At 42.6% G+C, this 121,896-nt stretch overlaps 6 protein-coding genes across 12 annotated transcripts; 2 read left to right on the top strand and 4 right to left on the bottom strand.

Annotated features, from left to right (window-relative positions):
* Positions 1-597: 597 nt before the first annotated feature.
* dcaf13 (ddb1 and cul4 associated factor 13) lies at positions 598-14,680 on the bottom strand. The gene is made up of 11 exons (XM_080471115.1): positions 14,502-14,680; positions 14,151-14,350; positions 12,842-12,949; positions 12,668-12,757; positions 12,426-12,581; positions 12,219-12,296; positions 12,052-12,134; positions 11,778-11,942; positions 7,082-7,217; positions 2,742-2,905; positions 598-2,181 (listed from the first exon to the last, which is right to left on the bottom strand). Exons 1-11 carry the CDS (start codon positions 14,569-14,571, stop codon positions 2,094-2,096), a joined length of 1,338 nt encoding a protein of 445 aa, XP_080327241.1. The 5' UTR covers positions 14,572-14,680; the 3' UTR covers positions 598-2,093.
* Positions 14,681-15,950: 1,270 nt separating this feature from the next.
* On the top strand, positions 15,951-20,482 carry LOC308114400 (solute carrier family 25 member 32-like). The gene is made up of 7 exons (XM_080471261.1): positions 15,951-16,399; positions 16,526-16,676; positions 17,731-17,816; positions 18,505-18,659; positions 18,954-19,067; positions 19,192-19,337; positions 19,417-20,482. Exons 1-7 carry the CDS (start codon positions 16,195-16,197, stop codon positions 19,541-19,543), a joined length of 984 nt encoding a protein of 327 aa, XP_080327387.1. The 5' UTR covers positions 15,951-16,194; the 3' UTR covers positions 19,544-20,482.
* Positions 20,483-21,102: 620 nt separating this feature from the next.
* Positions 21,103-27,134, bottom strand: LOC308114401 (collagen triple helix repeat-containing protein 1-like). 4 transcript variants are annotated; one of them, XM_080471263.1, is made up of 5 exons: positions 26,725-27,134; positions 25,825-25,905; positions 23,663-23,881; positions 23,356-23,572; positions 21,103-21,580 (listed from the first exon to the last, which is right to left on the bottom strand). In XM_080471263.1, exons 1-5 carry the CDS (start codon positions 26,791-26,793, stop codon positions 21,438-21,440), a joined length of 729 nt encoding a protein of 242 aa, XP_080327389.1. In that variant the 5' UTR covers positions 26,794-27,134; the 3' UTR covers positions 21,103-21,437. The 4 variants fall into 4 exon arrangements, with proteins under 4 accessions (XP_080327389.1, XP_080327388.1, XP_080327390.1 ...); XM_080471262.1 differs by having other exon boundaries at positions 26,683-26,929; XM_080471264.1 differs by lacking the exon at positions 25,825-25,905 and having other exon boundaries at positions 26,683-27,134.
* Positions 27,135-27,529: 395 nt separating this feature from the next.
* fzd6 (frizzled class receptor 6) lies at positions 27,530-38,656 on the bottom strand. The gene is made up of 8 exons (XM_080471260.1): positions 38,510-38,656; positions 36,700-37,123; positions 31,405-31,601; positions 30,741-31,320; positions 30,237-30,656; positions 29,297-29,445; positions 28,856-29,197; positions 27,530-28,754 (listed from the first exon to the last, which is right to left on the bottom strand). Exons 2-8 carry the CDS (start codon positions 36,883-36,885, stop codon positions 28,586-28,588), a joined length of 2,043 nt encoding a protein of 680 aa, XP_080327386.1. The 5' UTR covers positions 36,886-37,123; positions 38,510-38,656; the 3' UTR covers positions 27,530-28,585.
* Positions 38,657-42,156: 3,500 nt separating this feature from the next.
* Positions 42,157-79,067, top strand: klhl32 (kelch-like family member 32). 4 transcript variants are annotated; one of them, XR_013935639.1, is made up of 12 exons: positions 42,157-42,360; positions 43,680-43,804; positions 46,435-46,615; positions 56,695-56,802; positions 62,267-62,365; positions 67,213-67,428; positions 71,377-72,103; positions 72,239-72,297; positions 74,089-74,134; positions 74,840-75,032; positions 76,822-76,916; positions 78,105-79,067. XR_013935639.1 is itself a non-coding variant. In XM_080471978.1 (11 exons), the coding sequence occupies exons 2-11, from the start codon at positions 43,782-43,784 to the stop codon at positions 78,264-78,266; spliced, it is 1,863 nt and encodes a 620-aa protein (XP_080328104.1). In that variant the 5' UTR covers positions 42,157-42,360; positions 43,680-43,781; the 3' UTR covers positions 78,267-79,067. The 4 variants fall into 4 exon arrangements, 3 of the variants coding, with proteins under 3 accessions (XP_080328104.1, XP_080328106.1, XP_080328105.1); XM_080471978.1 differs by lacking the exon at positions 74,089-74,134; XM_080471980.1 differs by lacking the exons at positions 74,089-74,134; positions 78,105-79,067 and adding an exon at positions 77,185-77,313.
* Positions 79,068-79,710: 643 nt separating this feature from the next.
* On the bottom strand, positions 79,711-100,521 carry mms22l (MMS22-like, DNA repair protein). Its single transcript, XM_080472492.1, has 26 exons — positions 100,406-100,521; positions 98,234-98,413; positions 97,882-98,007; positions 97,647-97,699; positions 97,067-97,154; positions 96,095-96,272; positions 95,797-95,890; positions 95,525-95,655; positions 95,229-95,342; positions 94,965-95,141; positions 93,557-93,619; positions 93,340-93,459; positions 92,956-93,191; positions 90,582-90,798; positions 89,388-89,677; positions 84,600-84,784; positions 83,747-83,897; positions 83,185-83,324; positions 82,823-82,965; positions 82,186-82,342; positions 81,938-82,083; positions 81,503-81,714; positions 81,016-81,182; positions 80,700-80,796; positions 80,390-80,557; positions 79,711-80,225 (listed from the first exon to the last, which is right to left on the bottom strand). Exons 2-26 carry the CDS (start codon positions 98,404-98,406, stop codon positions 80,150-80,152), a joined length of 3,702 nt encoding a protein of 1,233 aa, XP_080328618.1. The 5' UTR covers positions 98,407-98,413; positions 100,406-100,521; the 3' UTR covers positions 79,711-80,149.
* Between the last annotated feature and the right edge of the window lie 21,375 nt (positions 100,522-121,896).

Here is a 121,896-nt window from a genome sequence, read left to right as displayed (position 1 = left end):
CCTTTGCAACCCTAGTATGCATACTGGTGGATAATGTAAGATTAGAAAACAAAACCCTTCATTATTATGCGCCTCAACATAGTGTCAGGAGGGAATCGACATGGCGAGTTAAGCGTTTAGTTAAAAGTGTTTCAGAGTCTCCTCGTCCACACATGATCAGGATAGCTAAGGGCAAAAAATATTATCAATACGTTTCAACATTACTGCCCAAAAGGTACAATAGGTAAGATTTAAGTAATGCCACTTCTGTTCACTGTGTGGCAGTAGTGAGTTATCGTTCCTCTGAATTTCTGTTGCCAAAAATATATTTCCTATTCTCACTCCTGTGGCAATCTACTACTGCGTCTTCTGTTCTTAAAATCAATGCAGGGCGAGCTGCAGGGTGGCTAACGGCTGTCTGGTGGCAAAAAGCGACGGTACTAGTTTCTCGTTCATGTTTCAGAGAAAGGTTTTAGGGTTTTTTTCCCCCAGTTTTTGACTCAAGAAAATATCACATATGGTACTCATGTAAGACACGACCAAATAATCTCCAGAATAAAGACCGGATGATATTTTCACAAGAAATTTTGATTTGTTTAAAGAATTGAAAACATCGGAGGTGATTTAATAACTTTTATTGTGATCATAATGTGTTTGGATAACTTGTGCTGAACTAGATTGATCTTATTTCAAACTTTAGGAGCACTGACTGCTTTCTTTTCTTTGTATTTTTGATTGCATCGAGTGCTCGTGAATCATCAATGCATTACAACCTGGATGTTCAACAACTGTTGATTAGATCAGTTTTATAAAAAATACCACCATGCCCATTTTTGGAAAAGCCTCCCTGCATCCTCACTTCCCAAATATCCATTTCCAGAACAATACTGAGAGATTTCTAAGCTGTGACCCTGCACTTCTTGATCTTCACCCTCCCCACATGTCCCGGGCTGCAGTGTTGACGGGATTTGAAGGACGACATTAAGAGGATAGAGTCTTATGGCTTATTAGGGCGCAAAGTAAATTAGATGCAGTGCAGTGATCTGCACCACGAATGACAACGGTCTGATTTCTGATCGTTTAAGTTAACAATTCTATTTTAAATACACGTAACCCCCCCCCCCAAATGAAGTTCTACCGTCTGGATATGAACAAATAGTTTGAGTGAAACTGTTCGGTTGTAGGTCTGTGTGTACTGTTGTGGGTATATCTGCCGCAGAAATCACCCGTTCACCTCATTTGACTTATTGGTGCGAGTCACACTGTGAACACGAGACACATCAGGGTTCGATGGACTGAACGTGACGAATCCTGTTCAAAATACAAATGGCGAACAAGTTGAACTGCAATAATGGTTACCAGAAAAATACTGCGCAACGATGAAGGCCGCTGTTTATTAATGCCCTTACTTTGATTTGTTTTGTCAGTGCTTTTTTCCTATTACTTTAGCCCTTGGTCAGTATTTTAAGCTTCAGAGATAATTAGCTGAACATTTTCACCTTTAATATTTTAGGATCAATATAGAAAAGTAAAAAAAAAACAAACTTGATATTGATAGCAAATAACTATTAGGACCTAGAAAAGTGAAACAGTAGAACACCACAATCACTCCTTTTAAAACTTCAGTTAAGGGGACAAACCAACCAACTTGTGAAGTACATCCAAAATATTTGATTGACATAATGTCTTTTCATCCTTATTTTCTTGTTTGTTCATGTAATGAGAAATGCAAGCAATCAGAAGTGTGTGATTTTAATTCAGGACCAAATTCTAAAATGACATCAGAAATGTGTGTGTGTGTGTGTGTGTGTGTGTGTGTGTGTGTGTGTGTGTGTGTGTGTGTGTGTGTGTGAGACGACTCCTGTATTGACAACACAGAGGAAAAGCACAGCTGATCTTTATCCAAGACGGCAGACGGTCGATGTCGTTCTGCTCGTATTTACAATCTGTCCTTCAACTGCTCGCGATGCATATTTGGTCACTTTTCCTTCCCACGACAGGCGAGTTTTATTTTAAATTCTTCAGACTGAGCAGTCTGATTGTGTCAAAGGTCAGTGTCACTTAAGTCTCCAAATCGCCGCTTAACGCCAGTCTGTAGGTCTCCCCGCTTTCTTCTACTTCACCACCGTGACCACATGCTTCTCCTTCTCAGACACCAAGGGGACGGCTCCGGGTTTGCTGTGCTTGCGGACGTTGCGCTCCCTGGAAAACAACAGAGAGGAGGAAGTGTGAGCGACTCCAGCTGCAGGTGAAAACATTCAGGAGTGGAATGGAGGAGAGAGGGAGGAAGGGAAAAGCAAACAAGAGGAGGAGGAGGAGGAGGAGGAGGAGGAAGAGATTGAATGTGAGACTGTTGACCTAGCGCCTACGTCACGCGCTCCCCTAATGCACTCTGGAAATAATGCCGAAAGCTTCGAAAGTAAATCATTCACAGTTCAACAACAAGTCCGATGTCTCACAGACTGGCAGTAATTTACAAAGAAAAAAAGGAAGGAGTCAGAGGCCGATGTGTGAATCGGTGGACGACTGGGTGAGCTGGGACAATCAATCCTCCATACAAGTGTGTAAAGCCGACGGAGAGCGTGTCGTAGGGAGCAGTCCCATCTGTGAGATTTTTCCATCAGGCTGGTGTAGCTGCTGGGGTCAGAAATCTCCTGGCAGCCGTCCAGGTCACCGTCACCTCCACATGGACACACGGCCAGCCAAAAGCCTAAACCAGCCACTTCCAGTTCTGCGTAAGGGGGTGGAGGGGGGTTACTTACTTTCTGCGGCGAGCCTCCTTCATGATCCTCAGCTCCTTGGTCTGGTGGAAGATGTTCTTGGGGAGATGTCGGTGACGAGAGATGCGTTTGATCTGCGGGTGGTGCTGGAACTTCTCCTTCAGCTTCTGGTTGTAGTTCACTGCCTGCTTCTCTCTGGGGGACAGCTACATCACCGTGGAGAGGGAGAGAAGGTCACAGGAGATGAAGCCAAACGACGACAACTTAGCATAACTCATGTTATAGTCTTGAAGAAGCCCAGTAAACAACATGACGCCTCCAGGTTGTCCTACAGGAGAAGTTTCTGGTAGAACACACGTTTTGGAATGCTATCATCGTTTACAAATGTTGCCTATACCAAGAATGCAGTGAAAGTTTGAGCAAACGTAGATGTTTTTCGATGAAGCTGGGAACACTTTAGTTTCTTCTGTTTTGGTTTCACATACCGATTTCAAAGGTTTGAGAACAAAGGCCACACACACAGGAATGACGTGTGAACACTGCACTTTGCAAACCAGGCCACCAACTCGTGGCAGCCACACGCAAACACACAGAAATAATTACACTCTGGAATCCATCATTTTTATTATTGTCAACATACAATCTGGTAGTGAGACTTAAGGAAGTTTAAAACTATAACTACAATTCCAAAAAAAGATGTGAATTACAAGAAAAAGAAAAAAAAACTGATTGCAATGATTTGCAAATCTCAAATTCCAGATTCTGTTCCCATCAAAACATTTACATTAGATAGGGAAGAAATGAGAGGTATGACCGAGTATAAAGAGAGCATTTCATAAATACTGTCAGATTGACATCTTGATACTGATCAGTGGATAGATGGTATAAAAGTACCTACACCATGTTTGACACCCTTGAATGTGGTTTTCTGCTGTTTTACATAAGAACATACTCTGGTATTCTTCTGAATAATCCACTTTTCTTTAGTTTTTTTTAAACAAGATGAGATTAAAACTTCTTGGTCCACCATTCATTGAGGAGTGAAGGCAAAATGTATCTGCTCATAATGTGACGGATAATGTTGTGGGGAGATTCTATTTCCAAAGTCATTTATGCGGCACTAGTTTACAGCAGCTTCTACCTCCATGGTGTGAGAAAAGCTATCTAATCTGTTGACTACAGCGGCGTTATGAAGGACCTGGAGTTTGGTGTGGAGCCCATGAACAAACTCATACAGGGACGTGGTGTGTATTCAGCTGAGGTGGCGTTTCCTTCATTACTGACAGTTACTGTATGCAGCGCGACATCATAAAATGCCGGAGTGTGCAGTAACTTAATTTTGACGACATGCCCATTCAAAACCAAATCAATGTCGGTTAAAAAGTGAAGACACCAGCTCAAACAGCATTCCCTCCCTCTCCGTCTCGCTCATAAAAACTGCCGGCCAGCTGGTCCGGTGTTGGCCGGGATTGCTCTCCTGCGAGGCTTTTATTCTAATTAAAAGCAATGATTTGTCTCAGATTCAATTTGTGGGAGAAGAGCTGTTAGAGCTGATCCTACTGGTACTAATATCTCTGCACGCACACACCCTGAACGCTGTTTGCAGAGTCTGAGTGCACCAAGTGCACCAAGTCGAAAAGTTCTCTCTCATGAGCTACGCCAGAAACTCAAACCGAAAGAAATCAGAGAACCAACATACGAGGCGAACTGCGCCGCCGTAACAACGGATCTGAGAGGCACATGGAGACGGATCAGAAAGCAGCTGCTCAGACAGACTGCGTTTGTAAAAAAATAAAAAAATAAATCACTCTCACTGAAGCTGAACAGGTGACTGTACTCACTCACAATTGATGCTCCGTTAGACGGGGTCAGACAAACTAAGCTGTACACAGTCTACTGCCAGCAGCCATTCTGCCAACAACTCCCACGACTGTTAGACGGCAGGAACAACTCAGACCACAACCACATATTCTGATTTATTTTAACGATGTTCATGGATTTCTTTTATAAAACCTTTACCCGTGTTTATGATTAGATTAAATTGCCACTGTTGTCCATTCAGTGGCCGTGTTGAGTCACTTTAGTCGCGGTCTGTCCCCCTCTCAGGGGTGGTAGCGCCTCTTAGTGGGCGTTGGCAGGGGTGTGTGTGTGACTAGTCGGCTAAAGATCACACACGATAAACCAACAAATGAGCATAAAATTATGTAAACGTCACTTCCTTTGTACTTCCACGCATCAATTGCTTTGGAATAGGTAAAAGATAATTAATCCAGAGGACACCACTATTTACCCAAAAAACAGATGAAACCAATATGTTTTTTTATACAGTGAAGAGGAAAGAAATCAACGATCAGTATGATGTCATTATTGGAAAGGGAGGGTTTGTCTGTGAGGCTATTAAAACACCTCGGGGTGTCACACAGCCACTCTTCAAAACTGCTGCTTTTAATCCCACCAACTGCCGTTGGAACTGCACCGTTTGTCTGTATCCATATGCTTTCAGGAGACAGACAAAAACACTGACATTTATAAATATATCTAAATAACCTCGGAAACTGTCTTGGGTTTGAGATGATATTTGGATTGTTGCTCTGTCCCAGTGACGTGAATATTTTAGTTTAAGCTAAAACTTGCAGGTGAAGAGAGTTAAACTTGTTAATTCATCCATCTTTTACACACTCGCTTCATCCAAGAAAATGAAGGACAATGTAAATCACCAGTTACCCAGTTCAGATAGCCACAGTATCTGCAGGAAACCCACACAGGCAAACGGCGAACATGAAAACCCAAAACAGAAACGCTGCAACAAGGAAAGAAACCATGGTCACTTGAAGGGAGATGAAGGATTCATAACAAGTTATAGTATCTTATCCTATTTTTGCATATATTTGCTTTTTTCAATATACAACAGGCTTTCCCTGTGTCTCGAATATCCTTAAATACTCATCACTACATATGCAAAGTGTGGAAGACTTTCTAGATGCGTGCGTCTCAATGTGGATACAAACAAAGGAGTTTGTGTCAGAATAGTCTATTAGACGCCCACTCCTTCACTCAAAAACAGGTGCAGGAAACCCGATGTTTTCTTGTTGCGACGATGTGTTCAGTGCCATAGTGGTAATGGAAACTGTTCTATAGTAACTAATGGAATCAAATCGCAAACCTGCATCAACCATCTGTAGTACAGTACAATGATCCCTTTTATCCTGCAGCGCCATCACTTTGGTGAAGCACATGAGTGAAACATTTCAGTTTGCTTCGACGCTGTAGATCAATGAATGAATAGCTGGGATGAGTCAGAGCTTCCAGGACGGGCCAGATGAATTGTAACCGACTGAAAACGAGCGCAGGCCGACTCAATCAACAAGTTGAAAATGTGTCCTACTCAAGCTGATATTGGATGCTGCTCGAAGACAAAACTATGAGTGAGAAAATTGAGTGATGTTTATGAGAGGAGCAAAAAGCCAAGCGAAGCCGAGTGTGATGCCTCCAGACGCAGACTCGATTCAGCGTCTCAGCATTCCTCGATAATTAAAGACCCTCTCAGTACTAGTTGATTGTTAATGCTTCATTATGTTCCGAGTGGCCCCGTCTTTAAGTGATTGGCCGATTTAAACTGCTGATAGGAGCAGCCCTTGTCTGATCTCTTTAAGTGCAAAGCTTGCAAATAAATCTTCCCGTGCACAGTGACAGTCGAGCAAGTGCCAAAAGCGGGCCAATTTTCCACTCTGGAGCTGCATTAAGAGAATAAGCGCGGGTGAATCTGATCAGCGGTGAGAGGTGGCTGCTGGGAGACGACACGCGAGATGCTGAAGATATTCATACGGGGCTGGGATTTTAACTGAAGTCCCTTCAACATTTCAGGCGTTTCGTTTGATATAAAACAGGTGGACCTCGACTCCTGCGATGACATTATTTTAAATCGACACGTGTTGTTCACAAACACAGACACTACAAGTCAGAGCAGATTGCTCTTGATTCTTTTTTTCTTTTTTTCAGGCTTCCGTCCCGCTGTGCCAATTGGTACATCGTCCTTATTGAGAGTGATTCTACCCGAAGTCAGCATCCATCAGGGCTTTTGGCAACAGCGTTGTTGGGAAGCTCCTGGCACCATCGCCGGGTCCTTTCACTGCTGTGATGGGCGGCGAGCCACGGCCGCGTCGAGGAATGCAACTAACTCATAAAACAAGATCAGGTAATAAAACTGGAGCGAGATACAGCGAATTTGACGGCCGGGGGAAATACTGCAGCTGATGGCTGAGTAGACGTTGTGATGAGGAATTACACCCCCCAAAAAAACCTGCCCATAAGCAGCAACTTCTCTTTAATGTGATGTTGTGAAAGCAGGGATGATACTGAGCAGATGAAGCGGGCGGACTCACCACTCCTAGTTTATCAGCGGCGTTGGCTTTCCACAGTCGGATGTTCATTTCGTCGGAGCCACTCAGGATGTACCTGTTGTCCGCCGACCACTTGATGCAGATGACGTGCTGCATGCGCTTGGTGTGGTACACCTCTCTGAATTAAAAACAAAACAATGCAAAGTATATTGAATGCAAACAAAAAGCTTTTAATGGCCTTTGCTGCCCGGCAAAGACAAATTAAAAAAGAATAGAAAAAAAAAGAACAGCCGTTAAACAAAGCCAGACCAGCAATACTCTGCTGGTGTAAAACCTAATACATGACTGGCTGTGGTGTGTGAATATAAAACCAACTAATCCTCAAACTAAACATTGTGGGTTATGGTGTTATGTAGCTGCAAGGCTCAAGTCCTCAGGTTACCTCCAGATATAGCTAAATATAAGCACGCAAACAGCTTGATTAGTAAAAGGTGGCGTGAGTGGACAACAATACTTGTTTGTATGGTTACTATAAACTAGGGCTGAACGATTTTGGAAAATAATCTAATTGCAATTTTTTTCCTCAATATTGAGATTGTGATTTAATATGCGATAATTCTTTCAAGGTCCTCTTCTCATGTATTTTTCAACAAACACAAGCAATAAATGAATCTGTATTATAATAAACAATATCAGATTCATTATACATAAGTTGTTCTTTCTTATAGGCTAGACTTATGTTAAGATAAAGTCAAATGAAGCATGTATTAACATGAAAGACAGTTTATTCTTCTTCTACTTCAATTACAGTTGTAAACTTACTAAATACTGTGACTTGCAGTCTTGCAAGCGTTGACCACAACAAGCCAACCGCTTGTCCATTGTGCTTATCAAAGCCGTAAACCCAGGCTTGGTCACTATACTAATGCAGGGCTTGACATTAAGGACTTTGAGCGGTTTGCTCATCTACATAGCAGTAGGGAAGCACCGCCCCACGTTTTTTGCACTTTCGATCCGATCCGGATACTTAAATTTGTATATCTGCCGATACGATTCTGATAGCAGAGCTCTGTTTGCTTTAATATTATTATTATTATTATTGTTGACTTTAAATGAGGGTGTAATAATCTCCTCTCTACAGTAAAGTATGAATTGTACAAATGTATGCATGTATTCCCTCAGAAGACAACTAGAGGTTAGTATAAGGTCAGAAAAGGAAGCAGTACAAAGTATTTTTGTTCCATTTGGACAATGTGGGGGGTCTGCGTGACGTCATCATCTCATAACAAACTAGTTCTATCTTTAAAACCTCAGAATCACTTTATTAAATCCTGGGGAAATTATTTAGCAACGCAGCACAAACAGCAGTGCTTCCAGCTCGAACACAACACAAATGATTGGGACTATTTTCAGGGAGTTTAGTGCGGAGTAGGACGCAGCTTCACTGAGGTGTGAATCGATTGCTACAGCGGAGGAGCGAGCTGATCATTGTTTTGATGCCGCGGTCAGCGCCGTTCTCCTCGGCGAGCTGCCGTTTTAAAATGGTGACGTCTGTTGACAAAGCGGCCGCCTCACTGTACAACTGCTTTGCAAACATCCACCTTGCTGTTGCTTTGTGGTGATTTGAGTGTAAAATCCATCCAAACAGCAACATCTTGTCATGAAAGGTTGGATAGCCACAGCGCTACTTCCCGAGCCTGCTCGCTGGCTGCAAACTGTGGAATGGATTTCCTGACTCATTGCACCACGTCTCATTCCCATTTTATCATATTGCGATATCGCAAATGCAATTAATCGTTCAGCCCAACTATAAACAAACCTTTTTATGGTTTAAATGTGTGGACTTTAAATTTCATATCATCATGTAAATGCTGGGTGAGGGCTATGTTTTACTTTCAAAGGGTAAAAAAAAGAAGAAGAAAAAAAACCCGGTAAGAATAGCCAACCAGAAGAGAAAGAAATGATATAAATAAACGTTGGGCTTTTGCTGCAGTTGAAAGGTTTGTAATCCATCCACCTCCAACACCATTTTGACACTTTAGAGCGGCGGGGGGGCTGGACTTATCCCAGTCGACTGAGTGAAGGCAGAGCACACCCTGGACAGGTCAACCCGGGTAAACACAGAGATTCAGACTAGCAATCACACCCACGGGCAATTTCAGAGCCAGTTATCAACCTCAAGTGCATGTTTTTAGACTGTGGGATGAAAGTGGAATCACCGGAAATAATCTGACACAAGCACAGGGAGAACATCCAGAGTCAAGCCCAGTGGTATTTGCATTCGCTTCAGGTAGATTTCCTTTTGTTTAGGTTTTGAGATTATCATAGCCTCTCACTAAGTAAACACATCATCAGGCCTTTCTTTCTCTTCAAGTGGTGCACTCCACTTAATGTGTTGAAGCGAAATCACCAAAACTCCCGAGGCCCAAACCAGTTGTGTTACCCACAGACTGAGATCTACATGAAAGGAGTGACAAACGTACCAGTATTCGTCATCAATCACAACCTCTCCAAAGTTTAGACCTGGCACCTAATGAGGAAACTGGTTTTGAGGCCCTGAAACTGTCTCACACACAGTTTTGGGGTAGTCATAGCAGAGTTACTAGATATTAAGGCGAGCAAGTGTCTGTTTAAATACAAATGCTGTCCGTACTGGTACAATCTCTTGTTCTACCCTTTGTATCGTAGAGCAGAGATCTTCAATTCCAGGCTTTGATGACCAGTGTCATGCACATTTTAGCTCTCTACCCAGCTACAGCACACCTCAATCTAATGTTGATGTCATTACAAGTTTGTTAAAAAAGCCCAACAACCAGAACCTCAGGTGGGTTGCAACTGGGAGAGACCAATGACAGGCAGGACGCCGGCCCTCGAGGCCCGGAATTGAATACTCCTGTCTTCGGCCACATTTACACGTACCTGGGTTTTTACAAAAAAATTAATAAATCTTTATTTACATGGACCCACATATACATCTGGTTCAGAGCTACTACAAGCATGCCAAACCTGTAGGGGGCAGTGTAACGAGAAGCATGAAGCTAGGGCAGCCAATCAGAATCCTGGAAAAAAACATGACGCCAGGAATTCTGATGTAAATATCCGCCGACCCCCTTTTAGATGCAACCGGAGACAGAGTTTTCTAGAAACATCATTTGTGGTGAGTCGTAGCTGCGTTTATGTGTAAATGCCTCAAAGTAGCGTAACCTCCTAATTTACTGATAGAAAAAAATAAATTTTGCCAACTCAATGACATTTCTAAACATGGCTGTGCAATTTCCACATATTTCCCGAAACGACTGAGAGAGTTTGTGTGAAGTACGTTTAAACATAACAGTTTTCACTGAAGCCATGAAAGTGTTTTTGTTTTTTACCACTGAACTTCTCACTGCATGAAATACAGTACATACAGTACAAATGCATGGGGAGAACAGCCTCCTTTTGACCTGATCTCTACTCCATCACCGATACAGTTTACCCAGTCCAACTCTCATCCAATTTATCTTGTATAACGCTTTTGGATAAAGGGTCACTGGGTATAGAAGCCCATCCCAGCTAACAACGGGTGAGGGCAGTCCATCACAAAGCAAAGACTCGCATTCAATAATAATGAGTCATGACACCCTGGAGGCCGCCATTGTTGCTATTGTCCATTTACAGGCACATCTGCAGAAGAACTATTTACTACGGCCGTGGTGCGCTTGCACAGTAGCAGCATTTCAGAAAAGTTGTGTTTTCCTCTGTTTATACCGAGACGGAGCCAGAGCGTCTTCAAAAAGTTGTGTTTTCAGTGGCTTCAAGCACTGTTATCATTAACACCAAAAACACAACAAAGGTTGTTAAAATGTTGTTAACGGGGCCTGATTGGAGAAAGAGAAGAACTGTCAAATCAATTTGGATCAAGAACTACAGACTGGTTTTGATCTTTTATTCACACATGCTTTTTGACTAAAATAAAGCAACAAGTGTGATCAAATTCTCTGCACATAAATTGGGACAAATGATCTCATCGTAAGTTCCCTCCATTTGATGCTGCGAGTCTCACAAAGTGCGTCCTCCAACTGAACTCACATTTTTATTGTTTGGCTGAAGTCCAACAGGTGTCCTCGGCAGTGCCGCTGTGCTAGTTGGCACCGGGACCAAATCACTGATGTCAAAGTTAAACATTTCAAAATAAACAGCTGATGGTGTTGATCTCCATTAATGTGTCATCGACATATAGCTGCTAAGGCCACACAACCACACTTCATCATCAATAACAGTGGTTTTCAAATATGGCAATTTCTTCTAGAAATTCAGATCCATGTATTTGAAACAGCTATGATCAGCCACACTTCAAGCCATAACAAAGCCATATTTTATCTATAAAGTTCATCAACACCAGTTCCTAATGCCTCAGAATGTGACTGAACACGTACAGTAATTTTGATATATTTTACTTAACCGTGTGGCGGGTGTTCAAAACTATGAAACCATTTCAGTTTTGAGGTGAACCATTTCTTGAACTCTTAATGACTCATTTTAATACTAATGCATGATCCAAATAACTTGCTCTGACCAGAAAGAGCTGCAGTGGTATTTTTACTTCTTCTTTTTAATATAACCCTAACCCAGTGGCAGTACTGGATTAGATTACATCAGAGAGATGCACCTAAATGGCCAGTAAATACATAAGAACCCGTCTTATTTCTGTTCCTCTGAATGAGTTTTAAATTAAAAATTTACAGTCTGAATCACTGACCTGCTGTGTCCTGCACTCTTGGGGAAGATGCGAATGGTCTTGTCGAAGCTGGCGGACACAAACTCCGTCCCGGTGGGAGAGTAATCAACATCGAGCACTGCGGAGACGTGGTCCATGTGCACGGTGATGGGGTTGGTCAGGTACCTCATGTCGTACGTGTAGAGGCTTGTGAGACAAAGACAGACCGAGATGAGCTCTGTGAGCGACGCTGTGGGGGAGAAAAAAAAAAAAAACTCCACATGGGAACCGGCTGAGTTTTCACTCTTCGACTCACTTATAGTCTTCATTGGCAGATGTGAAGTAATACGCTTCCATTGGATTCCAGCACACTGTGTTGCTTCTCATTTTCATGATCACCTGAAGAGGAAAACAAAAATAGCAGCCGCTCAACTGTTTTCATGTGTTCATAAGGAAATGTGAAGCAAGTGCTTGGGAGTTTACCTTCCTGAGCGGTGTGGATTCTCTCATGTCATAAAGCACCACACTTCTGTCAGAAGCACAGCTGGCGAGAAGTTCAGTCTGCAGAGCGACAAACAGTGGGATATCAGCAGAGTGTCGGTTTTAAGTCAGTCTGACTGTCTGCACACAGGAGAACTGTTCTCAACATGTTGGCAAAGATCTGTAGATACACCACGTGCTGTTTTTTACCTCCACGGGGTTGAATCGGACTGAGCTGAAGCTGTCCACACCCCAGGTGAAGGAGCGGATTGGGCTGCTCCTCTGCTCGTCCCAGATGTCCACCTGCTGGCCACACGTTGCAAACACACCCTCCTTCTGGTGATGGTCCAGTCCTGTGAACACAGTCTAACCACAAAGTTCCTTTGTTTTTTAGCATGACAACATTGTGGACTATTGAGAATAATATTGCAATTGCTGTTCAGTGTTCACACCTTGCCCAGGATGGTATTGAGTGGCTCCTCCTCCTCTCCGTAACCCGGCGCCTGCATTTTCCACTGCTTGATTGTTTTGTCATCGCCGACCTGTTACAGCCAGTGAGCCCACAGTGAAAATATTGTTGGAGTTTCAAGCTTTAAAACTCTAAATCTCAGCAGAACAACTGTTACCGTAAAGAAGGAAGTTCCACAGAAGCGAACAACCATTCCCCGCACAAAGCCCTCGTGTGCTTGGAGCGTGCGCACACACTCGTGCTTGGCAAGGTCCCAAACTTTCACCTGGGGTTTTAAATAAGAAAACAAGAGAATGAATAAAAGTTAAAGAAAACTCTCCGGATGTACAGTTGGACCTGAACCCCTCAAAGTAGAACCTGTCACATTAAAAATGTACAAAACATCAGACAACAAAAGATTTTAGAGAGTAACAACGACATGTAGATTATGGTTTCAAATATGACATTTACCTCTCCAGTACTCAGTAGCACCTCATTAATTCTGTTTATTAAAAGGAAAATTACAGGAACAAAACAATAGACATTGTTGGGGAGCCACCCACCCAACAATGTCTATTATTACTTAGGAGATTGCGAGGTGAATCTTCTGTTTGCAACGATATCTCTGTTACTTGTTCATTTGAGTGATGTACAAGTGGCTTGAAGTGTGTTTAGGAATCAGACATGACTGACGGCTACTTTGATAAACTGGATGAAGCAGCTAATACACGCTGGAAGCTAAACATTATGACCTCAGACACGAGTGACTGTCCTTACAGGGTGCCTGCTGGCTCACAGACAAATGACCCCAAAAAATGTATATTATAATGAGATTACATGTCTTTACTGTTTGCAAAGTACGGTATGTGAATTAAACTTGTCTACTTACATTTTATACCTGCACTGAAAACAAAGTGACAGTGACTGTTTTTAACCTCATATTGTAACCTGCATGATGAAAATGAATATGCAAAAACTGAATGGAAAAAGCAACAGAACTGCAGGAACAGAAAGTCCCACTTGGTTGCTTTGCCCAACACTATAGTCGTTCACTGTTCTTTGGAAAGACGTGAAAGAAAATCTCCCCTCATTCTTCATATTGTGGTTTGAATTACAGCAACACAGGATTTCGGCATTTTCTTTCTCACCCATATCATTTTCTTGATCGAATCGGTGCAAAAAGCGACACGGCGCATTCGTTCACACTGAGTAGTTGTGAACCAGAAGTAGGTACAAAGTTGAGAATGGATTGACTTGCCAGTGTTCATATCTACATTATCTATTAGTCACCACTCAGAGAATCTTCCAAAAATTCTCAGATTTCTCTAATATAAGATTTTAGATCAATTACTCGCTTGCAGTGTGTACCAAATGCAAAACATTTGTTTGTTTGGTAACTTGAAAGGACGCAATAAAAATCCCAAACTTTCCCAAACGCCATAAAATGAAAACACTTTTTAGTTTGTGAGTGTCCTGCACCACCCTACCTCCCCATCGCAGGAAGCAGACAGCAGGGTGGAGAGGCTCTTGCAGTGCTTGGCTAGGCAGTTCACTCCATCTCTGTGGCCATCCAGGGAGGCCAGGAAGGGTTTGGCAAACACCCGCTCCAGCTTTGTGGCGTTCAGGGCCCGCGTGTACTCCCTCCCCACCTCGAACGGATGGAGGGACGGGTCATAGTTCCTGGGGACTGAGGAGAAGCAGCAGTCATGTAGTATTACAGTGAGAAGGCGCAACGCTGGCAACAGTCTGTCCTCCACCACTGCTGTTTTGAGAGAAACCCTGAATGCAGCGAACTGCAATCAGCCTCTCCCGCGTTTAAAAGTCATATTTCCACTTACCACGCTGAATGTCCAGCTTGGTCTCGCGGACATATTCGTCCGGATTCCTTGAGAGAACTTTAACTTTCATTTTGGACCTGTGTGGCGGTGCATGAATACCAGAAAATAAGTAAGATTCAGCGAGCAAAACATCAGCGAGGGATGCCTACGGCGGCCATGTGTCGACAAGAAGGAGAGTCGACGCTCCCGCGTGGCATTGTGGGATACACAGTCCTCCACCTTACGTCACGGACGAAAAGAAAATAACGACCAATCAAATCACAGACTATATATGAAACCGGAACATAAACACACCGGAGTGCTTTTCAAAGTAAATACTCTCTAGCCTCTCGGCTTCGACTGTCCACAAATACAAGGTGCACAGTATAAAATGATAAATCATACGCTGTATGAAGTAAAATATGCCCAGTATAAGATATGAATGCCTAATGCAGATAGTGAGAAATACAACAAAGGAAAGTGAATGAGTTTGCATGTTCTTCTCATTCTCTAAGTACTCTTACAGTCCAAAAACATGCGTGTGAGCTTAATTAGTCACCCTAAATTGCCCCTACATGTGAATGTGTGTGTGTGTGCGTGCGTGCGTGCGTGCGTGCGTGCGTGCGTGCGTGTGTGCGTGTGTGTGCGTGTGTGCGTGTGTGTGTGTGTGAGTGTGTGTGTGTGTGTGTGTGCATGCGTGTGTGGTTGTCTGTCTCTCTGTATTTGCCCTGTGATGAACTGGTGGCCAGGTGTACCATGCCTTCAACCACATACTGTACATAAGGCAATACAAACATTGTTATAAGTAGTGTTGTAGACTAGTCTATCTCGTAAGAATTTGTTCATAGCTGCTGCTCATTGTCATATAATGTCTGCTGCGTGATGTCAGCCACACTCACAGCCTGATTGTAGGCCTCGGAACAAGCATGTTTTCTCACCCTAGTTCTAAAAACAAACAAGACTGTTGAATGGTGCATCGGGGTGATTTAGAAGTGCGTATACACAATGCCGACTGAAGAATAAATGGGTATACACCATCACAAAGGCCTGTCTGTGACCTTGAATTTGATAAAGCTGTATAGAAGATGGATGCAATCATAATAAATGATGAACAGGCTGTCACACACACATATTCATAGGTTCCTGATCCTCTGTATGAGGATATATATACACATACATCAGATGTTCAGAAGCAGTGAGCAACCCTATATAGTCAGAACTGTGCGATTCTTATTTGATGGTAGACTATTCATATTTTTTGGGCAATATTTTCAATTTTACAGGAAATCACCAAGTAACCAAACATCCTCACATGTTTATGGACTATGGGAGGAATCTGGAGTGCAACGAGAAACCCCATAAACACATGGACAAGAAACAAATGATGTCCTAAACCTGCTGTCACATATCTGTCAAAAAAAAAAATCCAATCTTAAATCCGCTGTGTTTTATTTTAGAACCGGAAGTTCTGCTGTCAGCGTCCACCACCTGATTAACGTTAACTTTATTCTGCGCAACAAGGTCGAAAGTAAAGCTACACCGGAGACATGGACCAGACCCACATGTCTCCTCCTGAGTCCGGCTGCTGACATGCGGAGGTTGTGCGGGGCTTTGTGGCGTCTTCATCTTCCGCGGCAGTGACTTGTTGAGACATTAGCAGAAGTCGCGTGGTGACCAGCAGCCGCTAGCTGACAGCAGCAGCTAGCCGGTGATCATGAGCTCAGGTCCGGATACCGGTACCGGTACCGGTACCGATGCCCAGCTGGACAGCAGGTCCGGCTCCGCGGTGCCGCTGGCCGGACATATGCGGCAGTTGTTCAGCCACGTGAGGATAGAAAACCTGGTGGCGGGACTGAGTGGAGGAGTGGTGTCCACGCTGGTGCTGCATCCGCTGGACCTGGTCAAGATCCGGTTTGCAGGTAGAGATTGAGATTAAACTCTAAACTATAAAGTACTTTCACCGGAAACACGCGGATCAGAGACTATGTGGAAGTTGCAGGTTGGAGATGCTGTACTAATGGGGTGACTTTAATGTCGTGTTGCAGTGAGTGATGGTCTGGAGCTGAGACCCCGGTACACTGGCATCCTGCACTGTATGAGGAGCGTGTGGCAGCAGGAGGGCCTCCGAGGACTCTACCAGGGGGTCACACCCAATGTTTGGGGCGCGGGGGCCTCCTGGGGTCTCTACTTCTTCTTGTAAGTAACCCAACACTTCACAGCTGTCAGTCTGTGTCTGCGGGGTGACACTAGTGACATTTACACCGAATTCAACCATGGAGAACTCAGTCATGCCTTTATCTCGTCACTTAAAGGTCCCATGTTCTCCAAAATTCACTTTGTAATGGTTTTCCATCGATAATATGTCTCCATAGCCTGTGTATGAGGCCCCAGGAGTGAAGAAAGTCTGGAGTCTCCCTCGCTTGCTTCCCTTTTTAGCGATTCAGAGATTTTCCCTTCATGACATCATTCAGGGAAATAACCACTCCCTCTGGTAGTGGATGCTCACTTTGACCCTCCCGCAGGTAGATCAAATCATATGAAAATTACTGATATTCTGAATAAATCCAATATAATACAAAGAACCATAACAGTTATGTTCAGTTAGCGGGATCTAGCATTAGCTACTTGATAGTCACTGTAACGACACATACGACCAAGCTAAGTTACGTTTTCAGACATAAAATATTTCAAATAACCATTGTGAAACTATTTCCAATTTGGGCTGTTTCCAGCCCAAACACAACATTAAACCTGCACACCTCAATAAAACCCAGCCCAAATCTCAACCTCTGTAGAGACTCGTGTTAAAACCATAACGCTATTATATGCGTAATAAACAACACTTAACAAGTGAACAACTGCCTCTCCTTCTGATCAGTATATTACGTTTTAGCATAAATGACACAACATAAAGTTTAATACTGAGTGTGACGTTTTGAAATATCCTTAGATAAGGCTTGTGGTGTGGTATTATAATATGTGGCAAAACAGCGTCTGTACTCTTGTTTATGGTCTGTTCGAAGCATTGACAGTGAATAAGAAGTCAACATCAAGTGTAATCTGTTGAATTCGTATTGGAGTAAAATACTGAAAAAGGCTTTCAGAGTTGAATGTAAATGCTTACTAGTCATAAATAGGTTTGTGGACGTGTGTATTGCATGAATGTTTTCTGCTCATGTTTCAATCTCACATACTGTTCATTTAATGTTTAAATGACGTTACTTATTCCCCACCTCGTCTCTTCCCGCAGCTACAATGCAATCAAAGGATACACGAAGGAGGGCCGTCAGCGCGAGCTGAGCGCCACGGAGCACCTGGTGTCTGCCGCCGAAGCAGGTCAGTCCTGTAATCAGCACATGGTCAGAAACACCAGCCAGATCCTACCGCTGCCGGCCGGCCGGAACTCACCACGACCACGGGGACGGATTAGATTGCTAATTAGATCGCCATGAATCTTTTCATGTTAGTCTCACGAGAATGTGTTTAAAGTGAGTTTGAGAGGAATGCAGAGAAGGACATAGGAAGCAAAACCAGCCGCATTGTAATGAATGGACGATAGGAGAACATGAACAACAGCAATAAGGATTGATTAGGAAGTTTTCCCCTGTACTTGTCTCTGGTTACATGCGGCATTTACTTCGCTCTGATCAGAGTTAAACTGTAATTTTCATGCCGTGTTTGGATGGTACACGCAGGAACTTGCTATTAACGTTTTAAAGAAATGCGCCCTGATATGACTTGTTCTGAATGCAGTTTATGATACTTAATAGCTGACATATTTATTCACGCTGCAATAAACCGATCCAGTTTTCAACCATTAACAATAGGATTGTGTGATGGATGTCTCACCAGTATCTCCAATACTACAACGCTCACATCACCGTCACCCGAACTAAACCCGCGTTTCTTTTTATCTCTGGTTAATATGTAACTGAATTAGCTCAGCGCGCACCGCTGTTGCCGCTGCCGTCTGTATCTGATTTAATAAAGCTGCTGACGTTGTGCAAATATTTCCTCATCTCAGGCATCCTAACACTCACCATAACCAACCCCATCTGGGTGACCAAAACCCGGCTGGTGCTGCAGTACGACGCCGACAAGTCCAGTAAGCATTATAAGGGTATGGTGGACGCTCTGGTGAAGATCTACCGCACCGAGGGGGTGCCGGGACTGTACAAGGTGAGACATGAGGGCATTTTCAGGACGATGGTTGTGTGAATACTGATGACTGCAGGTTGTTTTCGGTAACTGGGCCACTCTGCTTTGAGTAAAGATGACCTTTGTCCTACTACTCTGTAAACATTGTTCTCCATGTGCCACTAGAGGGCAGTATTTCACTACTGCTATATTGTTCCAGTCCTTCCTTCCGAGTTGTAGCATAAAGATGGCCAGAAGCCTTTTTTATCTTTTTAATTATAGTTAAATAACTAAAGAGTATTTGCGGCCGCTGAGACTGTGACTTTCTGTCGACAGGGTTACGTTCCCGGCCTGTTGGGCACGTCTCACGGAGCGCTGCAGTTCATGGCCTACGAGGAGCTGAAGAGAGACTACAACAAGTACAAGAACGTGGCCTCCGATGCGAAGCTGGTGAGTCATTGCCGGAGGGCTGCGGACGGCAGCCTTCATCACACTCGCCCACAAGGCTCATAATTCATGGTTTCATTAAGGCCACGACTCGTGAGTTTCACCTCCTCCATTTGCGTTTAAACAGAACGCACTGGAATACATCACGATGGCGGCGTTGTCTAAAATATTTGCCGTGGCCACCACCTACCCCTATCAGGTGGTGCGGGCTCGCCTGCAGGACCAGCACAATAAATACATGGGTGTCATGGACGTCGTCAGTCGGACGTGGAGGTGTGGGTCGCTCTCTGAATTTGACCGCCCGTGTACGTTTTGACTATCGTTTCACCATTTCAACCACTTTTCCCCACAGGAACGAAGGAGCTGCTGGCTTCTACAAAGGCATCATCCCCAACTTGATACGCGTGACCCCCGCCTGCTGCATCACCTTCGTGGTTTACGAGAACGTTTCCCGCTTCCTTCTGGAACAAAACAATTAAGGGACAGAAAACACGGACAAACGATGGACTGCAGGCTCACTAGTGTCGGTGAGGAGACGCAGAGAGAAGCACGGACAGACGGAAGCAGAAGAATCAGAGTCAGCAGTGGATTGTTTTCAATATCGAATCACTTTAGTTAATGATTCCAGCGCACAATTAACACGCGGAGAATGTATGCCGCTGTTCATCCCCATGGACAGGATACTGCTGTGATGAGCTTTTTAAAAAAAGTAAAAAAGAAAAATGTGTTTTAAGCCATAGTCATGTTTACATGTTTTCTGTCCACAGAGAAAGAATCAAGGCTAAACTGCAAAACGCCTTTCATTATCAACCTTGAATTAAATTATTCAAACAGGAACAATTAAATCTCTCCCTACGTTGATACTTCAATGTGTTTCTTTATAACATTTTGTTATAAAATCTACTTGTTCCGTCATGCTCGATGTATGTAAATACATTAAATGTGATTTTTTTTTAATTATGGTGATGCATTCAGGAGTGAATGCTCTGTGGAATCAAATTCAACTGTTTGCTGCATTTGAGGAGCTGGAAAGTGGGAGAGTGACCTGTTAGGTTCCAGTTTACTGCATTCACAAAACAGTACAAGTCAAGCAGCACAGTGTCACAATTCATCAGTGTGATCAAAAATAAGATGGAAATGATCCATCAAAGGTACTGCTGTGTCAACTGACATCCAACCTGCTTCTTGTCCCTCTTTGAAACATCCCACCTTACTACCAGGAAGTTCCCAGTTTGTGTTAAAAATAAGTGGAACCTTTTGTCACGTTCCAACTGGCTCATGAATGCACTGTCAAGCAGGGAATTTCAAGGCTTTGAGAAATGTTCCATTGCTCAATATGGCATTAGTTTATTTAAAGAATGTTTTGTTTTTTTTAATGGATGCAGGATGTATTAAAGCAGTTCTCATCAGCCTAGCGTTTATAGACTACAGTATTTCCATACAGTGCCACCAGAAAGTATTCACAGTGCTTTACTTTTTCCACATGTCATGATGCAGCATTTTTTCCGAGCTCGTTGGGACCTTCAAAGCAGCTGAAAAACGATCCTGTCTCCGAGGACTACAGACGCTGATACTTGGTGTTCCGACATGCACTGTCTACTGTGTGACCTTAATATGTAGACGGCGTGTGCTCTTTCTAATCACCTGACTTCACCACAGGTGGACTCGGATGAAGCTGTTGAAACGTCTCAAGGATGATCAGAGAAAACAGGAAGCGCCTGATGTCACTTTTGAGTTTTTTTTTTCCACATTGTGATTGTAGAGTTATTGTGTGTAGAAGTTTGAGGTGGAAAAAAAATAACCATACAAATGCACAGTATGGGTGCTCGACTTTACAAGCATAAGAACATTGTCATATATGTGTGTATGTTTGTGGTGTTTTTAGTGGTTTCTTCCAACTCACCACTGGGATACTCCCACCTGGGAACTTTCCTGGCGCTCAGCTTCAATCACACGCCATACTGTATGCGTGTGTGTAAGTTTGGGAATTTCCAAAACATGACACATCATGCTTGTGTTAAATTCTTACAAAAAAAAACGCCCAACAACCTTTATTAACAGTAACACTGCTTTTGATCAGGTAACACGAGTACATAGGTGAAACATTGACGTAGTGAAAATACAGTAATTCTCACAGAATCCATGAAGAGGTACAGTACAAAATGTATTTTTGGCAGACTACTACACAGTACTCTTGTTTATAGGCTGGCGAGCCAGAATAGTACTTACAGAGAATTAAAAACATTCAAAGTTCCCATCGGGGATGTTGTGACGCCTGAGCAGGCCAGACCTGCTCATTTCTGAGGGCCAGATAACACACTGTCACACTCCCCAAACTCTGGCTGCTCCCTTTCATACCACTTCTCCTCTTTCTTATTTGGGCAGTTCCTCGATGATGATCCTGGATACAGAATTCCACCCCGTGGATGCGTCACCTCTCGGATAGTCAGCGCAGGTCCCCACCCACACCGCCACATCCACCAGCCCCGATTTGACGCCCTCACACAGCCCTTCAACTGGGGTGGGTGGGGGGGGACAAAACAAAACAAAACAGGGAGGACAGTGCAAATGAATTTCAGGGAACACCCTTACTGAGCGACAGGGTGGAAATGGTTAATTGCTTTGTTCTCTGACACAGCGGTGAACTTTATGGAAATACAACCACAGAGAGAGCTGCTTGAAAAGCCTTTTTAACGGAGCAAAGCTCTTCAGGCTCCACCGCAATCTGATAACCACTTAAAAGTCCTTTCTCGCCATACTTTGGAAAATGAGAAGCTCTGTCATGTCTTTGTTGTAAGCACTTGGCTGCAGTCAGCAACTTGGTGCAGCTTAGAAAATAAATACAAGAACTACAAATTTTTAATTCTAGTACTCACCTCTCCACTAGCTGACAACATATTTTAAACGTTCCTGCTGCTACTTATTTTTTCACTGCCTCTCAGTGGTGAAGTGGTGAGCACCCCTGTGTCACAGTGAAAAAAATCCCGGGTTGAGTCCTGGCATGGCCAGTGGTCCTGTTCTGTGCAGAGTTTGCATGTTCTTCTGTACCTGCGCAAGTTTTCAAGGGTACTCCTGACCGTTTCTACAGTCCAAGGATTCTTGTTTGAAGCTAATCATTGCCTGTAGGTGTGAATATGGTCTTTCCTCACTCCAACTTGTATTTTTTGGGACTTTTCAGTTAGTAGTTGCCATGAGCTTTATTCAAAGATTTCCTTCTATCTAATACCTGCTGTTGGCCTGCGGATAGACGAGAAGCTGGAAAGACTCATTGTACCATCTTGTGGCACAAATTGGTACTGGATAGGCTACATTTGGTCTTTTTTTCTGGTTAATTCTGTATATACACGTGTTGAATTGCAAAAATAATCTCTTCTAATGAGTATAGGTACAGTATTAGCAGCACAATCTTGATAGAATATTAAATAAATGCTGTCATTTTATTTGAGGCCTGACATTATATTAGTACTAGTGAAGCATTTATCAGCATGCTAAACAAGAATATAGAGGAAAAACAATGTTTAATGGAGCTAATGTCAACTTGTAGATTTTTTTTAAATGTGAGCCGAACCAACTGTATAGACATTTTGAAATATATCAAATGCCGACGAAAGAAATTAAGAGTTTAATATTCAACAACAGCTTATGGTTATTGAATTTATTACATTATCTATTTGATCGAACCTTGATTGAAGTTTAGGGTGTCAAATTAATATGCTAAGACAGAATCTTCCCAATCAAAATATATCAAATTCCAATCAACAAAAGCAGGAAATTTTTCCAGAATGTTCAACCCTTTGTCCCTGACTGTGTGTGCAGGCCAATTGCATTAAAGGAGTAGCAAAACCTCTATTATTCCACAGGAGCTAAAAGAATTGAGAATTTCTAGAAGCATACTGAAGAAAAATCCTACATCCCTTTTCCATTAACATCTGCAACAGCCATAATCCGGTGTGAACAGGCCTTTTGTGGTCATTCTCTCGACTGAGTTAAGGCTTTTCTGGCTTCTGCCTTTGAAGCGGTTCATTAATTGCAATCTTCTGGCTTCAGTTAGCTTTGGCTGATGTCATTAGGGTTAGACTTCACATACTTTACCCGACCTACACCATCTGAGTATTACATTATGTACAGAGAATAGTTTGGAATTGTAGCTTCTCTGAAAGCCTAATTGGCTACTTTTCCATATTTTATGTTTACTTGAACATTGAAAAAGGGATTCACATCTATTCCATTGCCTCAGAGTTTTACTGCTGAATCTGGAAAAACAGGCACAGCTGGATAGTTCGAGTCGTACCTGAGGACGTCCTGTGGATGTTGATAGTTGAGTTGAATTCTGGGCTTCCTTGGTCCAGATATATGATGGACTCTATGGGCAGCGGTCCTGTGCACTCTGCTCCATTGAATGTGAAGTACCACCGCTGGCAGCACGCGTTTTTACACTTGAGTCTGAGGGAACCGCTGAACAGGACCCTGAGAGCGCTGTCTGAACGCAGCTTGGTGAAGGTACAGTCCTGGGACACAGTGTACAATAAGATGTTTATCTGAGGAAGAATTGGATCTGTGATGACTGAAATAGCTCAGAGAAACCAAGAAATACTCACAGCCACTTTACCCAGGTCGATCCCATAGTTCAGAGAGTTCCAGGCACACTGCTTGTAGTTCGGCCTCCAGGGCTCCTCAAAGACCTCATTGATGCACTCTCCTTTCTCACCCTTGAGCCCGTCGCGGCCTGGGATGCCCGGCGTGCCCGGGATGCCGTTGGCACCGGGGTTACCCTCTCTGCCGGGGGTGCCTGCCGGGCCCTGCAAGCAACTGCCAAGCTGGAAAAGACACGATAAAACAAATGCATACTGCAACATCAGCAGAATCTATTGTAATCCACCTCCCGTATTTTAGACTGTCGTTCTGTCTTCTTGTGGGTTAAATCCACTGTTTGGACTGCATGCTACATAGACAGCTAAATGCTGAAACCCTTCCAACCATCACAGGCCCCAGGCCAGATCATACCTCAGTTACAAGTTATCCAAACAAAGAGTCTGACATTACTGTGAATAACGTGTGAAACCAGACTTTTACGAGAAGTTTTCAAAGTGTGGGAGAACGAGCCCCGCCTTGAGGAGCTCCAACCACATCGCCCCCCCCCCCCCCTTCTCCAACCCGTTCTTATTTTATTAAAGTGAAACCCAGCATGATCTGAATTAGGGGCTTCAAAGTGGACACCGTCATCAGCAATCAGACTGGACACCTCCTCATCAGGGCTAAATGGAGCACATTGCAATCATGCATTTAGTTTAGTTTCATGTCGATCTTGAAGGTTTTCAGTGAAGTACTACTCTAATCTGCACCCCTCTCTGGCACCCCCTCCCAGGAGAGGCCCGCCCCCACACTGTTAAAAACCACTGATCTATACCAAAGCAAAGCAATAAATGTGGAGCCACGAAGTGGATCATGTGTTAATGAGGAACCGAGAGCTTAAAATTAGTAGGTGTCTGACCAGACTTCTGATTCACTGTCCTGCTGAAGCCTGCTATGTTTAAACAGATGCCACATCTCTTGCTCAAGCTGAGTCAAGCGTACAAAGACACACACACACACACACACACACACACACACACACACACACTGGGGACACAGACGCTTGCCAAACCAGAAACAGAGATAGACACAATGAAGACCCATGTAGGCTTGCATATGGTGTTTGTTTATTGAAAGGGTTGTTTTGAGCAGCTGATTGCAGCGTGGAGGTCAACTGCTGGCGCGATCTGTTGGCCATTCTTCGGACCGGAGCAGAACTGACACGTAGAAGTGCGTCCTCGAGCTGAAGCGAACAGGGATGCCAAAAGCATTTTGAGTTTTTGTAGGGTCACTGCTGCCCTTTAGCTTAGCAGCATGCAGCTGTGGAGCAGTTATTGGGGGCACGTGGCCAAAAGGCAAAGGAATGAGAGGAGGACAAAGAGCTTCTGCACCCATTTCAACATCTTGAATCCCTGAGGTGAAATTTTCTAAACGTCTTTCAGATGACGGGAATCTGAAAAATGCTTTAAAATAGAGAATTATGGTATTCTAAAGTTAGCAGCTGTGAAACAGATGCGTGGCGGTCTGTTTTAGTCATTGAGGGGATAATTTTAGAGAGACCTGGAGATGCGAGAACTGATGTCATCCCAATGAGAAACTGAGAAGTCTGTGATGTAGAATACCGGATTGCGGGTTGGTGTGGATGTGACGCAACGCAGCTGGGATTTTTCTTTGCAGTGGGCAGAAGGGGGGGAGACCAGATTTCCAGGCCCCTGGCTTAGAGGTGGCAGAATGTGGAAATGATGCAAGTGATGCATGCGTCTTCGGGGCTTGGCTGATAGTCGGTGAGGAAAAGTCTCGTCGATTTGATTAGGGGGTTGGGTTTTATCCGGAGCTTTCAAAAAAAAAAAGCCGCCTAATGAATGGAGCCTCTGTGCAGTTTTTAGCCACACAGCCGACTTGTATATTAGCTTCCAGTCGACTGCTGCCGCCTTACCAGTGCTGCCTGCCTGCATGAATTACGCTCCGGCCCTGCTGAGAATCAGTGGCACACAGTCCGCGACTGTACCTGGAAGCATAAAGGCAGCCTTTTGCCTCACAGCGCTGTGGAATCGGTAGCATTTCATGCATTAAGTCAACACCAAAGCAGAAGGCCTGAAGCTCTCTCGGAGCATGCAGAGCGGGGATGTGAGGCTCAGCTGTGAGGCTTTATACACTCAGAGGATGCAAAGGAGGATTTTATGATTACCATGTTGTTCAAATAAGCAGCAGCTCGTCCTTCTCCAGAGTGTCTAGTGCAGTTGGGCTTTTCTGCATCATTTCCAGAGCACTAGATACAGACGTTACATGTTTATTATACGCTTCTGCTGTGGCGGAGTAATGAGGAGCTGTAGAGATCAGTGGTTTTCTAAGTCGGGACATGTAGACTTATAGGAGTCCCTGAGGGAGAGAGGAAGCAGGGGGGTGAGGAGGTGGGTGCAGTGGGGGTAAATAAACACTAGTTTCACTTTCATTGTAGGACAAAAATGTATGTCCACTCTGTTCCCTCATTCCTGATCCACCTCTAGAGAAGAGGGTTACATAAGTCTAAACAAAGATAGTCTATCATGTTATGATGGGGAATGAGAAAGCTGGTTGTGTGCTGGTTAGAATAAATGACATGACTGAAAAGTGTCTATGTTAAACAAACTGAAACTCACATGAACTTAGTTTAGATAACAAAAGGCAGGCAGGCAGACAGAATGTGCCAGACCCCAACATCCTGTTTTGGGAATTTTTAGTCTGCTGGAATAATAGAGGACCAGCTGACAATACAAAAGCTATAAAAATAGAGTTTTCCAAACAGGTAATTGTAAACTTCTGGGGTAAGAAAGTTAAGTGGTGACCACAAGTCCAAGTGAATAAATCTTTTTTTTTTCTGGGAAATCACTTCTAAAGATAGTAATGCATTTTCATAATATGTAAAACAACAAACAACAATTAAAGTCACTTTATGATAGTAAAATATATACATCCAAGCAAGCCTCAACTTAGTGAAAACTCTCCACAATTGTAAATCTCTTCCTCTTAATAACTTATAATCTACGTGTCATCTGATCTTTCTTACCTTGTCGGCGTCAGGATCCTTTCGGTATCCTCTATTTCTCACCTTTTCCACGCCATGGAGCGGTAAAGCCAAGCAGACAAGCAGCAGCAGACGCGCAACGAGAGGAGACATCCTAACCACCGGACTGAGGACTGAGTGCGCTCCTCCAGACCAGACTGAGGACTGGTGCGCTGCAGGTCCGAGGCGGAGCGCGTCTTTGCGCGCAGAGAGAGGAGGGAAGGGAAAGTTCCCCCGACACCCACCCCGGAGGACTGTCAGAGAAATCCACCAAGTATTAACTGCATTCAGACGCCAACGTTTTTTACATTTCTGTGTTTTATCAAAACAAAACTGCACCGATACATTTGCGGTTTTTTTTTCTTTCTTTTTTGGGGGGGAAAGTAAAGCTACTTAAAAAAAAAAAAAATTGAAAAGTTTCAGAGGCGGATGTATGAATAACGGGGTTTCAAAGTGTGAGCGGATGAGCCCCCCCCTCTCTCGTTTTGGCGGAAAAAAAGTCTCACGTCACGTCATGACTCAAAAAAAGAATTATGCAGGGAAAAGGGCAAACCTGTTATGGTTTAGCATTAAAACTGATTCAATCATTTATCTCTATTAAAAAAGTTATATATATATATATATATATATATATATATATATATATATATGAGATTCTGCTTGGAAAAGGCAGCCCCCCTGCCCCCAGATGTTTCCAGCAGCTGTGCCCCCACTAAAGCTCTCTCGTGCCCTCTAGAGGAGACCCAGCCGACACTTTGAAACCCAGTAATGGAGCGTTTCTTGAACAATACACTAGATCTAGGTACATCAGAGTCAAACACTCCATCCACAAAGTTGGAATACAAAAATTACAAACGGTCAATGATTCCCTTTTAATTCATCCTGTTGGAACTGTGCTGTGGCTCTGGAGTACAAAAAAAAGTCAATAAACACACACTAAAAGAGACAGAGCAACAAGACACTTTTTCAAATCGATCACACAAAATGTTCTGGAAGTAAATGAAGTGGAGTTATGAGGTCTGTGATCCACATGTTATAAATAACCACTGAACAACCATCCCAATCCTCTTGTGTATTCATGAATGATTACGCATTAGTGGTTTGTGCTTTTAAATGACATGTAGTGCAAAACCTGTTTGATTTGTGTTGTGGCTTGGAGGAGTGGAAGTCCAGCATCCCACATGTGAAACATCTGTGGCCTCCTTTTTCACTCCAAGACCTTTGAAACGGAGGTGCATTCCTTTAAGACACTACAAAGCCGGACTGTCAGGAAACATCTTTGAAGACAGTGCAGCATAACTCACAGAAGTAAAAAAAAGATCATATAAAAATTTTTTAACAAGAAAATCCCATATTTATCATTCTCTGTGATTTAACTGTATCATGTTTAAGGTTGTGCCTTTTTGTCAGAGGAGTGGGAGAAGTGGCACATGATGCAGGAGTTTCCAGGAGGAACAATAAGACTTTCAGAAACAGTTCACCACAGGATGACTTCCTGGGGTTCAATTTTTTTGGCAACATCGTGAACCGTTTTGACAAAACTCCCAGTGTAACGACTCGTCCAGTGAGAAGCTTAATCTCGCCAGTAAAAACAGGATATTTACAAAAATATAGCTTTTGTTTGTAAGCAGGCATTACACCTCAGTCAACCTGACACATGCTTTGTAAATAAATGTGTCTGTGGGTGGTGGTGATACAGCTGGGTGGATTATCGAACTCTAAAATCTACTTAGTCTGGTCCAACATACCACATGTGAAATACTGGAGGCACCTTACGTTTTCTATAGAATGTAGCCAACGGCGCCACAGAAAGGTTCATATATCAGAAAGAGCCAGACTCTGTAAGAGCGCCATGCATGACGGATGAATGGATGAACTGGTGGATTTTGTAGGGTGGTCAGGTGTCTCAGCAGCTACTGTCCTTCGGCTCCTTGCTGTCCTCCGGCACCTTGTGCAGCGTCTGGTGGCCTGGGTCCTCTATGCTGCTGGTGTGCGATGGATTTAAAGCGGGATGCTGCAGCTGCGGTCCGATGGGAATTTGCCTGGCGTCGGAGAGCTCGCTCCTCGGAGTCATCCTAACCCAGACAGGTCACAGATCAGTGGCAGCTACAGACACTGTGGCAACATGATGCAATAGAAGCGTAGACGAGATGGGATCTCGTCTACTAAACCTTACCTCCCATCTGCAACTCGGTGCATGCTCCCCGAGCGGCTGCTGATCTTACTGGAGCTGCCGCCTTTGCTGCGTCTCTCTCCCCCCTCCCTCCTGGAGCTCCGGCTGGACGTGCCTCGGTCCAGGTGTTCGTGCACGTGGTTGCCCGTTGCAGAGGTGCCCTGGTTGGTGACGGTGGAGGCGTTGGTCGGCATGGCGCCAGTGCTTGTGCCCATGGACTTGGAGATGACCTTGAGCTTGTGCGAGCTGGGCTTGTAGTGCTGCTTCTTGTGCTGCACGCGGTCGTTGTGTTTGAGGAAGAACTCGCAGGACTCCTGCAGCACCCGCCGGCTCTCGCTGATGGGACTGAGGGTCACAGGACAAGAGAGGAAAGACATGAGCTCGGCGACTCAACCAGGGACTGTGGATCCATGCGGGGAATAGCGGCAGCTGATGCGGTCTTACTCTCTCTTGCGAGTCCTGTTGAAGAAGTAGGCCCACTCGGAGCAGGTCTTTTTGCTGCTGACCCAGAACACAGCAGATATTCCGACCACCAGCGTCATCAAGTATTTGACCAGAAAGAGTGTGAGGTCCGGGCGGTCGTGCTCCGTCGTCTAAAACAAAGACAGAGTTAGATGGGAATTTAGAGAGTGGGAATTCCCTATTTTAAATGTCACAATGAATTTCAGATGACTTACAGTTCACCCCCTTATGTCAATATATGTCTGGGAAATGTCATTTTATTTGACCTACATGCAGCACGGCCTACTTGTAATTTGACACCGGCCTCACTGTCTTTTTGGCTGCTGAACTGTGCATGAAGGAGATGAAAGCGCATGCAAACCCGGTTAAAACAGACTTCCCATGGCACTTTGGTGGATTTCTTTTCTCAGTGAAGTTACTTAAACATGAAGTTAACCTAATTGTTTGAAAATGTTGGGCAAGCTTAATATCAACATCCCAAATTGTTAACTTTACGTGGAAAATTAGATCTAAGACAAGGTTGACAATGGTCTCCGGTACAGACATTAATTTATGGACAAGTTTTTGTACTGCAGCACTCTTTAAAATACCTCTAGTTGTTTAACAGCTATGTAAAATCTAATTATCTACAATAAAATAAAAGAAGTCTCTTGTTGAACACGGGTATTTGTGTGCAAATATTTTTGCCATCTCACTATTCATTAAAAAATTTCTCAAAAGATCTTGAGCCTTGATTCGCTTGTCAAATATTTAAAGAATGCTTTCATTTTTCCATTTTCTTTCTTTAGCAGCATGTTATTTTTCAACTATAACAAGCCACAAACCTGGAATGAATCCTCCCAGACAAATCAGTACATTTATGTTATTAACAGTATGTTCACATGTCCTTAGCACATTCAGCACACAGACAAAGTGGCAGTACCTTATAGGAACAGGGAATGCTGTACTCCTGACAGCGATCGTTGATCCAGGTGTTCTCCCAGGTGCTGCGGTGGCTCTGTTCGTAGGTGTAACACGCTAACAGAGTGACAAGTGGGACCAGGTAGAGGCAGCTGAACACACCGATGCGGATCATGAACTTCTTGAGCTTCTCCTGGTTGCGCTCGTCGTGCTGGATCACCTGCCGGACGTGGTTGAGAGAAACGATCCCTGCCAGGATCAGAAAGAGGCCGACGATGACGCCCACGCATAGCGGAGCCAGGACAAAGTAGCGCAGGGCGTCCAGGTCGTAGAGCCCTACGAAGCAAACGCCGCTGATGTTGTCCCCTTCAACTTTGTTCAGCGCCAGCAGCATGACAGTGAGAGACCCGGGGATCCCCCAGGCTGCAGAGTGGAACCACACCTGAAGACACAACCATGACAATCATCACTCTTCAAGTCTTATCTGCATCTTCGTTCCTGCTCGTAAAATCATAAAGAAACCTACCGCCTTCTTTTCAATGGCCTCACAGCTCCATTTGGGTCCAGCGGCCAGGAACCAGGTGATGGTGAGTATGACCCACCAGACGATCCCAGCGATGGAGAAGAAATAGAGGAGCATGAAGAGCAGCGTGCAGCCTTTGCTCTGAGAGCCCATCACGACAGTGTCCACGCCGCTAGGAGCGCTGGCTTTGGTGCAGGCTGCGTTGTTCCCCAGCAGGAAACCAACGAAGTAGATGAGCGACACGAAGCTGTAGCAGACGGCGTAGAAGATGATGGGACGCTCGGGGTAACGGAAGCGCTTGACGTCGATGAGGAAAGTGAGGAAGGTGAACAGCGTGGCGCCCAGGCAGATGATGGAGCACACGCCGATGAAAGTCTTCGCAAATTCAATGTCGTGGGGCTTGAAGTACATGTTGGAGCAAGGTGGAGCGCAGTCCTGGGCACCGAGGAAGGAGGAGCCGTGACCTGGAGTGGTCTTCAGCTGCAGCGGGCACCAGAAACCAAGGTCTCTTTTAGCGGACGGGGAGATCATTGGAGTGGTTGCAGGGGGAAACAACCCATCAGGAGAATGACATGGGTCCAGTCTGGAGGAAAGACATAAAAGGTGAGGCATCAATAAAAGAATAATGTGTGATGTTCTGGTGTGTGATCAGTCGAGGTTTTCTTACTTGTCACACTGCAGCTCTGGAGGCCAGGTGACACCAAAGATGTGGATGTTCTCTTTGCAGTCGGAGAAAACGGTCTCGCACTGTTCTCTGCAAGGACGGATCACCTTGTTGTCCTCGGTGCATGCTGGGACAAAGGCTTGGCAGAGGAAGTCGTGGACGTCAGGAGAGCAGCGCAAGTTTGCCAAGGGCATGAATGGCTGGAACCAAAGTGGAGACAGTTTATTCTAAAATAGCTCTAATTGTAGTAAAACTGTTTTATGCAAACTCTGCACAAATTAAGAGCTTGTTTAAAGTGTTATGGGTTTGTTACATAAGCTTAGACACACCCAATTCTAGTTCAATTTATAAAAATGGAGTAGCTTGCAAAAACTATGAGATCAGGGGATTATTTTTAGATTTTCATTTTGTGATGTTCCCCAAACAAACATCTGCAGCAGGTGACTAACTAATGCAATTTCAATGACTTCAAGCGGAGGACTTAATCTAAAGACGCTACAAAATTAATACTAAATAATTTGTTTCGAGCAAATGGAGCTAAACATGATGTGAGATGATTAACATAGGAGCAAAGCAGTCATCAAAACACAAATCCAAATAAAATCCTGTTGATTTAACCTATCCAGCTGTTCTGTTATCATCTGAATAAATTGATCTCTTAATTCTGTAAAAATGAGCTCAAGCAAAGCAGAAGAAGAGGCCCATGACGTGTTACATGTCAAAACAGATTGAGATCTACTGCTCTACGCTAAGCCTTGACTCTATTTTGTTAAGCTGCAGCGCTCACACAAAGCTGCCCATTCACTGGCTGAAAACCATATTCTTCTGTTTCAACACCCTGGTCAGGAGCTGCAGGACTGAGAGAGGAGGGAGGGAGTACATATAGGTGGCAGGAAATGAGTGAAGACATTCGGAAACACACAGCGACAGCGAGGCCAAGAAGGCTGGAAGGATGGAGCACCAAATACAGGTGGATTTGTTAGCTGAAAATTATTTGATTAAATAAGCGCAGATCATGAGTCCACCATCTAATTTTTAGTATCTGTGCAGTTTTGCCGTTGTAGCATCTAATAACGCCACTTTTCCCACAGTATTCAAACCTTACCACTGAGGACTCCACAGTACCATCGAACTCCCAAGTCGAACTGCTGTCAGTCTAAACTGCTAATATTTGTACACAAAACACACACATTAAGACAGCACAGTCCACTATTCACCATTTCCTCTTTCTTCTGAAAGCCGGTCTGGCAATAGGCCCATACCTCAGGGGCCTGGGCTTTGCCCTCTCTGACAGTAAGCGCCCTTGTTCCTCTCCTGTGGAGGTCCAGGACTGCGAGCTCCCTGTGGCCCAACAATCTGACCTTTATTCACTCTGCAGCAGTTATTGTCAAAACTTTTAGCACTACAAAAAAAAAACCTACGCTTTCATTTTTACAAGTTTTACTTGGCCTTTTAAGACCCTTAAACACTGCCAAAATTCATCAACTAGCCTCTTCATTCCCTTTATATTATAACACGGTTTCAAAAACGGGCAAACACTCATGGAATCCAGGACCGAGGGTGGAAAAAGGTTAACCCTCCTCCGGAAAATCCTCCTGATATGCTGGCCTGAGCCTACAACAATGCAGGAGTCGGACTGATTTCCAGCGCCGGGGCTTTGTGATGAATCACTGCATGCTTTCAAAGACACCTATGCATGGTATGCTCAATGCAGGCCAAAGAGAGTGAACCTGTCACCTGGGAGACTGGACAGAGGAGGTGAGGGCATGAAAGAGAGTGGGGAAATGAGTGAGTGATTAACAGAGACAGAGAAGACTCCGTGTGGTATGCACGTCGTTCTTTGTGTGCGACTGGGTGTGTCCCTCCCCTTCCTCCAGAAATCAAAGGCCGCTCGCAACAGAGTCGCTGGAGTCGCCTGTGGCCAGCGTCGCTGTGAAATCAGAAGCCTCTACTTTTGGCAGATGAAGCACAAAAGACTCCTGCAACAGATCACTGTTCAAGCTCGACACACTGACACCAAATGTGTGTAACCCAAGCCCAGGCCCTGAGGAATGCCACGACACAGGAGGTAACGACCAGGGACACACAGTTCAGTGCTGAGGACAGACACAAGACGACACCTGGTCCGAAGGCCAATCTCTATGGGGAGCATTCATCAATATACACTGAACTTTCAAAGTCTTCAAAGTAGCGTTTTAATTAAAAACTGATATTGAGCCAGAGCAGAAAGTGTAACAATCAACCTAAGATCCGAATGCCCTAAAAAGTTAGCTATTAATGCAATGAAACACATTTAAAAAACCCACAAAGATAAGACTGTTTGACAAAGCCTGTTTTTGAAAACGATATCCACAATGTTTTTGCTTCCCATCGCAGCACTTGAGTGTCACCGGATAGCCTCAGTTGCTCAGAGACAGGCTGTCAACATCAGCGGCAGATTAGTGACTGGAGCATGTCGTAGTCCTGTTTAGCCTCCAAACGTTGACATGAGACACTTATCAACAAGCACATTAAACATTTGTGAGGACCCATTGTGTGTACAGTCCAACAAGATTCCTCTCGGAAAGCTGAGAGGCGACAGTAGAAAGTCACAATAGTTTCAAAGGATGTAAACACAGTTAGCGTATTTCAGTCACGACAGAAAATCTTGAAAACAGGAATTTAATTAAACTGAAAAATAATTAGCTTATGGTTAAGCGGCTATAAAATTTAACTTTTTATTGGACACAGATAGTCAGGTTCCAGGTTTTTTCCATACTTCACAGATATTTAACATCTGTGTATTTTTTGGGGGTTTCCTGCTCACAGGATGGAGACTGTATATTACACAATAATGGTGATTAGTTACAGTGACTTTTTTATTTTACATCGGTGCATTAATAGCCTTGCGGACAAAGACCCTTACAGTTCAGTTATTACTACGGTATTAAGGGTGCATTATTAAACTTCAAACTCTGTGCTCTCGCTATCTTTATTAAGATGATCAAGTTCCATTAAGTGTATCTCATTCCTTGATACTTGATACTGACGTTGGCTGATACACAGTCCAAGTATGCTAAAACTCATCCTGCAAAAAGAAACTAATACATAGCTATTAAAGTGAATAAAGATATCAGATCTCTGTTTTTCATGCCTCATTTTAGTAACTGATTTGGGACTGAAAACAGGCTCGCAGAATCAATCAATGATTGAGAAACAAAACACACTGTGTTAAGATAACCTGCAAAGATTACAGATCAATAAAATCCTACAAAGCTTCACCCAGTCAAAGTTAGACAGGTGCAAGAAATACAGCCACTGAAGTCGGACGATTACTGAAGTTACGATTATAAACTGAGAACTATTTTTTTCTTTGCTCTTGTATACCTGATATCAATAAAAAGGATCTGGAGAAGCCCTTTAACAACCCACTAAGACTAATTGTGTATATTTGAGCTGAGAAACATTCAGACATGAATCAAAGGAGCTGGAAAGATCTGCTCATGTCACGTTCAGTTCGATGTTCATCTCGAACTCTTGTTATATGTGAGTCTCTGAGTTAAGACTGAGACAATAGTTGATTTTCAAAGAGTTCACAATCGGAAAAATAGCCCACAATGGGACCCGGAGGCTGACTGCTCCCTGCAGTCATCTTTTCCTGGGTATCATGATTGAACTTGTTGATACTATTACTGTGTGTTCATGGTGTTTGTCAGTGAGTGGGGGTTAGAAGGAAAATGTATATGAGCAGTTCTCTGCTTTCATGACCCTGTAATGTTGATTATACAGTTTAGATCCTGTACGTATACTTTTGTTAGGAGTGGAAATCTATCTGCCAACAATGAAACCATTTCCAGTGCAGAATCTCTTGTTAATGTTACATACCTGGCGTGTATTTGTCATAGAAACAAGCTGGCTTTAAAAAGATAGCAATGATTCTTTTTTAGATATATATTATCATTTTGTGCAGGGGCTGTGGCGCGTTTCACCCCTACTGAAATGTGATGTTTTTGGACTCTTTTATTCTGTAAGTCTCATGATTGCTATGCGCTTCTCACTTGCAGGGTTGGGCTGGCAGAAGTCTATTAAAAATCGCACATCATAGTTACATCTAAACAACAATCTTTATAGGGATACGCTAAATATCTGAACAGGTCTAGGCAGATGGCCTACCATGTCTGGTTCTGTTGGAGTTTCTTCCTGTTCGAAGAGACTTTTTCTTCCTCGCTATCTTGTGAGTGCTTGTTCAAGGAGAAATTGTTGGGTTTGACTTAATAACATTACGAGGTCTTGACCTCCTGAGGTAAAATGCCCCGAGGTGACTTATGTTGGGCTTACACAGACTAAACGATATCAAATTGAATTATTGTGAAAACATGAACCTTGTTTCCTGTCATTTTGATGCTGGTACATCACTCTGAGTTGACACACAGGACACCCATCAATTGTTTTACTGCCAAACAATGATATTACTGCACCAACATCATTGCTCACTCCTGATTTGTCCCTATATCTTTTACCATAAATAACAATGTTCTTCTTTCTTAATTTACCTTTTCTAGTTAAAGGCTTTTTACTGTGGTTTTCCAATAGGAAGACTTTTAAAATCTTTGACTATGGCAGATGATGAATTATGTGAAAAGCACAAAATCAATTGTTTACAACAACACGGGGTTAATAATTTATTCACTAAATGCTACAAAACAATTGCCCGTGATTTGTAGATGAGCTGTGCTTGTTGACATCCATTACAAAGTGGTGATTATGGTCCAATCAATACAGGCAATCAAGTACAAGCATAGAGGCACAGCCATTTACAGACTGGAGCCATGAACAACACTAATGATAGCACGAATAATGGTATTATTTTGAGAAGATATTCATTATCTTTAAATATGTCTACAAGATTCATTTATTATTTATAAGCAGAAGAAGCAAAGTTTATCTCTCGCTGGCTAATTTAACATTGCTTCATGAAAACCCCAACTGATGTTAGGTCAGTATCTTTTTAAGGACATGATTCAGTTTATATTATTTTCTATGGCAGAAAAAAAGGTTTTAAAGGTGAGTGTGGTAACAACTACGCACCTTTGCAGCACCCTGTACAGATTTATCCTCATGGATTTAAAATGCTTTCCAAAAATCTAACTTTTTAGCATTTAAGCACCATGATTTTTCCTTGATTAGGAAATGTTTAACAAACTGTTTCAAATGCTGGATGTGATTTTGTACAAATTCAAAAGGATCTTTTAAATAAAAACATAAATAAAATCCCAAATGACAAACTTTCTCTGTGTGTGTGATCTCATGAGCGCTCACCTCCATGTTACTGGATGCGATATCCTGGTCGTAGTGCTCCATCATATTGGGGAAGAAGGTCATGTTGTAGGGCATCCCCAGGCACCGGTGCACCTTGATGGGCTCGCAGGTGAACAGGCTGTGGGCACTGCAGCATCCCACCCACGTCAGGAACAGGCACATCCACAGGGGTCCAGGCATCAGCATCGTGAGGGCGTGACAGAGGCAGGGTGTACGTTTCTGTGTTTTAACCAGATTGGGTTTCTTTAACTGGATCCGTGTGATGAGATTTTGGCCCAAGATTCGAGTTCCTCTGGCTCACACCGTCATCCACGTATCACTTCTCTCGGGAGCATCTCAGCCGAGACGGTGAGATTTGGAGCTGATAAAACTTTCTCATTGGTCACTGTGTACTTCTGGGTGACTGATGGAAATCCCAAATCCCCTGAAAGGAATAAAATCAAAGTCAACCAGGTTTCTTCTTTCAGATAAAGGAAGATATTTTGGAAAGCACCACGAGTCACTGTTTAGACTAGACCCATGAGTCAAATTCAAGTAAGAGTCCAACATCTGTGTGCAGAGTGAACACACGTTTACAGAACGTGGGGAATGTCAAAGAGCCAGGCTGATTCAATAGAATGAGTCTCAGCTTGTTGATGCGCATTAAACTTCTTATTAAGAACGTCATAGCTCCACCTACATACATTTGGAGCAAGTGAAAACCACGAACCTCAGGCAGAAAGTAATTCTTCTCTACTGGTGTTTTTCCTCTCCAGAAAACTAACAGTATGGTTCAGACTTACAGGAAGTAGGATATAATGGCCTTACGATCCTGTAATACAAATGTTAAGATGCTGTGTGAACATTTTAAGTAAACCAAGCAATTCAAAAATGTTCTCATCTTTCAGCCTCTGTATTACTGTAACAAAGTGTCTTTTATAGTAAATAAATAAGGGAGAAAAAACTACAAAACAACAGCTCAGTTAACCTCTCCATTTATGTTGGGTTCAAATAGTTTCCAGAGAGATTTACACTTTTTTTATAGAAATATGTATATGTATTTTTTTTTTACATATTAAATGCCCTGAAAACACTTTAACCATCAGTATTTTGTATTTTTTCTATGGTTTGAATGGCTACTTTCTATAGCACTTTTGGTCAAATAAAGAAATCTGTTCTTTTATATCACATACAAACATACACAAAAATGCATTAATGAACATGAGGCATGTTTCTGAAACGAGTTAAAGTTTGAAAAGTTCATTGTTTAATGTTACTGATCCATGCACGTGGATTCTGTTGTGTATTTAACATTTATAGACGATATGGTGATGATGTGGTGTTTATCTTCCTGATGCGGGTTTTACGGGTGGTTACCCAACACAACCACACTACTGTTTATTTACAGAGCTCATACAGAAGATCCCCAGGCTGCACGACCAAAACAAAAAGTGTAAACACAGCCTAAACAAAAAGTGTAAACAGCTGCTGTTATTAGCATTTGATTAGCATATTAGCGCTAATTAGACAACAAAAGTTGGGATATTTGATACAAAACGCGCTTTGTTGGGTTTAATAGGCCGACATGTTCACGTCTTAAAGTTTCTATTACGGTTTAATACCTCGCGTAAACCCTAAAATAAGTGTATTTGAGTATGAACCGGTGCACCGAGGGACAGGAAAGTGGTTTCCCATAAATTGGACACAAACTCCGGGAAGAGAGTTCAGTCAACATCCCTGCCTCGGCCGCTGCCACGGAGCGGGGGCCCGAAACAACTAACAGAGTAGAAACAAACCCCGAGGGGGAAAAACTCAAAGCATAAACACTCACCCTCAACTTATCTGGTGGCAGCAGAGCAGGTAAGTGCATGGATACAGGTCTGGGGAGCCCTGTTGGTGGTTCGGTGCGTGTTTCCTGCTGAAGTTGCAGCTTCTCCCCGAAGCTCCGTCTTTTCTTTATCGAAACAAAGCTGCCTTCAGGTGCAGCTGGAAGAGTGGGACTTTTTCATTTTGATCGACTGGAGTAAACTGTAAAAACTTCCACAAAACACCTGAATCAAAGTGTAAAAAGGTACACATGGACATGGCATCAAAAACCACTGCTAGGTTCGGAAATCAAGCAAGTAATGAGGTCAAAATATGTTTTCACTTTAATGTATATATGCCATAACAAGAATCAATGAATGAATTGACGTGGAGCCTTGAACGCAGCACGACAGAAAAGGGTTACAACAAATAGATCTTATTTGTCAATAATAAAACATTTCCATTCTTTACCTTGCAAAAACAAACTTTTGCATTGAACTTATCATAATTTTACATTTACAAATGAATTAACTTTGTCTACAGGTGGTGATCTGTGAGGGAAGAGGTGTTCCTGTGCCCTGAAGGGGTTAACAAGACAATTTCACCATGGTGATGTACGGACAAGGGGAAACATGTAATAAAAGTAAAAAAACATACTAAAAGAAAATCATTGAAAGATCTGCAAAACGTTATTGAATAAATTATACTTTCATAGAAACAGACCTAACAAAGAGGTCGAGGCAATGTGTACAACAATACATAAAAAGGGATTCGGATATTTTTTCTTATTGTCACAAGCCCATATTTCAGTCACAATAGAAATAAGTAAAGTAGCAGGTGTTATATGTCAGATATATGACCATTTCTTAAAAGGAAAAAAAAGATTGGAGTCAGCAACACATGGTTACTGATAGAAAATAAGTATGTAGCATAAAATGTGTTTTAAATTATTAGATTAACTGGAAACACTGCAAAGAACAAAAAAAGCTTTTTAGAGAGGTAGAGTCTTATGCGGAGTTCTTTCACCCCTTCAGTATTCCCTAAGAGGTTCACACTGTTACTTTCACAAATTCACACACACACGTAATGTGTTCAACCTCCATTAAAAGGTTCAATGTTTTGTTCAAGGACACTTCAACAGGATGAGATGGTGGTATGAAATTTGACATTGGAAGATGACTGCCTGAACCAAGTTTGCGAATATGCAAACACTGAATTGTGGAACAATTTCAGGAAAAGAACATCTGTAATGTAGAATTACAAATACTTTAGAAGATTACAACTCATCTACATTAATATTATCTGTCAAACGATTTAAAGAAATGTGACGATAAATAATCCTAAAGTAATGCAAGTAATGCTATTCAAACAAGTCTATGGCAAATGAAAAGCTGCATGAAAAGCTGCACCAAAAAGAATTAACTGGACCAATGCTCTATCGATCTAAACAGTGTGCAGTATAATGAAATACACTTTAGATCAGGTGATTTAAAATGTGAATTTATCTTTTTATAATGGAGCAATGAGAAGAAGAACCATGTGGGTCGTTATGAGCACACAGTTTAAAAAGCCTTAATCTCTAAGTAAATGGTGCAGCATTAGTTGTTAGTTTACACACGTGGAATAGCACTATCAGTGCTGAAAAAAACCTAAATAGAGGTTTTATAATACTATCTGCTTCGCTACAAAAATTTTCCTTTCATGGGCTGTCTTAAATATTTCAGTAAGACCATGTTTAATCCCACTGGATCCATCACAACAACATAGCTGCAGACAAGAAGAGCCAAGGAGCCAATGTGTCTGATTGCAATTGGCATTTTTCACCAATATATGATACCAGTATATGACATTAGACCCTGGACTGTTAAAATGGTTGAATGCTATACATTAGATAGGAATGGTACAATATTATTCTAAGTTCAGCATGTGGTCCTCTCATGTCAACAGAGACTGTTGTTTTTATAAGATGGGTAATTGTGGCACCCTCATAACTTTTCTTCAATGTATTTGGCTGTCTTTAATTTCACAATGAACTGCTGTTTACCAAAAATGTGACATCCACTTACTTTGACCATCTGATATGTTTTCTGTGCTCTATTGAAATATGGGTTCAGAAAATGTGCAGCCTGATTTCTTATGAAGCTACTTTTCACACATTGTTCCAACCTTTTTGGGACTCAAAATAATCAGAGTTAATTTACAAGTGACTGGAATTGAGTAGTACTATGAGATCTAGTAGCCTACTTTCATGAGTAGTCTATTGAAATATGTCATTTTACACATACAAGATTCACATTATGTCATCTACTATTACTACATATTTAATCTGCATTATTATTTAAACACTTAAAATGTGTTTTATAGGCATATATTTATTTGTTCATACACAAACTGCTATATTGTCATTTTTGCATCGCTACTTTATGGTGTGTCTGAAAATGTGGTTTAAATGTAGATATCTTATACAACTAAATCAAATTGACTGCCAGTAATTACATCCATTAAAAAGTATCTATTTTGATACTATTTTTAAGAAGAGCATTTTCACTTGGGTTCCTTTCAACACCTGCACTTTTACTTATATTGAGTACAATTTTAGCACAATGTAATAGTTGTACTTTGAGATTGTTGGCTGCTCTCTCCCCTCCCTGATGTACATTTACACTCCCTGATACCTCAGCAGAAAACATAATCAAGGACAGCTCACACCCTGGTTTCCACCTGTTTGACCTATTTCCCTCTGGCAGGAGCCACAGAGGTATCAAAGCAAAGACAATCAGACTCAGAAACAGTTCCTTTACCAGAGCCATAACCACTATACATTCACACATTCATTGATTCACACATATTATGCACATCATAAACAACATATTTCATCTACTGTGAATCAACTGTGAGCCAATTGCCATAGTGTACTATCCTTTGTTATACTGCACTGTTTTTGTTTTTGATCTTCAGTTCAGTTCAGTTCGGTTTAGTTCAGACAATTTTATTCATCCCACGAGAGGCAATTCATTTGTAGTTCCAAGTATACAATAGTTAGGCACAACATAAATATATAATTAATCAATCAAAATGTCAAGGAAACATATTCAAGTATGGGGCAGAGGGAAATGTCCAAACATTGTAAGTATCCCACATGTAAGTCATGAATCAAGATAAAACCAGACAAAATTAAAGATAAAGCATAAAAGGTAAAAACAAGATAATATATAAACAGCTAAATCAGTAAAAACAACAACAAATAGACCCCAAAAAATGTATGTCTTGTGAACGTCATCTTAATCATTTGCACTGTAAGAGTAGCAGCTGTCCAATTTAGTTGTACATTGTATAATGAAAATAAAGGCTATTCTATTCTATTCTATTCTATTCTATTCTCGTGTAAATTATCTAGTCTTCCTCCACTGAAAACAGAGAATAGGGAATGATAAGAACTTCATAGCTGCATATCTTCTGGTCTTTTAAGTGTCAATCAGTTAAATCTGCAAAATTGAAATAACCTCTATAGAGAACAACCGCCAGCAAATCTAACGAGGACCCCTGGTGTCCCACCAAGCGTCCATCACCACTACATCCTGGCGTTCATCATCACCTGCAATTCCCCAATTATCCACCTGGAGGCGCACTCTGCCGTCTGTGTCCACGTTCATGTGACCGCCCCGGAGAGGCGGGGTTACAGTGTAATAATTTAGGTGCTACAGTGTAACCAATAAAGTGTCCGCGGTAACCGGGGCGCATCTGCTCGCCGCTGCCGCTCCCTCCTGTCCTTTCCGTCGCGGACGCACGGGAGACCAGCCTCGGACAATCAAATGCCATTTGTAACGGAGGCACCGCCGGGAGGGACGGGACTGACTCATAACACATTCATATGAGGTGCGTAAGCTTGTGGCACACAAAGATAAGAGGGGACAGCCGAGTAGGGTAAATTCCTGCAAAGCCGTGAGGTGCTTTAAATAGAATTGGATGTGGATTGTTGCTGTTCGCGCGCTGCAATGGATGCAACAGGATTATGGAGCTGGTGCGTGGGGAGGAGAGGTTGTTCTCTTCTCCGTCCCCGTTGTTGTAGTTTGTGGACCGAGGCGCTGGCCTGTTGCTAGGAGACCTTTCGATTGCTGCGAGCTTTTTGGAAAGTGGCAGTTTTTAATGCTCTAATGCGGGGGTCTGTCTGGAAACTCAAACCTTCCTCCTCCTTCTCCGCTCCGCCGCTGCTCGCTGCATGCGCGCTGGTCGTGCGTAAATCCCAATTGTCTCCAGTGCGTAAAAGACAACATCTGCACTGTTGCTGATTTCAGTCAGGAGATTACAGCGTTTTGCAGGGGACAATGGCCTACTTGTTGTGATTATCAGATCCTAAATATATCTACATTCCGGAGATTTTCAGCCTTTTCTGACTCTCAGTTCTCAAATAGAAATGTAGGAAAAATGTATTTATTATGTTGTTATTGAATATAAAGGATTAAAACTTTGAATGATCTGTAAATACCACATATGTGCATCATATGGACCCTGTGGCACAGGTTAAGCTCCTTCAGTCCCTCATCGGTCAGCAGCAGGCGCCTGTGGTCATCCATCTGAAGGTCACTCATGAGCACTGCAGATCACTAGACATCAGGGGAGGACTTTCACCAGCAAGCCATTGCTCAAGAGCTCCATCCTGTTCGCACTTAATGTGAAATACATCCCCACACAGACTTTCCTCTAAAGAGCCGACATATAAGAGGACCCTGGGGCGACTTGTAATCGTACAGACAGTGAGTTGTGTTTTCAGGCGGAGTAGCCACATAGGCTTGGATTTCCCAGAGCATCTCTGCTGACCTCTTGTGCTGCAGGGTATTATCTGTGGGATATCAGATTCAGGTGTGTAGCACATTATGTCAAGGTTGTCGCTACACCGGAGGGACTCTGTGTAATTTGGACGCCCAGCTTGTTCTCAGAAGTGCTGAGCTTGTTTATTTCCTTCACCAAAAAGTGTGGCTGCCCGTGGCTCTCACAGGGTCCCGTGCTTCAGGTTGAGGAGGAGCCTTGAAAGAACTGCAAAAGTAAACGACAGCAGGAGCTGAGAGAAGGGAGAAGTCGGCATTGGGTACGACGTGAAGTAGCGTCCCTTCACACGTCTCGCAGCAGGTTGTCACGGTGCGGCTGGGTCAAGTGGATGGACTGAGTGAAGCTGACATGCTGTTCTGTCCTATCAGGCTGATGTATGCACCCAGAGAGGAGACCACAGTCCTCAGGAGCCACATAGCACCTCCCCTGCACCTCCACCTCCACTATCTTCTCTTCCCTTGTCTAGGGGCATGCCTTCGGAACCCGGTCTCAGGTAGGTGACCTAGCCGGTACTCTACATCCATGCTTAAGGTTCATGACAAAACCACAACTCATTTAGGACACACTAAATAACGGTGTCTTTATGTATACTAAGAATGACTGCTGCAGCGAATATAGACAAGGAACTGCTGACTTCTCGATTGTTGTTGTTGTTGTTTCTTTTTTTATTCCAACTTGAGGAAAGAGCCATGTTTGATCAATATTTTGTTCAATAAATGTGTTCTCAGGGTGGATGCGCTGCTCGCTTTCTCTAAACAAGCAATCCATTCAATCTTCTTGTTTGGATGGAGATGGGATTACCCAGAGGACTGCTCTGGATTTACTTCAAATTTTATAATAGCAATGCCAAAACAACCAACAACCAGCCTGTAAAATATTAAGTCCACATCTTCTGTAGTTCCCTAGAGTTTTTAACAATGAGTGATAGAATCAGTGAGAGATTAACCTGGAACAAACGATCACTGTGAGTGTACCTATAGGTATATTATTTAACTTGAATGACCATCTACACACATCTACACAATTCTCAATTCAGAAACATGTAACACCTTTAATGTCAAAACATTCAAGGTTGGCTAACTCATCACAAGTACATCCTCTGAAAGCATCAGTGTAACTAATTATCTAATATGGGGTTTGGATTAGCTTTTATTTTTTTGAAATAATATTTGCTAAATACACCACTTTGCTTTGAGCTTTGCTAGAAATAGAAACATTCAGCCATCACAATTAAGCATTATGTGAAATAAAAGACCTGTGGGATCAATTACAAGGACGTCATTTAGTTTATTTAATGTTCTGCTAATTCACTTTTGCTCCATTCTTTTAAAATGTTGCTGGTAGATGAAAGGAATGATTTTGTATTTCATGCTTCGCTTTAAAATGATGAGCGCACAAGACACTATTGTCATTATCATGCTATTATTTAATCACCATCATCATTGTCTTCATCAAGGACATCATGGCTCTTCAAGCATGTCAGTTCTCTTCCCCCTCTGTATTTTATTTTCCAGTAAATTGCCTTTCCTGTCATCCAACAAGGCAATTTTATTCTTTTCTCCCGTGGCTCTCCCTTTGGAATCCACCAAACAAACAACCTGAGTCGTCATCCACCAAACCTTAGGCCCAACACGCACATGCACACAAACACGCACAGACATATGCACGCACACACACACACACAACCTGTATTTCCTCTGTCTTACGCCCCAGCACCATGAAGGTGACAGAGCAGGCCTCCTGGCAGGAAGCAGCATTTAGAGTGACGGCCCACAGTGGAAGTGGACGTAGATGGATTTGGATGGCTGGGACAGTGTGCTGCTGATGGATGGGAACAAGCAGAAGGGGGGTTGGGGGGATGGGGGGCTAGGATGAGGATGGGGCGGAAAACAGGGGATATTTTCTGCTTCATGTACCCACAGCGTACAGTCAGTCAGTCAGCCGGCAGCTTAGTGACAGCTTCTGTAGTCGGTGTGTAAGTGCTGTCCACCACAGAGAATAAGAAATGGGAGACATGTCGCGATGGGCAGAAAATGTTCTCCTGTAAAGGTGGGCACACCGTGGAAATGTCACGTCGCTCACGGCGGCTGAGTCACCACATCGCAATTTCAAATATGTACGACTAAGAAAATTCAGGACTTTTATTTATTTCATTGGCTCCATATCCCTGTGAGAAATACCAGAGTACAACATGAATGTGATCATACAGTGTGTTGGTGTTGTTGGTCAACAATTTATTTGTGTTGGAAGAGACGAGAGAAATAATGAAAACATAAATCTTTAAAATCTTTATTGCTGTCAACCAATAAATAGCGACCTGGTGCGACAGTTTTCCCTCTGCCGCGATTTTGCTTAATTATCTGATACATGTATGAATAAAATAAACACTCACCTTTTCATCACAATTAATATATTTAAAAAAAACTAAATATTAACTATACAATGAGCTGAATACACCACTTGATTTCTAACAACACTTTCCTAATGTGTATTGCTACCATAGCAATGCTATCAATCAAATCTCAAGCTGATACTGTGTGGTAAGATCATGTTATAATATTGTAACAGCAGGGTCGATGGCAAGTTCTAGGTGAAGCGGATGGAAAAATCCTTTGCTTTTTCTTTTATTCTGTTATTTTATGCAGAAGAAAAGGTGCTGCCTTTCATGACTGCATGAAAATATATTGACAAATGTGATATAACAGCTATGCAAAAATGTCAAGGAGTTTAATTAAGAAATAGAGTTGAATGCTCACTGAATCTGACAAGTCATTGCCTTTTTACTTTTAGTATTTGGAGAAAAATGACATTAATAATTGTTGACATATTTTTTGGCAAAAATCTAAATACTGACATTGAATTTCATCAAGACAGTCTGAACAACAGTTGCGAGAGCTCGATAGTACTTGTAATGTTTCAAATTCTAGAAGAAAGTGAAACTGTTGCAAAAGAACAGTTTATTGAGTGTGTGTGTGTGTGTGTGTGTGTGTGTGTGTGTGTGTGTGTGTGTGTGTGTGTGTGTGTGTGTGTGTGTGTGTGTGTGTGTGTGTGTGTGTGTGTGTGTGTGTGTGTGTGCGTGTGTGTGTGTGTGTGTGTGTATGTGTGTGTGCGTGTGTGTTGCAGTAGTAAGGAGATGCTGACAGGACAGAGGCTCTGCCAGTCGAAGTCCCACCAGGACTCGGTGCTCTCTGCCCTCAACCAGCAGAGGAAGGACGGCCTGCTGTGTGATGTCACGCTGGTCGCCGGCGAGCAGAAGTTCCACGCACACAAGGCCGTCCTGGCGGCGTGCAGCGATTACTTCAGGGTGAGTCCAACAACACCACTTTTTTTTTTTTCCACCTCTGAAAATGACAATTTGAAGCTGGCAGTGCTGTTTAAATTACTTTATTAGTATGTGATGGAAGTTAGTTACTTACTATTTACTTCTTTACTTCCAGTCATTGGGAACACAAGTGAGCAGTTACTTTACAAAAAATTTCCTTCCACAATCAGGTTTATCTTTCTAATGTGGACTTAGTTATGTGATTGTAGTGTTGCTTTGCATTACCTGTTGTCACTATGTGTGTTCATCTAATGATTGAGTTATACCTTAAGTTCATCTGAAGGTAAAGGAGGAAGATGCTCTATAGTCTGAATATTAGCACTTCATGAAGAAACACTTAACAATTGACAACAAAAAGCATACATCTATTTTAAAAGACAAAGTAATGATTGTTTAAGCATGTTGATCAACACATGTAGAGTGTGCAAAGGTTAATGTTACTGATGGTTAGACACAGTGTTTCCGTCAGGACGGAGTCCGTTCAACATTAACTGACATACAGCCAACTGAAGTTTATTAGTTAGTTTAAATAGTTAAAGTTTGAAGATAAGAAATAGATAATCTGGATGTTAAAGTGAGGAGTTATTTCATTGGCCAGGTCAGTGAGCGAAAGCAGCTCTGTAGAACTGTCTCCATGTAGAAACAACGTGAGCAAATTCATTGAAACGTGCAACACATTCATTCATTCATTCATTCATTTTCTTCCGCTTATCCGTTTCCGGGTCGCGGGGGTGACAGTCTGAGCACCGTCACCCAGATCACATCGCACCATTTAAGAACCTTTCTGCAGGTGGTGAGCCCACGGGAAGGTGGCGCCCGGCGTGGGACACGAACCCACTACCCTGACACAGCTAAAACTAAATCACATTTTACTTTATAAAGTGTTAATTCTCATCACTGGTTAGTCAGAGTAACATAAAGGAAGAAGCAGCTTCAAATACACATAACTGCCTTTCTATCAAAAGAACTGAAATAAATGGAAGTTTCACAAGGTCCCAAAGTGGTATGAATGTGATTTAAGAAAAAAGAAAAAAGTCAAGCCAATAAAAAATGAGTTGAAGAAGATGTTAGCTTTTTGCTTAAAAATGTATTTAAAAAAAAAAAAAATGCCTGCACCATGCTCCCCTGCTACAGCAGCTCATCCCTCACCAGCCCACCTGGATCGAGCCCCAGTGTTTGCTTTCTGCTGTTTCTTCAGCTTGATTCCAGTTAAGCTCCAGACGTAGCTGCAGCTCGGCTCGTGCTGTCAGAGAGCCAGACAGGAGATTTCCTGAGATGGGCCGCACAGGGAAAAGTGCACCGATGAGATTTGATTTAGGGACACTGAGCAGATTAGAAGGTAGAAATTAATCTCTCTTGAAAATGAGAGGCAGATTAAATATGTCCAAGTTACCAAGGGATTATTCCTCCTTTGTGTGTGTGTGTGTGTGTGTGTATATGTGTGTGTGTGTGTGTGTGTGTGTGTGTGTGTGTGTGTGTGTGTGTGTGTGTGTGTGTGTGTGTGTGTGTGTGTGTGTGTGTGTGTGTGTGTGTGTCTGTGTCTGTGTGTGTGTGGGTTATTTTTACTTTTCCCTGCAGAGACTTGAGGGTGGGCGAGTCACACTCCTCTCCTCCTTTTGTTCATCCTCCTCTCTTTTGTTCTCTCCTTTTAAATGCTTTCTAAAGTCCCAAACGAGCCGAGCGGCACACCTGTTCTGCTTCTGGGATTATTAGATCAGCCTGTTACAGTAAGCAAGAAAAACTCACTCCGCTGTCGTGTTCCTGTGCAGCAGCTTAACAATATTATCTTCATTTTGTCATCTGACTCCTCTGCTGGCTTTAATTTGGCTCATTTACAGAGGAAATGAAGCTGCCTCGCGTGGAGAGCAGCAACTGTGTTTTCTCTCTTCTCTCCCTGTGGCTCCCTTTTTTTTTCTCGCACTCAGACGGACAAAACACCCGCACATTTAGCAGCGATTATAACACATTATCTAGTCCAGAGGACATGAGTGATTGCGATGAAATACCCAGCCAAGCGTGAGTTGTTTTACCTGGGACTTGTCCCTGAATGTGTCACCTGCCTCTTCCAGTCTCCATCACAGCAGTGGGGTGTCTGGGCAGAGGGGGGGGGGGGGGGGGGGGGGGGGGGGGGGGGACGTGGCATCACATGCCCTCCCTCAGCGAGAACACCCACACACACAAACATACACTCAGCCTCTCCTCACTTTTTTTTTTTGGTTTCTCCCCAGAGAGATTTCCTCTTTTTGCCCTGCAGGCAGGACAGAACTCAAATCAAAAGATCAAAATGAATATTTTACACCCTATACAACACTAAACAGTGATAGCTCTTGAACCTCCTCCAGTGTTTTTAAGACTGAACGATGTTTTCCTGTGGCCTACTCTGAGGAAAGTGACAAAGCATCACGGCGTCACTGATTCCTTTAGTTTCTGAGAAGAAATGACAACATCAACAGGAAGGATGTTGTGGGTAAAGCTTTTAATTATTTTCTACACACACTTACAGTAAAGACAAATGCAGACTATGTTTAGATTAAAAGCATCTCACTAGAACAAGAAGATTTTTATTGCCTCTGGATCCAAACAGTCATTAACAATAATATCTTACAATAGGAGAAACATTAGGAAGTCTGGCAATACTACAAAGTGTGTACAAGTGTGTTACAAAGTGAAACTTTTATGAAGCCTCATGTTTCTGGCTGGACATTGAGGCTTTGTGGACAGTGTTTGTCCAGAAAATGTTTGTTCCATGAGTCAGATGGAAAACAAAATGAGTGTCTTTTGAAGTCGTTCCAATAAATTTGGGATGGAGCTGAGGCCAGTTTTAAAAAGTGATTGAAGAATGTATTGATTTCTGTTCTTATCTGATTACTGCAAGGCACTTGGTGATGTCCTTGTTCTTAAAAGCACTATTTAATTCAACTTTCATTCATTCATTTGATGAAATAATATTCTAGTGCTATGAAGAGGGCTTATCCTCCCATCTTACTATATGCAGCTATGATGTCATAGTCATTCCATCCATCCATCCATTTTCTAGACCACTTTATCCGGTGCAGGGTCACAGTGTGATGGAGCCACATGCACACAAAGGGGCAATTTAGGGTCACCAATTAACCTCACCTGCATGTTTTCGGACCGTGAGATTAAACCAGAGTGCCCGGAGGAAACCCACTCACACGTGGAGAACATGCAAATTGTACACAGAAAGGCCCAGATTGGTATTTGAACCCAGGCGAGTGTGCTAACCACTGCATCACTGTACCACTGTGTGGCCTGGCTTGTCCTCCCACTCTCAGAAAACCCCTGCTTCAGTCACATCACATGTTTCACTTCAGATTTTTCTTGGTTTTATAACACATTCTTGCTGTTGATTGATTCCTGAGAGAAAACAGCTTTGTTGGGATTTGGTGTACTGCGTGGTGTTATTGTGCTCACCTCGTAGCAATCTGTAAATAAACAGAAAGACATCACTGCTCCATCCCAAATTGAAATGTTTTAGACTTGTTCTTACGTGAGTTCAGTTGAGTCACATCTGTCAAGCAGATAGCATTTCTCGGGTTCTATTGTTGCGTGTTCATGTGTGGACTGTATGTAGAGTCGGGTCTTATAAGACAGTAAAGAAGACAACCGTGACGGTGATAGTGCTGATGGCAAATTTTCAGTATACTTCTAGTTCTAAGATAAAAAAAAAAAAAAGATTGCTGAAAAAACCCGAACCCTTTTATAAGTAATGGGATTACATAATCTCACATTATGTAAATTAAAATTCCATTTGAATTCTTAATTTTATAAGATGTGGTTGCATGTAACCACAGATAATGTACTGTATAATTTTATGCAAATTGCCCTTCCAGTGAATGTGCTATACACAAGTATTTGACAAGCCCTGATTTTAGGAGTAGAATATTTGCAAACTAAAACACGGGATGTCTAATATTATGAAGGTCTGGCGAGAGAGTGAACCAACTAATGGTGCACGGTCCCATAGTTCACTCTGAATCACAACACAGCAATTGAACTGAAACGCAAACAGAATGAGTGCTCATTTCTATGAAATGTAATGCCATCTGATGCCATTCTCATGATCCAACCACAGCATCCATGTGCATGAGTGCTGATTAATAATGTACGTAAACATAATGTATCTGTGTATTTCTTCCACTTTCATACAACCTTTCATCCTATATACAAATTTAGGGGTGTAGGGAGGTTGGAGCCGACATTAGGTGAGGGGTTCGGTCACATCCTGAGCAGGATACCTGTTGATTAAAGGGTTTAAGATAAAGATGACCAACTGCACATGCGCATCCATATCTATTGGCAATTTAGAGTCTCAGATTATTTTAATAAGCAAGGAAGATAGAGTACACAGAAAGAAAAATACATGCAGGTACAGAAAGAACATGCAGAGTACATACAATTAGATCCCATCGACAAGTTAAATTCTTTACTGAGGAAAGAGTACAAACCACGACACAAGCGTTCTTCCCTCGTACTCATGTTACATACATTGAATAAGACTTAATTGTTTTTCAACTTAACCTAAGACTGAAGTCAATCCTCTAAAGAGTGATTCCCAACATGTGATGTGGAGGACTCTTTGAAGGGTTGTAAGAGGTTGTCAAAATTTGATTTGCACATGTCAAAGACGTATATAATAGATGTATTAAGTAATTAGAAACTTTCCATTTCTTTCTTGCCACCAAGATGTATAATTCACGGATCAGCTTGAATTAATTTAGTCAGTTTGAAGAACCCAGAGCTTGAAGTAGTACGGTTTTCATGACTACACACCAGCGCAGCAGAATAATATCCGTTCAGTCTCAGAAAGGTTCAGTGAACCGTGATCTTGGTATGTTTTCACACACTTTTCTCCACGTTCAAGTTCAAACACACATAGCTCTTGAAAATGTATTCCCATTTCTTGGCATGATTCAAGATGAAAAACACTGGAACAAAGTTTGACCAGTTGGCCGCCTCAGTCTTAAACCACTGACACACTCACACACACACACACACACACACACACACACACACACACACACACACACACACACACACACACACACACACACACACACACACACACACACACACACACACACACACACACACTGCTTTACAGCTGAGCCTCGGGCTCATTTCTCAGCGGTTCTCGAGGAAGCACTTCTATTATACTTTATCAGAGAGAAGGAGCAATACCACAGTAGAAATAAGCACAGTAAGAGGTCAAAATCACTTATTCACCCACTTCTTTATTCCAAAACACCCTGTGGAGTTTTTGACCACATTGTAGACGTGTCCATGAGTGAATCCCTGGTCTGCTCACCTGCACACCTGCAAGCTGGCGGCAGGCGGTGCAAATCGCTTTCCTGCTCGGGGTTTCTCACCATTACGCTGTTTCAGAGGGAGGGATGATGTGCCAGGAAAAGTGCAGTCATGTGCCAAAGAATCCACGCAGAAAGAGATAGTGGAATGAAGAAAAATAAAATATTTGCACATGAGCCAAAACATTGACTGGTGTGGCATGTGCCAGGACGACCCATTTTAGGAAGCTTCTTTTTCCTGTTCAGATAAAGAACAAAAACATTGAGTCAAAAAGCTGGAACTGTGTAAACAAAAAGCCAAAACACAATGTAGTTATACCATTTTCACAGGAATATATTGTAATACAAAGAGGGCTTTAATATGTTTAATTCTTTCATTTATTGGATCAGGCAATTCTTCCTTTGTCAGCAATAATATTAGGGTGGACAAGTCATTTTGTTTACATTGTTCTCCTTAACATCTCCCTCTACAGTTCAATCAATATGAATTTGAAAAGAGTCCTAAACAGTTTAAAGGGGACATATCATGCTAAATCCACTTTTTTAGCCCTTAAATGCATTTTGTTGTATATTTAGAGTGTTTAGAAGTACAGAAAAGTTCAAAGTAGTCTCTTCAGGTGCTCCGTTGATATCTTTATATTCTGTTTTGGTCATATTTTGCGATCGGTTTCGATTTTTCTATTCTCTATTACGTTTTTTGAACAATGACGTCACAGTATTCTCAGCGGAACTGCCAAATTAGGACATCGACATTTCGAGCAATCCGCCATTTTTGTTTCTCGCTGCGATTTTGTAGTCCAACCGAAGTTACGAGAGGATAAGTCGAAATGTTCGGTTGTTGGATGTAGTAACCCACAAGCTTCGTTACACCGTCTCCCAGCATCAGAACCTTTTCGAAGTGCCTGGTTGAGTTTTATTTTTCACAGAAATGTACCCACATCTGTGGGTAAGGTCATTTTTGTGTGCGCGAAGCACTTCAAGAATGACTGCTTCAGCAACCTCCGCCAGTATAAAGAAGGATTTGCCGAAAGACTTCGTCTGATTGAGCGGTCGGTTCCTTCTATCTATGGAGACGACGAACAGAGCACTTCGGTAAGCTGTATATAACGCTAAAATGTGTGATGATAAGACGTCCCTGTCATTGTTTTGTTAGCATTAGCAGTTGCACCGTCTTCATATGTTAGCGCTGTGTGCTCGTTTTAGATTATAATGTAACTTCTGTGTTAAATAGTCGTAATACAGGCAGTATTGTAGTAGTGGGCATGGATGGAGAAGTTAGTGTAAATATAGTAACACACCATTGCGTTACATCCATATGAAGACGTTGTTCTGTAGGTGCATCATCGTCATTTTCATCTCGCTCCGCCGGGTCCGACTCTGGCTCCAACATGTATGGCTGGATGGACAAATCTTCCGTTGTTGACATTTTGTAAATAATGTGTGAATATAAAGTTTCTGCGCCGCTAGATAATTGTATCTGTTCTATCAAACTACAAAGATGGCCAAACAGGGTGGCGTTGAACCGAGTATCACCTCTGCAACCTGGAGAGGAGGCGAGGTATGAAGTGTCTCATTTGCATTTGAAGAGACCGCCCCAAAACGAGTTGCTCTCAGAAGCACATCAGAAAAGGGGTTGAAAAGGGGCCTGTGGAGCTATAATAATGAGGAATTCAGACCCAAGCATTGCAGTTTCGCGTTGTATAGACCACAACTGTATGATTTATATGTAAAAAGGAAGGATTTAAAAGCATGATATGTCTCCTTTAAGTGGTGCCAAAAAAGAACAACACTATTTTATGCATTGTCAGTCAGCACAGTTTTACAGTGAACTCAAAGAGAAATGTTGGCCTTTAGCAGTCTAGTCCTATACTTCCTGTTCAAATTGCATTCAGGTTTCATCTTAATTTTTTTTTTCCATAGTAAATTGATGTGTGCAGGTTGGACAATCAGATTACAGCAGAAGCCACTATGGGCGCTCTTGTTTGTATCCAGTTGAGGCTGGAATAAAAGGGAAGCCATTGCAACTGCTTCATTCAGTAATTTATTTTGTTCTGTGCGTGGTCTTTTCGATATATTGTTATTGGATTTGTTGCAGGGACAGAGTTTGCCGAGAGGTGAAGTGTCACCGCTGCTGGCTCCCTGAGCAAACCCCTTAACCCCCACCCGCTCATGTTGGGTCAGGAATGGCATCCCACGGAAAAATTGTGCAGATTTAAAAGTGTGATTGCTATTGGATTTGTTTGTAAAATTGAAGTAAAAAAAAGAATATATCAACATTTTAATAAGGACAAGCTACATATGATCAGGCTCTTAACTGAGAGCCTGTTGTTTTTTTCTAGAAACCAAACAAATGTAGAATATTTGTTGTTTCACAAATGACTCCTGTCTTGGGTTTTATTTGAGATGAATGAAAAAGCATAAGTCAAAATGTTGATATTAGCTTTTTTAACACCAGGGTAAAACTACATGATCTGTTCAACTAGGGATGGAGGTAGTTGTACTAGAGGTGATCAGTGTCAATAAACCTTCATAAGCCAGTCGTTTAACTCTTTAGAAATTGCTCATTTCAACACTTTGATATTGTTAAATGTGATTTCAAGACTTACTCTTTATGTTTGGAACTTCTTTTGGTTCAGTCTTCAAAAACACTAATAAATGGTATGACATATTGGAAAAAAAATCTGTTGGAAAGTTCACAATTGTCAAACAAAATCTCTAAATATTTAAAATTCCCCAAACTTTCACCATCATGTTGTCTCATTCCAATCAGCACATTGTAGTGTAGTATGCAATAAAAGTGTTTGTAGCAACTAGGGAAAGAAAACCAAGAAAATGCTGGAAGTGAACATATATTGTTACTTGCCCCATAAATGGTTAGGATTTAAAAAACAAAACAAAACAACCAAAAAACTATTTTCATCAAAGAATGATTGAGGCCATAAGTAACCCAATGATGCCCTCAAACATCCTCACTGAAAGCTGCAGTACTTCACTGGCGGCGTGAGGGAGTCACGAGTCGTCTTCGTTATGATCACGCCGAGCAGACGCACATAAATCTGTGCCGGCAGGCACCAAACTGCAGCATCGTGTGAAAGGACAGCTTTGATGAGCATGACTCTGTTAGCGCAACGTGTCTCTGCGACTGATCTATACCGTGAGTCAGAGGAGCCATCCATCACCACAACCACCGGCACTCCTTTGCGCTCCTCCGCCAAGGTCAGGAGCTTTCACACAGGGGGCGAACACTCTTAGGGTGCCCTCGTTTCTCCACATCATTCTATTCACACTCAGCAGCATGAGGGGATAGACCGCGCTCTTATCACGTGTATCTATGCACAACATTTTACCCTTGTGCACACACTGGCCACAGTTCAGCCACCATGACACCCCGGGTTTCACCATGGGCCCTCCTGTGCTCGGTGGACCGGTAGCGTTTTAATTAGCACAGCGGTAAATCAACAGGAGAGACCGCCTAGGTTTAAAATTCAACGTGGCCTGAGGTCGACCCTGTCTTGCACATCAAGCTCACAGTACAGAGGAGAGGGGAGGAGATTGGTGAATGCTTAAAGTTCATGTGTCTTATGAATCAGCGTGGATTAGATTGAGTTTTGTGGAGGACTGAATGTCGTTTTCGTGACAGAAGAAGATGCTACGATAGTGGGCCAGCCTGAGGGCCTTTGAAGCTTCTAATGCTGATAGAGACAAGTCTCTCAGTCGAGATAGAGTGAGGAAACGGTACGGCATACTGCTACTGTGATTAAAAAGATCCTTTAACGTGGCTTGGTCATTACATACCAAGGCAATAAAACTGTGTGGAAAGTAGCAGCCTACAACAGATCCAATAACTTATCAAAAGCAATGTATGGTTATGCATTATAATCCAGATGAAAATATCCAACACAGGCTCACAGGTTTTAAACCCTTGCTGTGCAGGATGACGGGTAGTGGAAGTGATCTTCATCATGGCCACGTTTGACCCTTATCTCTCTCCCCTTCGGCGCTGCTGCGCTCTGCTGGTTTGCCCTGATCAATGACCCTGTCATCCTCTCACGGTGTGACTCCGGTCAATAGCTTTGATCAGCGAGCAGCAGGCTGGACTCACACACGGCGGGCCCAGACTGCAGACGCTGCGTCCGCGGCTTTGATTTCAAGCATGCACGTGTGTGTGTGTGTGGTGTGTGTGTGTGTGTGTGTGTGTGTGTGTGTGTGTGTGTGTGTGTGTGTGTGTGTGTGTGTGTGTGTGTGTGTGTGTGTGTGTGTGTGTGTGTGTGTGTGTGCATGACAGGGTGAGGGAAAGACAGAGAGGTGTAACAGAAAGTACTGATTGTGCTATTTATTTCTGCTGACCTCCAGAGCCAAGGCAGACAAAATCAATACAGAAAGGTTCTTGGATGTTTACATCTGGCTGGTCTTGATAAGCTACTGTGTGTGTTTTTTACCTCTACATGCGTACACACAAAACCCATTTTTCACCATGTTAGTGCTGCAACAACATAAATATATGATATGATGACTCTACAGGGTTAACACTGAAGGACTGGAGGAGCAAAGCTGGATTAATTTCGCTGTCAGCGCTCATGACTATTGGATTTTCTCTAATGTGGTGTCCCATGGCTGGCTCCCTGCTTGTTTGTTTCTTTTTTTAACTGAAGACAGGAGAATGCCAGATGAAATATTGGTGATGCAGAGTTTTCCTCAGCTGACCGCCAGTGTTTTTCTGCTGTGTGTCATCAGGCCATGTTCAGCCTGTGCATGGTGGAGAGCGAGGCGGATGAAGTGACTCTGCAGGGAGTGACCAGCGTCGGACTGAAGCACGCTTTGGACTTTGCCTACACTGGACAGGTGAGCAGCAGCCACGGTGACTATCACAACTGAACATACAGGAAAACTGAGTACGGAGGAATGTAAAGGAAAGGATTCCTTAACTATGACCTAATAGACCCTTTAGCAAGCAAACTGCCTATTTTCCGCTGCTTAATCATCCTTTCTGTCTGCACCATAGCAGATTTTATTCTTCTATAGTGCCTTGTCTCATCTGCTTTGTAAGCAATTCCATTTGAAGGCAATGGACTGCTCAGTTGTCTCCTTCGCCACTAATTAGCAGCTCCTCTGAGACACTTTTCTACACATGAGGCATCCCATATCTGTACCTCTGTATCATAAAAGCAAGAAACATTTAAAAAAGGAGATGAGCATATACTGAGAGAACAAGCAGGAGAACAAGCCACTGGCTAAATAACTGGTGTTACTGGAAATACTCAGATTGTTTACGCAGGTAAAAGTACTAATACCACAAAATGAAAACATTCCAATTCAGTCAAATGCTCAAATATTCTACAGTAAGTACAATTAGGTACATTTGCTATAGTAACAAAAGGTGCAAAAATTATGAAAGATTAAACAAAAAAAGAATATATCTGTTCTATTCTCCTATAAAACCTGCAGGGACAGTTCTCTGTGTCATGTCGAATGGGACCAAATGCATTTTAAATAAAAGGCACTGGTAAATGCGCTATGATGCACAGGAGTAGAAGTGAAAGGACTTAAAATAGCAGGGGTGAGAGGTATACAATTGAAACAAGCAATTGTGCAGGGTTTCATGCACAGATCTAAGTGCATCAATAGGCTACTTTGCATTTCATGGAGGTACATTGATTACAATGGACAAGAAAAGTATGAATAACCTTGAAAGTAAGCTATAAATAAGGATGTTGATCAAATGTAGTGAATGGCATAAGAAAGTGGACCTACAAATAGAATAAAAATGCCTTAACTTTGTATGTTGTCAACACAATCAAGTAAAAAGGAACACCAGAGTATGAGACCTCTGAGATTCAAGACCTCTGCCAACAACAAATCCACAAACCCTTCTTCACTGATATTGACACGGCTCAGGGAACTGATACAGCCAAATCAACTGAGCACAGTTAATTAACCCACAGATCACGAGAGTTCTAGAACAAAATACAAGGTTACACTTTCTTGTTTTGTATTAAAGCATCTGCGAAATGAAACTGTAATCTGCTGCCAGTATGCAGCAGGCAGAATTCAGTGTAACTGTTCACTGCTGCTAGAGAAAAGAAAATAACATAACGAGAAAATAACAAATATTCTATATCTTCCATTTATATGTGAGCTTTAATAATGTTGTAGGAAACAGGCGACTATTTTTATTAATTTTATTTCTAACATACGTTGTGTTTAATAAAATCTGTAAAATGCTAAATCTACTGTACAAGCAGTACATTTGTAGCTCATTCTAAAAAGTTTATTCAAAATCAAAAAAAAAACTCCACTCCACAGTTATTTCAAATATACCTTAAACAAATCCTGGATTTTAAAGACTCTGTGTTTAATTCCAGCTTTTATCAGAGGACATGTGCAGGCATAGTTCAACATTTCACTCGCGTAAACTGCTCACTTCTCTGCCTGCAGCGGTCAAAGTGCGGAACATTATTCAGAGAAAAACACATTTAAATTCCCATTTGAAAAGGGCACAGCTTTTTACTTCAACACGAAAGCTGCACGAGGGTCATGTGAGTGGCGCCGGTGTATGTCCGTGCCTCGTCACCCCATCAGTAAGAAGAGCGGGCTAAGTGTGTGCGATCATTTCTAATAACCTTCCTTGACCTCTTTTTTTTTTTTTTTTTTTTAAACACCAGCAATTCTCGCTACACTAAGCAGCCTAGCGGCTTATTTTGTATACCGAGAGGCCAAGAACTTTGTGATTACTCCTAATTTTATTTCCGCAGTGGAAATGAGCAACGAGCGAGTTGGTTAGCGGTTTAAGTGGGTCAACAGCAGGCTTGCAAGCCGCCCTGCTTTGGTAGGCTCAGCTCCTGCCTGCCCAGAGGAGATGATAGCAGATGAGACGAGGGACGTATACTTATCCCCACATCGTAAATAACGACCCACTAAAAATCCTTCAGCCACACGTCATAGGCCAGGAGGGTGAGTGCGAAGAACATGCCACCACAGGACGCTCCAAGGCCGAAGTCCGTTAGCAACCTCACCGATGTCTCTCTCAATTAAACATCCTGCAGTGTAGCAGCTTTATTACAAAGACCATATAACCATTGTTTTATGGTCTGAGAGCATGCAGCGAGCGCACATGGATGCTGATCCCGAGGCCAAAGACGTAATCTTCCAGCCCTCCATGTATTTTGTCTTGTCCTCCAGGTGAAAGCTCGCAAGAAAGCAAGTGCAATAAATGTTGGTTTACACAAGAGCTCATCGTACTCCCACACTGAGCCAGGTGCGGTGTTATAAAACGGACTTCTGCTGTGCGAGGTTGAAGTGCCCGCGCTGTAGTGAGCCTCTGGAGTGGAGCAGGATATGAAGAGCGTTCACTTACTGTTATTACAGCCATTATTTTTCAGCTTGTTGCCGGTCGTCTGCTGCCTCACAGGACGCTGGGATAAATATGTATCATGCAGGTGGGGAAGTAACAAATTACAAATACTTCCATTACTGTAATCAAGTACTTGTACTTTTACAGGTGTGTAATTTTACTCACACTCAAATACAATATGCACCATCTAGTATACTTACTTTTAAAATCATTGCGGGTAGACCCACAATTTGAATAGATGTTCAAACCATTTTTGTATCACCGTTATCATTTTAACTGAGAAAAATTCTCCTTTATATGTACATCACAATATGTACATACATAATGTACATGCATAATGTAGTTTTATGCACCTTCTGTCTGTGAAATTAGCTTTAAACATAGATATTTCATACCAGTAAATTGAATTGACTCCCTAACAGGACAATTAAACATGTTCAAAAAGTAACTAATGCTCTAAATAATACCTAAGATATATACTTTCTCCTATTACTGGTAATGAAAGTTGAATTTAAATATCAGTACTTGTTGAATACTAATCCTTTGGAGGCTAATTTTTTTTCCAGATCATGTATATCTTTGTTTATATTCACAGAACACAAAAAAAACAGAAAAAAAACTTGTTGCCAAGGTTTCCTGAAAAATCTAGATTCCACATTAGTGTCGCTTTGCTCTCTCACCTCAGATCATCACATATCCAGCTAATATCCAGCTAATTAAAGAAAATAGCCGACTTGTAGATTGTGTGCATGGTTAACTGGAGCGCTGCCCAGGCCTGGGCAGGAAACCATACTGTGATAAATAGCAGTTTGCACATGCAGCTAATTGCAGAGAATGAGAAAAAATACTTATCAGAAAAGCTTGCTGGGAAAGTAGCTGAGTGTTGTTTAGTGGAGAACGTTTAACTTTCCCAAACAAATTGCTAAATTAACCCAAATAAACAGTTTACACAAATCCTTAAGTGGTCACATTATGTACGTGTATGTTTTTGTTTTTTTGTTATCAGCACACACACTGACTGAAATGTTTTCCACATCACTCACAATAACTAAGGAAGCAAGTACCGGAAACAAGCTGCGCATTTGTATTCGGATGCATTCGATCCGCTTTCAAATCCATAAATTATGAGTGGGCAGGAGGGACAATGGTCCCAGTAAGTGCTGCTAAACCATGGTCAGCCCACTACTGTATGAAGAGACGTGAGAGACGGGGGAGACAAATGATGAAGTCGTTTCTCTCACTTTCACTACTGAGGCAGTCATGGATGTGTGGCTATGTGGGGCAGCGATGAATGGATTACAGAGGTTTGTTCCAGCCTGTTAGGCGCAAACCGAATTGTGCTTGGAAGAGGAGAGTGTAAGAGGTATCACAGGGCACGGTCGGCCTCTCCGGGTTATTATTCTCAATGATTAATGGAACACTTATTTTTATCCACTCATGTCAGCGTGCTTGGAATAGATAGTTGACCCGATCGTGATGCTTCCAGTGTTACCTGGCTCCGCTCGTGGGAGCTCAGCGGTACAACCGGCCGTATGGGAGAGATTTATGTCGTGTATGAAGGAAACAGAAGGATCATTTCAGCCGCTCATTCGGCTAAACAGGAAGCGTTTTGGCCGAATCAGGGCTGTAAGGATTGTCTGGATATGCTGCTGTGGTGGTAGGAGGATAATGGTCAATCAAGGACGCCAGCAGATCAATTCTCAGTTGCTTTCACTGAATCAATAGAGGCTTGGTGAATATCATTTGTAATCCGCAGCTGAAATAAAACACATTTCAACAGAAATCGTGTACGCGCCTGAACAATTGGGTGCACTCAATGTTTTATTTAAATTTTTTGTAGATATGAACCATTGTACACATTTTGACATTATCTTTTCAATGACATACATGCTGGATGGCCGTCCACCACTTTTACGGATCAGATTACAAATCAGATTGCAGATATTTTACAGAAACTCTGCCAGTACCTTGGTTTTGACACTTTGACATATCTGTAACACTGCAATATTGTTAAATAAATGTGACATTATCCACTAAATGACACATAAAACAAACGTTTTAATTATTCATATAAATTGTTAAACAGAATAGAAGATGGAAGAAAAATATCATAAAAACTCAAAAGCATCAAAATATGATTTTTTATTTTATTTTACATTAGTGGAAACAGATTAAAATGATCTGAAAAGCTTAATACCATTGTAATAAGATGACGAACTGTAGAGGGTGAACGTTGAAAGATGATTTGTATGTAGGGATGATTAAAAATACCCCAGTAACATGCCAGTAAAACAAAGTATACAGGAGCCTGGAGATACATTTAGACATGATAAAGAGAGAAGTGTATGATCCCTGCATTAAATCAGACTCACATTATGCACAAACCACTCCAGAATACTGTTAATTATTTACTACAGACATGGGCTACATGTGGCTCCCCGTCCCTATACTTAAGTACATATGAACAAGGTACCGCACATTTTGATAATTCTCATTGAATCGGCTGTTCTATATCATCAGAGATCATTTGGGTAAATATTCACAGTCACTTTTTGCCACCTCTCATATTGAGGATAACATTTTGGTGGCACTCACAATGATTTAAGTTGTCTAGCTGAGATCTACAGTAACTTCACATATGAATAATAAGCAGATGTGACCTCGTGTCATTAAGTGAAAAATTAGAACATCCATAAAAATACATTTATGGTAGAACAAGTACTGCATTGTACTGTAATACACTATATGGTTTACACAATAATGTGGTGAAAAAAAGTGTTGTACTCAACCTGATGAACAAACAAAGATTTTATTTGACGTACATATTATTTAAAAAAAACGCATTCGAATATTTTGAAGCTCAATGTCTGTCAACAATCTGCAGTGACACTGGATGTCAGGAGAGGACAGAGGAAAGTCGAAACCCTAATGACCTTGTTTATTTCTTCTGTCCAGATTTTGCTGGAGCCAGCGGTGATCCAGGACGTCCTGTCTGCAGGCAGTCACCTCCAGCTGCTGGAGCTCCTCAGCCTCTGCTCACACTACCTCATCCAGGTGCAGCACGCACACACACACACACACACACACACACACACACACACACACACACACACACACACACACACACACACACACACACACACACACACACACACACACACACACACACACACACACACACACACACACACACACACACACACACAAATGTAAAACTGGTTCCTCACTGTGCAGAAATATCCTCACTGCAATGATTTTAAAGCAGTTGTACTCTGAATACTGATGGAAACCAATGTGTTCACATGCACATGTGTAGTTGGTCCACTGTGTGAGCTGTATGGGCTATTACATGAATCACAAAAACAGTAGATGCACCTATCAGGCTCATGGAAACCCTATAAAGCCATTGACTTTTATGTGGTGTGCATGTTGCAGTCCCTGAAACAGACCCTGTAATTTTCCTCTTTTGGTTTGTCTTTAGTGGTTGACAGTGCAGACTGTCATGGATGGAGGGTGGACTCAAAGGCCAGACAAAGCAGGTTGAAATGCAGGAACCCCGGCAAAACGGCAATGCAGAGAATCATAACAGAGAGCACAGTCGATATAAAGTAAACAGAGAGCGCGGGCAAAATGTCCCAGAGAAACACAGTCAATGCAGACAAACTGGCAACAAGATACAGAACGTATAGTGCAGCCACCAGGTGCAGACAATCACATCGGCTCCAGGTGAAACACATCAGGGTCGGGGAGCAGCAATCAGACACAGCAGAGGGCAACTCAAGGAGCATGGAATCTGAGACAGCATGAGACTTCAAACTGAAACAGGAAACACACAAGACAGAAAATGTACACTGTGATACTGAAGTATGCCAATTAACATTGTATGAAGGTCCTACAAAATGAGTGTGTAACCTCTAATCAAGAGGTAGTTCAAGACTTTGAGTAATACACTCACAGCATTTGAGGTTAATTAGTGACCCAAAGTTAAATGTATGCTATTGAATGACCTGTTCATCGTATAACCTGCCTTCACCTGTTGTTCACGATCCCTCGACCATGATCTCGATAGAGTGTTTGAGAAGATGGATCATCCACATACACTTTATTCTATTTTCGCATCCCATGCTCTTCCACACAGTAAAGAGAACAAAGAATATATATATATATATATGTTTTATACACTACTTCAATACATTTTTCATATGTTTATAAAGTTAGCAACATGTCCTTTGAATATGCACTTTGGGAAAAGAAAATTTTGCCTCACACCAAGTTGGTCCATGTTTGAGTCCAGGCCCCGTCTGTTTTGAGTTTACATGATCTCCTGTATTTACCCTCTCTGTGATGATGACTTTCAAACAGTGTCAGCTAAGATGGGCTCCAGCTTCTTGCTACTCGAGCCAGAATAAATGGCAGATGGATTGATACTGGAAATAGCTTAGACAAGTATTTTCCAGTGCTGGTGTCTACTGTCCAGTGTGTTTTTTTTGGTTTTTGTATTCTGCATCTGATTCGTATGGGTTGGATGTTTTCAGTCTTCATTCTAGACCACCGTTTTAACATAAACACAGTAAACAAGGAAATGGAGTCAGCCTCACTTGGCCTGCACACCTCTACAGCATAGTAATTGCTTTTCATTAAAACTTTACTAATGAAATCCACACAAACAACGAAGCATCAAATTTAGCATTTCAGCAAATGTTGTAAGTTTGGTGCTGAATTTATAAACATATCATGTGCGCAGTCCTAACCTCTTGAGTTCTTATTTTTGCACATGATGTCTCTATCAGTGAGCTCTGGAGGTGCTGTAGATGGCTCTTTATGTTGTTTTGACAGAGCCTGACTCTGGTTCAGATTTTTCTGCTGAGCTAAAACAACTGTCTCCCAGTGTTTGCTTTATATGTTGTACACAACAATGGGATTGGCATCGGTTTTTTCTCATCTTGGCAATATATAATAAAAAATGCTTCTCCTATAATGAGCTGCTCTTTCGAGCTATGTCAACAATCAGTCATGTACTGAAACACAGCTGTAATTCTACTGCAGTAATATGCAATGAGCGGTCTATAATCAGGCCTCTCGTGTTGACTCCAGGACCTGGACCGAGAAGAATTACAGCACAGAAGCCCTTGAAGCTGGTAAACACACCGTGTGATGTTCAGGGACACATCTGCAAGGTTTATACTTACCATCTACTGTCAGGTACCTGGGTCTAAGACCTCCCGAGCAACTGGGCCAACACGCTGCTGCTTCATGCATTTTATCACAAGATCAAGTTGTTGAAACAGAGGCAGTGTCAGCCCACTGTCCTCGGGGTATAAAGGATATCACTGCTGCCGATGGAAACAAATGATGCCTATAGGTTGCTGTCAAACAGAAAAAAGAAATATGAAGAAACAGCAACCTTTTTTTTTTATTGTTCGTAAATTAAGGAGATCCCTTTGTAGCTCTGATTTCTTTGCTTGGACTAGCACATTGTTCTTTAATCTATTGAAAATAAACATTCAAATGCTATAGTAAAAACAGCACCTCAAAGAAAGAAAAAAAAATCAGTTATACAACCACATCAATCCAATATGACCTAACAAATGAACTACATGTGTTTTGTAAATTGATAAGACTGATCACACATAGGTATTGCCTGAATTCAAAACACAAAGGCTGCCATTTTTGTCCCTTGGCCCAATTTCAGCCTTTTACAATGGATTTGGACTCATCAAGTACCCAATCACACTTTCCGCATCTTATTTTGTGCCTCATGCGGCTGTCCTCAAATCCCCTCCAGGACAGTGTAATCTTTCATGCCACAATTTACTGTTTAAGTCTTCACAGTTACATCACAGGCGTAAACACAGCTCTAATGTGCCATCTGGTGGTCGTAAAAGACTCATCTCCACTGTTTTGGATGAGTTATTCGACCATACTTCACTTTGAAAGAAAACAACTCCCTCATGACGAAATGATGGCCTTTTTTTGTTTTGTTTTGTTTTTTTGTTTTGCTTTTTCCATTTCATTTCACTGCCACCATCCATCAGCACATCAGCAGCCGGTGATGATCAGCTGACTGATCTGTGTGCACACTGAATGTGCTGAATGTCTGAAGAGGGGCAATACCACTAAGATTGATTACCTGGTACAGGTAGATTGAAAATCCGATATAGCCACACAGTTTCCTGCCTATGATATGATGGACTCTGATGAAGTTAATTGAATTGGTATTGAATAGATGTTCAGCTCTGCACTTGAAGTGTATTGCATTGGAACTTCAACTTGTCTTAAGTAGCAATTGTCTCTATGATTGATTAGATAAATCATAATCACTCAGTTTTTTGTTTTTTTTTGCCCAGGCGTTTATTTACTTTGCCACTACTTGTAAAAAAAAAAAAAAAAAGAGCTGCAATTAACCTTTCCTGTAAGACAGTTGCATATTTGATTTGTTTAAGTTAAAAAAATCGGATGCACAATGATCTGGGTAGGTGACACATGAAGTAAGTGCATTATGGCACCGTGGCAGAGGAGGGAGGAGGTGATTGTTCATGTGTGATGCACGACAGCCAGAAGATGGCAGTGTTATTCCACCAGTAAGACCTCTTTGTCTTTCATCATGCCCATTTATTCCCCCCCCCCTGACTGTCCACACATTTGGCATCTGCAGTGTTGTCACGAAACTGACATCATCTGGAAGTTAAAGCATTTATACACGTGCAGTTTGTGTTATTTATGTATGTATGCATGTATAGTGGATCAGCACAACATTTCTACATTCATAATTTGTGAATATGGCACACTCTGTATTCAACACAAAAGAGAACTGCAACACATTTTACTGAACACATTATAAACAAGTGATGTCAGACGCAAAGATGCAATGTTTTGAATTTCTTTGGGAGGGGGAAACTGCAAAAGTACAATAAGTAACATCCAAATACATGAACACATTTTAAGGAAACAGCTTTTATGCCATTTTAGATGCTTACATGTAGTGTTGTTGGAGTATGTCTGCTTAATTACTCTCACCAGTTCTGGTCCGTCTCATCTCTTGACACCACAAGATTGTGTAGGTCTGGAGTCTCTCAAGATTCTTATATGTACTATGTAAAACACAAGTAAAAGAAGCTGATGGTTACAAAGAAAGTAGGCAAACATAATTTAGCCTATTTCGAAGGCTTTGCTCCCTGAAGACTGCCAAAACACCAATCATGAACTTGAGGACAGACTGGACGCTGCAGTGACTCACCGTCTCCACCAACCACACACAAGGGACGGGATCTTTTTCTACTTGGAGAGACAGATCTCCTCCTCATTGGTTTCTGCAGGGTATTTTAAGGGTCGTGAACTGACAGCTGCCTCTAAAGCCCTCCAACATGCTGGATAACCCTTTATACATCCGCAATGTCATGTCAAGATGTCTTGTTAGATGTTTACGGGTGGTATTGGAGATGTTATTGGAGCATATCGACAAACTAAATGGAACAGCCCTTTGCACCACAAGATGGTGTAGTGAGTCTCTCTATAGCTTGGAGAGTGTATTGATTCCAATCAGGGGAAAGGAAGCAGCAAGTAAATAAAATAGTACACAAACATCTTTAAGACACTGTAGGAAGTTTTCCTAACTGTCAACATATTCAGAGCTAGAATAAGAACAGACTGGGTGTTACAACGACTCAACTTCTCCAACAAACAACAGGTGGATCGCTCACATCGCCACATATTGTACCTTTAAATTTCTTCCTCAGGATTTAGAATGGACTCCCCCCCCCCCCCCCCTTTTTACTTGGAGAGACAGAGTTCCTCCTCATTGGTTACTGCGGGGTATTTTAAGGGTCACATGATCTGACAGCTGTCTCTAAAGCCCTCTAACGTTGCTGTATAACTCACCCTTTACATCTCGGTTCCTGCAGGAGCTGAGCAGCGTGAACTACCTAGAGCTGTACCGCGTGGCCGACCTGTTCCACCTCCCCGCCTTGGAGGAGGCCGTGGTGGGCTTCCTGGTGGAGCATCTGTCGGAGCTGAGCCAGAGCCAACAGGACGAGGCCCTGCAGCTGCCCTACCGCCTCCTCAGGGAGGTGCTGAAGAGTGACCGCCTCACCTCCCTGAGCGAGGAGGAGATATGGAAGGTAACCCTGCTGGAAGTTAGTGTGCGTTTGTGTTGCTGTGACTTTCTCTTTCTCATTTTTTTTTTCCCCACACAGTGCAGTGTTAAAGTGTTGAAGCCGAGTGTTATGGTAATATTTAGATGAAAACAAAAGTGAGAAACAATCATCTCTGCTTGTAAATTTGAACAAATTGCATCCTGGCACTAAACTTGTGTGTATATATAGCACAAACACATAAACAAACACACACACACATAGAAATGTACTGCATGCACACAGACCGATGCACAACAAATTAAACACTGCCATCTGCACCTCACATACTGTTTGTTTATATTAATGAGGATATGCAATAGAAAGGACCGGTTCTGAGCGTGCATGCACACGGGTGTGATAGACTGTCAGTCCGTGCATCCGTATAGGCACGTGTGTGTGTGTGTGTGGTTGTGTGTGTGTGTGTGTGTGTGTGTGTGTGTGTGTGTGTGTGCTTGATGAACTGCCGGGGATGGTGAAGTGAAGCAGCGACTGGCCGTTTTGACTGTTCATTTGCACCAATCAGCCCCACCTCTCCTCCGCCGCCCCCTCAGCCCTTTCTCCCTGTCTTTCTTTCTCTCCCCCCTTCCTCTCCTCTGATTAGGCCCACCGCGGCTCCATCAGGGCCCCAATCCCCCAGCTGTCACTCGGCCGCCCGTCTGATTGAAAACAATCAGGCCTCTGATGGCACAATTACCCTGACCCTTTAGCCAGCCGCCGCCACCATAATCAGCCTCTGATTAGGCTGCTTTGGGCCTCCTTCACTTCGCCCAGAAGGTTAATTTGGGCATCAGACGGAAGCGAACGGCAAGCGGGGGCCGGCGTCCGAAAGGGTTGGCGGCTGGGGGGGGGGGGGCTTGGGGGGGCCGGGGCGGTGGGTGCACGCCAATACAGGACAGATATAGCTTGGGCCGTCAATCACCGTCACTCAGAGTTTTCTTAGTCTCTCACGCTCTGGAAATCACATTTTCTCTGCCTTTGTTTTTCTTCTTCCTCCCTCCTTCTCTTTCTTGCCATCTTTTGCTCTGCCTCTCTGTAGCTTCCCCTTCTCCCCTCACCTCTCTCCCTCCCTCACTATCTCTTCCCCTCGCTCTCCCCTTTTCACACACACACACACACACACACACACACACACACACACACACACACACACACACACACACACACACACACACACACACACACACACACACACACACACACACTCGCACTTTCTCTTTCAGAGGGGAAGGAGGGAAAAGGAGTTGATTTATTCTGTGCCCCGAGGAAGTTGTGTGATGCAGCGTGACCTTCACAGTCAGCTGCCGTAGTGTGCGCACACATACACGCACACACACATGCACGCACTCACTGTCACTTCAGAGCGATGAGGAGGAGAGAGGCGGGGTGAGCGATAGAAAGGGAAAGGGAGGAAGAGACAGCAGAGTGGCACAGATACTACAAAGAGACTGAAGACTGACTTGCATGTTTGTTGCATATTTACACCTTTAGAGCCAGACTGAAGGGGAAATAACGGAAAGGCAGTTTTGCATGTGTGGAAAACTCAAAATATCCATATCCTGTGTTATTTATGGTGCAAAAACAGGCTCTATCTGTGATTAATTCCTCTTCTCTTGTGTCCGTTACCAGCCCCAAAAAACTTGCCTTTATTCCTCTGTGATAAGTTCTCAGTCTCAGCACAAATTGCACTTTGTTCCGCTGATAATGGTATCAGTGATCTCCAGTCATCTACCCACATTCAGACCTTGTCGAAGCTAAATAACCTTCCACCGTTCTCAAGTTCAATTAAATCCCTTCTCAGCTACCCGGTTTGCCAGCATTAAACAAAGGAGGGTGCCTGTGGATATTTACAGTCTGTATATTGAATGCTGCTGATTAATAATTCGTGTGTGTGTGTGTGTGTGTGTGTGTGTGTGTGTGTGTGTGTGTGTGTGTGTGTGTGTGTGTGTGTGTGTGTGTGTGTGTGTGTGTGTGTGTGTTTTGGCAACCATCGCTGTAGCGCTGGCTTGCCTCAATCTTGCCATAATAGCTCATAGCTATCTAGAAAAATAATTCTGATTAGCAGGCCTTCAGTCATATTTTCCCCCTCACGCCATCTTTTTTTCATTCCTTAGTTTTTGCCTGATTTTTCATCTATTTTCTTGCTGAGTTTTTTTCTTTTGCACCCTTTTATTCTGTTTTACTCCTCTCTTGTTTCCTAGCATCGTGTCTAGTTGCAATAAACCCTAACTTCGTTATCCTACCCATTTCCTCTTTGAAGAAGCCGTTTGTTGAAATAGAAAGAAGAAAGAAAATCAAGGCTCTCCTTAGAGTCGCTATCATTCCCCTTAGACTATCCTCCTTGACTTTGAAATGAACTGTGTCAGGATTGAATCAATAATATATAAAAGAAAGCAACACATGATAAACTCAATATTATGCATCATAAATAAACTGTCATATCTGAGCAGCACGATAACTTGACGGTTATCACACTGGTGGACCTGTGAAGAACTGGTAAACAGAAAGATATCACAAGAAATGGTGTCGTGACTCGAAAGAAGTGAATGATTACTCAGTTTTTTTTTCAAAAGATATCAATGTTGTTGCTGTAGTTTTGCTGTTAATGACTTTATAATACCTGACCTGAAGTTCTCATACATACAATGCCATCACATAACACCAGTTTATAGCACTACAAGTGTGATACAAACATGCATATTAGTTCATTAATGCATCTTGTGAAAGTCTAGAAGATAATATTTGTGCTTCGTGCAACATTGTGGTGGAACACAAAAAAAAATAGTCCTCCCAGGACAACCTCCTCCGAGTAGCACCAGATAATGGTTTGATTTCCTCAGCTTGGGTGCAGGAAATAACCTTCTCTAAAGCTTTGTTCATTCATGTTGTCTAGTTTGAGAAGTACAACACTAAGTGATATATCAGTAAATGTACTCTTGTTATAAAAAACTACTGAGAATAGTTACCTTTTAAGTATAGTTTTTTTTAATTACATTGTCAGTAGCAGGGATTCAAACGTAATCTGCTTTTGTAAAATAGCTACACTCAAAGTAATTATCCATCCATCCATCCATCCATTCATCCATCCATCCATCCATTCATCCATCCATCCATCCATCCATCCATCCATCCATCCATCCATCCATCCATCCATAAATACTGGGGTTACTCAGTGGGGATTTATAGATTACATAATGTTAGTTGTACTTGAATATTGAGTAAATCCATATACTTGAAAGGAGCACTTATAAAAGTATGCACAATTACCACCTAATTACAGTTATATCAGTATTTGTAATCAGTTGCATCCACCATCATGAATGATTTCAGGAGACAGACAAACAAACAAACCAATAATGCAACATAATATTTGAGCAATTTTCTTGCAAAATCAACTTCTTCAGTACTCTGTAATTGACTGAGTATTTAGTTCATAAGAATGTGTTTCTTTTCGTGGTTAATTTATATAAAAAGTATTTTTTACACTCCTTCTTGCATTGCATTTTTATTTATAATAATTGCCATTTATTCCCTACATGCACAGATATCAACAATGTGATGAGGAGAATATGCTGTATACAACATCTTTTCTGCTCCAACAGAAATAACTTTAAGATGTAACAAAAAATCAGACAGGAACAAGACTCAATTGAATTCCAATGTGGGTCTTTGCTGTCATATTTTGTTGCTATAGGTCAATTCATTCATTCAAAGTATCCACATGTCTATACTCAAAATTTGAAGATAACTGCAATGTTATTGTCATGTCTACATGAATTCATGTAAAAGGCAATTGTGCACAATAGCCATGCATGAAAGAAAGGTTGATCAATTATCTGTACATAAACACAACACTGAGAGAATAAACTGGACCCTCTGTGACAGAGCTACGGAGCTGGTTCAGGTAGTAACTGCTCTTGTCTTTCCTGCTTCCAGTTGGTTGTTCTGTGGTTGGAGCACGACTGTCGTTACCAGTACACAGAGGATCTGCTCCAACACGTCCGCTATGGGCTGATGGACGTCGCCACCCTGCATCACCTCGCCCGCAGCCACCCTCTGGTCCAGTCCAACCCCACCGCTGCCGCCCTGGTGGACGAAGCCCTGGATTACCACCACTCCACCTTCGCCCAGCCCCTCCGCCAGTCGGCCCGCACCAGGCCCCGCTTCCAGTCACTCACCCTGTATATAGTCGGCGGGAGGAAGCGTGAGGTGAGCAGGGTCAGGGAGCTGCGGTACTTCAACCCCGCCGTGCAGGAGCATGTGCGCGTGGCAGGGGGCTCGAACTGGAGTGACCTGGCACCCATGGCCACTGGACGCAGCCACCACTGCATGGCTATGATGGGGAACTTTCTGTTTGTCGTGGGTGGCGAAGTGGAGCACGCCACTGGGAGGACGTGCGCGGTCAGAACTGCGTGTAGGTATGACCCCAGGGGCAACCGGTGGACGGAGATAGCCCCGATGAAGGCATGCAGAGAACACTTTGTCCTGGGAGTGCTGGGTCAATACTTGTATGCAGTGGGGGGCAGGAACGAGCTGAGGCAGGTGCTGCCGTCTGTAGAGCGCTACTGTCCCAAGAGGAACAAATGGATGTTCGTCCAGCCGTTCGACCGCTCGCTATCCTGCCACGCCGGCTGTGTGGCTGACAGTCTGCTGTGGGTCTCAGGTACAGGACAAACTCCAGAAGGACGGAGCGTGCATGACTTTTATCTTAATGCGTCTCGTACTTGTACGTGCACACGGACGCACTTAGTTGAAGCACACTGATGAAATGCAGGGGTGTTGTGCCTTTGTGTTGCAGGTGGGGTGACGAACACAGCTCAGTACCAGAATCGGCTGATGGTCTACGACCCAGAACAGGTAACTGTGAAGTACCTAAACATTATATGCTGCTCAGGTCAATATTACGTGAGAGTGACTGTTTGTGGAGACAAACTATTCAAGATTTCTCATCAGACTTCAGTTGTCTTCCTATAAATGTAGTTGGTTTTGTATGTAAACCAAAAGTCTCACCTAAAGTTTGGATTTTACAGCCTTTAATAGAGCTATTTCTGTTCACTTTGCCTGTTGGACACTCAGACAACATCTACAACAGTGCAGCATTTAGAAAACTGAGAAAGCGTTGTGCTTTTCATCTTGTGTTTGTGGAGAAGATTGGAGATTATGGAGTGAGTATTGGATGTAGATTTGTAGAATAATCAAACATGGGGGACCAGTTGAAAGTCAGGGTTGTGCCATGTTGGCTCTTAGGCCCCATAACAATCCATTTAATAAGGGTGTAAATGTTTTGTTCCATTTAACCAGTGACTTTAGGTCAGTTCTACACATAAAGGGACAAAACCATAGCATCACTTGTGTCTTGTGTTTGATGGATCAACGTTTGGTCGAATGGAATCGCTCTCACTTCTACTCATCTACGTTTTCTCTTATTAGTCTGGTGTCATCAAACCAATAGTAACTGATTATGAAATCAACAATGCATTTACAACTGTTGGAAGTTACATAAGCCAATTCTAGGGTACTTTTGTCATAGATGGACAGTTGTAGAGCTGCTGTTTCTCCCTGAGGCGGCTTTTTGCTTCAGCCGTCAGTCAAACTGCCAGAAATGTATTCTCAGATGAATGAATAACAAACCATGCACCTCAAATGAGTGGATCATCACAAACATTTGCAGAAGTCTGATAATAACTGATTGATTTGAATCATCAGTGATTCTTTTGGCGCACATAAGAGAAGTTCATCCAAGAAAATGTGTCTAGTAAGTCAAGATATGTTCATCGGTCATTTGGCAGATTTCTGACATAATAGAAGCAATAGTAACTAGTGGGTTTACTCTATTTTGATGGGACATTTTGTATTAGTATCTGAAGTGACAAGCACACTAACCCATGGTTATAGATGGTGATGTACTAATTGGAACAGTTTTGTATTCTCTCTACTTTTTGTAATAGAGCTCTTCATTCTGGAACTGATGTTTTAGTTTGTCTGGCTCTAGTCAGGAATTATAAAACTTATTAAGTTTCTTATTATCAATGTGTAAGATCCATCTGAATCACAAGTGTTGTACACTTTTGAATGGAGCTTTTGGTTTTTTAGGGAACGTGGAATCTGTAGTACTCAGAAAAACAAAAAGAAAAGCATATCTATACATAACAAGTGTAACAATAATAAAATAAAAATCAACACAGGCCTTATGTTCATGGTGATGGATTACACAACAGGCAGGTGTCAAGCATCTACTAATTGATTTTCACATCATATGAAAATTCATAGAAACCATCAGCATCTTGGAAATTCTGACATTTTTCAGGATGCCGGGCTTGGTAACTCTAAAGCTGAGCTCTGTATTAGTGATGCGTGGTCAAATATCTAAGTTTGGATACAAAACCCCCCCCAAACAAACACATTTTGGTCCTTTAATGTAAATCTTCTGAGTTTTGCTTTCAACACCTGATGCATCCCTTTATCCTAAATACAAAACAAACATTCATGACACACTTTTTTTTTAAGGTTGCTGTGCTCTTTCAGTGCATCGTGCCTAAGAAAAAAATTCGGCTTAACTGTTAATTCTGCGTGTGTTTACTTGCAAACAGCTCACGATGCTGGAATGTAGTAATCTTCCATTTCTGTTTGTGTATGTATATGAAGCAGCTGTTGCAGAGGCCCGGATCTCGGTGAGGCTGTATATAGTGTGGAGGTATGCGGTGTGTATATGTGTAAGGTGCATATCCATATGGGCCCGTGTTTGTACACGTCTGCGAGGAAGCGAGGGAACGAAGGAGCGAGGGAAAGAGAGAGGGAGAGAGTCTCATTTGTATTCACCATGAATCTACATTCACCTGCCAGAGCAACAGCAACCCCCCACCCACTCTACCCTCAACAGATGGCCACCCGTCAGCTCCCAGCAGACACACACACACACACACACACACACACACACACACACACACACACACACACACACACACACACACACACACACACACACACACACACACACACACACACACACACACACACACACACACACAAAATAAGCTTCCACACACTTAGTGAAATGAGCAGGGATCCTTGGTGTAAAATGGAGTGGCTGAAACATATGATTAGAAATAGGGAGGGAAGTCATTAGTACAAACCAGAGCTCCAGTGTCACGTTATTTATCTAGCACTGAGCATACATCAATTACCCATGCATGGATATGCTTAAATATTAATCTTCTTATTCATCCTCCTTCCCTTTTCACCCTGTTTCTCTCTCTCTGCCTCCCTCCCTCTTTGTGCTCCATCTCTCATTTTCTCCCTTCTTCCGTCAAATCCATCCGCCTTTCTTACCTCCTTCTCTCGTCCTCCTCCTCCTCCTCCAACCTCCTCCACTCTCCAACCACCTCCACCTCCTCTCCAGGACCAGTGGTTGGCCCGCAGTCCCATGCTGCAGAGGCGAGTGTACCACGTCATGGCGGCGGTGAGGAGGCAGCTCTACGTGCTCGGTGGGAACGACCTGGATTTCAACAACGACCGCATCCTGGTCCGTCACATCGACTCCTACAACATGGACCAGGACCAGTGGACGCGCTGCTCCTTCAGCCTCCTCACAGGTGGGAAGAGCGTTGAAACACGGTCAAAACATGCATTACCGCTTACATTTGTACAGGTGGTAATACGTCTGGCAGTACATGACGAGGTATGAATAATATCCCTTCTTCCCATTATAATAAATCAATTGAATTATTACATTGGCTTTATTTAGTCAGAAAGATTATTTTCCTAACTGAACAGTTTTTCTTTCTTCAAACATACCTTTGAAGCTATGTTGAAGAAATTCTGAAGATGTGTTATAAAGAATTCACTGGACTTGAGAATGGGCCATTGAGTTTATTACAGATGAAGTTGAGATTAGAGAATTCAGGGGGAGGAGAGGTACACAGAGGACTCACTATCCCTATTCTGAGGAGCCGACCTTCACAGAACCGTATTTATTCATGAAGAGACTGAAAATAGGTGGACTCCAGATAAGGATGGGCATTGGACACCTTAGGAAATTTTTTTTTGTCTCAAGAGTATGAGGAGCTTTTTTTCCTTTTTATTTTGTCATAGATTTGAGTGGCCAATCTGTCTTCTCAGATCTCTGATGAACTAACTTACCGAGAAATGGAGCCTTTGGGTGACACAGGTGGAATGACGCCTTCGTAGCTGAGTGACAGAGATCAATTCTTCCCTGTCAGGTCTGAACACAATATAAAAAAGAGATGTACAACCACAGTTGTGGGACTGAAACATCTCCACACAACATTAGCTTGTTTTTGGATTTCTATAAGTTTCCTTCTTCTGTTTTTGGAGATACAATTCAAGGTTTTTCAAACATTATTGAATAAAACAGCATATATTCTTGAATAAGTGACAAACCTCTTGTGAATCTGGCAGTAAAAGCCACCGAATTCTACATTTTCACCTCACTATTTTGAATTTCTAGTCCATTAAATTACCATTGTGGCAGGCAGCCAGCGAACGTTTTCACACCACAACAGTGTCTGGCCTTACCCGTAATACAGGCAAAGCATGAGCCAGATAACTTCACTGTTTTGGCTGCTAAAAAAGTGTAAAGCCACAACATTTTCCCAACAAGTTCTCGATGTGGGTGAAGATTCATAATAATGCTCTCACAACCTCCTTTTTTCTTTCATCGTTTGGAAGGTCACCGTCATTCAAAAGTGACCCACCTTCTTTCAGACTTACACTTATAATTGTTTATATAGTCATGAATATTTATTACAAAAAAAAAAAGTTTATTTTTTTATCCCTTATGATGTTTAGTACTAATCTAAATAAACTGTATATTTTCATGTTCTGGTTATATTCTGCATTTTGTGTTGCTGAGAAACGTAGGTTGTGTAAAGCGTCGCTTCATCCACCTCTCATTAGATCTGGAAACATAACACATAATGTCTCTCTGCTGGTTGTGAGTAGGCGGTAGGATGATATGCAATTAAAACATATATGTCTATACTAAGGACCTGTAAGTATACAGAGAATCTAGCCTCCGGGGTGGTGGTGGGATGGAGTGCAGGCACGTTAAACACAAGCTATCGAGCACGCGGCTGCGGGATCATCTTCTATCAATTCACGTTGGAGACTTGCGGGTTTTAAAGTTCAGGCGACTCCTCCTGGATGACTTTCCTCATTTGTTCTCGCATCCACTGCTCCTACTGTATCTCTGAAAGTTTGAAGACAAAGTCACAGAAAGAGAACAGCAGCTCAATCTCTCCCGCCCATGCCCCATCTTTCTCTATTTATCTGCCTCTGTCTCCTGGGGGGCAGGCAAGTCATTTTGTCATCGTGCCCTCTGCTCGGCACGGTGAAACATGGTGTCGGCTCTGTTCTCCTCAGGTCAAAACGAGTCCGGAGTAGCCGTCCATGATGACAGGATCTATGTGGTTGGAGGATACTCCATTTGGACCAACGAGCCTCTGGCATGCATTCAGGTGAGCGGTGTGGATTTTACGAGGTTCGCAATCATCAGGTCATATGAAATACTCAATGGTCGATTAATAAAATTTCATCACAGATTGTTATAGAATTGCACACACATAGCATTAGCATCAAAGCCACAACATTAGGAGGAGTTTGTGCTGAAGGCTGCAGATGAGTCTGAAGCACAAACACTGGGGCAGTTAAACTGAACTAATCATACTTTATTAATTCCTTCTGGGAAATTTCTTCTTTTTCCACATTGATCAATCCTATTTCTAGGATGCGGAGGTGCAGCTGATGGGGGTCAAAGGTCTTGCTCAGGAACCCCCAGTGGTGACACGTCAGCTGTGGGATTCAAACCTGTGAACTCCCGATCCTAAGTCCACCTCTCAAAACCTCTAAGCCACCACGCAATTTTAGACAGTAGTTAATGCTCTTAAGAACATTTTCTGGTTGGTTGTACATTTAGTAAGGAGGTCTACTCTTATTTCTTTGTTTTAAAGGACGGTGGTCTGTATGTGACCCCTGAACTGAGCGTGAAACTACTGGTTTTCTAAAGTTCCCCAAAATGCTGCTCGTGAAGTAACAGAGGGCATCCAAAGTATAAACGCTAACTCAGTGATCAGTAAAGTATCGTTAAACAATATCAAGTTCAGTTCTGCTCAAAATAAACCAGCCGCATGAATGTGACGTGGCGTTGCTTGTTATCATTTCGAAACAAATACAGAAATGAAGTTTAGGCTTCAGGCTCGTCACGACAGCCATCTGCTCCTTTTAGAATCACATTTTAGACATACCAGGAGATAAAAAACAACAACAAGGCTGGTATTAAATTACAATAATGTGATGCAGTCCATTAAATAGTGGTAGTTCACTATAATCAAAACAATCCAGAGATTAAATCTAAAAGACATCATGAATTATAAAGTATTAACTATTGAGGATGCGGTTTGAGAGTATAACATTAAACCTAATTTAATCACAATTATGTGTTCAGAATGACTCTTTCCAGCTATGATGGCCCACTGGGGCTAAGAGCTGTGCATCCTCACTGTTCTAAGTAAAAGTAAATAAAGTTAGGGACTCTAACCCTGCTGTGCTGTTACCCTGATTAGAAATGTCTCACACAACTATGTCAGAGTTCCAGCTGGTGTAAACTAAAGATGTTCTACTGTGCGAATCTCTTTCTTTTTCTCCAGGTGCTGGATCTAAGTTCAGAGGGGAAGGAGGAGGTTTTCTACGGACCAACACTGCCATTCGCCTCCAACGGGATTGCAACCTGTTTCCTTCCTGCTCCTTACTTCACCTGTCCAAATCTCCAGACTTTACAAGTACCTCATCACAGGATAGGAGCCGTTTAAACAGACCGTCACAAGGACACAAAGATTCAACTCGAGGATTGATGGCCTGCAGCTAAACTCAGCGCCTGGTGAAACTTGACTGTCAAAAACTGTACTGGATCATAGTAATCATGCAGGACTGAAACCAGGAATTCTCTCAACGCGCAAATATAATAGTAGTACTTATCCTGATCTCCAAGAGCCATGTTATTCTTTAAGCTTCTAGGAACGGTGCTGTCACACTGGCGCAGCACATTTGTTGTATTTACCCAAAGACTGAGACGCATGTCATCAGGTCCAGTGAAGACACGGTAGTCAAGTCAAGCAAAGAGGAAGAGCTTCCTGTGGAAAGCGGATAATACATCGGTCCACAGCAGTTTCCAGCTGAAACCACAATGTGACAAAGTTTTTCAAAATATAAAAGGGAGCGCTTGTTTTTTCTTATAAACTCGCATGTACTTTGGGGTCACAGGTGTCAACCGCCCCCGACGGAAGCTCATCGGTGCAATACATTAAAAGACTTTTTTCTTTCTTTTTTTTTTTTAAGTTGCAAAAAAAGCTAACCAATGACCTGGATGAATGATTCTATTGTAACGCTGACAGACCACTGAACATATGAGTGTGAAATTTTCAATACGCTCAGGATCTATGACTGTTAATGTTCACATGGACGCGTGGTCATCATTCAGTGAATATTTGTGTCATCCGAGTGTGTACATGTCCGATAACATGAGATGTTCCTGCACTTCCCGTCGTTGGCCCGAAGCCATTGCGTCTGAGAGAATATGTGGTACATTTGCAGAATAAACACGCTACATGACTAAACAGTGGTGGAACGCATTTCATGTCGACCGTCGCGAGCTGTGAGAGCGCGAGGAGGGAAGAGTGAGTGTTCTGTGAGAATTCTTTAGCGGCCGGAGATAATTGCGCGCTAATTTAAAGCATCACCTCGGCTGCTATCTTTCTGCGTGGATTCCCCGACCGCCTCCGATACTGCTGGAGCAAGAGGAATGCAATGCAGCAAAAAGTCGCACTGATGAAGGAGATGCATTGCAGTTTGATGAGGCTGGAAAATGACTAGCAATGACAGAAAATGGGACTTGGTGATTGTGGTAGACAGGAGCGAGACTTCATGTGATTAGGTGCAAACTAAAGCCGGGATTGCGAGAGATTGCTGCGACTTGGAAAGGCGAGAGAGTCAGGGAGAAAGAATTGGAACAAACAGTACTTCTCTCTTTTACTCACTTTTTTTGGGGGGTTGGGGGGGGGGGGGTGTGGGGGGGGTACTGAACTCTTTCGGCTCGCCCACGACTGTCATCAAATCTGTAATTCAATGTGCCAACTGAGTAGAGAAAGATCCAGCACCTGATGGTATAAGCACAAATAGTCTGCGCTCACTTCACTACTCGCATTCCTCAGTCCTCTCAGCATAGAAAGGAAATGAAAAGATGAAAAGGCAAATGAGCAAATTCAAACAATTTTATTACATTATTGATGCATCCGCTGATGTGAGGGTCCTTTTTTTTTTTTTTTACATTTATACATCCTATACTGCCTCGTGGTATTAGGCTTACAGTCCATAATTGGATCATTTTCATTAGAAGTGTAATGAAGCATGCCCTGAAATGCACTGCAGTTTATTGTGCTTTTCCAGGATATTACACCTGTAATTGAGGTTGTAGCATTATTACAGCTAATGCTAAATGCATTGAACACTCATATTTTCTGAGGCAGCCTCAAAGGCAGAACTCCAACACATTTCCCTGATGACCGCGATGAGAAGCTTGCCAAAAAACTATTAGACTTGTAAGACTAACAAGTGATTCTTGGGGTTTCAATAACATCCTGGAGCTGGTCCCTTGTTTTTTTTTTTTTTGTTGTTCTTTTTGGGGAGGAAAAGCTTCTCAGTCGCCTTCCAGACTGGTTATTTCAGCCTGCCCACTCTCCCCGAGGAGTTGCAGCAACTTCGTATATGCGCTCCTGTTACACAGAGAGATGTGTTACATTCAGTAAAGCACACAGATAAAGAACATTTCCAGTTCTATATGTAAAACCTGGTTATTGTCTAGACAATTTAAAAATAGTTTGAAGGCGCTGTGTGCAGTCTACATGGTGCCCTGGATGTGATTCATGTACATGTTCACCTTAAGGCGATGTTCTTGCCCAGTCCTCTTTTGTGCTCGGTGTTTCTCAAGCTGAGGGAAAGGTCGGGGATCAGAGCCTGGACCACAGGGGGATCTAAAACGGCTACCGTCTCCAGGACGCCGTATACCTGTCTGTCGTACACTCCCTCGTTCTCCCCCACAAACGACCTGAGACCAAAGGATGACACAGGCAGTGATTGTATATCCGTGCATCCTGTGTGGAGTCCCAAGTGTTCAAGCTCCTGGAGGCAAACGCAGCTCTAATAATACAGGTGCACATGCTTATTGCTTCGCATTACAGTTAAATTACCTTAAAACAGTGATCATCTGCTCGCATGGTCCCTGTGCAGACGCAGCAGCACATCTCTCCACCACAAGCTGTATGGCATCTGTGCCCGTTTTCCTCACTGGAAACAAAAACAAAAAAAAGGCTCTTATATTAGAGACATCATTAGACAAGCAAGGACTGATGAAAGCTGTGAAAATCAACAATATGTTTACAAAAATAAACTGCAACGTCGCCCACATCCCCACACTGTCCTTCTTAAATGGCGCTATGTATTTGGGGCTGTAAGCTCAGTGACTCAGCACGGTGGCCCCCACGAGGGTGAAACTGTTCATCTCACCTTGCGGCTCGTTGACCAGCATCACGCAGCGCAGCAGCGAGGGGAGTGGCAGGGTGAGGAGGGCGGGGTCCGAGTCACCGTTTCGTCTCAGGAGCTCCAACAGGAACATGAGCACCGGTGCTAGGCGAGGAGGAGGCGCGTGACCTTTGAACTGCAGGAAGCTCTCGCTGTAAAATCAGAGCGGGACACATCCAAGTACTTTAGAGTCTGAGGGATTACTTTTTTTTTTAGGGACAGCAAAAAAAAAAATAAAAATAAAATAAAATAAAATAAAAATAAATAAATTATATATATACACACACACAGATGTGTTTACATGTTTTATGAAAAGCCAAAATGATAACATGGGATTTAGGTTGGATTTGCAGTTTTCTGTTTCTCTAATTTGACAAAAGTCATATTCAAACACAATTTGCATGTGAAATTCATACTGAAGCCAGGTCGTGGGCCGCGACATTTAAACCACAGCTTGGTCTGAGAGACCTACCACAGCACCTCCAGGATGGTCCTTCTCAGAGCAGCTCCCCGGATCGTCGCGCTGGCCTCGCAGGCGCCCAGGAGCACCGGGTGGTTGGCAACGATGCCGACGGATGGAGACGCAGGAAGGAAGTGGTCCAGGTATCTGCGGGTGACGGAGCGCAGCTGCTGCTTGATGTAGACCCCCTGGGACTGAGACACACTGGAAGCCACCGAGAGACCCTGAGAGAGAGAGAGAGAGAGAGAGAGAGAGAGAGAGAGAGAGAGAGAGAGAGAGAGAAGAGAGAAAGAGAGAGGGAGGGAATCAGTATTTCAAGAGGGGATCAACGCTGGACGAGCAGCTGAGCAATGAGTGATGAGTGCTTTCTTTTATGACGCTGAACACTGAGTGAGGTCCAACAGGTTTGTGAAGAAGCTGTCCAAAGCAGTGTGTGCTTGTCCTAACCTGGAGGAACAGAGGCAGGCTGTCCCTGAGAGCTTTGTCCTGTTGGGTGAGGTGGTGTGGGAGCAGCAGACCGTCCACAATGCGGAACAACAGCTGTTGGGCTTTGGAAGTGGCCAGCAGGGGGCTCCAGTGCTTCACCAAGCAGCCTCCATCATGTGGAGGGACAGCCACAGAGTCAGATACAGTGAAGCTAAACGGAGCCACAACTTTGTGAACTGTATGATGAGGAATATGGAATCTCCACCTACCGACAGCCCAGTACGCCAACTGTACTCCTTCTTGGTTTTTGCTGACCAGAGATGGTTTGATGTGTTTCAGGACGTCGCCGATGTAGTCCATTGCTTTGGTCACCATGGACGAACGCTCGGACAACAGTTGCAGTCCACTGTAGACGATGCCTACAGCCTGACACCACAAAGACCACAGATAAAAAGAGATTAATTTAATAAAACACCACATGTAAGTCTTCATGTAAAGGTTTAGGGATGCTTTTCGCTCAGATATGCAGACTAGTTCTTCTGCCGTCGTTTTTTAATCAGCTTTATCTTTGAGCTGCTCCCTACTGAATATGGGCAAAGGCAGATCACACCTGATATTATACCCAACGCACTCATATTTACATCTGGGGCAATTCAGTGGCATAGGAAACTCATTATGACTTTAACTGGGAGATATTCTTTCTCTGGCACGAGACAATCACTACACCATTGTACAACCTCTGCTCGCTACTAAATATTTCAAATGTACAAAGTAAAGAAAAGCACCACCTCAGGGCGGAAATCACAGCTCAAATCTAGAGTTCTCCCGAAGCAAACCAGTTGTAGGTTGTCTAAATATTCAAATATATGAGTGGCTGAAATCACCACTGTTACTGCTGAGTGTTACCCTGATGAACATCTCCAGAGCTGGAGTGGGATCTGGCCTGTTGGATGCCAACTGGAGGCCGGCTCTTTGCAGAAGACTGAAGACCTCAGGGAGCCTCAGCACAAGCCGGGTCAGTTCACACAACTGCTCCTCTGCAGCCCGGCCTGGAAGAAGGCAGACACAAACAATAACGATGTATTGTTAATCTCTCGATAGATACCAACAGGAAAAGCGGAAGGTTTTACAGTTAAATCAGAGCAGAGATAGGTCAAAGGTGTTTTTCTCTAAATCTTTATGATAATAACAGCGTAGCTTAAAAATGGACTTTTAAGTTCAAAGCTGTCTGATCGAGCAGCCAAAGCTCCACTGCTGAGTGGGATCACCTGTTCTGCTCTCCGTTCCGTCTTGGTTCTTGTGAAGGTGTTGCTGCAGAACGCATCTGAACCAGGCCCTCACTGACAGGCTCTGTGCTGAACCTGGAACAGTGACACTGGAATCTCCGCTGAGTGACGACACTAGTTCGCTGGAAGAGAGAGAGAGAGAGAGACGGGGATTCATCATGAATGAAAGCACCACCTCACTTAAAAAGCTCAGATTGTAGTAAATGGAGGTACGGTGGAATGGAATGATATTTCAAAAAGAGCAAGACAATAGTTTACGTTCAGGCATAACGGATCAAATTAGTCGAACACTGTCTGAATGGGAACTTTGAGGCGGAAAAAAATCACCTTGTTCTGACCCTCGAGTGTAATAATCCCAATACCAAGGACTTTCTCTGCTCTCACTTGATAATCAGAGACAATGTAGCTACAGGACTGGAATAAACACAACCAAGTGTTGTGTACTTTAGGTTTGGTGGAAGATGTGAACAGAAGAGCACGTCACCTGCCTCAGGTTTTCATATCAGGAGTGTTGAGGTGAGGGTGTCGGGGAAGGCAGATCTACCTGTTTTGGAGCAGGTGGGGGAGGTAGCGCGTCACCAGTCGTGGGTGAACCATGTCGTCCCAGCCGAAGCACTGCAGGATGGATTGGACCGGATTGGGCTGGAGGTCCTGGGGGGCCGATGAGGGCAGATCGAAGGCCAACAGAGTGAAACCTGAAAGTGAAAAGTCTGAACTGGTTAGATGCTGAAGTGTAGTTCCCAGCTTTATTGTCTGTTATTTAGAGCTTTGGTTCACCAATAAAGCTAAATATTATTTCATAATGCTTAACAGATGATCCGCGACTCCCGGTTGCTGCATCATCAACACAACTTATCACTTATACAACATAAACTTGAAACAATGAGATGGAGGCTGCACAGTGGTGTAGTGGAGAGCATTGTCATATCAAAGCCCTGGTTTGAGTGACTTTCTGGGTGGGGTTTGCATGTTTTCCCTGTGCTTTTTTCCTCTTTCTCAGGTTTCTTCCCAAAGTGCTAAATTGTTTCAGGTGAACTGGCTTCAATATTTCCACTGGGTATGAATGTAAGTGTATGGGATTGCACTGGTATACTCTGCCTTCGCTCGTAGTCAGCTGGGATCGGCTCCAGCACCCCTAATTTGGATAAAGTGGTTTAGGAGATGGCTGGAATATGAGTTGCCATTGAAGGACTTTCACTAAATATTGAAAATAAATTTTTTTTATGATGTACATGACAGTAAAGTTCACTTGATTTCAATCTCTTCTTTCACGTCATCTCAAATGGCGACACCTGTTTTCATAATGTGAAACATTACAGGTAATACTTAAGTGTTTATCTACACGTTTATCTCTTTCTGTAAATGTCCCGCCCCCCCCCCCCAAGTGAGTCACTGACCTGCAGCAGCATCTGCCAGCTGTGGCGGCGGGGTCTGAGACAGGCGTAGGCTACGCAGGAAGGGGAAGAAGTGAGCCCAGAGAGCTGCTGCTACCGCTAGGTGGCGCTCTTTCGCTGCACTGCTGGCGGCAGCAGGAGCCCAGGCCGGAGCGGGCGCAGACTGGCCACCGCGCTGATGGACCCGTCTGGAAAGGAAGGACACAGACATGCGTACATAAAACAGATAAACAAATCTATCTGATGCAAGACTCACAACCCAGCACTCCCTCTCCAGACTCCTCAGCTCCGCCTTCCACTTTCTCAAATCCTCCTGCGCCCCTGTTTCTCTCTTCACTCTTCCTTCATGTGCTTGCCCCCCTCTCTCCTCTCCGGGGGGATTACTGGGTGTGGCGGTGCGCGGCAGTGTGGAGGTAGATGTCAGGAAGGAGAGGCGGCGGGATATTATGAGCATAGAGTGGAGCCTAATGCTGATCCCCTGTACACACGACTATACTTTGGCTCTTTCTGGCTCATCCTTGGCCCTGGCCCCAGCCGCTACGGCAGCCCCACAGTGGCTGGCATTAGCCCAGATAAGCAGCTGAAGGAGCTGTAATCTCATTTAGAGGGGAGATGATCCCTCTGTCCCCCTCGTTCACCCGGACGAGGGTGTGCGGATGGAGGGGCGGCTGGGGAGGAAAGGGAGGAGAGAGGAACAAGCAGCAACCCCCCCCCCCCCATCCCATCCTCAACCTCACATTCTCATCTTCTGCTATCATGTACACACACACACATACACACACCTCAGTGGTGCCTTCCCTTCCAGCAAGGTTGCATCTAATCCAGAGAGAGCTGAGACAATCGATTAGAGTCTGAATTCATTAGCCTCGTTACTACTGCGGAATAGGCCTTTCACACCCATCAACCCTCATTGTACAAGACATCGTCAGAGACCCCACTTAATCCTCCTCACTGTGGCTTCTGATGCTCTACACACAAACACACACATACACACACACACATCAAGCGGCAGCATATCATTAGGGAGCACGGTTAACCCTTTCCTCAGCTGCATCCACTGGAAAGACACATGAAACCAAAACACAGCATCCTGATAACTCCAGACAGAGAGAGACTCATCAAAACCACACGGGGGTTTAATTTCCACAGAGCTCGATGTAACGCTACTCACTAATCACATTACAGCAACAAATTAATGCATTATGAGGGAAGGTTGAGTAATTACATTACAACTACAATAATCAAATAAATATGGTGTTACATTCACTCCTTCAATTATGTGCTCTATTGGTGGATCAAACCTCCCTTTTATGCATGCTCATAGCGCACGCTGACCCAACAATAGATTGACCTCTCATCACTCGATTTTAGCGCGCGGTCATGTGAGACGCAACAGAAGAAATGCAGAGTCCTTGACAACTGCTGCAATTGGATTTAGTGTTTCTTTTTCCAACGTGTTGATCAAAAGGACGCCAACTTTTTTCATGAAATGTTGAAGGGTTGTTGTTATATTGTTAATCCATTTATTTTCTATGCTTTTTTATTAAATCCAATCGTTTTTGGACTGTGGGAGGAGAAAAGTACCCAAACAAGAACCCACCCATGCACAGGGAGAACATGCACAGGTAAGCCCTTAAGCCCAGAGTCAAACCAGTGATCCTTTCGGTATGAAGTGAGAGTGTTGACCACGACGACACTGTGCGACCGTTTTATCGGTACTGATGTGACAATACATCTCAGGGACTGAACTGCTTGAAAAGCCAGAACAGGTTACAGAAGTGAGCTTGAGTCCAAATGTTTGCTGGTTCGAATCAAACTGCCAAAGGTTCAACACAATGGGTTAATGTGTGTATAGTTGAATTGAAACAGAAGACAATGTGTTGAATACAGAGAAATAACTTCCCCAAGATAAATAAATGGATCATAAATCTTAATGTTAAATTGAACATACTCCAAATTCTCTTTATTCTTAATTTATCAACTTTTATCCATCTTACATTTAAGTGTTTCGCTACACCAAAGATCTCCAAAATGGAAAAGAACAAGTGTCAGTGTCGGATAAGATGCCCTAATTCCCGCGAAGGGAAACACCTCACAAAAAAGTCCTCAAGTCCAAAAGTATCCTAATTGTTTCAATGAAAACCGGTCCAACAGTGTGTGCCAGCGTCGACTCACCTCATCAGCCGGCATTGCGCACCCCTCCGTCCCAAAAGCAGAGGGTCATGGAGGGAAATCAGCCCGAGGAATTATGCCTGCTCCTGGCTTCCTGCCTCAGCACCGATTCGATGGCTATCGCTCGGACCCTACGCCGTCAACCATTGGCAGGATAATTGTCTTAATGTGTGCAGATTCCACATGCCTCTTAATAGACATAATGACACGCAGGCTAAATTTGCCAGGCTACATAATTACCCATTAATTGTGTCACAGAAAAGGCATTAATCACAAAAAAGATACCGAGAATTGCCAGGCTGAAGAATTATGTTTAATTTGGCGGGACGAATTGGAAAGAGAGAACACGGCGATTTTCTTCTCGTTTTTATTTGGTTAAATGGGTCAGAGCGGTCCAGGCCGTAACACAGAGGGCCTCTGGGACTTCTCCTCTTCTCCTCCTCTCCCTGCTTGGCCATTAATGTGCAAATGTGTGCCCTCCAACCCCGAGATCCGAGATGGGAAGTTTGGGAATTAGGGAAGCTAACGAGTTACCGTGTAATGGGAGCCCGGCACTGAAATAAGAAAGGAGTGTACTTAGGTCAGTGTGTCACTTTCAGTGTGCGGCCTTCTGTGGAGGTTCATGTGTGTGCGGAGTGGAGAGCGTGGAACGTGTACACTGGAGGATTGAAGCAATCACACACCTGCATGAAGCAGTAAGAGGTGCTTGCTAACACTTAATTTTACAATGTCCTTATTCTAATGTTTCATCTCATTTAACCTTTTCAAAGTAATGCAAGTATAAAGTGGTGCTACAACAATTTAAGGGACGGTGTGCATACTGAGAAATGGGATATGCTTTGCGAAATGGTTAGGTACTGAACTTCAATACTTTTCTAAAGTGAATGTATGAAGCAAAATGTCAAGTACGACATATGGCACAGGCCTTTTTTTTTGGTTTCTGATTTAGCTGCCCTAATGAATGATTTTGTACTCGGGCTCTGCGGAGCATTTTATCTTCTCACCGTTTTGCTTATTCTGGCACAAACTACACTGTTTTGGTTGATTCTCCTGGCTCTCATCAATAAATGGATATCACGCTGCCTGCTCAGTAGTGAATGACAGAAAGACCACAGAGCAAAAGGGGGAGAGCCAGTGAGGAGCCATTATTTCCCCCCGGAGTTTGTAGAGACTGATGGTGCGTTCATGAGCAACAGGAAAGTCTGGAGGTTTGACTTCAAATAAAAGTCTGTCGAACGCAAGCGTATCCCACTTTGAAAGTTTTAAAACATTTGAGAAAGAGACTTTATATCACTGGGTATTTATTGCACTGTGTATGAATACCTACAAGAGATTTGTTAGTGATGCATTTAGTATTAAATCATCCATGACATGGAAATAATCATTGACATAATGCCACATAATTCACTGGCTGCGTCGATACAGCAAGGCATCAGAAATGTGTACAAATAAGAGTGACCCCACAGTGTTGATCGATCCCTATGATTAGGTTGTTTAGAACTTCTTTGCATTTGACTGTTTGTTGCTGCTCTGCTCAGGGACCATCCTGAATTAAGCTTTTCCCAGTTCCCAGCTGCCTCAAAGCACAACACAACATAACTTATAGAAAGCTGCTTGTTAAAGGCAGCATGGTAAGGGCCAGAAATGTTTTTGTGTCTTTCACATCAAGTTCCCTCCCTTTCTCTTCCAACAAAACACCAGCTCCCATTTTTAGTTGCATGCATTCACTAATTCTGCATCCAATAAAAACATAGGGCAATGCAAACTCGTCAGACACCATTACATACAGTGCAAGTGGCTCCTGAAATGGGAAATTAGTTAAATTAGTCTCAAGTGTACTGCATATCATAAAATCTCCTCTTGCCTGGTTTCACTTTACTGATGATCACACGTAAAGGTGATAAGACGGCACACGAGATGCCACCCGACTTCTTAACACAGAGTTTACCTGAGACTCCACAGTGAGAGACTCACATCATCCCTTGCTCCGTAACCTGCAGCTCTCACCTGATTTTCTCTCTGTTCTCGCCTTTACCTTCCCACATAAACAGACACTGTTTCAGCCTGGGCTTTGTGACCTTCAGCCGGGGTCGTTCATGTAACCTACACCCGTGTCCCTCAGCTGAACCTGCTCCGATGCCCTACTGACCAGACGCTCTCCACACACCCACAGCACTCTGCCGTCCTCACCGACAGGAGGGTCCACGGAGGCTCCCGTGGGCCCGTAACTCTAATCAGGGCTTCAGTAACACCTGGCGTGGTCGATCTGGAGGCCATCGGACCTCCTGAGACTAACGGGGGCCTCAAACCAACACAGGTTCTTTATGGACGCTCATTGCTGCTGACAGCACAATCGTCCTATTGTCAGTGTGAGAAGTGAGTGGACTGTGGAGCTGGGCTGGGAGAAGCAGAACAGATCACTCCTCGCTGCTGTAGCAACTTATCAGATTTTAATAAAAGCTTCGCTTGGCCTTTGCCAGAAAACATTTGTCTGAATGTGACTATTATCTGTGTGGGTGCAGCCATCAGTGAGCGATGAAAGAAACAGAGAAAGAGAGGAAACCAAAGAGCTAGAGTACCTGCGAGCTGGTGAATATCTTTACACCGGCTTTCTCTCACCTGAGCTGTGCGAGGACGATCTGCAGAAAGCCCAGAGCTGAATTCAGCTCCGACTGGCGGCAGGCGGGCAGCAGCCAGCCGAACCCCTCATTGAGCAGCCTCTCCTCCGACAGGCTGAGGGTGGCGCTCGTCTCAAACACCTCGGCCACTCCCTCCAGGTAGGAGCCGAGCGGACCCCAGAGGGCGATCTTCCGGGAAACCTCCGTGGTCTTATCGTAGAACTCCTTGGCTGTCTCCTTGAAAGAGGAAGCCAACCAGCTGGCCTGGGCACCGACGTCCAGACCCCGCTCCTGATACAGACATCAAATGAAGAAAAATACAAGGGAAATCTTCAGAACTACTACAGTCACAATTTGCCCAATTTTCTTTCTCAAACAAAAAACTATGCTTGTAAAGTAGATCCAATGAAAAGGATGAGAGTGTGAGAGAGAATGTGAGAGGTTTTAAAGTATTTCATACTCTTAATCGCTGAAGATCAAAATTCTTAATTGCTTACTTTGATGTCTTTCTTTTACTTATTTGTAAAGCTTTATTATTCTTCTTTTCTTTCTTTGTGAAGCACTTTGAACTGCCTTGTGTCTGAAAAGTGCTCTACAAATAAATTTGCCTTAACAAGGACAAAGACTATTTAATCCTGAAAATGTTATTGAATTTAAAATCCAATATTTTTAAAACTGCAACAATGAATCAAAAATATTCTATTAGTTATCTCTTTTTATAATTCTTATTTATTTCATTTCAGTTTGATTTTCTGACTTAGTAAGTACAAATGAAGCATATACGTTTATACATTCTACATCCATTTAATATCATTTCGAACTACTTATTCTCTAACTAAAACTATCTGTTAATTTCATTCATTCATTTAGTGACATTTAACTCTAACTAGTAAAAACAAGCAACAGATGATCTTAAAATGTTTAAACTGATGCTCAAGTTAGTCTGCTCAATGTAACGGTACTCATATGCACCAGGGATGCCTTTCGAGAATTTCTGAATGAATACAGTATAAATAATATTGACATTATACACACAATGTTAAAGCCTAAAACATGTGAAAGCCAAAGTGATTTTTCTATATCAATTTTGAGAAACATTAAGTTTGAGTCGAAAAAAAGGGGATTCACGCCCACTATGTGTGACACTTTGACTTGCTGTGTCGTCCTCGTGCTTTGTGACGATGTGGAGACGTACCTGGAAAAGCAGCAGCAGTGCCAGCTGCCCTCTCCAGACCAGTGTACGGGACGCAGGGGGGCAGTTCGAGGGCAGGAAGCCGAGCAGCTCACACGCTCTGCTGGCCACGTCCTCCAACTCCGCCTGCCTGGCTACCACTAAGAACAGCAGCAGGAAGTTCATCAAGCCCGCCTCAGACAACTCCTGCATCTTCTTTGGGGAGAACTTTGAGTAAATCCTGCAAACCACAGAGAAAGTGAAAGAAAAGAGGAAGACATGATCAGCTGAAAGATTGAAAGATTACACTATCTGCACTTTGCATTATCATTTAGTGCGCAGCAGTCGAATTTAAAGTCTTTTACAACTGTTTATTTACTTGGACTGACCCAACTCGTCAGAAGACATTTGCTCGAATGAAACCTCCAACTTTAAATGCTGAGTAACAGAACTTTCCACCCCCACTGTGCACCCCAACCACCTGCCTCCACCACCCTCCTGGCTCCAGGGGAGAAGGCTGGGCTGCCCAGCCTTTAGTGTGTGTATGTGGGTGTGGGAGAGATTGAGGGAGAAAGAAAAAACTGGAGAGGCGAGTAAGAATAGAGAACCACCCAGCACGCTGTTAGATCCTGCGGGCACTGTGGAGAAATGCCTTTAAAGATCATGTTAAATGTCAGAGACACTCAGACACACAGCAGTAGGCGCCGGTCCCTCTCTCTACAGCCAAACCAATTTACTGCAACACCAGTGAGAGATCAATAAAACCACACGCACACACACATCCACTGCCACACATCCAGCTCGCTGTTTGCTCGGCTGGCAGGAAAACACAGAAGGCTGGAGGCCCCCCCCCCTCACCCCTCACCCCCCTCCTTACTTCCCTCTCATCCTCCCTTTCTCTCCCCTTTCCACTCCTCTTCCCGACCACAGATGCAGCCCACACAGGTGAGTAGAGCTGCTGTTTGGGTCAAAACACAAACAGCAAGCATCCCAAGACAAACTCAGCGTAAGAAGTATGACTGATACCAAAGGACTTGAGACAAACGGGAGGGGAGTTGGGAGAGACCAGGTTAACACTGAAAACCAGCTTGCAACGCCCACAGAGGCCTCGAAAAGGAGGAAGTGGCCAAGCATGCAGTTGAGAGAGCGAGGGGAGGGAGATTTAAATAGATGAATGGGTAATATGTAATAGGGATATAAGCAGCACGCTGGGAGGCAGCAGTGGGGATTTGCTGTATTCTCCCAACCTGTCTGTCTGTTTGTTTATTCCGGACAGCTTTTTTTTCCGGAGGCGAGCAGATGCTTCTAACTCCCGGCGTTGGAGATCAACATGCTCGCAGTCGATCCCATTAATGTGGTCGTCGCGGGTGTCCCGCAGAGCCTGGCCAGGAGTGGGAATGCTGCCGAAACCGTGTAGTGATACAGTCGGCACGCCTCGCGCCTGGTGATGGTTTTTGGTGGAGGGTGGGTGGGTGGGGGGGAGTAATCTGGATCCGTCCCAGCCCAGCCAAGCTGTTGCCAGACTGCCTCCCACCAACATCTCTCTCCTCCCGCTCCCCTCCACCCAAGCTCCCCTCTCTATCCGTGTTGGAAACCAACACAGCTTCGTTAAGGCGAATTAACCGCCACGCTCGTTAGCTAATTAGCCCCCATGTCTGCAGTGCTACTGAGCACATTCCAGACAGAGGGAAGTCATTAGGCGGATTTATCTACGGCTGCCTCTCTCTGGCACCCAGCCGGCCCGGGGATATAGGATGGTCCAGCGATCGGTTCCGATACGCGCACCAGCTTGCATCTTCCCCACCTCCCCCCTTCCTAATTTCCTTCCCAAAGATGCACATCCTCTCTCCGTTCAGCGTCCTCACACACCCCAAAACCGTGTCACTGCTCTGGGGAGCAGGTGCACAGTGTGTGTGTGTGTGTGTGTGAGAGTGTGTGTGTGTGTGTGTTTTGTGTGTGCTCCGGTTGGAGGCTTTCCGGGTCTGGTCTGTGCAGAAGAGCAGGTGGTTGACTCCTGAGACACCTGCTCCATTGGTGGGTCTGCGTAAATATCAAAGACCCGCTGGGAGACTGTGATGCACCTGGCACGGACACAAACAAGCCTGAAACGCATGAGAGTTTGCAAACACACGCGCTGCGAGGGAGTATTCATAGGGGTTTGCACAACACACGGGCACAGAAAACCACACAGCACTTGAACGCAGCAGACATATGAAGACCTGGAGAAACTTCCTTATTAGTAATCAATCGTGAAAGCCTCTAATCCCAAAACCCAATGTGTACTGTATCTCGTGTTGACATGGCTGCCTTTGTGCAAGGCCTGTATTTTCAAGGTGGAGGCGAACATGCAGGAGGAAGAACTACAATGCTTCCCCGGGCCCACTCTCTCCATCCTTACCTCCCTTTGATCTGCCTCTGTGGGACTCCGCCGGCCCTGTCCTGGGAGAGGCACAGGGCCAGCACTCGGAGGAAGATGTGGAAGGAGCTGGCAGAGCGGTAGAGCTGGGTGTGTCCCTGAGAGCCAAGGGGAGGGGGGGAGCAGCAGCTGTGGGCCTGCTCCAACAGAGCGAGAGGAGTCTTGCACAAAGTTCCAAGGCCAGATATCCCCAGCCAGGGCACGGTGAAGGAGGCACTCTGGAGAGGAGCAAACAACAGAATTATACACACACCTTGGAACAAATTGAATATACGGAAATGTAGGCTCAAAGATGACGAACGATTAATTCAAATGGATCGGAATATGTTTGAGAAAGCTTTATTGATAGAGGCTGCATGTTCTCACCAGATTCTTGCTGTAGTAGTCCCAGAGGGTGGAGACAGCGCTGGTGCTCGGCTCCCACAGCAGACACAGACTGAGACTGCAATGGACGTGCATCCTGATGTGCTCTTCTGCTAGACCTCCCTTGTATAACACACACAGGTTTAAATGACAAAAATCTAAGAAAATGTTACGAATTCAACAGGAGAGGCAATAATGTGTGACTGAAAGCAGCGCTGACCTTGGGGTTGCAGGTTAATTTATGTAGCTCCTCCACAAAGGTCCAGTTATCCCCCAGATGATTCTACAAGTGCGAACAAAGTAGGTTATAAGCGGAACATCTAACACACTTCACTGGTCATTAATCTGGCTCTTAGGGAGGGGATATGGTTAGAATTCAAACTACACTGGCATGGTGCGGCACCTGGTTGCAGAGGCCGCTCACACACCATTTATGTAAATCAGAGTATTTGTCTCCGTTTTAATTTGCAGTCCGCTCACAAACCAAGTGGATGTACATGTGTTGAGAGGTTTCTGGGTATGTTGAATAATAGGGAATCTATCTCGACAAGATAGCACCGGTGGAGATTACAGTGACTTCAGCTGTAGGGCCCGGAGGCCTGGGCTTCATCTCAGTTCATATTCAATAGGAGGAAAATCATGATGAGTGATATGAAAGAGGCCAGAATAGAAGTAAGAAGAGAGGTATCCTTTATAGCTCGAAGCTAGAAACACAGCTCTCACTTGCTCTATGGAAAGAACGTTTTCTCAAGACAACACGACTGTTCACTTTCATTAACATAATGTTATACATATAAGACCGACTGTTTTGCCTGGAAATCGATCTGAAGAAGTGTGATTGTACTGAGTGTACTGCATGGGGGATTCAGAGCCAAGAGGAGCATGCTGGATGTGATCCACGGATGTCTGACTGAACCGGTGAAATGTCAGGTACAGTATTTGAAGAGAATGATGGCCTGGCGAAGCCAGCTACAGATGCTGGATAATGATGTTTACAAGTAAATGTTGTGGACGACAGCAAGGATGATGGACTGTGGGAGGAGCAGGTGGAACCGGAGCACTCCAATAACGACAGCTGGAGTGAAACCAGTGAGCAGGAGATCTGCGTGAGGGATAGGTTCGAGGACGAGAGGCATTGTAATGCCCGTGTGACGGTCTGCGTTACATCGTCACTATTTAAAAGTGTTTACAACAAATGTTCACAGATTGAGCTTGTAAAAGAAATTTTTCAAATATGAGGCTGGTAAAAGAGAGGATTTTTATAATCGAGGTATATATGTCTTAATGGCCGAGTTATTTTTTACACCGGAATTCCTTCCTACTGCAAAAATAATTCGAACCCAGGTGCTCAACATTTACGATGGACTATCACAAATATAGAAACTTATGTCGGAGAGCATTTGGATATTGTATCCTGAGTCTTCGCCTTGGTGCAAAACATCCGTTCCTTGTGCAGTCTTGTTCGCATGCTGTGGTTGTCTGTACTGTGGTACTCATGTACTGAAAAAACAGGTCATATTCTCAAAGACATGTCTCCTGAAGTAAAACCTCAGTCAAATGTAATCTTTCAAGACATAAGCAAGACATGTACAGATGTGCACATTTTTAAATGCGTTTTAATCTCTTACCTCATTCTGAACCACTCCATTTCGACTGTACTGGCCTAACATTGCTAAGTGAGTGACCAGCCACCAAGTGAATCCCAGAGGGTCTTTACAGTGTGTGGGCAAACGGGTGAACTGCTCGGCTGCAGGCTTCCCCGACACCAGCGGCCTCAGCAACGTGTTCATGTAACTCCAGAAGGACTGAAGGGAGAAAAACGCCTCGGTTAGTCAAATGTGGAGTGTCACCCGTTTAATGGGCGACTATTGAGATGTGTGCATTCGTGCTACCTGTGTGTGTAACGCTTTCTGCCTGTGCTCCAGAAGGAACATGAGAGAGACCCACAGCTCTTTGGTGCAGGTGCAAAGATAATGATGGCTGCTCAGCGCCTCCGTGGGCCTCACCTGGAAATCATCGGGAACCATTTAGCGCAGTCAGCTCTATTCTACACTCACATATCTGTTATATAGTGTTTATTATCCAGTTTTAGCTAACCAGCTACTCAGTTTATTAGAATAAGTTTTGTGTCTGCAGAAGGAAAAATAACGCTGCTGGCACATCTGGTGCGATGCGGTGAGCCACCCACCTTGCTGTATTTGCCTATGGCCAGACCGGTGAGGTCGCAGAGCAGACCGCACAGGTGTTCGTCAAACAGGCTGCTATCAGTCAGGTTTTCTCCCGTCAGATTAACAAACTGGTGGGCGTACACCACCTGGCCTGGAGAGGGGAACAAGCAAAATTACAGAAAGAAAAAAGTCTCTTTTTCCAGTGTAATGGCACAAGATCATGCACACATCAAGCCACATCTAACAGCCCCAAAATCCTTCCCGCTCGTTTCCTGCTTCGGCGTTGCGCTACCTTGCATCTTGTGACGAAGCAGGTGAAGGATCTCCAAAACTGACCAGTGGATGTCAAGATGAAGGTGCAACAAATGACAGGAGGGAGGAAGAATCTGTGGGAGGAATGCAAAGTTTGATGTCAGGAGAGGGAAAGTAAAACGGATGGTGGGAGCTCTGAAAAAGCCCCAGAGTGGTTATATAAGTCACTCCTCGGCTGAATTCCTTTCATTGGCTCTATGAAGCTTAGCTACCATCCTCATTTATAATGCACCTGTTTTTAAAGCCTTCTCCCCCTCTGGTGTCTGATCTACGCGTACCTTTCCCTGGTTCGGTATCGTGAAGGCGCTTTGAACATTGGCAGGCAGGTCTTTGAGCCTTCCGATGAGGAGGGTGACGCCGAACAGCTCCTCCACTAGAACAGACGGCAACAGCGCCTCCAGCTCCTCGAAGGGATGTGACTGACCCGCATCTAGGGACGGGCAAGGACCCAGGAATCTGCAGAGACACACAGAGACGAGCACAATCTAACTGGAAATCTAGATAAAAGCTCTGTTGACCATAACACGCTGGTCTACTGATTTTTGTTGTGGCACTAGCTCGGACAATAAAGTCAAAGGGATTTAATCCGGAATTTATTGTACGTGTTAGATTACCGCAGAAATTATGTTAAAGGTCTTAGAACCACCAAATATTAGAGGTGAATCTAAAAGATAGTGGTTTTAAAAGTTTCGTCGGTTATTTCTTCAGTAATAATTTCACATAATGAGTAAAAAATAAAAAAAAAACATGGATGTCTTAATTTTGTATTAGATGGACCTAAACTATACTTCTGAAATTTGGCCTTTGAATTATTTTTCAAAACAGATAGTGACGACGAGCATACATTCACCAAGACCTTCAAGGTTCTACGTTTCCCCAGATTGGCTTTGACTTATTCAAAAGAAAAATAATCTAAACGATCAAATCACTGAGGATTATAACATAGAAAGTAAATGTTCTCCAAGTATAGTTATCTTCTTGTTATAGTCAGTAAATTGAAACTCTTCCTTCAATGCGACGATACACTTTCACATTACTGGGTTTTAGTCATCAGCTATCTCGCCCCCCTCGTGGATTCAAAAGAGAAAATACAGCTGATTAATGAGTCAACTTGAGACTAGATTTATTATATTTCCTTTTTAAAATCACTCAAATTTTGCTTGACTGTCACTCAAAACATTATTCTGTATCATGACAAACTCACATATTTGACACATGCATACATACATGTGTTTCAAATACTGACTTACCGGTACATAAAGACTTTGACATACTGAAGGAAGGACACACACTGCTGTCGGAGGTCTTCTGCTTCATGGTGCAGATTACCTGCTTGTCCTGAAGCAAACAGATGATATAAATAACTACTCCACTACATCGGATGTCACACGATTCAAACAAACAAAAATGAGCTATTTCACTGATGGCAAACTCATATTTCATTTGACTCTTTTTCTAAGTCATGTTAACTGGTGAATTTACAAATTTAGAAGTTTAGCAGGGACTCAAACTCGGACCTCCTAATTCCCAAGTAATGGGAGCAAAATAAAATGATAAATTGTTGCATATGCTGCATTATGCTGTAGGTGAATATTTGTGGGCTAATTGGCTCTAATTCCCACGAGGGAACTGCAGTCTTGCGCCATGAAATATCCGAGCCTGATAATGTTGTTTGCTTGCAATGTAAAAATATCGCCATGTGTCTACTTATAATTTAAGACATAATAAGGCTGTATTTGCTGAAGACATGAGTTGTTGTTATATAAGCAAACAATTCTGTGTGCAAAAAAAAAATTATCCGCCTGAAAACTGAAAGACTGGCAGGCTCACCGAAGTCATGAGATGCAGACTGTGCCAACGTTTCCAACCTGTAAACCGTCTGTCTGAAACACACAAAATAGAGCAAATAAGAGCAGAGATTAATTTGTCAGTGAACTGTGGACATTTCTTTGCTGTACCCAAATAGAATCTTATTAAAAAATCGAATCAAAGTGGTGGTCGGAAGTGAAATGATCTCAAATGGAAAAGGAATTTATCGGGGGAGCGGTTTTACATCTCAACTTACCGGAGCAGACCAAAGAGGAGCTTGGTAGATTCCACCAGCGCTGTCTCCGTCACCCAGGTGAAGCCGAAGATGTCCACTGTGTCTGTCTCATACTCTGCAGGGGCTGGATCAAGGCACAACAGCAGCCTACAAAGGGCATAGATAACGTAGCATGACTTGTACTCTGCAGAAGTGTGTATTCTGGAATCTCTTTTTTTTTGCTGCTAAAATTAACAGAAAAAAATTAGAAAACAAAGGATAATTTGATGCCATGAGCATTTTTATTCACCAGGACAACGTCTTTGGCATGAAATAAGGCAAAAATGGTTGACGTCCATGCGAGGACGCACGGAATTACAGACAAACACTTTACCGTTTCAGGGAGCCTCTTGCGATGTACCCGTCTGCAGAAAGTGGTCCAGCAGGGTCGTCCTTCACTTCGGAGCAGCAGAAGCACGGCGGCCGTGCCGGAGTCAGCTCGTACGGGCTGTCGTCCACAAACGGTGAAACTGGAGGGGTGAGGGAATCACCGAAGCTGTCTGCCATGCTCTCACTGCAGGGATCACATAACAAATATAGTACGGACACAAGATAAACTTTTTGACATTTTGTGAGCAATACAAACATTTTTTTAAACATCGTTCGATAGCAATAACTACGCGTGTGTTGTACTGAGGCTGGTTAGTGTTTTAAAAACTACAGCAGGTTCAGATATTCATTCCACTTTATCAGTTATTACCAGTTTTCCGTTTAACAACGAAACATTGCTTTGGACAAAAATTTACTTGATTTATTCACGTGAGGATGCTTGACAGGTAAATCAATAATAAAGGTCAATTTTGCGTAGTACACCACAAGAACGTATTAAAAATAAATAGTCAAAGCACTGCATTGTTTATTATCTATCAAACTCAACAATGACAGAATACATCGTGAGGGGCAAAACAATGAAGTGAGTTTTATCTCTAAAACAAGGTAGAATCAAATATGTTCTGGTATTATGATACCTCTTAAAAAGTATATAGGTAATGCTCTGTAGTTTTTATATAATTTCACTGCTTTTAAAGCATTGTCACGCTTCACTTCTCAACGTTTCTCAACTGTTAGAGCCGTTTTCCAAAATCATATTGTAATAAAATCAGGGACTTGACCAGTCCAGAGGAAATCTATATCATAGATCATTACTCTATAAAATACATTGATTTTCACATGATACAGTATCTATATAAACAAAATAAGGTAACGCTTAAAACTCAGAACTTAAATTGTTTGCATTGCCGCCACAAAAAAACTATAAAAATTTGAACAGCGATGTCAAATCTTAGAGAAAGCATCAAGCCCATCCCACAGGTTGACCTCACCAAGTGTAACATTTAAGATTAAGAAAATAACATTTTGAATGAAAGGAGCAACTGTTTCTTGTGTGTTAACGGACGGATGTCACTGTTTTAATCAGAGTAGCGCACATAACACACCAAGGAGACCTGAGCCGAGAGATCGTTCATGCAGCAATGAATGATAGTTAATTAATTGACATTAGACAAGATAAACTGTGAGGGATGATTGTGAAAACAAGCATGTTGAATACTGTAGAAATCCTGTGCCCTGAGAAGAGACCGGGTGGGAGGAATAAAGGATTTCAGAACTTTCAACAGATTTACCAGAGTCATTTTTAGCTTTGATGGATGTAATAAAATTCAAAAAGAAAACACAACATGGACATTGTTTCGGAGAGTTTAGTATATTTCGCATCAGTCAACATTGTTAAGGACGACATGTCTTTTATTTTCCTTCAGAAATGTAACTTGTTGTGGTTTTGGGAAAACACCTGAAAATGTGTGAATGTGGAGATTTTCATAAAGTACTTAGATTACTGTGCTTCTAGTTTTTGTTCGAATATTACTTATAATTACAGGATATTATGTTCAGGCTATATTTAGAAGGTATGATACATACATGTAAAGGTCATGATGCTGATAAAGAGAATTCTGTTTGTGTTATAGATTATGGTGCTTATATTCATTTTATGTAGGGACATTATGATCTGGTATATATATATATATATATATATATATATATATATATATATATATATATATATATATAGCTAATATTCATAGGTTAAAATGTATATATTTATAAGATATGTTGCTTTATTTAGTTTATCATGTTTATACAGTATTGTATGTAAAGGTTACGGTGCTTCGGGTTATCGTTGTTACAGGTTATGATGCTTATATCATAGATGAACATGCATTTTACTGATGTATGTGTCCCCTGAACTAACATTTGTTTGACATCCCTGAATACAAACACAGAATACACAATAACCATGCAGACTGAATATGTAATTTACATATTATTTATTAAATGCCAGTACAATAAAACATCTCAGGTGTCTAAAACATGATTGTCATGTTTACCGTTCATGGTTTATCTCCACAGATACACCCAACGTCAAGTAGAGTAAAATATCATCATCCGTAAAGAATAAACCAAGTAAGACATTGTTTGCAGAAAGATGATGCAGTTAACTCTGACTGACCTTGTAGTTTAGGCTTCATACGCGGTAGAAAACAGTCTTAAGTGTGAAGATTACACAGCCACCATGATCTGTTGTTTGGGTTTCCAGGCGAACTCGCGCCGTCTCCCCACGCGCATGCGCGTTATAGCTTGGCGTCTCGTGATTGGTCCGAAGTTTCTTGGTGGGCGGGGCTTCCTTTCACTGGAGACAGGAGACGAGAGATGTCAGTGCGCCGTGCTTCCGGTATCGCTCAATCAGTGTGAGTAGTTTGTAGGTCCGCGTTTTTAATTTCCACTCATTTCAGCTCATGTTTCTTGGTTTAAATGTAATATAAAGTGTACTGAAGCTCTACTTAACGTCACGAACAGTGCTTAAGTTGTTTAAAAAACTTAAAATAATTTAATTATCCGAAAAGTGCATTTTATTCATACGTGCCCAATTCAAGTAGACCGTGTGCGCTACATGAATACATTAAAACACTGCTATAAAATATGTACGAATTTTCCAAAGTATCATAATTTCAGTATGCAACATTACAGCCAATAATTGGCGATAAACCAACACACCTGTTCCTTTGCCAGGACTTTTTTTTCTCTGATTGTGTTAAGTCTCTTTTCCCCTGTGAGTCTCTTTGCAGGGCTTCCGCTCAAATTTATACAAAATAATTCAGCGTTTAAGTTGAATTTTAACCACGCTAACCCTAATTTCCATATGCAGATCCGTCTCTCCCAACAGTCCCTCTCGCCATCACACCATTTCTTGCATTCTAATGCATTCTCACATCTTTACAAAATCCCCCCTTCCGCCACACACCGTGGATGTGCTCGTTTTGTCGACTTACAAATCGTGATTTCTGCACGTTTGACTTGTCCGATGAAGGGATGCACGATCGCCGCGGTGTTTTGCATGCCCAAATTTGCATCTTTTATCACCAAAATGGACGTAATTTTTTTTTCTTCTCTCTCTCTCTCTTGATGCATGGATCTCCCGCTTTGCTTTCAACAGGAGGCTGTCCGTATGTGTGTGTGTGTGAAGCCTCTGCCGCCTGCATAGGAAAGGTAAATGCTTCTCTTTTTTTTTGTGTGTGTGCGTGTGTTCCTACCCATTGTATCCTTTCAAAGCAGTTTGAAGGTGCATAGATGGAGAGAGTGTGAAGGTGCATGGATGGAGAGAGTGAGATCTGAACCGGTTTCACCCCCCCCCCCCCCTCCTCCCTCCTTTCTCCCTCAGATGCCTAGACGCCTTTGATGGAGCAGGTTTGACTTTGTTGTCTTCCAGACTGGGGAGGCAACAATGTGCTGTCTGAAAAACTTGATTCACACCCAGCCTTCTGGATGCACTTATCATTCCACTTTATCCTCATTTAATAGCTGCAAAGGATTTGATGCCTATAATGGATGCAGTGGGACTTTATTATGTTAAGGTGATAACCTGGTGTTGTAATTACTTGCAGCCTATTGAGGCTTCCAGATAGGCTTAATGAACTGTGTGTGTATGAGGAGGAGAGAGAAAAAATACAAAAGCCAACATATGGAGAACTACTGGCAGACTGCTACAGAAGCAACATCTGCTGAAATTTGCCACACTATGAAATGAAATAATGGTCACAACCACACATCACTACTGGTGTTTCCCATGAACGAGCAGCCCCCTATTCACTTTGCTTCTGGGTGGAGCTGGACTCAAAATGCGCCTTTTTGTCTTTAGGAAAGTGGATGATCAGATCAGACATTACTGATTGTCTCCTAAAGCCATACTAGTAATAAGAAATCACAGAGAAGACAAACCTGCTGAATGTGACTACCTCTATAACACTATAACATGTGTTATCTTTGCAAAGCTTCAAAACTGACTAGAAACTGTATTTAACTAGACTTTGTACATGTAAGCAGCATTTTATTTTAACTTTCTTACTGATCTTTAATTTGTTTTTCGAAATCAACACAATGCATTGTTTGATTAGATAGCTTATCTAAAAGCAAAAATCTCACAGTGTGCTCAAGAGTAACTGGGAAGTGAGAAACATGTTTCAACACTGTCCAACTGGAACTTCCAACTGGAAAGTTTCTGAGACCTCCCACAAGATAATAAGATGTTCATAAATATGGCAGCAATTATGCATCTATACGAGAAATTGGGAACAACCAAATTTCTCAATGGAATACTGTTTAGTAAACAAATATCATCTCTGTTATCTGTTATTATTATCTTATTATTATTAGTTGTCATTATCACTCAACAAAATGAAAGCAGACAGATTTCTTGAGCCTTCCATACATTGTTTAAGAAACAAAAATACATCAGATGGCTGTCAAAATGGGAATTTTTAATTGGGAATGTGAAATAATTAATATTTGGAGGCCTTACAGAAGTTGATGTGATATTGTTTTAAATGACAGCATCAGTGTTTTTACACAAAGTAGGATTTTCTAATCATAATGCTTCATGGTTTGAAATGATTGTCAAAGTTCTCTGATCCAGCATATGTTGTTTGGTAGGTAATAAAACACAAAGTTAGTATATCCAAATGTGAAGAAACAAATATTTTTCCAAATACACATTTTCCCAGCATCATTCCATCCATGTGTTGGCTTACTCTGGTTCTTATATTCTTTGATATTTAGCTGCCGATTTTTGCTTGCAGACATTTGTCGCTGTCATGTGATCGCTATCAACTCAGATATCTGTTTTTTTTCTTTTTAAACTGGTGACTTCCCCAGTTCCCAGTTGAATAAATGTACTATAAAAACCAACTTTCAGGGATAACATATGTGTGCGGTTAAGATACATCTTCAAATGTAAGCTAAAAAGGGGCTTTTTGTTTTTCTAATTTCTATAAATGTGTCATTGGAAAAGGTGAACATTGCACTGATAATTATGGCAAAATGGGCTTCATTCAGATTGTGCATCGTCACTGCTTTAGCCTTCTCAAGGTGCCTTACTCACTCACACACCAACGGTGACAGCTGCTTCGCAAGGTGCTTTGTCATCCGGGGTTCAGCATGTTGCCCAAGGACACTTTGGCACACGGACAAATTGAGACTGAGCGTAAACCCCCAACCGTGTGATCAGAGGATAACCTGCTCCACCTCTTGAGCCCACCAGATTTATGATGCACATGGTCTGAAAACAAGTCTCACTTGTTGGGACATTGTGCTCAGATGGTTTGACTAAACATTTGAAGACTGCACCTTAAAGATCTTCAATTTTGCAGTGCAGAGATATTTATGTTCCCTTACTTACTCAAGATGGGTTGTACATATTATTGTGTTCTCAGCTGTTGTGACATTAATCACACCATACAACAAGGAACTGTGGTCCAATTAGTGTAGATAAAAGGAATAAAAGTGAAAATTTAGGTGATAATAGTCAAAACAAGCCAGAATACCTGATAGAAGGTGATGGAAAAATTATATTTTAATGTCACATTAAGGATCTCTTTGTGTTACTGCAGTATTTCATAAAGTGAGCAAGTTAACGACACAAACAAACAATGGCAATACCCTTTTCTAACGCCCAGTAGTGTAACCGGTATTTAAACGTTGTAATTTTTGGATTTCGATCCATGCATTCATGCTCTATGCTGCTTTGTCCAATTTAGAGTTTCAGTTTGCTGCCGCAGATCTCGGCTGGCCGACAGAGACAGTCACCCTTTCACATATTCACTCTGACGACCAATTTAGAGGCATTGATAACCATAATTCTACAATGTTGATAGAAGCCGTATGACCTCGAGGCAACTCATTTGAGCAAAGGAAGAACATGCAGACTCCACGAGGAAAGGCCTCACTTGTCAGGAGGATTGTATTAGTATATAACCTGATACTTCTAACCACTGCACCACCGACCGATCCTGATAAGAAGCAATAAGAGGCTTTTGACTTCCAAAATGTTCATTTATTTTATTGCCTAATTTTTTTGAAAGCGCACAATATTGGATTTCTTTCCTAATACCTGATATGCTAGTACTGTTACCCTGATGGGTCACAGACAGATGGAGGAATAAAATGCAGCACTTTTTAGTGTGAGTGCATTATACACTGGGGCAGTTTTAACTGTTTCATTTAGCTGAGCATCAGACATTCAGGCATAGTTAAATTTAATGATATTATCGCCAATATTGATGTGTTTATAATATAATACATCCCTAGCTCATTCCAGAAGTGATAAAATAGGCCTTTCTTAAGCTTTTAAAGGCTGGTATAATCCATTAACAATCAGTAGTAAGATGTGAAATGTTCCTTTTATGATGGAGAATGGGCTTCCAGTAAGGATCAGTAACATTGAAGGCTCTCTGGTCTATGCTGGGTGATGTGTCCCAAACATAGAGATAACCACTACTTGGAAACCATCTGCTCGTATATAGCTGTGTGGATGATGATCTGAGATGTGTGGCGATTATTATTGTTATTGTGTTTCAGTTTTTATCGCTTTTATTGTCGTAATTGATGAAAGGAAAACAGACTTCCTGCTCCGCTCTCCTCTCTTTCATTGTGAATGCCTTCTAAAATGGAGACTCGGCCATCCTCCTGGTACCCCCGTGCCCTTCGAAATGTCCCCTCAGCCATAATAAAATGGTAATTCACTGTTGTTAGGCATTTAAAATAGTCCTGGTGTTTCAGCTCGACCTCAAAACAGCCATCTGAAAGAAGTTTGGGTGGAGTGATAATCTGGACATGGTAAGATAATGTTATCCTGCGACCGGCCGTTTGACCTCTGGAAATCCTGTCCAATAATTTCACCATTAACTCCTCCTCTTTGAGGAGCATAGTCAGAGAGCCTGTAATGACTTTGCATAATGAGTTACATTCTTTTTTTTTTCATTAGGTCTGCTTTTTTTAAAAGATCTCTGCATTGTACAGGGGAGAGTGCTAGTCTCTTTTATCTCCGGAAAAAAAACCCTCGTGGCTACAGTTTGATCAATTAAACTCCTGAAAGGATCCCCCCCCCCCCACACACACTTTCATTCGTCTGCCTGAGAGGAATATAAAGTTATCAGTCTTCCCAAGCGATATGAGGACGGAAATAAGTAGTTTGTCTATAAAAATGTCCAGGTACTTTATCAGCGTCCCAGTAGGCCCTGAGGCCCTGACACTGTTCAATGTGGCTCTCCTGTACTCCACTCTTATGTGCTCCTCCTCCTCTCTCCCTCTCCCTCTCCCTCTCCCTCTCCCTCTCCCTCTCCCTCTCCCTCTCCCTCGCCCTCGCCCTCGCCCTCTCCCTCTCCGTGTCTACTCTGTCTCTGCCCGAGGCTCGCTCCTCTCTGGGTGGGGTGCACGCTGCAGGCCCTGCACCTCCGCGGGATTGACTGGGGCTCGGGCCCCAAGTGAGGTTATCGATTTCAATCAGCGGCGCAGGAGATAGGAGCTGAAAGATGCTGTAGACTTTAAATAGTGGTCAGCTGCATTGTTTGTTGTTTGTGGATGGGGGGTGGGGGGTTGGGGGGAACGCTGCAGGAGGAGGCACTCCGCTTTTGACGAGAAGTCAGATAAACACACAAACAGAATTACTTGCAGGAGGAGATATCTTAATCTTCTGGTTTGGAGTTTTGCTGCATGTTGGCAGGTGTAGTTTGAGAGTAAAGCGATTCAAAAAGACTTGAAAAGTACACAATCTTTTGCTTACAAATGTCACACATTGTTATAAACGGGATGCTTTGCATCAAGTAACAGTGATCTGTCTTCATTGATTCAGGGAATGGATCTCCTCCCCATTTCTTTATTTTTTCTTTAAATCTTTAATAAGTCTCACAATCAAAATAAATGGATAAACTACATTTATTGTAAGTGCAATTGTGAGGAACCCATATTATAAGATAAAACTTTATGTAAAATTCTATGTTAGAACAATTGCAGATGACATATATTGATTTTACAAGTTATCCATCCATTTTCTGTCCCACTTTATCAAAGTCATAGTTGCCAGTTGACTGTGGGATTAGGTGGGATTAAAAACACCAAACTAGAACAAGAAGCACAATGGTTTTTATTCCCCATGGTGTCAAACGGCAATTAAAAATAATACCTTAAAATGTGAAAAACATTCAAACGCCATGTGTCAACACATTAACACTTTGAAAACCCCTGTTCTATATTAATGAAGAATTCTTCTTCATTTTTTTTTTTTTTTGTATGATTGATGGGTTTGAACATAAAATGTTCATAAAAAACATTCCTCAAACCTTTCATCAAATGTCATATTTTGTCTATGCCACATCCCAAAACTCAAACCTGACGTCAACAATAAGTCACCAATCAAGTTAATGGCTATTAAATATACTTGTCACTTGACTAATTGACTAATCAACCAGAAGCCATATTCAGTTGCAGCCTCTCACAGTTTAGCAGCAGTTTGTCGGGGCAGCACAGGAACACGTGGGATGCAGCTAACTGAATACAACCGTGTGTATAATTGCTTTCCTAATTGCATTCTGTATAAACCGATGTATATAGAACCAAATTGACCAGCTTCACGGATCAACAGTGAATGCTGATTGCATAATCTGCGGAAGAGAGTGGGAGTTTCTGCAAATGAATATGCTCGGACGCTGCATTTTTCCCAATAACACGCGGGGTGTTTCACTTGTTCGAGTCCACGCTGATAAAGTGCGAGGTGACAACTTTTCTGTTCCATCGTTGTTCACAGGAAAGCACCCGCATAAAGCCAGACCAATAAAAGTTCCTGTTTTGCTTAAAGAGGCAAGTTAGTTCACACAATGGAGAGCACTGCAGGTTTTTTTTTTCCTCCCTCCCTGCTCTCAGAAGCATTTGCATCAAGGCCAGGAGATTAAACGTGTGGGTTGGGAACTGGAGAGTGTGTTGTCTCGCTTGGGGGGGGGGGGGGCTCAATGCCAGAGTTCCAGCTTTCATCGCGCAGGGTGAAAAGATTTCTCCTGGACGTTTCACTCTTGTGTGGCTACAGGTGGGTGGCTCGCACGCTGTAGGTGGCAGCCACAGTGGATTTCGTGCAGAAGTACAGAGGAGGTGGCTGTGGGCAAATTGTTTCACAATTGCCAATGTTCAATACTCTGCACCGAGATGCTGGATCCCACACTCGGCGAACTCATTTGTGCAGTTAGATGGTATTTGAAGTGTTTGAAACCGTAGGTGTTTGTGTTTTTTTTTTTTTTTTGCTAATACGGATGTATGCAATGTCAGTTTTTAGACTTGCTCTTAAGATAGAAAGCAGCCCGGAGGAGTGAGAGGATCCGCTGCGATACTTGGAACTGTTGCTTTAGTTTACAAAAGCCGTGTGATGACCAAAACTTTGTGACAAACGTTTTTCAATCACATGATTTGTGGATTCACAAAAAAACAATCTTTACGTTTTTGTTTTTTTTGCTTTTTTCTTTTTAAGCACAACAAACAAACAGTTGGCGGGATCAGCTCCTCAGATGGATGTGCTTGTTGGTGAAACTAATGTAACAACTGGAATATGGCATGTTGGATTCAGTGGGGACTTTTCTCACTATTTTCTCAGATTATCTATTGGGGGAAATAAACATTTCCATTCAGCTATGATGGAAAATAATAAATGCAGTTGTAAAAACAGCAATTTTAGAAACCCAGTGTTTATTCGTTAATTTAAATCACTTGTGTGGAAAACAGTGTGTCGTTGGATAATGCAACACTGTGGGAAATATGTATCATTAAGTGAAACATATATAATTAAATGAAAACACTAATTGAAAAAAATACAAAACAAAAAAACGGAACCCTTTTTCTTCTTGAATCTCCATGTTGGTTGCGCTTGTGCTGTTTGTCTGCCTGCTGCAGAGGAAACCAGTGACCACAGAGGGGCATCGTGGGACCAACCGCCATGTCTTTTAGGGCTCTGCCATGGATGGAGGAGCCAGAGCCGAGCAGTTTGAACCGGAGTTCACACATTGGGTCAGTGTGTATTTAAAACCTTTGTTTTCACTTCTTTTCTTCTATAAAAAAGGTCTGCAGTTTTTAAATTTGGTCAGTGTTGATTTTCTTTCCATCCTGACCTCTGTGTACCTTCAGAAGGATATCTGACCTTCATCAAATTACAGCAGCTTTCCAGAGTTTTTACCATCAAACATTCACACAGAATAACTCACGCACACTCTCTGGTGTCTTGCCAATGCTGTTAAAACTGTGAGAAACTCCTATACGTGCAATAGGCTGCAGCTGAATGTCTTTGGAGATGATTGGGTCTTTACCTATTTGCCTGAGTTTTAATCTGTCATGCTGAAATTTTTCCATTTGTCAGACGACTAGATGTGATTTATCCACATCAATACTTTAAAGGTTACTTTGGTTGTTGAGTCTGAAAGTGTGTCAGGCGTCTCAACAAAAAAAAAAAAAGAAAAAGGAAAGTGTCTCAGCTTCACTGAAAAATAAGGGCTCGGAGCAGGTCTCGGTTAGGTGGAATACAGAAGTTCTTTTTTGTGTGTGTAGGAGCGAGTTCAAAGAGGGGGTTCGAGGGTATGAGAGATTTCGAAATGAACTTCGTCTGATTCTCTTGAATGCGAATGTTCATGAAAGATTCACCGTCAGAAAGATTTAAAAGGTAAGAGCCCTTATGAATTGACATCCATTCCCCCCGTGCTCTGTTACATTCAGCATTTTAAAAGAGATTCTTTTATTTAACTTCTTCTTTTCAAATGTAAAGACTGACTAATCAATGCACATTCTTAGGATAGAGTCCATATTTGATGAAAAAAAAGAAATAATAAAACAACCATTGTGGAAATGTCAACCAGCAAAACACCCAGGCACTGGAAGTGTCTGACCTTAGATACAGAGATGATCCATAAAATGCTTTACAATGCAAATGAATGAAATTAAACTAAATAATGAAGTCGATTTCACATTGATTTAAAATGTATATCTTGTATAATATTTGTTGTGGACATATATGAGAATGAAACACGTGACGAACCAGAAAAAAACACAACATTACATCCGCAACTTCCAAGACTTCTGATAAAAGCCTGTAGTTTCACTTTGTTCATTTAAAGTGTGAGACACTCTTTTCTTCTCGATCAGGCCACTTTTCATTTTGTGATCTGAACCTATTGATAAGTTATACTGGTGTGTGTGTGTGTGTGTGTGTGTGTGTGTGTGTGTGTGTGTGTGTGTGTGTGTGTGTGTGTGTGTGTGTGTGTGTGTGTGTGTGTGTGTGTGTGTGTGTGTGTGTGTGTGTGTGTGTGTGTGTGTGTGTGTGTGTGTGTGTGTGTGTGTGTGTGGTGTTGGCTCTGGGGAAAGTGGACCTGAGCTCATTTCAACCTTGGCCCTGCTGCCTCTGCCGCTGCTGCTGCTGCCGCCTGGATCATGAATAAAACATCTCTTTGACCTTTATCAGGAGTGTATTGGACAGTCCACCCCCGTCTCTGTCTTCCCCTCTGCCTGTCTCTCTCTTCCTCTCATTGTCCCTCATGTATGCACACAAACACCTCTGCATTCTGCCTGCATTGTTTTCCGCTCTTTCATACATTAGTGAAAGTCTCTCAATGCAGTGATCACTGGTAATGACCAAAGAGTGAGAAAATACTTTTTTATGTTTACATAAATTTACATTAATGCACATACAGTGTGCGATGAAACACATATTTTCATCACTTTATATTCTACCCGTGCGTTGCAACTGTGCTGCGGCATTGTACAAGTAAATGAAAAGATGTGGCCCATTGTTAAGGATTTACACTAAGTGTGTGTTTGTGTGTCAATCAAGTGTCCAACCCAGCAACGCCATACACAGACAAGAGCCTCAGATAACCCCCACTTTCACTCCCCCCAAGGTCCAATCTGCTGACTGGCTTTTTTTTACCTGTCTGTCGCCAGAGGCTGATGCTAAATGTCACTGACACTAAATCGCCTTTGTTAAGTCAAAACCATTTTAATTGTGTCACCTGTGATTTGCGCCACAAGCGCGGCGGATATCGTATATCAAGAGGAAGCCGAGGCTTCGCTGTTGTGCTGTGATTTTTTTATTTTTTTTCACCCACCCTTTCTTTCTGAAAACATTGAAGTGGAATGAAAAGTCTGACAAGCCTAACGCCAGCTTGGGAGGATTGTGATTTCTGCTGGCATTCCAGCGGTAATGCCGCATGAGTGGAATGGGAATCAAATGTCTCCACGCTGGCACTCAACATATTGTTGGTCTCTTTGATTTAGTGTACAGCATCCAGGAAAATGTCATCGCGTCTCTCCATTGTGCAGACTTGACATATCCATTTTGCAACTGTAAAATACAAAGAAAAACAAAGCAAAAGACCCAAGATGATGTCTTTATGCCGTGTGGACAGATTTGCAGTGATGCTGTTTGCAGGTGCTGCTGATGTTCTTCCTGTTCGTCTTTATGATTTTCTGTCTTTTTTTTTTTTTTTTTTTTTTAATGTGTCGAACTGATGGGGCCGATCATTTGTCTTCATTTTGTCTTCCACTTTTGTCATTGAGAAGTGTTTAACTTTTATTGGTAATTCTTTCAATCAAATGGCATTCCTGAGCAGATGCAGCCACAAATGTAGCAAAGTGTAAAGAAATGATTGAAAGACTCCCGTCGTACAGCGGCAGGTTTCATCTCAAATCAAGGCTGTGGTGGTTGGAGTCATTACAAGCCGGAGAGAAAGAGATCCTCTAACTAGACAGGTAATGGCAGCCATCACAGGTGCAGGGTTTCATACAGTCGCAAAGAAAGAAAGATAGAAAAAAGAAAAAAAAAGGACCTGATCTTGATCTAAAATAGTTGATTTTTCTCCTTTGTTTTGCTTTATGACTGCGCAGCACAACAACACAGCGACTTGATTTTTCACGCTGATAAAGCCGGCAGGCTTACACACAATACACCCAGCCTAGTTTTAAATTGCATCACATGATACTGCATTGTTTATAGGTATTATTTCTTGCTTACTTTAGAGTTTGCAAATCCGATTAAAGCCAGATTATGTTTCGCATTGCTTTTTATTTTAGCTGAGATCACTGCTTCAACAATTAAGTGCCTGTATATCTGCGCCTGTATGCAAGCAGGCTTTTTTTTTTTTTGTCTTGAACTCTGACTTCAGGAAGTCTCCCGGTCTCCAACCAATGGTGAAAGGCCTTCTAGATTTCCCCCCTTCTCTCCAGTGAGGTGGAATACTGCCGGCAGATTACCATATCATTACCATATCATTAGCATAACATTACCGCGCCACAGCTTGGCTCGCTGTCTGCGGACGTGCTATCGGCTCATCGGGAGATTTCAATCCCCAATCCTGCTCCGCGCTTCCGCCCGTCCCCTCCCACCCTACCCTTCCCCCTCCCCCTCCCTCTGTACACTCGAGGTGTGTTTTCCATCCGAGTAAAGCAGATGTAATTGAGGTAGAGCACTGGATTTACCGGCTAAATGAAATCACGCAAACGCCTCGCGATCAGCCGGGGCCGCTGTCGTACACATACAGAGAGCTCCCTTCTCTGAAACCTTGCAGCGCTGCAGCCGATTCACAGTTTCTAATATCCTCTCAGAAATGGCCTCAGTCAGATGCTAAACTATGTCAAGCCTTACTCTGGCTGGATTACTCCAGGCTGTTATATTATGACCAGGTGTGTGCACGTTGGGCAAAGGGAGGGGGAAAAAGGCCACCATCTTCTCCCTCGCCCCCTTTCCTCTCCCTTTTGCCGTACCATAGGGCATCCGGGGGCACCGAAAGGGACACCAATCCTCTAATGGTTGGGAGCGAGGGCCCATTCCATTAGTCAGGGGGCCCAGAGTTCATCGCTGTTCCTCTGTGCGAGGAGGGCTGAGGAAAGGGAAATGGAAGCAGGTGTTGGCTGGGGGCAACGCAGAGGGCAACACTGCACCAGCTGCATGCTGGGAAAAATGGTAACCCCCCCCCCCCCCCCCCCCCCCCCTTCATTTCCACTCCTTCACTGCCTATTTCTATTTCCTCATGCAAGCACACAAGCACATCCAGCGAGCACAGCATACACGCACACACGCTGACTCCCTATCACCCGCTTTTGTCCCTATTTCATTCATTCCAGTAAGCTTTTCTCCATTTTCCTTATCTCTTTCTTTCCCCCTCTCTCTCTCTCTCTCTCTCCCTCGGCCTCACACACTCATTCACTCACGCCTATCTCCATCTCTTTCATTTTCGCTCTCTCTCCCTTTTTTTTTTTTTTTTTTTTGCTTACCGCCCGCTCCCTCCCCTCACTCCATCTTCGCACACGCCTCACTCTCATTTGTAAATGGAGAGACGACTCGACTGAGGAATATGTGGAGAAGATGTGCTTTCCCTCCCAGGTGGGAGACTCTGGCGGGAGAAGAGGAGAAGGAAAAGAGGAATAAGAAGGAGGAGGAGGAAACAGAAATTATTCTCGCTCTCTCTCTCTCTCGCTCTCTCTCTCTCTCTCTCTCTCTCTCTGGGCCTAGATGATGTATGGCTGGAAAGGCCACATGTTGGCCGTGTGATGGATTAAAGCACTTTGTAGGAAAATTACTGAGAGCGCCTCAGCACATCCGAGTCTAGCCCTTAATAAAACTCTCTTCAATATTGAAATGGAGAGAGAGAGAGGGGGAAACACAGAGATAAAGAAGATAAAGGACGTTGGTGGATGCAAGAGAAGGGTGGCGCGAAAGGCGCAAGCACACAATGCTCGTGAAGGTGATCAGGAAGGCCGGGAAATAAACATTCCCGATCACTCTCTCAATGATTTTGTTTATAAGAAGGATTTAGAGAGAAATTGCTATTTTTTTTTAACGCACTTTAATGAAGTCTTGGTGGAGGAACATTTATGACATGTTTGTCAGTTTCTGCTGCCGCTGAGTATGTTGTGTCCTCCAAGTTTCATTGATTTCCTTTTTTCTCAAACTCCAAATAAAAAGCTGAGAAAGTAGAAGAAAACATAGCCAGCCTTCCAGACCTGTGTGATATGACAGTGTGTGTCAGTTTTAATTTCCAAAATTCAGAATTACGGTGGATTTGTTTTCGTCCAAAATCAACCCCCCCCCCCCCCCCTTTTTTTTTCAGCTGTCACAAATTTTGAGTTGTCACTTTCATATTTCACCAAAATGCCAAACACTCACCACTCTCGGGTTCCAGCCGCTCTGAAATACTCAGTTCTGGTTTTTCTTTGTTATTTGTGATGGCAAAATGCACGTTTTTTAGGTTTTGGAAAACAAACAAACACATAAAAAAGGAATTTTTTTGGTCTTATAACCAAACTTGGGCTCACATAAAAGTTGCTTAGAAACTTTTAACATAAGTATGTTTATTATAACCAAAGTTTTGGAGCACAGGTTCTATTATTTGCTTGTTAACAGTTTGAGCTAATGTGCATGCCTTCACAATCAGAACAAGTTTGTTTTGAAATGCATCGAAGGTGAGATGTGAAAAAGTCTGGTGTCAAATCTGTCTTGAATATATATACATATTTTTGCTATACGTCATTGCCAGAGCATTAAGCTACTAAAATGCAATCCAAGTTGTCATCAAATTTGTACATTTTTTTCTCAAAAATTTACACCAAATAGTTGCTTTTGGCCAAAGCTCATTGTTTTTCTTCAAAAAACCATCAATCCACAGATGTCTTTTATTGCGAGATAGACCGGAGACCCCCCCTCACTCCCCCTCCCTTTTCCATCATTGCATTTCTTGCCAATGCTGTAACCAACAAGGCTTAACTACTCACCCCATTTAGCCCCTAGCATCCCCCTCCATCACCCAGTCCTCCTCCCATCTCTCCTTTTCTGCTTTTTCCATAGTTGAGGCTGTGGAGGCCACAGCCCCTGTAGGGCTGTTAGTGTACACACCAGCTGCTGTTTTCTCCATAGGGTGGACTGCCTCACGTGGCTCTCACACACTGCCTCAATGACTCTTGATGTCTGTGTTTGTTTGTTTGTATTTTTTTTTTGTTTTTTTCCTTCATGCTTCCCCCCCCACACTTCCCATTCCTCCCTCCATTTCTGTCTCGCTCCACTCTTTCTGTTTGTCTGTTGGAGGCCATCAGCAGCAGCGGGGCACGTGGCTCCTGTGGATGCTTCAGGACTGAGAACACTCAAAGTCCAACTCCGCTGATCTCCCTCCACATACTGCAATACACATCAGGCTTAGAGAGGGATCTGCTTGAAGAGTGCCGCGGGGATATATTGTACCAATGGTTGATGTGTTAACTCAAACAAGAAGTGTTTATAATTACAGTGACCTATAAATGAAGTTGTTACTTGGATATTCCCATAATTGCAGTAATTATACTGGCTGACTCTGTATGTGGTAGTGGCTAATGTAGTGTGAGTCCATGTATTTCTCAGACGGTGTTCATGTGAAGGCAGCAGAATTAGTTTAGTTTTCAGAACAGTTGGCGACAAGTTAGTTTATCGTGTGAAATGCAATTGACCACAAGTCACATCCCCCTGAGATAGACACCTAAACACAGAAGCTGGAAGCTTTTCATGTGAATAAATCTCAGAGCTTTGCACACTGTAAGGTAAAATCTGTTTGAAGAATCAGCTATAACAAGCTGAAATATGTTACTGGTTTATTTTTCCTTGGTTCCGTAACAGTACATTAACATTCTCAGATAATGCATACGGAGCAAATCATTCATATTTGCACAGTTCGCCAAATTTCCTCTGGCTACCACACATTAGAACTGATATTTCATAGCTTTGAGCAGAAAGACTGCGTCAAAGATTAATATTTGAAGGAGTCCATCCATCTCCTCTATGGTTTTATCCAACTTAGAGGTGTGGCGCACTGCAGCCGTTCCCAGCTGGCTGTCGGCAAAGGCAAGTTACACCTCGGACAGGCTGCCAGTTCATCGCAGGGCCACAGCAGAGAGACGGACTGACATGCATCCTTACATTTACATTTAGCGGCAATTTAGAGAGCTCCCAGAAACCCCATGCATGCACCCAGAGAAACTCCACACAGAGAGGCCGGTGCGCTCAAATGACATATCCACTCACTATGAGGTGAAGTGCTAACCTCTACACTATAATTACAAATAACCAGTTTATAACGTATATCTATGTAATTCACTCAATAATTCCAGTGGATGCCAGTTGACATTGGGTGAAAGACCAGTCCATGACAGGGTGAACACAGAAAGGCGCACGAGATTTGTATTTGTTTTTAGAAGAAAGAAGAAGACATAGATTGATTTATTTATCTTGTGTAATCACTGAGAGCTAACCTCAGCCTTTTACAGAACCCGATCACGCAGACATTGCTCAGCGCTTGGGGAGCTTTTGGGGCTTTGAGGGTCTTGCCCAAGGCCTACAGTGGTAATAATTAGGTTGGGGACAAGTGGTAGCTTTCATTCTCCCTGTTGAAATCAGTGTCCAGGGATACTAACCAGCAACCTTCTGGTTACAAGCTTGCTTCATAACTTCTGTCGTGTCAAAGCAGCATTTCTTTGCAATTGCATGGATTCATTATTTAGAGGGGCAAAAAATAAATCATGTTTTAACCAAAAATCGACTACATTTACCGATGCAGCAAAATGTTTACGTAAAGGCTTAGCCGAATTCCGCACTTTTAAAAGCATTTCCCTCAAAGACATGCAACTGCTGCTTTCTATTCATTATACATAATGATATATCCATTTCATTACCATTGAAGTGAGATTGTACTTAAATGCCACCTGGTGACCACAGCTGATCTGCTAGTTTGAGCTCCTGATATGGGGAGTTGATGTTGTGCAGCACTGCTTTGATGTATTGTTTTGAATTTTAATGCCGGGGCCTTTCAGTCATAAGCAGCGCAACGTGATGTGCGGATCCAACACTTATCTCCAACGCATTTCTTATCCGTTGTAATAACAAAACGAGAGTCAAGAATACAAATAAACCACGGACATGAAGTGGAATACAGGATAATGCCATTGAGGTAGCGTATGTAAAAAAAGAAACCCCCCAAAAAACTAAACATTTAAAAGATGTGATAAAATCCTTCCTCATTTTAGAGAAAATGTAAATGTGCCACCAGTCTTTGCGCAACCAGTAATTTAACAATACGATTTTAAGTGTTCAGAACAAGCTGAAATGAGGAAATCAAACTCGTCTATATTTTTTTCATTTGTCCTGTTTCCCAAGCCAATTCTATAGATTGTTCAAATTAGAAATTCAACTGGTCATAACTTCACTTTGCTGCATTTGAAAGAGTTGTTTGATTTATCCTTCAGACCGAACTGAGTCACTGGTGGTATAAAGTTCATTTTCTTTATGTGTATAATAACTGTGGTACATTGTACAATTGTGCAATCTCTGGCTCGACTTTTGCTCCTTCTCTTTAGGATTACAGTCTGGCTGTCTTTCAGTCACGAATATAAAAACCTATTTAGCGACAAAGAGTCGCGGCGGAGTGTGGGAGGTTACACTGCTTTAGCTTTACAAAACAGCAGCCAACGACTCGTATCTGCGACATGTTCCTGAGGCTGCTTAAACCAAATGAAAATCCATTGTGGGGAAAATTAAAATGCAGTTCTTTAGCTAATAAATCTATTGTTTTTTCCTCCTTTCAATCACTCTGACTTTCAGCTCGCATAATTCTGTTTTTGTTTAATGTCCAAGATGCTCAAGTCCAAGATTGAGTGCTTCTGGGAGGCTCCCATTCATTGTTCACCAGTGGTCTGCTGTGCTGCTCATCCAAGGAAGAGTTCTGGTCATACTTTTTTTATTTTCTTATGATAATGAACTGTACACAGCTTAAGAAATCAATTTCACTGGAGCAAAGAAATGTAATTTGTTGGTACTTCTTTTATAGTGACTACACATGAACTTGTGTAACCTGCAGTTTGTCTTGCATTCGCTGGGAGAGGCTCTACTTCCACAAAAGCCAAGATTGGAAAAGTGGGTGGACTGATAATTCTTATTTTTATTGTATTCAAAGGATAATACAACAACGTCGCTATTTCATTGACGAGTTCGATAGGTAGTGTGTTGTTACTTCATGCTGGTGTTATTAGTGCTCTGCCTCTGTGTTCGACTGTTTGGTTACTAATGCAGAACACTCACATGTGAATACATGGATGAGTTGTAAATGGGCTAGATTATATTTTTCTCACTTAAGCAAAACCAAACAAATCGCATGTTTTTTTTTTCAGACCACAGTTTATCATATAAACACATAACCACTCATAAAAATAACTTCAAACATGCTTGATTCAAAATACATTTTCAATGCAAATTATTGTGTATGTGTGTGTGTAATTGTATTTATTGCTGTTTATGATAAAATAGTCTATAAAGGCAATTAATAAATGTGTAAGTGAAACCATGCTTTAATGCAAGATTAAAATTGAAGTTAGTTTATGGTTAATGTTGTTTAAGTTCACTGTGCTAATGCGCCGATAATCACCCTCACGCCCACTTGCATCCATGGCTAATTTAGAATCACTGACAAACCCAACAAGCATGTCATTGGGTTGTGGGAGCGAGTTGTAACATGAGTATGCAGCCTCAGGAAGAACATGCAATCTCCACACTGAATGATCTGGAAACAAACCTGGGTTTTCGTGCCATTATTCAGCACTGCTAAACATTTCATCACCATCTTTGTTTGCCTTATTGAGCTTGTATTCTAAACCAGACTGAAAGTCCAGTCTTGGCGGTTCTTGGAAACAAACCAAAAAATAAAAAGTGCGATGACATTTTAATGAAACAATGTCAGATAAAATGCTAATTCCAGATGACATCAAACGGACGGTGCTCCATCACAAACGTCTGTCAGTACTCGGTGGGTTTTTGATTCCCTGCAGCATATTCAAGCTCAGATAGCCAGATCCTTTGAAGGCTGTGTAGTACTCCTCATACAGCGGCGGCACTGTCATGCTAATCCTTTCCTCATCAGTGCTTTGGACTGAGGTCATGCATTAGAGAGATTCAGTTAAGCAACGGAGAACTTGAGAGGAGCCTGTTGAATAGTCGTGTCTGTCGGCTTATGCTTCTGTCTGCAGTCTGAAGGTCTGTTTGAATGGTGGAGTCGTCCTCCTGCTGAGAGAAGGCCAACAGGTCAGGGTACTGTGCATTTAAGTGTGCCGTATCTGGCTTTTAATTGCCAAATCACGCTTCAGAAAAACCTCTGAGAGTTGGAAGCGCTCATTGTCTGAAACTGGACTCTCACTTCAGCCAATGATAAACATGTGACTGACTGGTTTTATAATATGATTTGGCGTCAGGTCTTACTGCTTCACGTTTCTCTTTATAATGTGTTTATTTTTGGGGGGGGGGGTTGGGGCCAGATTCCTTCTTTTACATTTTGTATTTCTATCAAACATCATCTCAGCTCATCCAACATCTTCTCACACACACACACACACACACACACACACACACACACACACACACACACACACACACACACACACACACACACACACACACACACACACACACACACACACACACACACACACACACACACACACACACACACACACACACACACACAATATAAAGTAACAATCATTTATGCAGAGAGACAGGATGGAAACTCAACACAGAAAGGTCTGAAGGTCAGAATCAAACGAGGATCTTCTCACTGTGCGAGTCGCTCCACCACTGCCCTTCAACCAGTCTGCAGTTTTCACTGAATGTTTCAGTTTTTGTCTTAAACAGTTGCTTCTTTTTTTTTTTTAATGGTGTCAGTATTCCTGAGTGAGCGGTTTTAGAAACAGTTCTCGCTGAGGTGAAACCTTCAGCGTCTTATATGCCTTGACACATCTGTCCATAGTAAATAAGAATTCAAAGCTCTGTCTCCCTTAAACCAGTGGAAATGAAAAGTACATTGAAAATCCAATACAGCACAAGCTGATTGAATAAAATGTTGAGCTTGAGCATTTTTACAAGATTTTAACAAACCTTTGGTTTAACTTTATATGCTATTTTCAAAGCTGCAAACATTGATTTATTCATATTTATTGACTTCATTAGACCTTTTGTGAAAAGTCAATTTTAGTCACTAAAACAAATGTTTGCAGGATCTCAAGTCCCTCTCCAAATGATACAGATTCCCAGATTATCTATCAAACATTTTTAGGCAACTACGTTACAAATAATTCAAAGGTGAAAGAGCTTGTTAATATTCCACAGCGTGGACTTTAATTCATCACTCCACCCCATCACATTGACCTGCAGACAGCCAATTTGGTACACATTACCATTCCGTCATAAACAAACTGACTCGACTTTGTTGCCCTAAGGTCAAAGGCCAAGGTCAGAGCGAGGTTATGCATTTTTGCTACTTTGATTCTCCATAATATTCCATCCTCTTGATCTGATTATAATTCTATGTGATATTGGGAAATATAAACTTAATATCATGTAATGTCTACAATGACAGATTTAAGAAAAAAGAAACTTCAGGTAACAAGTGATGTTTGCCTGTTAAAGGAAGTTTTTTGTTTTTTTGAAAGGAATAAGTTACATTTCTCTCAGCTGCTGCTATTTACCCAGTCAAAGCTTCGATTCTGATCCTCCAACCTGTTCTGTTCCTCATCTTTGTGTTGAACACGTAACTTTTCAAGGTTTTTCTCTGCCTTCTGCTTAAGTCTGCCTCTGAAGTGTGCAGCTAAGAAGAGTGAAAAGAATAGAACTGGCCTTAAAGTCAAATGTGAGCCAACATTATTATAGAGGTTGGCTTACAGTTGCAGGGCTATCTATCCAGTCCTTTTTTTTTGGAGTTCTTTGCTAAATTCTTATTGAAATGTGTGAAAGTCAGAGGTAGTGTAAAAATGAGCAACAACTCAGCTACAGATGGACATACAGTATGTAGAAAATGTTCTTTTCTGCAGAAATCAAGACAGCACATGTCTGCACATGTCAGTTTGGTTCTTTTTTTGTTAGGATTCTTACGAGGGTCAGCAGAGCCAACAAGGAAAAAGCATTTTAATATGAAAAGAAATTAAATGTTGCTTCCTACAATGGCAATATTTTACCTTCTCAACAAGAAATTTGTGGCTATTGAAAATATTAAGTAATTATTAACTTTTGGAAACTCTCAAGTCGCATTGACTGCTGGGCGCACAAGTTAGTGTTAGTTACTGTACATACAAAGACTTCCCAGGTAGTTCAAATTAAAATCAAATAATTACCACATTAAAAGTTATGTTTAGTTTTTTGTTATTGCTCATGTTTCCCAACTGTAGTTTTTTTCTTATAATGTGAAAAACATTCCGAAGTCTGGCATTCAACTAAAAATTTCTGCTTGAAGCGAGTCATGTTCTACTCTACATTATGAGCATTGCATTACAGCAATCACCAATTTAAAAATAAATCAGGTGGTCAAACTTTCTTCAAACATAATTCCTAGGTAATACTGTTCATTTTTGCCCACCTCACACCCCCTACAGTGAATACAAATGTGTTCATATATTGCGAAAGTCGTTTTTATGTAGTTTTTGTCATCATGTTGTCTATAAAAATGCACATTTATGACAACTCTCAAACCTGCCAATCAACTAACCGAACACTTCACAAGTAGCTTGAGCTTTAGCTCAGTGACTGAACATCAGGTGGGCCTCATAAAGTCTCGGGGGTCCAATATGTGAGTGGAGCCAACACAGTTTATGCCAAGCTTACTTAGTTCATTCTGCGCCGAATCAAGCATACTGTATCTCTTTGTGCGCATCTATGTGTGTGTGTGTGTGTGTGTGTGTGTGTGTGTGTGTGTGTGTGTGTGTGTGTGTGTGTGTGTGTGTGCGCGTGTGTTTATGTGCGTTCGAACACTCTCATGATTAGTGTTCTCAGTGACTGTCTGGCTGATGGGGTTGATTTGTCCGACAGTGCTGTGTGTCAGGCAGGCTCAGCGTCCGCACTGGAGAACATGAGTGAAGGAGCGGATAATTGATAGTGACAAGGCGCTCCCAGCCTTAATTGCTGCTGGTGAATTAGATTACCTTTTCAAAGTGCCTTCATTAGCAGAGGGAGAGCCATACCAATGGTCCCCTGATTGGCCTCATATTGTTTTGCTGTGAACCTGCTCTGGCAGGCCACCGAAATGTGTGTGTGTGAAGGTGTGTGTTTGTTTTTGTTGGTTTGAAATTGCTCACTAATGTTCATGTCGACATGTAGTGTCCGTGTGTAAATCATTCACATCCAGTGTCTGCCATGTCAAGCTGACACATTTGTGACACAAAAGTACAACACTTTAGCAGCGAGTGTCTTTCGGTTTTGGTGAACAATGGAGTCCTCTTTCAGTTTTAAAGGGGTCGTTCACACAAATTATGGTTCATGTTTCTACATTTAGACAGAATGTATGTATTTCTACAACAGGCTTGAATAACATAGAATGTGCCCTTTGCAGATAGTATTAGTACAGTAATTACTCTGCACCGTCCACAGTAATCACATTTAGTTTCACTGTTAGGAAAACATGCTGACATGTTGGATTTTGTGAGAGTGCAGACAAGACCAAAAGAAAATGAGCCAAGCCTTGACACCTTATACTCATTCTCTGTACCTTTAAGACTCAATCCAACTGAGCCCTGCTGATACTTCCAAATCTGAGAACCTGAATCAACTCAGCATCCCAAGCTGTATATGATGAAGCAGTGTGCAGGCTATCCTCC

Source organism: Lipophrys pholis, assembly GCF_963383615.2.
Source record: "Lipophrys pholis genome assembly, chromosome: 9".
In the NCBI taxonomy this organism is placed as follows: Eukaryota; Metazoa; Chordata; class Actinopteri; order Blenniiformes; family Blenniidae; genus Lipophrys; species Lipophrys pholis.
Note: the sequence above shows the minus strand (reverse complement) of the source record. Positions and strands in the feature narration are given on the sequence as shown.

Coding starts and splice junctions, on each gene's coding strand:
- fzd6 (XM_080471260.1), bottom strand. CDS start 36,885: ATGCTGATGCCTGGACCCCTGTGGATGTGCCTGTTCCTGACGTGGGTG. Junction 30,657..30,740: donor AGGCCATTGAAAAGAAGGCG/GTAGGTTTCTTT, acceptor TTGTGTCTTCAG/GTGTGGTTCCACTCTGCAGC. Junction 29,446..30,236: donor GCATTCCCTGTTCCTATAAG/GTACTGCCACTT, acceptor TCTTTGTTTTAG/ACGACGGAGCACGACCGCCC.
- klhl32 (XM_080471978.1), top strand. CDS start 43,782: ATGCCTTCGGAACCCGGTCTCAG. Junction 62,366..67,212: donor GCTCACACTACCTCATCCAG/GTGCAGCACGCA, acceptor CGGTTCCTGCAG/GAGCTGAGCAGCGTGAACTA. Junction 67,429..71,376: donor GCGAGGAGGAGATATGGAAG/GTAACCCTGCTG, acceptor TCCTGCTTCCAG/TTGGTTGTTCTGTGGTTGGA.
- dcaf13 (XM_080471115.1), bottom strand. CDS start 14,571: ATGAAAGTTAAAGTTCTCTCAAGGAATCCGGACGAATATGTCCGCGAG. Junction 14,351..14,501: donor CAAGCTGGACATTCAGCGTG/GTAAGTGGAAAT, acceptor GCTTCTCCTCAG/TCCCCAGGAACTATGACCCG. Junction 12,758..12,841: donor GTGGAACTTCCTTCTTTACG/GTAACAGTTGTT, acceptor TGGCTGTAACAG/GTCGGCGATGACAAAACAAT.
- mms22l (XM_080472492.1), bottom strand. CDS start 98,406: ATGGCAGACAGCTTCGGTGATTCCCTCACCCCTCCAGTTTCACCGTTT. Junction 83,898..84,599: donor GCTGGCAGATGCTGCTGCAG/GTCAGTGACTCA, acceptor TTTCACTTTCAG/GTTTCACTCTGTTGGCCTTC. Junction 83,325..83,746: donor CCCCACCTGCTCCAAAACAG/GTAGATCTGCCT, acceptor TCTCTCTTCCAG/CGAACTAGTGTCGTCACTCA.
- LOC308114400 (XM_080471261.1), top strand. CDS start 16,195: ATGAGCTCAGGTCCGGATACCGGTACCGGTACCGGTACCGATGCCCAG. Junction 17,817..18,504: donor GGTGTCTGCCGCCGAAGCAG/GTCAGTCCTGTA, acceptor TCCTCATCTCAG/GCATCCTAACACTCACCATA. Junction 19,068..19,191: donor TGGCCTCCGATGCGAAGCTG/GTGAGTCATTGC, acceptor GCGTTTAAACAG/AACGCACTGGAATACATCAC.
- LOC308114401 (XM_080471262.1), bottom strand. CDS start 26,793: ATGTCTCCTCTCGTTGCGCGTCTGCTGCTGCTTGTCTGCTTGGCTTTA. Junction 25,906..26,682: donor AGGATCCTGACGCCGACAAG/GTAAGAAAGATC, acceptor GTCTGTATCTAG/TGCTCTGGAAATGATGCAGA. Junction 23,573..23,662: donor TCGACCTGGGTAAAGTGGCT/GTGAGTATTTCT, acceptor ACTGTGTCCCAG/GACTGTACCTTCACCAAGCT.